Raw genomic sequence first — 144179 nt, forward strand, 5'->3', positions numbered from 1 at the left:
TGTAGGAAGCTGCAATGCTGTACAGATACTCCTTCTGAGCAGGTGTTAATGCTGCATGCTGAGGGACACACAGATCAAATCATTCACTTTGCAACCCGTTAATGCTGAGGAGGTTCTACTGGAAAGTTAAACATCAACATTTATTTCATTCAGTGCTTCTAAATCATCTAGAACTGTGAATGCCAGTTATTAGTGGATCTCAGTAACAAAGTGGATAAAAACTAAATACATATGTGTGCAACAAAATCCTCATTTACCTTGAGGAATGGGGCTGCAGTCATGGCTTTTGGGATTTGTATGATCTTTAGATGCTGCAGTTGTGGTTTATTTCCTGCAGCTTGTGGTCTGCTGATTGTCCATCCGTCGTTGACGTTTACACCTGCAGGATTTAACGCTGCTTAGTTAGTTTACTATATTTGCTGATGATATGAGCTTGTTTCAAATAATGTATGGCAAAAATAGTAATATCTGTTGATATAAGTAAAATTAATGTAGTTATAAATGGTAACAGATAAAGATGGGACAGTGCATTTAATGTGGATTAGTTCATTAAAATGGAGATAGTAGGCAGAACCTTTGAAAAAGAGATGGAAAATAACTAGATGGAGGCACAAAGTAAACACAACAAGTGCAGAAAAAGAACAAGAGAACATGTCAAAGCAATGAAAGAAATGCAAAAGAAAGCAGAGGAACAAAACATGACCACAGCAACCATAAAGACGTACAAAATTATGTTAAAGGTAAATAAAATGTTGAAAATATGTTGCTAATTGACCACAGAAAGGCACAGAATGACCAAAAAGAGATATAAATCTGGCTGGGAATACTCAGGCTTTGATTTATTAATGCTCAGACGTGTGCATAGTCCAGAGGTTTGTTAGAGGTTTGAGTTACTCTGTCAAGCTAAGAAGCATCTAATTAGAAAGTGGCAAGAGCTGGCTTTCTTCCTGTAACTTATCAGGCGTGATCCCGGTCAGGTTCAGGTGTGGGATTTCAACTGGTTTCAGCTGACCACTCAGTTTTCTGTGCCACCAACAGAAAAAATGGAAAAAGTCTTTAAAGGTTTTAAAGCAGGCAAGATACTAAATGTGTTCTTGTTTATTTAACAAGGAAATTCCTGAAGTGTCCAATCAAAAACTATGAAATAAACCGAGACAAATTCATTCATGGATTAAAAGTTGATCTACTGGAGTCTTCATGCAAGTTTCTTTACATCTTACTGACTTATTTTCAATAAATGTTGTAATGTAGGACGCATACATACCTATTTCAGAGGGATTCATTCCAAAGCTCCTATAAGAAAGACAAAAATATGTCCTAAATGACATTAATACAAACTCAGGTACAAAGAAAAAAATGTCATTCAACAGGACTTTTGTTTAGGATGCACTGAAGCCCAGTCATTACTTTACCTTGGTGAGGCCTCATTGTGATGGAGCCTGTCGACCATCTGATTCTCCACAAATTTTATTTGTTTTTTCATAGCAGGTTGACTCAGAAAACAGGAATCCCCAGTCCAAGCAGCAGCAGCAGCAGCAGCCAGTTTTACTGCTATTTAATGCCTCATCCGTCCCCACTGCGGTCAGTCTGGGTAATTACAGAGCAAAGGCATCTGTTCTCACTCAGGAGCATAAGAAGCAGAGGGTGTGTTCTTTACTAGTTAGTCATACATCCATCACAATAGGATCAAAAGCCACAAAAAACAACTAAAATGATAAAAAAAATCATTTTCATCCTGAGCTCGAACCAACATTTAAAAGAAAAGCCAGCAGTTCTTTTAACAAACAAAACAGCCTGAACCTCCTTCTGGATGCTGAGCTTCTGAGTGTTTACATCATGTAAAAGAAAAGTGGTAAAATACATTTATTTGTAGACATTAGAGCAGGATATCTATCTATCCATCCATCCATCCATCCATTTCTTTGTAGCTTAACTGGGTTCATGGGGGCAGCTGCCTGAGCAAGGAAGCCCAGATTTTCCTGTCCTCGGCCACTTTTTCCAGCTCACCTGGGAGAATCCTGAAGCTTTTCCATGCCAGAGATGCAGTCCCTCCAGAGTGTTCTGGATCTTCCACTAGGTTTGCTACTGGCGGGACATGCCCAGAACCTCACAAGTGAGGTGTCCAGGAGGCATCCTAACCAGATGCCCCAGCCACCTCATCTTGCTCCTTGGGATGCAGAAGGGCAGCAGTTCTGCTTTGAGCTCCTCCCGCATGACCGAGCTTCACCGTTTGGCTCAGCTCCTTCCTCATCATGACCGATCGATGCAGAGTTTGCATCACTGCAGATGCCACACCGATCCACCTGTAAATCTCCTGTTACATCCGTCCCTCACTCAGCAACGAGGCCCCAAGATATATGAACTCATTCTCGACCGGGAGAGGACACTCCACACTTTTCCGGCTGAGGACCATGGTCTCGGATCTCTGGAGGTGCTGATTCTCATTCCAGCTGCTTTATACTCAGCTCCAAATTGCTCCAGTGAGAGTTGGAAATCACGGTGTGATGAAGCTAACAGAACCACATCATCTGTAAAAAGCAAAGGCCAATCCTGAGGCCACCAAACCGGATCCCCTCAACACCTCGGCTGTGCCTAGAAGTTCTGTCCATAAACGTTATGAACAGAATTGGTGACAAAGTGCAGCCTTGGAGAAGTCCAACCTTCACTTGTTGATTTACTGCCAAAGATGCGGACCAAGCTCTGGCACCAGTCCTACAGGGACAGGACAGCTCTTACAAGGGGGTCTGGTCCTCCATACTCCCAAAGCATCCCTACAGGATTCTCCAGGAATCATGAATGCCTTCTCCAAGTCCACAAAACACACGCAGACTGGTTGGGCAAACTCTCATGTCCCCTCCCAAAAAAAATAAAATAAATAAATAAATAAATAATAATAATAAATAAATATATATATATTTATTTATTTATTTATTTATGTTTGTTTGTTTTTGTAAGTCCTATGAGTCCTGGCCAAGAAAAGCACCAGCACAGCCCACAAACAGGAAACAATCAAAACAAAAAACATGGTTACAAAAAGAACAGACAGAATAAATACTAACTACAAAAAGCCACCAATATAAACAGAAAATGAAAACAGTGACAGTTCAATGACTGGATTTCCATGTCTTTCAACATAGTTTTGAAATGATTAAAAGAGACAAAGTCTTGGAGTTGTAAAGTGTTTTGTAGACCGTTCCACCTTGCAAAACAAATCAATAAAACCACATAATAAAACCACATAAAAGATTATCCTAGATTATCCACCTGTCATGGCCAATCTGCAGAACCCTGTTGAAAACCTCTGGAATGACATCAGAAGGAAGCTGGGTGGTTACAAACTATTAAACTGAGCAGTTTGATTTTTTATTTGTTTATTGCTGGAAGAGTAGAAAGTTATCCAACAGCAATTTGTGTACACATTTCATATTTCATATGTATTTCATAGGAGTGTGACTGAAATAGAATTTGAAATTTGTACTGTGAGTGAAAGACAACCCCGTCAAGTATTTTTAACCTAAACATTTTGCCATGTTAACAACAACATGAAAGGTTCAGCTCCAGCTACATACACTGTTTATAGCTCCGGAAAAAAATAAGGGACCACTGTTCAAATTGCTATTGGGTAACAACAAAAGTTGAAACATGTATAAATGATGTGAAAATGGCCAAAAAGGCCACTGAAAATCAGAGCTGTAAAAGTTGAAGGTACTGCAGTGATGCCAGGACCTGCGACCTCTAGTGGTTGTGAGAGCAACTACATGTGAATGAATTGCACCATTACATGGAAGGTTGCAGTGACAAAAGAATTTATTTCAACCATTATGTGACACTATGTGACTGAGGATTAACCCTGCAGACCTAGGTGTTTGCCAGTCACCACCGTAGGCTCTGTGTAGGTCCGCAGAGGCTCGAGGCGTCCATCTCCCAACCATGTGAGGAATCAGCGACGTGGAAGTAATACATTGTGAATGGTCAAGATTTTTGGATCTTGTTGCTGAACGACTGCAGAACGATGTCACCTTCCTCTTCTCATTTGCACTGTAAAATGTTCAACAGATAATTTCTTTGTCTGCTTCCGCAATCTCTTAAGACACTGCACCGTGTCGGCCGCCATTGTTCTTCTAAAACAGGAATTACTTTCCGGAACTGAAGCGAACCATCAAAGAGCCTCCGCCCTGTGGATTTACCAGGCCATACCAGCGTTACTGCCACCTGCAAATCCAGAAAAGAAACTGCAACATGACTGTTACCTTGCACTCGACTCTATGTGACCGATGTGTGATTTCTTCGCTGGTTACTTGATTAACTCTCTTGGAGCTGGTCAGGTGTGGGTAACATCAGGTTTATTCTGCATCAGTAACAGACAGAGAGGAATGTCACCTCGCGCAGACAACAGCACATGCTCACTCTGGAAACGTGGCACATGTTAATGTTAGCTAGCCTAACAATAGCCCAGCAACAAAACATACAAAACTCAAGTCATTACAAAACCGTGGCGAAATTACTCTGAAACATAATATAAAACTAAAAGGAAGCCAACTTCATTTCAATGCACTTTTCAGAGAGTTTATATTAATATTGTCCACGGACACATTACCTCATGAAAATCCTCCGCTACTTTGAGGATTACCCATAATTCCTTGCTGTCACTATTACGCTAAGGGTACAACAGCAGGTGGCATTTAGCAGGATTTAACATGAACCTATTCAACTATGTTACATATAGACGTACATTTCACCTGCATCAGCTACGCAGACCCAACCTGTTGCAGATGCTGCATGAGTATAAAGACGGATTTATATTTGCGCTGCCATCTGCATGCGGTCGGCTTATGTTCTAATTATTTCCAATCTTGCTTGCATTTTCTTCCTCGTTTTACTTTTTTATTTGTTTAGTCTCCAGATTATCCATCCTTTGCTGTTTTTTGTTCATTCAAATAAAGATTTATTCAAGTTCACCCACCAATCTCCTGTTTAAGTCCAGCATTTGGGTCCAGCTCCTCACCTCACATTTTAATTGATCATGACAGAATCCAAAATTCTTGATATGTCTGGTCAGTTTCATAATGCTGTAAATGGCAGTAACATCATTTAGGAATAATTCATTTCAAAAAGACTGGATTTGTGTGATAAATGTGTAAAATAAATATTGGGAGCTAATTTAAGACTTTGAGAAACACATCTGCAAGCAGAACCAGATCTTTTTTGTGACACTTGCTTCATTCATAACTTATCTCCTGATTTTTCCACTCCATGCATTAAATCCTCAGTAAACTGGACCGCTGTATCTTGAATATGGCTTGATAAAAGAAAAAGAAGAAGAAGAAAAAAAAAACATGGCAGCCACTGTATAGCTTGTTTAATTTTGAGCAGCAAAGTTGTTAAATAATCTCAAAACATCCTTAGTTTTAGGGGGATTTGCTTTCAGCTATGCAGGAATGTCCCTTGTATTTTCCCAACGGCTTCTCCTTATGGCCCAAGGGGAAAACAGTTTTGAATGCTTGCCACTAAAGATTCACCCAACCTTCCTCTGTCATTATGCTGAGGCCTTTAGGGTTCACGATATTAGTGCACAATGGGGAAAGTTGTGGAAATATGTGATACAATCACATCAGGAGATAAACATGAAGTAATGGATAGTCCCACATGTTTGCAATGGGGAGCAAGTTTCAGTGGAAACACCCAGTCTTTAACTTAGGGGGGCGTGTAATATCCATGAAGGGACAACAGGCAGCAGATGGAAGAGAAATTGTTTTTAAATTTGACAGTAGTGAAACGATTGGCTGAGAGAGATGCTCAGAAAATCTGATTGGTTTAACTGCAGGAGGAAACACCCTCAGCCAGATCATCAGATCACTGCATGGGAGCAGGAAATGAAAGAGAAAGTAGACAACCTCTTTCACTTCTAGTTTTATATATCAGAATATATTAATGATACAAACAACAAGAAGAATAATAATCTAGTATTTACCATGTCTTAAGGTAAATACAGTCTGGGATGAGCAATAACGTGACATATTACACAGTTTTATTATTAATTTAACTAAAAATAAGCATAAACACAGCCTCACTGTTTTAAAAACTAAGTACATCCTTGCTGCTTCCATTTGAATTAGAAGGATCAGTATCAGCCAGGTGATGCTGATCAAATGCACTGATTATTTAATCATCATCAGGTAGTTTGACCACCTTCATAGAAAATTGGGTTTTTGCATTAGACTGGTCTGGATTGTTGACATGTGATAACACAATGCTATAAAGGAAAAACTTCAGCAATATTGGGTTCCATCAATCTGACAAGGGTTACGAGGCCATTTCCAAAACATTCGGAGCTCATTGTGTTACAGTGAGAAAGACTATTTACAAGTAAATAAAACATTTGAAACATAGACAAGCTTCACAACAGCAAACGTCCCAGTAAGGTCAGCACTAAGTCAAGCCATCCATTGCTCAGAGAAACTGTCAAATAAACAAAGAGAGAAAAAACGGGCAAATGAAAGACACACTTTAGATTGTACAGGAATCATTTAGGATGAAAGGACAAGAAGAAACTTGAAAGGTTGCAGGAAATAGTCTATGCTCTCTAAAAAGAAAACGGCAGACAGCTACGGAGTGCAAATCTGCATCTCTAGAACAATGTCCTTTGGTACAGACAGGATGCACACACACCTCATACCAACAGTTGAGCACAGTGGTGGTGGGTCATGATTTGGGCTTGTTCTTAAACAGCAGGACCTGGATACCTTGCAGTCACTGAATGTACCATGAACTCCTCTGGACACCAAAGAAGTCAAATGTGAGGCCATTTATCTGGCCGCGAAAGCTATGTTGAAAATTGCTCATACAACACAACAATGATCCCAAACACAGCAGCAGAGTGGCTGAAAATGATGAATCAATGTGCTGACATGATCTAGTCAAAGTCCAGACCTCAACCCAACTGAAATGCAGAGGGGACCAAATAAAGCTGAGAGGAATTCTCATTAAAAAGCAACTAAATGCCTAAATTCCTCCACAAAGTTGTGAAACACGAATAAAGTCCATCAGGAAATGAAAAGGGCTGGGTGAATCCAAATATCGATGTATCGATAAAGCTAGAATAAGTATTGTTCGATACCAGCATGATGACATCGATATTTTTCTTGCAAAGCCCTTTGGGGTTAAAAATCCAAAGAATGTAAATTTGAGTTAATCAATAGGTTTTGCTTTTGTTTAGCTAATTTAACTTTATTTTTCAAAACTATTGTGTGTGATAAAAGGGAACAACAGAGTTATTTTATTATATTACTAACTAAAACATTTAAATTTCTCAGTTCTGCCATTCAGTGTGTCAATAAAAATGTTTTAATTTAATTATTTGTATCATGTTTGATTTTATTCCTAATCATGACTGGATCAACGCCAACGTTTGCAGGAACGCTCAGTCCGGGAAACGATGACCTTCAGTTACTGCTGGTAAAGGTGTTTCTACAGTCTGCTGAATTATGGTGTGTCGATAGTTTTCAACACATTGCTTCTGCATTTGGCTCAGTGTTTGTTAATAAACAGTCAGAAGTTGTACTGTGTCATGTGTTGTTGTTCATCTGAGGTTTCATTAACCTTTTTCTAGGACAGGATGAGGATTTAAATATTTTATCAGCTGCTCTGATATCTAAAACCTAAAAAATGAAAACGTGTGCACTTTCTGTTTCATGTTGGAACAATTGTATCGTGTCCTGAAGGTCATCTTCATTTCATTTACACTAAAAACAAAGCAACATTATACAGCATGTCGAGCAAAATGAGAGACTAGAGTTACAATTTCTCTTTTATCTCTTTGCTTTAGATACAAATACCGAGTGCACACATTTAACACGTACCTTTCTTCAACCTGCCTTTTCCAGCAGCTATTACAATAAAAACTTACCCATCAACTGGTTTAGTATTACAGGATAAAAACATGCACTGCAACACTGCAAATACACAAATTCTACATTTTCTGCATCTAAATATTTGTATTAAATGGCTATAAATTAGTATTAAGATATGGAAGCAGATCTTTCTGGGTTATAGATAGCAGATTTGTGTGTACGACATGAAAATGTCAGACAGAAATCACCTTCTATTTACTATCATGGATGATGAAACACCTCAGCCTCTAGGTGAAAGCAGGATAAGCACTAAAAATATGCAGGTAAGGTATTTGGTTGATGACATCATGGGAATTTTGGGGATCCTGACATGCGGCCCTGTGCAGTTTCTTCCTTGATCATTATCTGGTGACAAAAACGATGACAAGTTGCAATAATTTAGCATTTTTATTTGCATATTTATTAGTGTAAAATGGTGACTTTAGTTTGCAGTAGCTGATTTAACAGAAATACTTTATGTTATTCAGTCTGAATTGAAGAAGAAGACAGGGAATATCTCTTCTAACGGCTCCCAGACCAGGAAATAAATAAATAAAGCAGTGTAGAACTGGCTCAATGCAGTCTAAAACCACTTTTCATTCATGACTCAGCATGTTGGCACTCCCCAGATTCCTGCAGGCACTAATAAACAATACCTGTCAATCATTATTTATAGTGCAATAGCAAAGAATTCTGCTCAGCTTTGACTATTATTGGACTTATTGTGTTGACAAAGATAAATCTAATACAATCAGAAAGGGATAAATGTGGGCAGGTTCAGCTCTTTATTGCTCCAGACCCAGCACAAAGAGCTACTCTGTTCTTAATGTAGAAATTCCTGCTGCATGATATCATTCCCTCTTCTGTGTGATAGTGTCAAAGCAAACAAGATTGAAAGAGGGATAAAGAGGAAAAGATTAGCTTCTCCTCCGCTAAATTCTTCATATTTTCATAATTCATGTTAAAGCAAAGCTGTTAAACTTTAGCATATTGCTTTCATGTTACAAGATCACCTCCAGCTGACTTTCTGCAGACATGTTATTGAGAAAAGCATCCTTACTGTCAGGGATTTTTACAGGACTGATGTCTGTTACATTCCCAGTTACCAGGATATACTGTATCTGTGCTGTGATAGCACATCCTCTTCTCATAGAAGAGGATTTAATTTAAAATATAATCCTGATAACTTCTTTCTCTGAGCTTTTGACAAAGAGGAGATGAGACTGATGAGACTCATTCAACCCTTTTTTTATTATCAGGATTTAAATTAACTAAAAACTACAACTGTTTCAATTCAACTAATATTAAATTACCTATACTTTGTAAAAGCAGCATTATGATTCCTACTGTTTATTTATTTGTTTTGCTACAGCGGGGACCCAACATGACGCAACATGTTTCACTTTGCAGCTGCTGGAAAGTGAAAGTGGGTTGTGGCTGTGATGTTATGGAAAACCCCTTCCCAGTCCTTTTAAGGATCAAAACGCTGCTGCCTCCCACATGAACAGAGCACAGAGCAGAAACGTGTCTCACAGAAGTAAAACAGTAACATCGATGCTAAATGATGGATCATTTAAAAGGGAAGGCGAAAACAATGTGGGCCAATGCGAAGAACAGACATAAGAGTGGGAAAAGCGACAAGCCTTTAATTGAGAAGAACAACAACGACGTGCAGGATGGTGAGAGCCTGTTATTAGTAGTATCACTCGTACAAGCTGTTTGCATGCACCTCTTTATACAAAGCTTCCTCGTGTGTGGGCAGTCTATCATGCATTGTTTGGTTTTTTCGTTGAAAAGAGATTTACTACTCACTATTTAATTCTTTAACACTTGATGTCAACTGTACTTAAAACCACTAAAAGAGGAGCTATAATTTTTTTCAACAAACAAGTAGAAAAAAAACAGAAAACTGTAATATTGGAGCATTTATAAATATAGAAATGAAAAGCTTTGGTTTCTTTTTTTGGTCTCTGTTTCACTTATAAAATCTCATTTCATGTTTTCTGTAAATACACAGTAAGTACAGTAAAGCACAGAGTTGAGTGAGGCTGCATGAAAAAGGTCCCACTTTGGCATCATTATTCATCACACAGGAGATCACTCCTAAGAATAAAATGAAACTTGAGATAATTTTTGGATGTTTTTGTGCAGATAGTCTTTGATGTTGGAATGAGTGAGTTGTGTAGGCTTCCAAAGTAAACCTGTTCTTCTGTTTTGATATAGCTGAGTGCAAAATCATGATTTGTTGGCAAAAAGACTTCTTAGCCTCGTGGTTGGACCAAGTATCAAAACATCAGAAAGCATTTTCACTTAGGAAATTATTGGTGAATGCAGGGCATGTAAAGATTGTCAAATAAGTCTGAATGTATGAGCGAGAGCAGAAACAAAAAAAAAAACTAACGGAGTCAATCAAAGATCAGACTGAAGCAATACAAGTCACACAATGTAACAAAAACCCCAAATTATATTATTAAATAATGAAGTAAATAAACAGAATAACCAATTGCTTGAACCTTATAAATACCAGACAGTCTCTAGAGGTACAATACTGGTCTGTATGAGATACTAACTCCACTGTTCAGGGTAGAATAGCAATACTTTTGAGGGTATAATCTCTGTGCTAATCCTTTGTAGCATACCCCTAAAGGTACAATTGGGTTCTTTATTTTCTGCAAGTGCTCCATAACCACATGAACCCATGGAGATAAATCTTTACTGAGTCATCGGGAATCCACAAAGGCATCTCTAGCAGTGATCTCCGAGTTAAGCTTTCTCAGTCTGGTGCCAAGTTTTACTGCAGTTTCTAAAAGTGTAAGCAAATAAATGTTTTAGTGTGAGCAAAAATTAATTATTATTTAGAGACTCAGGGGTTTGGTGCCGGAGTTATGTGTGCAGCTCTCCTCAAGGAGACCTGGCTTTGTGTCCAGTTTGACCCACCACTCATTCAATGGTAGTTTTATTTCGCACCAAAGCCACAAAACTACTCAATTACGGTTAGGAAACTGCATAACTTGCTCTAACACTGACTTTCCAAGCGTAGCTAGTGTCAGATGTGTACCCATCTGCGACAGAAACATCAGACTGACGTAGCATGATGCCAGATTTAGACTGTATGATTTCAGAGGGAAAGTCATTCATTGTTTACATTCTTCTTGTAGTAGTCAGTTTCTGGCTCCTCCTTCCTTATGACATCACGCAGGTTGTAAAAGTGTCAAGCTATGATTGGTCAAACCAGTGTGTAAACTGCCACGTGTCTCAGCGAAAGAACATGTTTCTGTTCTTTATTGTGTAATTTGCATTAAATACTGAAATTTGTTCTTGTTGGTTTTAAAGCAACATGACTGAATGTGTAAAACTGTGACGCACTGACATAATTTCTTTTTAAATGATGCAGGTCACAGTTATGACAACCCCATGGCTAATAATGTCTTCAATCAAGAACATTTCCAGAGACTTTACTCAACCTGTGGCGATGGATACGTTTGTCCTGTGCAGCCTAATTCAGAGCAGGAGAACAGCAAACAAGACATTTCTTGCCTCAATACAAGAGTCGTGTCTGACAGCTTCCCAAAGTCTCCTGCAGAACTGGACCAGAACCTGAAGCAGCATCTTTTAGATCTTTCAGCTTTTTCTAAAAAGCTTCAGAGAATTGACCCTCAGTTTTCTGGAGAGATGAAGGGATACCTGATCAACCGTTGTCATCATCAGATGTTTGCTCACCTCCATAATCTGCTCCAGAACATCAGCTGGTCCACAAACTGCCTTGTGCTGATGAACTGGGTCTCAGATATATACCTGAGGTATGCATCTGTCAGCTCATGCATGTTTACCAAACCTTTAATATTTCCATATGATAGAGTTCACTGTCACTTTACCATGTTGCAAATAAAAACTGGCAGCACCAGAAAGCAGCATTTAACCGTTTAACACCTAATGTATTATATGAGATACATAATATTATAACAATACCTAGAGTTATTGCATCACCGTGGGGGAAAAACTTTCCAATGCCTGTTGTCTGCCCCCTGGTGGATCCCTTTTACATTACAATAATTCTGACATCACCCATGGCTGGTTGTTCAAAAAATGTAATTGCTATAAAAGCTATCCGGATTTGGGAATCCTACTGTTTGGGATGACGCATCACCTAATCCGGCTTACTTTTACCCTGGTTGTTCAAAGCAAAGTAGGATTAGATCACCCTGATCCAGAATCCCGTTTTTCAGTATCACCAAATCCGGATTTCCAGCATGTAAATCAATGTGCGCTGCCGGTCATGTGAAGAACAACAGGTAGAAGAGACGGTTTGCATGCCTTAACTACCCATAAAACTACCTACTCACCCAGAGCATGTAACGTAATACATGCATGTATTGTCCTGCATAACATTGCAACAAGGTGGACCGTCCCTCTCTGTGACAGTGTTAATGACACACCTGAGCCCTGTGTTGACGTACCGGCCCAACCCCTGGCATTCTGTCAGAATGAGGGACGTATGTGACGTGTAGTCAGGGTTGCAATCATTCAAAATTTCTTTTTTTTTGACAAGTTCTTTTCTGATTATGCAGTGATGAATAAGGAAAATTGAATATTTTATTTGTGTTTGTTATTGGATTTGTTTGGGGGTTCATTTAATGGGGACATGATAATGTCACGTTTTTATTTTTCTTTACTATGCTGAAAGTATTGATCCGTAGCCTATCCCTCATCCTAATGTTAAGCACTTTATCCCTGTAACGGTTAAACAAGTCAGGTGCAAAATACAAATATAAGCATATGCACCAAATAAAAAGTTCTGTTATTTGATCAGCTGTTAGATTGTATCGCAGTTTCTTTCTGAAATCCACCTTGTAATCCTACCCTCCGCTGGGATCAGGATAATCCGGATTTCCCTTTTGAACAACCCATTTTTAAGATTTGATCCATCCTATAACTGAAATCCGATCGGATTACGTTTGAGCAACCGCCCAACAGTGATAAAAACAAATCCAGAGTGGAAAATGGCCGGATGTCAGAGGTGTCAGATGAAGGGTTTTTCCTAATCGAGTTGGTTCACAGGAAACAGGAAAAACCGCTCACCTGCTGTTAAAGTGGGGTCAACCTAAAGCCTGCTTCTTATTGCGTCTGGTTGATTTACTCTGAACAAAAATGAATGTGTGGCCTAAGATAAACATTTGATAAAACAATGGGCACATTGTCATTTTCACACTGGTATTTTACCAGGTCTTCTTCTTTTTTCAATACAAAGTTAGTTCCTAGTATTGTAGCCCACATTATGACATCCCACAGATGATCTCACCCGAACTGTTGCAAAGGTGTCTTTCATAATATACAGTTGCCAATTTCAAAGATGTCATAAATCAGATCATCATTTTGTTAAACCTCAAACTGTTTTATTGTCTATGATAAGTTTGACAAATGAAGGTGGTTAATTGCTTCTCTGACATGGATATTTATGGTACTTTCCCAGTCAGGACATGCCTGGGAATCCCCATCAACAGTTGCTGAATAAATGGGAAGCAAAGGCAAACGTCAAACTGTTTGAAAGTCTGAAGGTAAGAATAAAGCCATTGTAGTGTTAGTATTGATTTCTGCAGCACCCAAAGGAGAGAAAAATGAGTAAATAAAAGGTGAGAAGGTTAAGTTTCTGTATGTTATTTGCCTAAAAACAGATGGCAATAATTTTGTGTGACAGCATCTTACAAAAAAAACCCAAAAACAAAAACCAAAAACTTAAATTATATTATTATATTATGATATTTTCTGTGGTGCCCTCATTAATCTGCATTTGGATCAATATTTGCATATCCTCCTTCATATTACACAGGGGATTGTTTTATGTGCCTCTCTAGAGCAAAGTTCAAGTTTCTTTTGACTTTTTTTCATTTACTTTACTCAAGTAAAGGCTACAGAAAAGCACTGATGTAAAAAATATGTTTACTTCCTCTTCACCCAACTGAAACCCCATTTATTTGATACAATTAGGAGGATAAACCTGGAAGAACATTTGCAAAGTATAACCAGCTGCGGCTGTTGAATTAGGCTAAAAGTCTGGCCTTTTTGAAGCTCTGTTAGCATGTTAGCATTATTAATGTCTTTACACCAAGTACACTTTTGGTGTCCTATTTATTGTATATTGAAGTAAAATACAATCCCAATTCCCAAAAAGTTGGGGATACAATGATTTGCAAATCTTATAAACTCATCTTTTATTCAGATCAGATGTTAAAACTTAGACATTTTACAATTTCATGGAATATTTTTGACGGTAGTAACGCATCTCTAAGAAGTTGGAACAGGGGAAACAAAATGCTGGAAAAGTAATCAGCACAAATCAGAAACAACTGGATCAACATCTGACAACTAATCATGTTAACTGGCAAAAGGTCATTAACATGACTGGTATAAAAGGAGCATTTCAGAGAGGCAGAGTCTCTTAGATGGAAAGATGGTCAGAGGTTGTTGGACAAACTGGTAACATTTCAGAAAAAAGTTCCTCAATGTAAAATTGTGAAGACCTTAAAAGATCCCACCATCTACAGCTTGTATTACCAAAAGTTTCAGAGAATAAGGAGGAATCTCTGTGTGCATGGGGACAAGACTGAAGGTCATACTGGATGCTGGTGATCTTGGGGCCCTCAGGCAGCATTGCATTAAAACCAGACATGATTCTTTACTGGAAACCACTGCATGGGTTTCCAGAAATCAATGTCTCTGAACACAGTTTGCTCTGAAATCCACAAATGCAGGTTAAAGCTCTATCATGCAAAGAAGAAGAGATATATGAACACGATCCATCTCATTATATTTCTGTTTTGTGTCTGCAGAAAGAGACCAGTGAGTCTTTGCACAAAATCCTGATAACTCATAGAAGACAAAAATGCCATGATGACGAAAATTATGTTGGACTTTATGTGGACGCTATACAGGTAGCTGCATTACCTTTGATAAAATAAAATGACTCGTATAAATAATTTATATTAACTTGGTAGCTGTTAACTTATTGGCTGATAATAATGTTACTTTTTGTCCCTCTTGAAGTGTGTTGATGGCCATCTCCAGAGAGTCTGTAACATCAGCTCAGCTCTGTATGATCATGTGAAGGAGATTTGTTTCCAAGAGCTGCTGAAGTTTGTAAAGAGGTGAGTCTATTTTTAAATAGAAAATAAATTATTTATTGACACAGATTTAGAAATATAAAACTGATTTATTATAACCTTAAAATGCAATGACACACCAACCAATCAAACACTGTTTTGGATATTGTTTTTGTTATGAAGCTACGCAGCGGAGCAGGATGTGTTTCTCAGTAACGAAGAACAGACCTGGAAGGAAAGAGAGGAACAGATGGAAACAGTAGTCTTCCTCAAGACTTTGAAAACATGTAAAGAACTCAGGTGAGTGTTATTGCAGTAAAAAGTGGCTGAAACAAGAAACGCTGTGTGGAATTTGAATTTAAATATGTGATGAGCACCAGGAGACGTATAATTCTGAGCTTATTTAAACTGTCTGGGTTTAGGACGTATGTCCAGCTTAATGAAGATGATATCCAGCTTCCTGAACTGAAGGAAACTCTGGAGGTGCTGGAAAAGCTAGAGACTTCAACTTTCAACTTTCTGAAGAAAATAGTTTCTTACATTGCAGAGGTACGTGTTTAAGTTGACAGTAGTTTTTTATAGTTTGACATGGAACAGATTATGTAAGTATGTTTTCTTCAGATAAATAAAAAAAAAAACATATTTTCTGACCTGCAGAGAGGTGTTAAAAGTTACTTCAAGTCAGGTAACTGGTACAACCTCCAGCTGGAGACTTTGAGCAATCTTTTCCCAAATCTGTCGTATGGCTCGGATGAGCAAAAGGTGAGAATATTCCCCCACTTAATCCCTGTAAATGACAGCTTTCTGTGCATTAGTGTCTAAATTTTCTTTGTTGGATTTGGGTAGATTTTTTTTGTTTTATCTTGTAAAACTGAACAGTGTCCCTCTGTCTTTCTGTCTCTCAGATGGTGATGAATGAAGCTTATAAGATCTTCGCTCACACTTACTTGAAACATCTCATTAAAAAGAGATGCTGCAGGCGTAAACTGAGACCCTGGATGTCTGATGGTGGGATTTTAGTCCAACTTGATGCACATGATCTTCACAGCACATTCTCTAAACTGGTGAGATCAACATTTTGACTTAATCACTGCAAGCACACAGTTTAACATCATAATAAATTCCTGACTTTTGTGTTTCATGTTTTAGGCTCCTGGAGTCCAGCCTTGGAACTTGATGCTGCTAAAAATCCCAGAGGTGTTGCATAGCAATGACATTGAAGGGCTGAAGCTCACCGTGGCACAGTTACAGAAGGACTGTGTTGAACAGAGGTCAGTTACAGTATGGGGTTACATTAGTGCGTTTAATCTGTTAGTGTAGTTTTTCTGCTTGAGAGCAGGTTTTTGTTTACACACCTCAGTCAGAGGCGCCTGATTAGTGAATCAAATGCATCCCTATTATTCAAAGAGGGGATGCAAATTTATGTATTTGCACTCTTGTTTTTTAAATACTTGCATATACGAAAACTAAGAAAACAATTTTACTGTGCAGTTCTTGAAATCAGGTGATTACATTAATGAAGCCTTAACAGGCAGTTTGGTGTGTGTGCGTGTGTGTGTGTGTGTGTTGGCTTACATCGAACCGCCGACTTTACATGTGAGAAATGTGCCATATTCTCTACATGAAATTTAACTCAATAAGTTAATTAATATTAGTTTAATAAGTTAAGGGGTGAAAATCTAAATCTATTTATTTCTGGAAAATCAGTGAAAGTGAGCACTCTGTCCGAGTGTGTTTGATGCTCGTTGCAGCGAAGCATGACAGAGGACTTGATTTCATGGTGTTACTGAATGTTTTTCCCGATAGTTTCGGCCTTAGACACCATGTGTCTATAAGCATCATGTATATTTCTTATGTCTTACAGACTGGTTTGTGTCCACACGCAAATTGATATGATGTATTTATGTTGTGTTAAGATCATATTATGGCTAATGCATGTTTTATTTTCATTATTGGAGGACCTCTAGGTTAACTAGCTGTCTACCTTAGAAAAATTGGCCTTAGCACACGTCATGTAATGTAACTGTTACAGACTAAATTAGGGTATGTTAAATGGACCTGTTAGACCCACTGACAGCAACAAACTTTAAATTTAGTGAAAATTAGAATAAAGTTTAGACATTAACTTTACCATTAGCTAAAAGTGCAGTGGGGCAAGTTTGCTTCAGTGTGAGATTTACCTGAGGTGGTACATGGCTGTCTTTCCCAGCCTCAGCCTTGTTAGCCACAGTGAAACAGCAACAACATGTGGTGTATAGCCTGCGTTGCCAGATGGCTTCCCATGGTCATACCATCCTCCTGGACCTCACTCCTATAGTGGATAATGGATAACTGTTTATAGCAGGGGTGTCCAACTCCACTCTTTGAGGGCCACAGTTCTGCAGGTTTTTGATGTATCCCTGCTTCAACACACCTGATTCAAAATAGTCATTGTGCAGAGCTTCAAAGGCTGTTAGATCCATTTAATTTGAGTCAGGTGTGTTGGAGCAGGGAAACATTGAAAATCTGCAGGACTGCAGCCCCCAAGGATAAACTTTAGAAGACCTTGGTTTATGGGGATTAGCTAACTCTATCCAAAGGCTGAATTTCTAACAAGTTAAAGCTTGCTCTTAAATAAAAAATATACACTTTTGATCAATGATACTAATATAACCCCATATAAGTACTACGTTTAAAGAAGGACCAAAATTTTAAATAAATTCTAACATTTGCATGCAAGAAGGCACTTTTTGAGGATGCAAGCAGAGTTTGAGGCAGAGCAGTACCATGTTTGAGCAGGAAAGTGGGGGAAAATGTACACTTACATTTTCACTTTTTTTTTTGTTAGTGTCTGTAGCGAGGACCTGCAGCTTCTTCCAGCTCTGCTGCGATGGAAGGGTCTTTCTAATCAGAAAGTCAATGAGGTGCTGGAAGCCTTACCTGGTGGTCCACCAGGTGACGATGCCACGGTGAACACCAGAACCAGGCTTGGATCTTTCTTCTTGTGTCTAATCTGCTGTAGCTGAACTGTTCCACACAGGATCAGCTGAAGATGAAGGGACAGAGCTAATCCATTCGACTTCAGTTTTATTTTAGGTCTTCAGATAAAGACGTAGACTAAATGGACATTTATGCACAATCGTAAACCTTATATCAAACGTAGCTGTCCTCATACTTCCACACAGCTTTTATGTTGCCATGGTTGTTAAGTCAATTCCTCCACTAGTGAGCAGTGCTAAGTTCAGAGTTCACTCCTGTGATCTGACGGCAGTTTCAGATGGTTGGCAGTTGTTTCCAACCGTCCAATGCACACTAAAAACATACAGTCTTTCTTCAAAAGCTTTGACAATTTCTACAGTTGCTGTCCTCATCTTCATTCTTCTTCTGCTTTTTTTTTCTACCTGTTCCTCTTCTTCTCTGGTTTGTTTCTTTCACTGGTCGCATGTCAGCTATTCTGCTCATTTCCGGTGGTATTGATCCGTTTTCTGCGTGAATCATCGGAAAGCTAAGCTGCCTGAAAACAGACCAGCACAGAACCAACTCAATTTTGGTTGAGTTTGGCTGATGGCAAATTACATGAACATAAGATTTGTTTTGTGCTCAAGTGAAATTAAAAATTATTATTATTTTTTTTTTTTTTAAATTTCCACTTAAGTGAAGATTTTTTTTCTCATCCCACAATGTAAAATTAATTTAATTGAATTTAAGATTTATTTAAATTTTTTTTATTATCAAAAATATAATATATAAATATTTAAATAAACATATTACATATTTATATATTTGATATTTATCAGGTTTTATTTACATGACTGATGATATGTTCCAGTTCTCTCCAGATGTTTAACAAGCACTTCTTGTTACTTGAACTAGATATTCTGTTATTACTTGAAAGATTATAGCTGTTCTGTCCGTTTTACGAAAAAGCACGTATCAAATGTAACTTCCATCTGCTGAACATTGATACCAGATTGTATGAGCTGCTGTGATGTTTTAGCTTGTTATTCTTATCTATTTTCTATATTTTTTTATCTGATGGGACTTTTAATGTATTTTTATTGTCATTCCTTTTTATGGGTACGTGGAATCTGAAAGCATAAATAAATGTCAGTAGGATTAAAAGAAAAATGTCAGTTTGTTGTGGATTTGTTGTGCTGGAGTAGCGTTGCTGGATGGAGGTTTATACCTTAGTAGACAACAACGAGTGACATATTCATCCAGCCATTATCTACACCGCGTTGTCTATCAAGGGTCGTGGGGAAGATGGAGTCTAACCCAGCATTTAGCAGGTGGGGGGCAGGTACACCCTGGACAGGTCACCAGTCGTGACATATTCAGTGATTACTTAAATGTATCAGTGCTGTAAAAGTCCTCCACTGCAAGTTAGAAATGTCAATATGATTAAAGGATACGGTGATTCTAGGATGATCAAGCCCACCTTCATGTAAAATGTAGCCCTCTTTAGTTGGATTTAAAACAGTGATGAATTCAATAATGAATTAAACTGAGGTGATAAAAACCAATAAACTGATTGCTTTATGACATTGAAATGGATTCTATTTACAGTCAGAAAGAGAAAAGGTTTGCAGGAGAAAGCATCCATCCATCCATCCATCCATCCATCCATCCATCCATTTTCTTGCCATTTATCTGGGGTCAGGTCATCGGGGCAGCAGTCTAAGTAGGGAAAACCAGGCTTTCCTTTCCACAGCCAGTTTCTCCAGCTCATCTGGGGGCATCCCAAGGAGTTCCCTGGCCAGCCAGTGTGTCGCGGGTCTTCCGCAGGGTCTCCTCCTGGTGGGACATGCCCGAAATGCCTCTCTAGAGAGGCGTCCAGGAGGCATCCTAACCAGAGGCCTGAGCAACCTCATCTGGCTCTTCTCAATGCAGAGGCGCAGCAGTTCTAGTATAAGCTCCTCCCGGATGACAGAGCTTCTCACCCTATCTTTAAGGGAGAGCCCGGCCACTCTGTGGAGGAACTACATCATCTGCAAAAACCAGAAAGATGCAGTCCTGAGGCCACCAAACTGGACCCCTTTAACACCTCGGCTGCACCTAGAAATTCTGTCCATAAAAGTTATGAACAGAATCTGTGACAAAGGGCAGCCTTGGAGAAGTCCCTGACGGTCATATTCAGTAAATCTCATTTTAATATATATTAATTTACACACATTTTAATATACAGATTGTCAAGGAAATGAAGGGACATGAGTTACATTTAGGGCTTTTATCTCAGTTTGCTTTAGATACAAATAGAGTGCACACACTTGTACACTTATTTTACCTTGAACCTGACACGGTGCATGGAGGATGAGGATCCACTGACATTATAAACAAGTACATGCCTGATTAAAGGATATTTCTCCTGAGCAAATATGTAACTATAGATAATTTTTGGGTGTGTGTTGATGCTGGGATTTCCTGGTTGGACCAGAAAGTATCTCTACTTCAGCCGTTACTGATTAATACAGGGCAGGTGGAAATGATCAGATAAGCCTGGCACACAAAGGTGTGCAGTAAAAATCATCCAACCATGAACTTATCAAAACTGAATACAGAAGTAAAGGAAAACAGAGGAAATCTAAAGCATGCCTGAGAAAATGTTTGGGCAAAACTATTTCATGTAGGAAGAAAAATAAATGAGATAGATTTTACTCATGAATGGGATCCTCCCGGGGTTATCAGTACAACCACAGCATACAACCCCTTGATCATAAATTTATATTGCGTCATCAAAAGTCCACAGAAACATCCCTGGCAGTGATTTCTGAGAAAAGCTCCTCAGTCTGGTGCAATGTGAAAATAACAGTTTTACAAGTGAACATGCACCTTTTTTTTTGGGACAAAATAAGTATTTGGAGGCTCATGGGTGTTGTGCTGGATTTGGTAAAGCAGGTTTCATTCAAAGGATCTGGCTTTGTCTTCAGTCTGAACCATAGAGATGTGTTGCTCATGAACGAGCCGGCTCTGAGAGCCGATTCTTTGTAGCGAACAAAAAAAACTGATTCTCGACTTTATTGTGATGGGCACACCATGAAAGACTAGGATCATAGCACTATGTAAAGATGGAAGGAAGGAAGTATCTTAGAGGAAGCATCTTTCTGTTACGGTGAGTCAGGCAGGAATGATTTCTGGACCCCAAGATGCAAACGCTAAGGCAACCAAAACAGCAGAGAATGGTTAGTTTCAGAAAGGGGATTTAATAGAGTTTCTGAGCAGAATCCGGGGAGCAGTTTTAATCCATGAGCAGGATCCAGGGATCACAGTGGTTCACAGCTGACAGCGCGGATGGCAGGCAGAGTGTTGTGTGGAGCTGGCTTGAGCTGGAGATGGGAATGAATCAGAGCTGGAGGGAAACAATCCAGGAGGTTGGTGTGGTAGGCAGGGCTGACAGAATCCGGAGAACCAGGAATCTAGACAAGAGACAGGGTTATGAGACACGAGTTGGATAAAAGTAGAGAACTACAGAGGCCACGATATACCAGGTAAGTAACTGGACAATCCAGCGAGGAATGAAGAAAGGTCCAGTGTTTAAGTACTGTGGTGGTTGATTGGTGGATGAGGTCCTGGTGTGAAGATCAGCCCAGGTGAGGTGATTGCTGCTGTTGTAATTCTCCTGGCTGGGAGACAGAGGGAGCCAGACACACACACTAGGGCAATCCAGGAACACACACACACAGGGGAGAATCATTTGACCAAATTAAAGAGCTCCATCTGCTGGCTGTGGGCGTCTGATGCATCAGAAGGTCAGCGTTGCAGTCTCTGCCCGCATGCAGCTGCTGAGGACTTTTATCATAGGAGCACATCAGAAAATGTCTTGTAGCCATAAAATTAAAACTTCTCTGACTAAGACACAAAGTCTGAAGAAGATCAGACAAACAGTTGTTGGTTTTAATTAAAAACAGACTAACAGAGGTGTCTTTATTTAGTTGTGGATCTGGGTTTTTTCCTGTGTAAAATGTCATGTAAAAGCTGAACCTTTTTAATCCTAGTCATCATCCAAACATTACTTTTTCTAGACAGCCTCAGTTGTCAGATTATGAGGCTAAAATGATGTAAAATGAATGTATCTATTGGTATAGCAGCACGGTAGCCAACCAAAGCAACAAACGGATTTTTTTTACTAACAGTACTTTGTAGAAGTTTTGGCTTTCAGCAGAAAAAAATTTGGCATTTAAACAAATGCACAACAGAAACTTTTCACATATTTCCATTTTTCCTCCAGCTGTTTTTTGCTGTTTGCAGATATTTATGCTACTGGCCACCCTATACTAACTTCTGTCTTATATTGGCCACACATTAAAAATTTCCAGGACACACCACTGCTAACATGGCTGTAAAACAGCTGTTTTATTAACGTGTTTTTTATCACTTCATCATAACTTTATACACAGCTAGTGTGTTCACATACCAGTATGTGTTAGGTCATACTAACTGGGTTTAATCAGTCTCTTTACTCAGAACCTCAGTCATGTAAAAGTAGTGCAGCGTACCACAAATTACATCATCATCATCCACAGCAGCTGATGAAGGTCCTACTGTGGCAAACACATAAATCATTTTTGGAAATTTAGCAGCGTCTTTATTTATTTTATTTTATTTTATTTTTTATTGTGCAGTTTCTCTGCGACTCCTGCTGCCTCCAATGGTACAGAGTCAAACAGGGTTTAAAGTATGTGATTGATTCAGCCTGGTGTCAGTGTAGAACAGAACCACTGGGCCCCAGATAAATGTTTCAAGGGCCGGTGATCAGGAAAGAAAGTTTAGTGATGACTGTTTGGTTGAATGAATTACTCAGACACAAGGCTCATTAATTACATATTAACATCTTTTTTTGTATAAAAACACAGTTTTAATTGGGAAAACTTTAAAAAAATCCAACATAGGTTTAAATTTGCTGTCAGGTTGAGATTCACGTCTGCTGCCTCATCCAAACCATCTCCAGTCCACCAGCCAGGGCACTGAATGAAGGACCAGTTGTATTTGGCCTCGCTGGGGCACATGCTGGTGTTGAGAGCAGGGTGGGGGCTGGCGAGTACACCAGGCATGAAAGGGTTGAAAAAAGCCTGCTGGAGATGTGATATTGTTTAAACAAAAACATTTTCAGATACTTTTTACAAAAAGACTGTCAGAGATTTGCTCTTCATGTGGAAAAAAGCTAATATAAATTTAGTAGATATAAATTTAGAGTGAAAAATGGTTGGATGGCACAGGAGATCGTGTGAAGGTTTTTTTTTCCAGATTTAGTACATCTAAGAAGCTGTTCTGACGATGCATACTGGCCTCTTGGTTCTCACAGGAAGCAGGAAAAACAGCTGATCTGATGTCTAAATGGGATCAATCTAAAGCCTGATACCTACCTACAATTATAAAATGATGAATTGTCATTTTTGCATTGATATTTTTTGCATGTTCTCAGCTTTTATGTTGGGCACACCGTTAATGGTGTGCTGTTGTTGCAGATTAGAGGTATGTGGGTTCATTTTTCTGTTAAATTTGTTAGAAATGATGGTCCTGAAAGAAAAGAAAGTTTGAAAGTCTGTGTAATTATGACATCCTACAGTACGATCTTACTCTTGCAAAATTATTATCATTATTATAATGAAGATGTCTACATTAACACACAGTAGCTACTTTCAAAACAATCTTAAATCAAATAATCATTTTATCTAACCTCAAAACAGTATGGAAAGTATGCTCTTGCCTCTCTGATATGGATGTTTGGGATGTTTTCCCAGTCAGGAAATGCTTGTGAATCCAGATATAAAGCTGTTGGATAAATAGGAAGCAAAGGTCAAAATGTTTGAGAGTCTGAAGATGAGAATACATCCATTGTACTGTTAGGACTGATTCCTGCAGCATGTTTTAGGAAATGCACGCAACAGAGAGAGGACAAGCTCTAAATAAGAAGGGAGAAGATTAATTATCTTCTTGTCACTCCATTTTGCCTGAAAAGTATTCAACCAATATTAGTAAAAAGTGTTTTGATGTTAAGTTTCTCATGAAGAAAATATGCTGAGCTCTGAAGTGGCACAGTGTCCTGTCTGTGTGATGTTCATGCACCAAATTCTATGAAATTTGGTGCATTCAGTTACAGATTAGACATTCAGCCTGGATTTTGTAAGGAATTTTTTTTTGGCAGTTCCTTTACCTACCTCAATGTGTCACTGAAGTAAAAATAATTTCTCTATCTTGCACCTTTCCTCTACACATACTGTACTAAATATATAAAATATACAGGACTATACTGTGAAAGCACGTTGGCATTAGTGACATCAGATAAATGTACACAAATACACTTTTGGTTGAGCATAAACTAAAATATTTGTGAAAGCAAAATTTTATTTTGTTTAGGTCAGATTACAGGGCTTTCAGTCATGCATCCCATGTTCTTTCAACCCTGCAGCCGTGTTTAACATTTACAAAAAAACAAAACAAAACAAAAAAAAAAAAAAAAAAAAAACAACAACAACAAAAAAACAAACAAAAAAAACAAACAAAACAAAACAAAACAAAAAAACAAAAAAAACAAAACAAACAAACAAAAAAAAACAAAAAAAAAAACATGCACACAAAAAGCTTTGCAGCTGGTTACCTTTTTTTTAATTTAACTCAACTTTTTCTTTTACAGTGCAGTACGTTTCAGTATCTATTTCCAGATCGAACAAAATGAATGTTTTTTGTTTGTTTGTTTTTCTATGTGTTTGCAGAATGGGATCAGTGAGTGCACAACATCCTGCAAGAAGTGGGACTGACTGAGCTACATGCTAAAGATTCTGCATTCCCTTTATTTTTTGAGCAGTGTATCATGATAACAGCATAAATAGTGTGGTAAAATCTGTCACTGACCATTATTAGACAGCTGTTTAGCTGAGATAAGGGATCAAACTAGGATTTCCCGGTTAGCCTAGCTAAACTTCGATTCAGTTTCACAAAAGCAGTAACACACATTACCATGGAGATTTATTCAAAAGACAGTATAAAGATTTATACTGTACAGAAAAGAGATTTAAAATAATGTGATAAAGCCTGTGCTCGAAGTTGCTACATTCTCTAACTTGTTGACCTGCGTTGTCTAAAACACTGGCTATGAAATAGCTATCACAACCCTGTGTTGGTTAAGCCAGTGTGTTCACGCCTAAGGCAAACCTTTGAATGGCATCATCCATTGAGCGCTGAAATCACAATGTAAATTTCCAAATATATTATATTCTAAGCAAATATAGCCTGTCGGCCCCCAAGCATACCTGGGTGCAAGTGAAAGTACAAAGGTGTATACCTATCTCACAGCTAATAAGAAGATGTCGGAGGGATCCCCTCCTCTGGCCTTTGGCTGATTAGCTTGTAAATCATTTCAGTGGTAAAATTACAGCATTATTGATGCCATTGCCCCCAACAAGGTGAAAGTGATCGCTGCCAAAAAGAGAGCTCCAGGGAAAATGCCACACTGGTAAAAGCTGAAAAACCAGAATGTGGAAAAGCCGAACGCAGGTGGTAGAAAACAAAGTTGCAGGTTCACTGTGAGATCTATAAAGAGAAACTGAAAATTTATAATTTGGAGCTGAGAAATGCTGAGATCTTTCTTTTCTAACATCATTGCCAAGAACAACAATAGTGCTCATGCCTTGTTTGTTACTGTTGACAGACTAACTAATCTTCCTGTGTCAGTAACCCCAGAACTTCTATCCAACCAGGCCTGGAATGAGTTTGCTTCTTTCTTTACTGACAAAATTCAGAAAATCAGTGAGTCAGTGCTCCCATGCCAGATGCAGGACATATGTGTCTGTGTCCACTCAGAGACATGAACACCATGACACACTTTTTCCAATCAGTCCTAAAAACCTGGATGAGATCATTGATCATCTGAAAACCACCACTTGCTGCCCTGCCAGTTGAGTGTTTTAAGAATGTTTCAGGTTGCATGGCCTTAGATTTCTTACAGATTATAAAGACGTCTCTGCTCTCAGGTGACTTCCCTCAGACCTAGAATTGTCACTCATGATTTGGATTTATCTAGATCATTCTTGAGGTCCATCAAATGATGATATTAACGATGTTGTTTCCTATTTTGTAAACTTGGATGAACCCAGGGTTGTCTCTCATTTATACAGTAAATTGCAAGATTTCTATTAATTCGTGCATCAGTCATACTTTGTCACGTCAGGGGCTGGTTTGAAAATGTCAAAATCCCCACCAGTATCATAACCAATCAAATTTCTTGGAGAAAAGCCGATGCACGGCACTGCTGCCGTCGCTGCCATTGGTCGCCTCCGGTGTGTCGAGCCCATTACAGGCCGTGTGCAAACAGAAGAGAAACAGATGAGGGTGATATAATAAGCAGAATGAAAAACTTATGAATAAAAAAAAAAAAAAAAAAACAAACACAAAAAAACAACAAAACTAAACAAAACTAAACAAACAAACAAACAAACAAAAAAAACAATGAAGTCTGATTTTCCTCATTTTAAAGTCTCTAAATAAAAAGACATTTAACAGGTGAATCTGGGAGTGATATGGAGAGATATTCTTGTAACTGAAGGGAACAGATCTGGCATGTTTGCAGTCTTTTGTACCGATGGCATCAGGAATACCAGAATGAGATCCGTCTTGACTACAACTTGTTCTTGAACGAATGAAATGGATGAAAAATTGTTTAATTTTCCCTTAAGGGAAATTATAAAGTTTGGATCTGCAATATCTGCAATATTGGTATTTTTCTTTAATAACAAAATGCTTTGTACTTTTAAGTTATTTAAAAATCTGACAAAAACATTACTGTAGTTTTAAATGGTAAATGCGCTTTACTGTACCTGGAATGAACCCAAAGCGCTTTACATTATACATCACATTCACACACTGATGGCGGAAGCTGCCACGCAAGGCGCTTGACCACGACCCATCAGGAGCAATCAGGGGTTTGGTGTCTTGCTCAGGGACGAGGCTGAGGATTCCCCCTAGGCTACATGATGACCAGTCTACGCACTGAGCCACACCACCTGTGTTTATTGTTGTATTTTAATGAACAGAACAGTAGAGAACAACACAAATGCTGGTTTTGTTCGAACATGTCTGCTTTCAGTTGTTTGTAAAAATACTCTTGAGTGGTCGCAGGATTTATTCTTAGTTAAGAACCAAGAGAGATGCGACATTCATGAACATGTCGATTCTTTTGAACAGCTCCTTTAAAATAACAATGGGAAGAGAATCACAGAAGCGAGTCATTTCAAATGAATGAGCCATTGGCTACCTAATGTCAACCCCTCAGACTCACGGTGCTAAAATTAATTAAAATGTAATAAAACAACTTAACATTAACATAACATTGAGTTATGTCATTTAGCTAACACCTTTTGGCTTTATAACTGCTAATGCTACACTACAAAGGTCTGTTTTTACCAAGAACATGAACTCCCATGAGTCTTTGCGGTTGCATTCACTCAGAATGCTAGTGTTACATGATTTAATTCTTCCTAAGCCTCTGTTAGCAGGTGTTGCTTACTTAGAATGAAGTACAATTAGCAATACTTTATTAATCCACTGAGGTGAAATTATAAGGTTATTTTTATTTTAGGAGGAGCAACTTTTCCATGTCAGCATAATCTGTGATCAACCTCATGGACAGCCATGAACATGCACTCAGTAGGATTACTTACACCTGGCTTGACTACTCTGCCTAGCTTGGAGTTTATAAAACCAATTAAGCCAGGATACTCTAACAAAGCCTGGTCATGCCCCACTATCTTATTTTATCCGGGGTAACTGAATTCTGCTTTTGTAAAAAAAAAAGGCCCCTGGTTCGTGTTTAGAGTGATGAATACAAAAAATGAGTGTTAACTTAGTTTGTGAACCTTAAAACTATGTGCTTCTGATTTGTATGTCTAGCTTTGCTATGTACATCCTCAGGCTTGAAAAGATGCTGCAGTTTCCTAGAACCAAGATTATGCACTTTACAGTTTTGGTTTACAGTTTTGCTTTTTGGTACCACATCACATACCCACACACTTTCACCATTATAGATAAAAAAAGAAGTGGTAGATGTAGCAAACTGAGTAGGACAAGTGAGGAAGTGGTGAAAAAGAAATAAAGTGAGCAAGACACAAGATAAGAATAAACATTAGATTGGCTGTATAAAGAAAAGAATGTTACAGGCTGGTATAGGGTTAGCTTTTTTTGTGTGTGTGTGCTGGTTAGTAATGAAGTGATTAGCTTTTACATTAAATTCTTGGAGGTTTTCAATTTACAAAGGTTTTTTCATCATATAGTGTGAATTATGTTGCACTTGCACTAACATTTCACACATTTACCACATTCAAATTGTCCAAATGTAAAAAGGAAACAGCAAATGAAGTTAAGAAACATTTTAAGTCTCTGTTTTCTTTTTGTGTGTGTGTTTTTACGCTGCAGACATTGTTGTAGAAAAATTACCAAGAGTCTGGAATGACTAAAAGTATATAAGGTTTATTTACAGGAGAAGTATGAATATAAGAATTACTTGCAAGTAAGAGAGTGGTCGTCCCGACTCGCATGAAATCGGGAGAGACTCTGATGATTCATCAGAGAGAAACTGTTTTATTCAGCTGGTCCCCAGCTGAAGGTCAAACAGCAAAATAGTAATATGAGGAATACCAGCTGCAGGCCTGTCCTCCGCAGCTAACACCACGTACGCCCACGCGGTCCAGACTCACACAAGCCCAAACAGACCCCTCTGTCTCCAAACCAGCTTCACAACTTAATTAAACAAAGTACTTTTAACTCACCACACTTATCTTTCAGACTATATTTTGAGTTCGTTGATTTCGGCGATGACTTCCAGAGAACCAAACGAGGGTCCCCCTTTCAAAAACAACGCCTGAAAATCAGGTTCAGGTCGGTCAGACACCGTCGTTGGGTCCCCCTGGTCACTTGCGAAATCCGAGTGGTCGTCCCGACTCGCATGAAATCGGGAGAGACTCTGATGATTCATCAGAGAGAAACTGTTTTATTCAGCTGGTCCCCAGCTGAAGGTCAAACAGCAAAATAATAAATGAGGAATAGACAACTGAGTTGCGCCACTTTCTTCCAGTTTTCAGACAAAGCCCACATACCACAACAAGCTGATAACCCAAACAACTATTGCTATCTAGCAGGTCGAAAACCAGTCTCAACTCTGCCATATCAGAGCTCTGGGAAGAAAGTGGTCAGTCTGACCTCACACACGCATACACAATGAAAACTGTAACTTCAGTATTCTGTAAAATGAGAACACACAACATGAAAATGTAAAAGTGAATGGATTAACAATATTAAATTAATGAAGAAAACTGAATATACGTGTGATTATTATTAGTATATATGAGTGATTACCATATGCAGCTAACTTTCTTTTACAACATATACAATGTGCAGTATTATTATGGGTTGGTCATGTAACATGTTTAGTCAGTCCACATTTTGTGGGTTTCTGTTGTATGTACCTCTTCACCATGTCAACAAATTCTCATGTATGCTGTCCACATTTGCTTTTACAACAATGGACCTTCCATCCCACCACTGTAGGCGGTTCCATAAAGTAAAATATACATTTTCAAACTCTTTGGATTTTAATATCTGCAGACTCTGCAGGTTTTGGCATGGTTCCCCACCAGATGGGTGTTTAGATAAGTCAAGCTGACTATTCAAGCTGATGCCTTTGTTTTAAACCGTGATGTTAGACATGCTTGTTTTTAACCTTGTGTACTACAGTGGCCGGCTTCTGGGGGATCTGGCTGATGGAGCCTGCTGATATATTCAGTCATGTAGAAACTCTGCTTACTGGGCACTCTAATGGCATGCAATGATGGCCATTCTAAGGGCTGAGACTCACCCATGTGTTGTACCCTTACTCAGATGTGGAGATCTCTCATTAACATTATGTCTGGGTAGAACATAATTAGGTCACTACAGGAAAAAACCATGGAGTTTTATATCTGGTGATTCCCAGTACATTAATCCAGAAATGCTCAAATGAGCTCATCATTAATCACTCCTTTTCCTCCCTCAGCAGGGAAAACATGTAGTTGTTGCACTCCTCTTTCTTAACATATCCTTTCTTTGACACCGACAGACTGCCAGGAAAAGGCCACACGCTGACTGTAATAGCTTGCAACACCCTGCAAAGACCCATTTCCTTCCCCCTGCCTTCAGAAACGGCCATTAGCGGCACTTTATTTGGCAGGATAAATAACTTGGAATCTCCACCGGTCAGGGAGAAGTCTCAATTCCCACACATGTTGGTCAATGATTTCCTAGAATTGTTCAACAGTGATTTTGTTGCTTGCGGGATTAGTAAGTAATTCACAATGAAGTACAATAGGATCAGTGGTTTTAATTATCCCCTGAGAAAGTCTTTTTTCAAGGATTGTGGCCTAGATTTCTCTGGAGAATATTTCTTCAAAGAGATTCTTTAACTGTGATTATATTGTTTTGGCCATGCTAGTTGTATTTTTAGGAAAACAATGTTTTTATTGTCGTCCTTGACATTTACTGACGACACCCAAGGAATGAATCTTAATGTCTTCTCTGACTTTTGATGTGGTGTCCTCATCTAAATTAAATCTAACCATTTATTCATTTATGTCTCATCAGTCTCAGCTGTACTTTGTGTTTGTATTGATTAGCAAATATCAGCTTGCCACAAGGCATGGAAATAGTTGTCAGTCATGTTTTCAGTGCAGTGTGAGCAGATGTTTGATTGTGACAGACCCATCCTGAACATCCTTTGTCCTGTATAATGAGTTCTATGCAGAATCTTGAATTGTATTAGTTGCATATTTGAATTCTTAGTCATTGTAAAGGCGTTTAAACATATTTGTGACCATTCATCTTTATTGAAGTTGTGAAGTGAGAATAATAATGATAATGTTTAGCGCATTAGCCGTTATTCTCGTAAAATCTCATCTCACAAGACTCCACTTTAAGGAGGAAGGAGATTTCTAATTCTTTGTAAAACTCTGCATTTTGTTGTTGTTTGCTATCAAGGATGATTATTATATATTTTTCTTTAATTATTTGTAAAACAATTTCTGTCTCCTTCTGCATCTACTCATACCATGCCGTCTTTATTTGAAATGAACTGGTAACGTGACCCACTATGTCACATCCTGTGAAGTGTACATGCAAGAAACGTGTTCCTAATGGAAACACACCTATTGCCAGCCTATTCTGTCTAGAAAGCATCAACATGTTGTTGGGAGCCAGTGTTCTAACATTTCAGCCTATTTATCAAGAGGTCGAGGCATCCTATCTTAATACTTGGACGGAGTCATATATACTGTCGAGGCATTCTGCCTGTAAAAATATAGACTGCTATATAAGGCAGCACATATTCATGTGGTAATTTACACTGTTGAATCATCCGACCTTCACAAATATATTAGGTAGCGTACTTAGAGGGATTAATTTATGCTGCTGAGGGATCAGAGTTGTGCCTCTGTGTTGTCAAACCTTTGCGTTGTGAAAAAAACATAATTTTTATTCATAAGCATGTTTATAGAAATTGCATGTTATAAATTCTTTAAACTATTTTGACTGTTTAATTATTATAAAACATGTGCACCTCTAGATTCACTAATTTACGCCTATAAATTCAGCCTGTGTCTTTTTCTGCTTCTGTATCATTGGACATTTTTGAGGCTCCAATTCATAAATACTACAATAAAGTAGTTGTCTTTTCATGAACCTGTAGTAATGTGTTCAACTTTTTTGCTAATCAGTATTATGTAATAATGTGGAAGAACTGATATCAGTATCAGATATTGATCCAATACTATGTACTCTGTATTTGCACTGTATTCATAAAAGTGTTTCGATCCTACAGAACCCAACACCTTGTTGAAACAAATAGAGTTATTGAACTTTACAAGTTAATGCAAAGATATGAATCTGTGGAATAAACGCTGTTTATTCTTTCTTTAACGAATTAATTCACAAAGTTATTACTCATTCCAAATTGAAAAATCCAAACTTGGCATTATCTCGGTGAGATGCTGATTTTGGGGATGTAGGTGATTTGTCCCAAAAACCACTTTATCGTCCTTATATATGAAGATTCTGACAGTTTTCCAGCCCTTACATTTAGAGGATGACCGCAGGATTCCCCATTTGATATATCACCCAATAAGCCAGTCAGTCGTTCAGTCTGACATTCTGGTCCATACGCCTTACCAGTAACTGTAATGGGACTTATTAGAACTCATAGTGGTACTTGATATTGGCAAGTACTCAAATGTAAACAGTTGTAATCGCATTGACAAAATATGACATCGGTTGATGCATCCCTATGTAATAAAGATAAAATCTGCTTTAAACATACAGCAGGTAGGTGAAAATATTAAATACAATTTCAGCTTTTTTGGTTTCACCACATTTATTTATAAATCCAACTTAAATTTTATAGTATACAAAAGAGAACACATAAATCATATAAATAAATCTTATATATTGCACTGGACATATGGTAAGACATAGAATATTTAAAAATAGCAAAGTATAGCAATGATTTAATAGAACTATATCCACTATCAGATACTTTTGCCATCCATACAGTAGCTTTCAACTCTTATCTGATCATTGAGTAGGCACATATTATTCTACAGTACTAGCATTTGAGACTTGTTTTTTAATTCCCTCAATTATATTTCCAGCTTTGCATCTTTAAACAGATGCACTGAAAGCACCAGTGTTAAGCACACATTCAAAAAGCTATATTACATGATTCTGTACATCCAAGCTCTCAGACAGTGTTTAAATGGTTAAACTTGAGAAAAGTCTGCGGCTCATTTGACCTCAATTTTGGAGAAAAATGGCTGACGGCTGACGGTGCCAGCGCTGGTTTGTTTCAGAATGTCTGAAAGAGTTTCTTTGATGGTTTTCCTGTCACCTTTGGAAATGTTTGTCTTCAGTTTGAGGAGAGCCGAAACATGTTTTTCTCTGCAGATGAAAAAAGCACAACGTTAACTATCTACCATCAAGAACCTTAAACGTAAACAATGTAGGTAAAGTTGTTACACTTGATTGGAGACTGTTGGCATTTAAATGATTTGTTAAATAACTTTCCAGTTTAGTAAAAATCTGAAATAATTCAGCACAATGCTATTTTCATCTCATATAGTACAATAGATTTTAGTAAAATTGAAGATTTAACATAAAAATAGATAGTTGTGATGGATTTCTTCAACTTTAAGGCCTTAATTTTTTCTTCCTGTCATTAATCTGTAATGCCATTAAAAAAAAGACAAGAAGAAAACAAAACAAAAACAAAAACAAAACCAAAAACAAAAAAAAAAAAAAAAAAAAGACAAATCAGAGCTGCACTAAACAAGTCCAGATTTGTCTTTTTCTATAACTATTTGATTTTCTAGTAAAGAAGAACTTTGTGGAGAACTTTATATACTATGTAACTCTCTGTAACACACAGATATGTCAGTTCTTAATTTTTCATGTAAACGATTAAATTAAATTAGATTTACAAATTTAATTTCCGAGTTAAACTAACTGTCCTTCTGGTTTCATATATACTGTAAATATTTTCAAAATTAGATCTTATTCTCAACTTAATAATAACATTAGCTAAGGATGACAGACCTAAACAAGTAACAGACCATATGTTTGTGTTTGGATTAGTTTGTCATGTTGAAGTGGTTCAATAATTAGGAGCGGAAAGTTTACCTGAGGTCAGGATAAGCAGATCCCAGAGAAACCATTTGCACCTGTATGGCAGGGATATCTTGGAGTTTCAACACTTCTGCAATCTTGATGAGGATTTCCTTTAGCCAATCCTCCTTTGATCCCTGTTGAGACAGAGCAGTTATATCAGATATAGAAAGGAGACAAAGAAAAATGTTTAGCCTCCTCACTCCCTTCAGTGCTTTCTCCCCTTCAGATAAACAGTTTTAAATGCAGTTTCTTTTGCTGTTTGTATTTGCTACCAGATTGTGCAACTTTAGAATTTGTCTATTAAAGTTTAGCTCATGATTAATGTTTTTTTTTTCTTTTTTTGGTATCCTGGGCTAAATTCTCACCATTCTGGTGAACAGCGTGTGCAAACTCTCTGCATTGTCCATCATAATCGTGCAAGCCGCCTGCTGCTGTTCCTTGTCCTTCAGTTTTACTTCTACCCTCAGGAGCCTCTTGACATACTCTTGTGTCACTTCCTGGTGAAATAGGCCAATCAGCTCCTGAAAATGTTCCAGTAATTTCATCAGGAATCAGAATTTAATCAGTTTACAGTGAAATCAACACATTGTTTTATTTATTTTACCTGATGACTGGACTTAGCTGGACATTGAAGTTCCTGAAGCTCTTGTTCGATGCTGTCCAGCAGCTTGTCAAACACATTCTTCTTCAGCCAGTCACTGGTTCCCAGCTTCCGGTACTGTGGCTGTGTGGAGTGAAAACATAAAACCCTTTTATTAAAAATGTTAAAATACATCAGTGCCATCCATGCTACCAATAAGATCTATTCAAATATGTTTTAAAACACACTTACCTTGAGAAGTTTGTGCACAGGGCTTAATAAGTACATATGGGCAGATTGCTTCATCTCAGTCAAAACAGTCAGACAGGTTCTCTGCACTTTCTTTGGGAACAGATCTTCTTTTCTTTGGATGACATCCCTGCAGAAAGACCACACAAGAAACATGAGCTCACAGCAAAGTGCTCTGGTGTTAGACTGGTTTAGCTGGCTTATCGTTGGATCGGGATCTCACCTGAACTGTTCAATACTGCCCAGGTTTGCTTTGATGTATGCTTTGCTGTTCGGTCTGTTCTGCATGATGATATCTTCTTGAAAAGCTTTGAATCTGTGGAGATTTTATTTGAGAATAGTTTCACTTACATGTTTTTTCATGTACTAATAATAACTCTTCAGAGGAGACGGTCTTATTACCTCTGTACTAAATCTGTGAGAGGCCATGTGATCCTTTGGGCTTTGTCCAGGCTTCCTGTGACAACATTTCCTGCTGTCACCATACCATTGATGAACTGAGAAAGATAGATGGGACAAGTCAGTGAAGGTAGGTAAAGATTAAAAATATTTCACATAGTTTTCATACAGTCAAATTAGGTAGTGAGAAGCAGTGGTTGTGCCCAGTTAATAAGCTACAAGAACACTGCAAGATGTTTTTTGCTTTTAATAAATTAGAGTTCTTCCTCTAAGAAAAATCCCCATGCTCCTTGTTGATTAAATATTTTTTGACTTGGCAATATGTCTCTTTTTCAGTTTGGCTCCTGTTAATGTGAAACAGGGTGGATATTTTAGTTTTAGAAAATCTTTAAAACTGGCTTGCCTTTACTAGCTCTGCTCACTGGAACCAAAACAATACTTCTGCTGACACCTTTTCTTACAAAGTTACATTAATTTTATATTTTAATATCTAGTTATTGTCTTGTTTTTGTACCTGAATGATGTCATAGGCCAGAGGATTTAAGTCGCAGCTGTCATCTCCTGAAGGTTTGTGTCCTTTATTCCATTTTTTTCTTTCTTCCTCCAGGACTCGGCCCATATAAGTTGCCAGCTCGTCCTGCACATATAGCAGCATGAAAGTTTTATTAAGGATGTTCAGTCTTTCATACCACAATTTTCTAGCCAATCTAAATAAGCTGGGTTACCTTTTGCTTGCTCAGGTACTGCTCCTCCAGAGGTTCCAGTAATTCTTTAGGCAGCAGCTTTCCAAGTGCTGCAGAGTTGATATCACTGGCCAGTTCTGGCTTTTCAAGGATCCTAACACAAACAACAGATGTCACAATGACTTTCAATAACACTGTGATTCAAAATGAGCAGAAGTCATTCAGCTTTTGCAAATAATTTAAAGGCAGTGATGGATCTGTAATGCATGATGCGCTCCAAAAGGAATCATTTACTTCCATCTGAACGACTCCTCCTATTTTTGTTGCAAAACAAGTACAGGCAGCGACTTGTTGATTTAAACAAGTTCAAGCGAATCAATCAAAAGAAACCAGTTTAACTTATTTTATATTGTGGTTTAAACCAAGGATGGATTTAATCCCCATTTATTTGTTGGATATTTCATTGCAAAACTTCAGGAAGAGACGTTATTTCCTCTGAATAGAATAACGAGTTGAGTTGGGTGCTGAATCACTTTTTGGTCTGTTTTGACTAGTCAGATCCATCCATTGGCCAAGAAAGTTTTTTAACTCTTGGAGCCCTGTGCCTCCACTTAGGCTGTAGTGGATAAAATTGCTGGGAAATTGCACACCCATAATGTATTTTTCTGCAACCACAAGGTCTATTTAAATATTTTTGGAGTCATAGTAAAGGGATCACTTCTGAGATTTGTTAAGATGTGCAAATATCAGTATATGTGTTACTGGTTAGGAGTAAATGAGGATAGCACATAACACAAAAGTTTCAGGCTTGCTTTAAAAGTACAAAACAAAAACGTTCAGGATAAATGATGGAGCTGTAGCTCTAAACCTGTCAGATCATAGAACAATATGTGAATTTTTTCTCTGCAAAGATCAACTCTGGTGAGCTGAAACAAAATTAGGTTTGTTCCACATTTTTTTCACACAGTTTGGCATCATTTGTTGATGTTATTTATTTTAAATAACATCATAACATTCATTAGTTATTTAAACATAAATTCATTGCTCACCCTGGATAGTAGTCGTTCACCCAGCGCAAGAGGAAAGTGCAGTCCTTATCGTCCAGAACAAAGTCTGCGATCTTCTTGAGTCTGGCGCTGAAGGTTTGGTGATACAGCAAAGCATAAAAATGACAGATGTCCGCCTCTGGTGGGTAGCATCTCCTCACCGTGTTGACCACCAGCAGTAGGTCCTCCTTCAGTTGCCTGCCCATGCAGTGGATGTCTAACTGGAGAGATGACTGCTCTCCAAGGCCAGCAGGGTCTGCTGATGGCGCATCCATCCGGCTTGCTACCAAAGCACGAAGTGTTGAGTCGTGGAGTTTCTTCCAGTTGCTGGGACACCGACACTTTATATGCTTCCACAGCTGGTCCTGCTCTTCCTGCTGATATATGGCATTCACAGCAGATGTTAAAGTTGTCAGAGGGGAAGCAGCTGCCTCACTGTTGATGTCTTGCAGGCTGAGTTGCAGAGTCTGCTGCACAGTCTGCAGGACAAGCGTTTGCAGGTCACGACGGTCTGCAGCAAGTTTATCTATCTCATCCTTGTGAAGTTGAAGTGACACTTCCTCAGTTAGCTCCCCAAACAGATGATTCTCTCTGCTTGTAAGCAGCAGGCTGGCCTCGTAAAAGTGCTTTTCCTCCAGAAGCTGCTCAAATGTGAGGTTTACTAAAGGAAAAAAGAGAAATAACATCTAAACATCATGGTCATTTACAAATGAAAATATGCATGGCCTTCACTAGTCCTTCATATATGTCTTTGAAACAATAATTTGAAAAAAGTTGATCATTGATTAGAGCGTTTAAGTTATTTGAATTGAACAAATATTCACCAGTTTTGGGTGTCAGTGTTAGTATTCATCAGTTTTTGTTGTCCAGAGAGATTAAAATGGTAAACACTGTGTTCAGATCTCAAACAGCTAATATGTAATGACTATAATCATAATATATAACACACAAAACTGTTTGGAGAAGAGTTTAAAGAACATTTTCTGCTGAATACATGGCAAGATTACTCAGTCATTTAATAATTTGCATTGTCCACATTGTCCTACCCAGGTTGTACACAGCTACAGACATAGAATGAGATCAATAAGTTTTATTAACTTATTTAATTTATTTACAGTTTCCAAATGTTAATAAATGCTGTGTAAGATTTTACCCTGCAGAGGATCATCTTTGATCCATGTTTGGGACTAAACTTGTTTGTGGACATGATATCTACTACAGTGACTACAAAAGCCAATTTTGTTGCAGTGATAAATTATCTTTTTCTTTTTTACCCTTTTTAACAGAGAATCTTGATTGAACATTCAGTAATTCAATTTCTTTCTCTCAAAATATTTCAAGCTAATAAAAAATTAGTGGAAATGAGTTAAACAAATGAGGATTGGTGTCATTTTATCCAAAACTTGAATGTTTTGTCTCTCACCTGCATCAAGATTTTCATTATTTGGTGACTGGTTTCCATCAGTGGCAGAGTGATTGTTTACACCACCATCATTAGGTGTGGGTTGTCTCAAAATCCTCTGCAGTGCTCCTCTGAACCATCCTTCTCCACCTGCAGATCTCCCACCTTGATTTTGGAGGCCGTCTGGGTCTGAGCGAAGCCCCATTTCTGAATCTGAACGGGTACTCTTCCGGATAGAGAGACAAGACCAACAAGAGACGAACGGTGCAGACAAGTCTGAGCATAAAAAAAGAACAAGAAAATTGTTATGTGAGATTAGTTATGTTACTTTTCACAAAGATTTAATAAGTCAGTAATTATGACTTTCACTTTATGCTTTCAATCATTTCAGGTCAAAATCTCAAGCATATTTAATTTCTGAAAAAACAAATAAAACAAAGACTTAAAGTAGTTTCTTCAAAGAAAGTTGAGTAAATTAAACTAAATCACAAGAACACAAGAGAGCAACACAACAATAAGATGTTAATAATGTCATATAATCATTAACCTCAGTTCAGCTAGTTAACAAAAATAAATAAATAAATAAAAATAGTCTGTACTTCATGCATAAGCTAAGAAAAAAATAGATAAAAATATCACATTTGGAAACAAACATGGGAAACCCAGAAGAAATTACAATATGTATCCTTATTAATGACTAAAGCAAAAACCCTGCAGCTGTCCTCATAAGTTCTGAAATCAAAATGAACATCATGATCAAAGTTAAAGTTTAACACAATTTAAAATCAGCTAGAAAACCAAACAAAGAAATCATATGCGCCCTCCAAAAGAAAAACCTCACCCCAGATCTCGCTGTTGTTGTCTTAACAGTGCAGTCATCCTCTTTTAAAGCCTAAAAGCCCCTCCTGCTGCTCAGTGGAAAGTCCGACCCCCCGCCCCCCACACACACGCACAAACAGCCAGGCTGTTTTTAGCCCTAACTCTGAGGCAAACTCTGATCTGCGCCTGAGACATAACACAATGGTGGACTTCTCTGCATTTCATTCTCCTTTATGTTGCCCAACAAAAACCACAACTTCAATCCGACATGTCAAAACCTGCTCAGAGTGAACCAGTTTTCATCCAGTTCATTTAGTTTTTACATGTATAAAAATCATTCAAAGGAAAGTAAAAAAGGCTTTCAGTATCACAAAGAGGGAATTTAATGATAAACAGCTGCAGATGAATTTACCAGGATCAACCCTGCTGCATTGGAAACACAACTAAACACATTTTTAGAATCATTTTCTAAATCTTTTCTTTGCAGTATGTTTAGTAATTTTTGTTACTGTTAACAATCTGGATACAACTGCCTCAAGTTTAAAGCAACAGCAAACATCTATTAAATATGAAGATAATTATGTTTTTTTAAAATAATCACAGATATGGCTTCTTCCTCCAGATTCCTCAAACAGCCTCCCAATAACAGAAGGATGACACCAGACTATAGAGCTCTTGTTTACTTATGATGTAAGATAACCATTCAGCCTGAGGGGCGTCAAAGTTAGATTTCACTTTCTATTTTGGACATTTTTCTTTGGTTTAGAGGTTCTGCTTCTCTGGTTCTGTGGGTGCCAGTGGGTTTAATAGCTTCTATCTAATGCTTTCCTTTCTTAAATGATCCCACAGACAGCAACTCCAGCAGCAAACCCTCGTCCCCCACCGCTGTCCTGTGACACTACATAAATGTCAAAGTCGAAATTCATCTTATCGTTCCATAAAAGGAGGTGGGTTTGCAGCCAGAGCTGACAGAGCAGATACACAACATTTATCACACGGACTGTTTAAATGCTGCCTCAGTGAACATTTAAAGTTAAGCTCATACAAAACAAATTAAAACAAGAACAACAAGTAGAAAAATAAAGCGATCTGCAAAATAAAGGGTGTTTATGCAAGCACCAGTAGCTTACATAATGTACAAATAAATGAATGCAGTAAACAAAATATAACAAGTTGGCCTTCAACATTTTAACCTTTTACAACCTAAAGTCCATCAGTTGATCAACAGATGGTGCCAAAGGGTACACATTTCTTCAGTAATCACTTATTTATCTTCTTTGTAGTATTAATAAACCTTTAAAATATGTTTTAATACTTGACCCGTTTTTTTCATTAATTTAATTTAATTTAATTTTCAGTTTTTTTGTTTTCCCTGTCGGTGAGGGATGAGACTCGCAGGTTTATGGTCTGGTAGACTTGATGGATAATGTTGTGATTTTTGTTTTTTATGTTTTTAATGTAAAGCTCTTTGTATTGCTTTTTTTGTGTGTGTGCGTGTTTGTGTGTGTGAAAAAGTTTTTTAGAAATAAAGACTGATTGAAAATGACCAATTTGGAGACCTGTGTTGAACTGTCTGTACTAAAAACTTGATTTTTATTATGCTTTACTTTATCAGAGTTGGCCTTTACAGAGATAACATTCCTATGGTCCTATGATCTGATAGTTAGAGGTAAACATACTGAAATTCACACATTTTAACAACTCCCTTTACTATGACTTCAGATGTATTCTAATAGACCTTGTGGTTGCAGAGATGAGCTCATTCCCTTACGGTTATGCAGTTTTTCAGAGAGTTTTCATATTAGAGATGAGAATTGCCTTTAATCTGTTTGTCCTGATTACAGGCATCGAGCAGTTCAACCTAGAGGCTGATTATGATGCTCTGAAACCTTTCTGAGCACACGTCTGTTGCAATCATCACGGAGCTGTACATGATTCCTTTCTAAAACCTTCTGAATAAAATCAAAGTTGTGATATAAATATTGAAGACACTCACACTGGTTTAGATGTATTTGATCTGTTTTTAATGCATTTTCAGGCCGATCCCAGCTTCATCAAGAGGCAGGTTATGCTGTGAGTGGGTCACCAATCAACCATCCTTCCTTACTTTAGAGTTCATTTTCAAATCTTGGTTCCCCTGACATGCATGTTTTTGGGCTGTTGGAGGAAAAAATAACTAATAAAAAACATGAAAGCCCCACACAGAAAACCCCCAGCCAAGGCTCAAACCAGGAACCTGCGTCCTATGACGCAACCTTGCTAACCACTACCTCACCTTGCAGCATGTGGGACTGGACGTTAAAGCAGCAGCTCTGTAGAGAGTTTCAACTGAGGCTGCACTGTATCGAAAGTGTAACAGCTGGTTCACGTCTTTAGTCAGGTGATGATGGTGTTCCCATGAGCGATGCCGCTGCATAGGTCTGCACTTCATCGATCTGTCAATCGTGGATATCCCCTGTAGCATTATGCTATCAAATCATGTTTCACTTCTGGAAAGGACGTTGTCCACATGTGTTCCTAAACTATACTGTAAACTTTCACATTTACAATTACTGTATGTGTGCAGCATAATAATAATAACAAAGCACTAACCCTCCCAGAATCAGCCCAACGTATTTACAGGAATCAGATGATTTTTCAGATGTGTTTGTAAGTTTCTGTTTACTTCTTATTTGCTAATGATAAAACCATTCAGGCATACCAGTGTACAGGTTTTTACGATTTGATCCGATGCACCTTTATTGTCAAACACATGTCTGAAATTTGTTTTGTATCAGGTCAGCAAGATGTTTACACAGAAAAATACTTTAAAGGTAATTTTCATACCAGATAAAAATGACATTGCAATACTTTACACTCACACTGTATGAAGACTTGTAAAAACATTTAAATGTGATAGTTCACTAGGCAGATTTTATATGGGTATTTTTTTTTACATAATTTTATCAGCTTCTCTTACCTTTCAGTCTGTAGGCTCTCCTGGGAAAACAGGCACAAACAGTGGAAGACATCGCTCCTGAGCAGCAGAGCTCACAGGTGTGTCTATCAGCATCTGTCTCACTTCGCTTCGACTCAACCGAAGCGATGAAAGTATGCAAATAGCCTTTGATGTCAGGATGTTGGTGAAGTCGTGCTACTAACTACACAGCCACATTTCCTCTGCCAGAAGCGCAAGACTTTGCACCTGGTGTGAACTTATACAGTAAGAAAAAAAAGTCCCACCTCAGGTTTTAAACTGGGTCTTAAACTTTCTCACACTGATAAAAATCATCACTCCACATTCCCATCTGAAAATATTGGGCTATTCCTGCCATCACACAACTTTCACCGGCATGTGAAACGCTTAAATAATAAGCTAATAATAAAGTTTAACAAAGAGACAAATGTAAGTGTGATTTACCACAATTATATCAGGGCAAAGTAGGTTTTCACTTCCTAAAATAATGCAGAAGTCAAAACGCAGACAAATGAGCCTTGAAAATTCTTAGCTTTAAGTAGCATGCAGCAGTCTAACATGCCCTAGTTCAGCTGCACTTGACTGCAAATCTTTTGTTTTGCTCCCAAACTTCATACCCTCCTTATACATCCTTCTGTGTTCTTTGCTTTTAAGCATTTTATCGTGTATGAATCTGCAGTGTTTGACTGTTTATTACGCCCAAACATCGCAGGCAGTTCAAAGGCCTGTTGAAATGAAAGTGTTTATTATTCTCCTGATAAATTTGTGCCTTCATAGGGATCTGAACATACAGAAGCCAAACACGGCCATGCTTAAAGAATTACCAAAACAACTGTTCCTTCTGTTACTGTTACTGTTATATATTTGGCTAATTGTGACAATTACCAGTCAAATCAGGTGCTAACCATTCATTGTTGATCTTATCGTGATCAGCTCATGATCTTGGGAGGACTAAGGTTATCTTGTAATAACCAGTTGCTGTAAGTGGTTATGTTGAGAAAAGATAAGGAGGATTTCTTGAGATAAAGGAAAACAATTTTATTTTTTATTTCAAAACAACAGAATAATTACCTACTGACCTTGAGATAACAGTATTAAAACAACTGCAAGCATGTCCATCCTTGGCTTCCATACCTGCCCCACCCCGGGAAAAGTTTGATATTAAGCCGGTTCAAGTGTGAAAACGGTGGCGAAAACTAGGAAAAAAACTTCAACATCCCCACGACACTGCTGTAGTACATACTACAAGGCTGTGGGGGTTGTTAAAGAGTAAAACTCCAAAGCTAGAGCAGAACAACGTATGTGCAGATAAAGGCTCACTTCGTGTTGCAGGAAGTTCACATCGGAAGCAGAGAAGAGAAGATAGCTGAGGACCCACTGCGAAGCAAAAGAGAAACATTTCTTTGGACTAATGAAGAAGTTGAGCTTCTTCTTCAAAAAATGCTTGACTATGAAGCATAACAAACTCGAGGAAGGGTGGATTGGGAATCGGCGCATGTTCATCACATTGACGTCACATCCTCGAGTTGTTTGGGTTCGCTGTCCTCACAGTACTGCACAGTAGAGGACTTAAACCTTTTCACTTTGGTACCTGGCTTCAGACGTGGTCGGTTTCATGGAGGCTAATCCCTGGCTTCATGGGGATGAAAGGGTGGTTTGCTAAAATACTTTTGTGGTTTTGCTGCAATCCGGCATCGTGGGGACGGCCCCTTAGACAACAGAGGCCTCCTAGACATTTCTACGTCTCAATATACAGTATGGTCACTGCCCACTGGCTACAGGAAGTCCAAAGTGTTACATAAATTCAGTGTTCCAGATTCACCATTTTCGTTTCAGCCTTGGTCAGAATGTGATTAATACGATGTCTCATTTTAAAATGATTCCAGTGGTTTCAGTTTTACATGCCAATATGAACTCAGTCAGCCCAATGATTCAACACCCTCCCATTTACTGAAAACTAAAGATTTTTTTTAAAACATCATTAAAAGCACTTCATCATTTAGCATTGGATCTCTGCATCCATGGATCTGTCGGGCCTGAGTGTTACCAAGATGCAAGCTTTGTTATTCACTGTTTGCAAATTTAATTTGGGATTTATTCCTTATTTGTTTCCTTGATTTTTAATGATTATCTAAGTTTCCAGTAAAACTATTGCTCTTTGGATTTTTACCTCATGTCCTCAGTCCCTCTCTCTATTGACCTTCACAGAAACAGACCAAAACACACGTGAACCAGATGACCTGACAAAGATCTTTAAATGGAGTCAGTTTAGTTTCTTAAAAATGCATCTTAGAAAGGGATCAAATGCAGTGAATACTTCCTCCTGTCTCTTGTAAACAGTAATATTAGTAATACAAATGTTGTGCTTTAGCTATCCAGCTGTTTATTTTCTGTGAACTAAAAGCTGAGCTGTTTTGGTTCATGCTAAAGCGGGTCACTGTCAGCTCTTTGACTCATGATGGACATTCTAATTTTATTATATGGTGAGTTGCTGAGTCTGATCATTTTTATTCCTTCCTGTTTGAAAATAAAAAAAACGTTATCCTTTTTTTTTCAGTTTTTTGGCAGATAACTCAAACTCTACTTCTTTACTAGAGACGTTGTGTAACACATTACTGGAAGTCTTTCTGGCTCAGGAACCAATGTTGACCTTGCCTATTGTCTGTCAGCCTGACTCATAAAACCTCCAACACCTTTTAGACTCAGCATGCTTTTTAAAGGATGTGTTTGTTGGCGGGCTGCCATATTATGCAAAAATAAAAAGACCCAACATTTTTCATAAGGTTGAGATGGTGTGTTTGGATGTCTAGACATTATTTTTTTCTCCAAATCATCATGTCCTCACACAGAACTAAAGTTTTTGGATTAGAAGTTGAGAACATAATTACAATATTTAGCTATCTTCCTACAAGGTATCTCTAGCAGCTGTTTTATTTATTTTTTATTTTTTTACTGTATGATCCTGATCAGTAAGCTGGATTTTTCTTAAAAATATTCTAATTGCTGAAATGAATTTAAAGTTGTATGTAAAAATCTTATGCAACTCCTAAGGAGTTTGTTTGTTTGTTTTTGTCTGTTTTAGAAGGAACTAAGACACATTTAAGTCTCCAGTCCTGTTAATAACTGTTACTAATTAATGAAGTAGGATTTCTAAATGCCATAATCAGAGACCATCACAAATACGGCTTATATTCACACATTTAGATGTAACCTGTGCTGTACGTTGAATTTCAGGTTGTTTACATTACACTACAACAGACTCCACTCAGATCATGTTTCTTCCATCAGTGTAACAAACAGCTACACTGAACAGTCATCAACAGTGGAAAAGATGCTGGATCGTCCCACCAGCTTGCTGCTCTGCAGGAAACATCATCACGGACAGCGAAACCACACTTTTTAGAAACACATTCCTCAAGTCAGAAACTATAGAAATGATCCCTGAAAGTATAGTCTTAGTTTGGGTTGGATCTTGTTTGGCATCTGATGTCTACAGACATGGTTTCTACTCCTGGTGAACTCTAGTAGCTCACAAAGACACACCTCTACTAACCAGACTGCTTCCTGACTGGGTTCTGCTTTAGAAAAATGAAAGAAAGTTTCAACATATAATGAAAATCTGGATGATGACATGAAGTCATGTTGATGTTATTTTCTTTTCTGAGGAAAGTTTAAACATAATCTGTTATAGTCATAAAGTCATAATGTCAGAAAATTAGAATATTACATGAAATACAGAAATGTTGACTATCTGAAGAGTATAGTCATGCATATGAACTCATTTCTTGGTTTGAGCCCCTTTTGCATGAATTCCTGCCTCACTGGAACATGGCATGGATGTTATCAGCATTGGGCCCTGCTGGGGTGGAATAGAAGACCAGGATGCTTCAATAGTGGCCTTTAACTCTTCTGCATTGCTCGCCGTCATGCCAACTTAAAAAGGTAAACTAATATATTATATACACTCATTATATGCAAAATCAGATATTTAAAGCATTTTCTATAAGTAGAATTCCAGCAGGACTTGGCACCTGCCCACACTGCCAAAAGAACCAAAACCCGGTTCAATGACCAAGGGATTACTGTGCTGGATTGGCCAGCAAACTCTCCTGACCTGAACCCCGTAGAAAATCTATTCCATTCTCTCCATTCGCCATTCTCTTGAAAGAGTCCCCAGGGGACACGATTAAACACCCTCTCCAAGTCCACAAAGACCATGTAGACTGGTTGAACGATCTCCCATGCCCCCTCCAAGACCCAGAAGTAAGTGTGTAGCTGTTCCACAACCGGAAAGAAAACCACACTGGTCCTCCTCAATCTGAGGTTCGACGATCCAACGGACCCTTCTCTCCAGGACCCCTGAATAAACACTACCTAGGAGGCTGAGAAGTGGGGTCCCCTTGTAGTTGGAGCACACCCTCCTGTCCCCCTTATCAAAGAGGGGGACCACCACCCGGGTCTGCCAATTCAGGGGACTGTCCCCAAAGTCCACGCGATGCTGCAGAGGCATCAATCCCACTTCATTGACTAGTAACAGTTATTAACAGGACTGGAGACTAAAATGCAGTAATGTGTCTTAGTTCCTTCTAAAACAGACAAAAACAAAGATTCATTTGTTATTTTTATGACAACATGAGCTTTTGATGTTTTAAAAGTCTATAAGTCCCTGATTAAACGTAAAGCTGATTTTAAACAATTACCAAAGTATTTGATGAGATCTACACACCAAAACAAACCCAAGGAGTTTGTGTTCAGAAGTACATTTGACACAGTTATATCATAAAAACACAATAAGGAACCCACTCAGATCATGTTTCCTCCATCAGTGTAACAAATAGCTACACTGAAAAGACACCAACAGTGGAGAAGATGCTGGATCTTCCCACCAGCTTCCTGCTCTGAAGGAAACATCATTACTCATCATCATGGACAGCGAGACCACACTCTCTAAAAACACATTCCTCAAGTCAGAAACTATAGAAATGATCCCTGAAAGTATAGTCTTAGTTTGGGTTGGATCTTGTTTGGCATCTGATGTCTACAGACATGGTTTCTATTCCTGGTAAACTCTAGTAGCTCACAAAGACACACCTCTACTAACCAGACTGCTTCCTGACTGGGTTCTGATGTAGAAAACTAAAGTTAAAGAAAGTTTCAACATGATTTGATGGAAATGTGAATGATGACAAGAAGACAACTTTATTTTCTTTTCTGAGGACCAATAAAACACACATCCTGCTTCAACTTTCATGCAGGAATTTTTTTTATTTTGTTTTAAGAACACCTTAAATTAATGAATAATTTTTTTTTAATTATTTTTCATTTTTAAACATGTGTCTATTCCTGTGGACACGATGCAATAATTCCATGAATGAATAAAAACAAACTAGAACAGTATTTCTGTTTGAAAGAAACAATTATTTTATTGTTTTAAATTGTTCAGTGTTTCCTTTTGGTTGTAAAGTGTGAGCATGAGTAAAATGCAGCAATTAGGCAACGTTCTGGGCTGCAAAAAACACAGTAAGGTGCATCTTCTAGGACTAAGGATGCTGCAGGTAACGACATGTCCAGGAATGTACATAATGAAAGTCACAGTGTAATCTTTAAATGAGAAGCAGAGTTTTAGTGTTTTCTCTATCAGTATAACAATAACACTGAACAGTCTTCAACAGTGGAGAAGATGCTGGAGCTTCCCACCAATTTCCTGCTCTGAAGGAAACATCATCACTCATCATCATGGACAGCAAGACCACACTCTCTAGAACACACTCCTCAAGTCAGAAACTATAGAAATGACACCAGACAGTCTAGTTTTGGTTTGGTTGTATCTTGTTTGGCATCTGATGTCTACAGACATCAAAAAGAAAAACCTCTAGTAACCAGACTGCTTCCTGACTGGGTGCAAATGAGAATTCATTCATTCTCTCTCTTGTCTTTATTAATACCTGTTTGCTTTTAGAATAAAGTGTATGATTGTTTTTTTTTTTTTTTGGTACAAAACAGAGAATGTCATTTAAAACAACTCTATATATGTTTCGAGCTTTATTTTATACATTCCTGGACATGTTGTTACCTGTAACATCCGGAGTCTTTGAAAATGTACCTCCCTACTGTTTTTTTCATTTCTGGACATCACCTGATCGCTGCATATTACTCATACTCACACTTTACAACCTAAAAGAAATACTGATCAAATTAAAATAACGAAAAGAAGATATTTATTCAAACAACATGAAATAAAGCACCAGAGGTGAGAAGGAGCACTCCTTCGGTCAGAGACTAAAACATCCTCGCTGCAGGAAGGAACGTTTTCATAGATCATTTAGCTTTAAGAGTCACTCTTTACCTCCACTGTCACCACTTTACACATACACATAATGTAGCTTGTATGTGTGTAGACATTTATGTATGTATTTTTGTGTATATGTATACATGTATGAGTGCATGAATATATACGTATGTGTATCTGTATATATATATATGCATATATGTATGTTCATATATAGAGACAAATATTACCTATTTGCATCATATTTCCATAACCCTTCCTCCATAATGCACCATGTGTATGCTTGTATAGAGAACACCAGCCACTAGTAGTACTTTTTTTTTATTTTATTGTATTTGTATTTAAAATTGGTATTTCATATCTTCTTAACCTGCTTTCCTTTTACTCTGGTTTTCTGTAGTTGGGCTGTAGTAACAACTTTCCCCACTGTGGGATTAATAAAGTTTTATCTGATTCCTAAATACTGCTCTAGTTTATTGTCACTCATTCATGAAATGGTTTGCAGGTGGCCACAGGAATGGACTCATCTCCAGGTTAAAAATAAATTATTCATTAATTTACATGTTGTTAAAAGCTAAAATAAGCGGACAAAGTTACTTTTTTGAAAATTCCTGCATGAATGAGTTGAGTTGAGTAAATGTAATTCTCTACATCAGAACCCAGTCAGGAAGCAGTCTGGTTAGTAGAGGTGTGTCTTTGTGAGCTACTAGAGTTCACCAGGAGTAGAAACCATGTCTGTAGACATCAGATGCCAAACAAGATCCAACCCAAACTAAGCCTATACTTTCAGGGATCATTTCTATAGTTTCTGTCTTGAGGAATGTGTTTTTAGAGAGTGTGGTCTCGCTGTCCATGATGATGAGTGATGATGTTTCCTTCAGAGCAGGAAGCTGGTGAGAAGATCCAGCATCTTCTCTACTGTTGATGATTGTTCAATGTAGCTATTTGTTACACTGATGGAGGAAACATGAACTGAGTGGACTCCTTATTGTGTTTTTAATGATATAATTGTGTCAAACATACTTCTGAACACGAACTGCTTGGGTTCGTTTTGGTGTGTAGATCTCATCAAATACTTTGATAATTGTTTAAAATCAGCTTTACGTTTAATCAGGGACTTATAGACTTTTAAAACCTAACAAGCTCATGTTGTCATAAAAATAACAAATGAATCTTTGTTTTTGTCTGTTTTAGAAGGAACTAAGACACATTACTGCATTTTAGTCTCCAGTCCTGTTAATAACTGTTACTAGTCAATGAAGTGCGATTGATGCCTCTGCAGCATCGCGTGGACTTTGGGGACAGGTCCCCTGGATTGGCAAACGGGGGTGATACCCCTCTTTGATAAGGGGGGTAGGAGGGTGTGCTCCAACTACAAGGGGACCACACTTCTCAGCCTCTCAGGTAAGGTCTATTCAGGGGTCCTGGAGAGAAGGGTCCGTTGGATCGTCGAACCTCAGATTGAGGAGGACCAGTGTGGTTTTCTTTCCGGTTGTGGAACAGCTACACACCTACTTCTGGGTCTTGGAGGGGGCATGGGAGTTCGCTCAACCAGTCTACATGGTCTTTGTGGACTTGGAGATGGTGTTTAATCGTGTCCCCCGGGGACTCCTCCAAGAGAATGGAGAACTGGACCCCCTTGTACGAGCTATCCGGTTCCTATACGACCGGTGCCATTGCTCGGTCTCATGTGTCTCATCCTTGTCTTGGCAATGTCCCATAGATTTTCTACGGGGTTCAGGTCAGGAGAGTTTGCTGGCCAATCCAGCACAGTAATCCCTTGGTCACTGAACCGGGTCATGGTTCTTTTGGCAGTGTGGGCAGGTGTCAAGTCCTGCTGGGATTATACTTATAGAAAATGCTTTAAATATCTGATTTTGCATATAATGAGTCTATATAATATATTAGTTTACCTTTTTAAGTTGGCATGACAGCGAGCAATGCGGAAGAGTTAAAGGCCACTATTGAAGCATCCTGGTCTTCTATTCCACCCCAGCAGGGCCCAATGCTGATAACATCCATGCCATGTTGCACTGAGGCAGGAATTTATGCAAAAGGGGCTCAAACCAAGAAATGAGTTCATATGCATGACTATACTCTTCAGATAGTCAACATTTCTGTATTTCATGTAATATTCTAATTTTCTGACATTATGACTTCATGACTAAAGCAGATTATGTTTAAACTTTCCTCAGAAAAGAAAATAACATCAACATGACTTCATGTCATCATCCAGATTTTCACTATATGTTGAAACTTTCTTTCATTTTTCTACATCAGAACCCAGTCAGGAAGCAGTCTGGTTAGTAGAGGTGTGTCTTTGTGAGCTACTAGAGTTCACCAGGAGTAGAAACCATATCTGTAGACATCAGATGCCAAACAAGATCCAATCCAAACTAAGACTATACTTTCAGGGATCGTTTCTATAGTTTCTAACTTGAGGAATGTGTTTTTAGAAAGTGTGGTCTCGCTGTCCATGATGATGAGTGATGATGTTTCCTTCAGAGCAGGAAGCTGGTGGGAAGATCCAGCATCTTTTCCACTGTTGATGACTGTTCAGTGTAGCTGTTTGTTACACTGATGGAGGAAACATGATCTGAGTGGAGTCTGTTGTAGTGTAATGTAAACAACCTGAAAATCAGTGTACTGCAAAGGTTGCATCTAAAAGCATGAATATAAACAGTATCTGTGATTGTCTCTGATTCTGGCTTTTTGACTTGGTTTTGGCTCCTGCTCGGTGCCTCAGGTCAGCTGACCTGCTTCTTCTGGACGTACCGAGGTCCAAACGGAAGCTCAGAGGGGACCGAGCTTTTTCAGTCGCTGGTCCAAAACTGTGGAATAAACTCCCTCTCCACATTAGACAAGCTTCTTCATTGTCTATTTTTAAAACCCATCTTAAAACCCAGTTTTATTCTTTGGCTTTCAGCCCAGTTTGAGACGGTTCCTGTATAGTGTCCTGTGGTTTGTTTTATTTATTGGTTTTGTTTGTTTTTAATTTGTTTTTTGTTGTTTTAAAACTGTTTTAAAAACAATGAACAATTATTTTATTTTGTCATATTTATTTCCCTGCTGATTTTTGTATTTTATGTGTTGCTTTGTCCATTTATGTACGGCACTTTGTTTCAGCTGTGGTTATTTTAAAGGGTTATATAAATAAAGTTGAGTTTTAGTAATCCTACTTCATTGATTAGTAACAGTTATTAACAGGACTGGAGACTAAAATGCAGTTATGTGTCTTAGTTCCTCCTAAAACAGACAAAAACGAAGATTCATTTGTTATCTTTATGATAACATGAGCTTGTTATGTTTTTAAACTTTAGAAGTCCATGAATAAATAAATGTATAGCTGAATTTTAACCATTATTACCAAAGTATTTGATGAGATCTACACACCAAAACGAACCCAAGGAGTTCATGTTCATAAGTATGATTGATACAATTATATCATAAAAACACAATAAGGAGTCCACTCTGTTCATGTTTCCTCCATCAGTGTAACAAACAGCTACACTGAACAGTCATCAAGAGTGGAGAAGATGCTGGATCTTCTCACCAGCTTTCTGCTCTAAAGGAAACATCATCACTCATCATCATGGACAGCGAGACCACACTCTCTAAAAACACATTCCTCAAGTCAGAAACTATAGAAATGATCCCTGAAAGTATAGTCTTAGTTTGGGTTGGATCTTGTTTGGCATCTGATGTCTACAGACATGGTTTCTACTCCTGGTGAACTCTAGTAGCTCACAAAGACACACCTCTACTAACCAGACTGCTTCCTGACTGGGTTCTGATGTAGAAAACTAAAGTTAAAGAAAGTTTCAACATGATTTGATGGAAATGTGAATGATGACAAGAAGACAACTTTATTTTCTTTTCTGAGGACCAATAAAACACACATCCTGCTTCAACTTTCATGCAGGAATTTTTTTTATTTTGTTTTAAGAACACCTTAAATTAATGAATAATTTTTTTTAATTATTTTTCATTTTTAAACATGTGTCTATTCCTGTGGACACGATGCAATAATTCCATGAATGAATAAAAACAAACTAGAACAGTATTTCTGTTTGAAAGAAACAATTATTTTATTGTTTTAAATTGTTCAGTGTTTCCTTTTGGTTGTAAAGTGTGAGCATGAGTAAAATGCAGCAATTAGGCAACGTTCTGGGCTGCAAAAAACACAGTAAGGTGCATCTTCTAGGACTAAGGATGCTGCAGGTAACGACATGTCCAGGAATGTACATAATGAAAGTCACAGTGTAATCTTTAAATGAGAAGCAGAGTTTTAGTGTTTTCTCTATCAGTACAACAATAACACTGAACAGTCTTCAACAGTGGAGAAGATGCTGGAGCTTCCCACCAATTTCCTGCTCTGAAGGAAACATCATCACTCATCATCATGGACAGCAAGACCACACTCTCTAGAACACACTCCTCAAGTCAGAAACTATAGAAATGACACCAGACAGTCTAGTTTTGGTTTGGTTGTATCTTGTTTGGCATCTGATGTCTACAGACATCAAAAAGAAAAACCTCTAGTAACCAGACTGCTTCCTGACTGGGTGCAAATGAGAATTCATTTATTCTCTCTCTTGTCTTTATTAATACCTGTTTGCTTTTAGAATAAAGTGTATGATTGTTTTTTTTTTTTTTTGGTACAAAACAGAGAATGTCATTTAAAACAACTCTATATATGTTTCGAGCTTTATTATATACATTCCTGGACATGTTGTTACCTGTAACATCCGGAGTCTTTGAAAATGTACCTCCCTACTGTTTTTTTCATTTCTGGACATCACCTGATCGCTGCATATTACTCATACTCACACTTTACAACCTAAAAGAAATACTGATCAAATTAAAATAACGAAAAGAAGATATTTATTCAAACAACATGAAATAAAGCACCAGAGGTGAGAAGGAGCACTCCTTCGGTCAGAGACTAAAACATCCTCGCTGCAGGAAGGAACGTTTTCATAGATCATTTAGCTTTAAGAGTCACTCTTTACCTCCACTGTCACCACTTTACACATACACATAATGTAGCTTGTATGTGTGTAGACATTTATGTATGTATTTTTGTGTATATGTATACATGTATGAGTGCATGAATATATACGTATGTGTATCTGTATATATATATATATGCATATATGTATGTTCATATATAGAGACAAATATTACCTATTTGCATCATATTTCCATAACCCTTCCTCCATAATGCACCATGTGTATGCTTGTATAGAGAACACCAGCTACTAGTAGTACTTTTTTTTTATTTTATTGTATTTGTATTTAAAATTGGTATTTCATATCTTCTTAACCTGCTTTCCTTTTACTCTGGTTTTCTGTAGTTGGGCTGTAGTAACAACTTTCCCCACTGTGGGATTAATAAAGTTTTATCTGATTCGTAAATACTGCTCTAGTTTATTGTCACTCATTCATGAAATGGTTTGCAGGTGGCCACAGGAATGGACTCATCTCCAGGTTAAAAATAAATTATTCATTAATTTACATGTTGTTAAAAGCTAAAATAAGCAGACAAAGTTACTTTTTTGAAAATTCCTGCATGAATGAGTTGAGTTGAGTAAATGTAATTCTCTACATCAGAACCCAGTCAGGAAGCAGTCTGGTTAGTAGAGGTGTGTCTTTGTGAGCTACTAGAGTTCACCAGGAGTAGAAACCATATCTGTAGACATCAGATGCCAAACAAGATCCAACCCAAACTAAGACTATACTTTCAGGGATCATTTCTATAGTTTCTGACTTGAGGAATGTGTTTTTAGAGAGTGTGGTCTCGCTGTCCATGATGATGAGTGATGATGTTTCCTTCAGAGCAGGAAGGTGGTGGGAAGAACCAGCATCTTCTCTACTGTTGATGATTGTTCAATGTAGCTGTTTGTTACACTGATGGAGGAAACATGATCTGAGTGGACTTCTTACTGTGTTTTTATAATATAACTGTGTCAAACATACTTCTGAACACGAACTGCTTGGATTCGTTTTGGTGTGTAGATCTCATCAAATACTTTGATAATTGTTTAAAATCAGCTTTACGTTTAATCAGGGACTTATAGACTTTTAAAACATAACAAGCTCATGTTGTCATAAAAATAACAAATGAATCTTTGTTTTTGTCTGTTTTAGAAGGAACTAAGACACATTACTGCATTTTAGTCTCCAGTCCTGTTAATAACTGTTACTAGTCAATGAAGTGGGATTGATGCCTCTGCAGCATCGCGTGGACTTTGGGGACAGGTCCCCTGGATTGGCAAACGGGGGTGATACCCCTCTTTGATAAGGGGGGTAGGAGGGTGTGCTCCAACTACAAGGGGACCCCACTTCTCAGCCTCTCAGGTAAGGTCTATTCAGGGGTCCTGGAGAGAAGGGTCCGTTGGATCGTCGAACCTCAGATTGAGGAGGACCAGTGTGGTTTTCTTTCCGGTTGTGGAACAGCTACACACCTACTTCTGGGTCTTGGAGGGGGCATGGGAGTTCGCTCAACCAGTCTACATGGTCTTTGTGGACTTGGAGATGGTGTTTAATCGTGTCCCCCGGGGACTCCTCCAAGAGAATGGAGAACTGGACCCCCTTGTACGAGCTATCCGGTTCCTGTACGACCGGTGCCATTGCTCGGTCTCATGTGTCTCATCCTTGTCTTGGCAATGTCCCATAGATTTTCTACGGGGTTCAGGTCAGGAGAGTTTGCTGGCCAATCCAGCACAGTAATCCCTTGGTCACTGAACCGGGTCATGGTTCTTTTGGCAGTGTGGGCAGGTGTCAAGTCCTGCTGGGATTATACTTATAGAAAATGCTTTAAATATCTGATTTTGCATATAATGAGTGTATATAATATATTAGTTTACCTTTTTAAGTTGGCATGACGGCGAGCAATGTAGAAGAGTTAAAGGCCACTATTGAAGCATCCTGGTCTTCTATTCCACCCCAGCAGGGCCCAATGCTGATAACATCCATGCCATGTTGCACTGAGGCAGGAATTTATGCAAAAGGGGCTCAAACCAAGAAATGAGTTCATATGCATGACTATACTCTTCAGATAGTCAACATTTCTGTATTTCATGTAATATTCTAATTTTCTGACATTATGACTTTATGACTAAAGCAGATTATGTTTAAACTTTCCTCAGAAAAGAAAATAACATCAACATGACTTCATGTCATCATCCAGATTTTCACTATATGTTGAAACTTTCTTTCATTTTTCTACATCAGAACCCAGTCAGGAAGCAGTCTGGTTAGTAGAGGTGTGTCTTTGTGAGCTACTAGAGTTCACCAGGAGTAGAAACCATATCTGTAGACATCAGATGCCAAACAAGATCCAAGCCAAACTAAGACTATACTTTCAGGGATCGTTTCTATAGTTTCTGACTTGAGGAATGTGCTTTTAGAAAGTGTGGTCTCGCTGTCCATGATGATGAGTGATGATGTTTCCTTCAGAGCAGGAAGCTGGTGGGAAGATCCAGCATCTTTTCCACTGTTGATGACTGTTCAGTGTAGCTGTTTGTTACACTGATGGAGGAAACATGATCTGAGTGGAGTCTGTTGTAGTGTAATGTAAACAACCTGAAAATCAGTGTACTGCAAAGGTTGCATCTAAAAGCATGAATATAAACAGTATCTGTGATTGTCTCTGATTCTGGCTTTTTGACTTGGTTTTGGCTCCTGCTCGGTGCCTCAGGTCAGCTGACCTGCTTCTTCTGGACGTACCGAGGTCCAAACGGAAGCTCAGAGGGGACCGAGCTTTTTCAGTCGCTGGTCCAAAACTGTGGAATGAACTCCCTCTCCACATTAGACAAGCTTCTTCATTGTCTATTTTTAAAACCCATCTTAAAACCCAGTTTTATTCTTTGGCTTTCAGCCCAGTTTGAGACGGTTCCTGTATAGTGTCCTGTGGTTTGTTTTATTTATTGGTTTTGTTTGTTTTTAATTTGTTTTTTGTTGTTTTAAAACTGTTTTAAAAACAATGAACAATTATTTTATTTTGTCATATTTATTTCCCTGCTGATTTTTGTATTTTATGTGTTGCTTTGTCCATTTATGTACGGCACTTTGTTTCAGCTGTGGTTATTTTAAAGGGTTATATAAATAAAGTTGAGTTTTAGTAATCCTACTTCATTGATTAGTAACAGTTATTAACAGGACTGGAGACTAAAATGCAGTTATGTGTCTTAGTTCCTCCTAAAACAGACAAAAACGAAGATTCATTTGTTATCTTTATGATAACATGAGCTTGTTATGTTTTTAAACTTTAGAAGTCCATGAATAAATAAATGTAAAGCTGAATTTTAACCATTATTACCAAAGTATTTGATGAGATCTACACACCAAAACGAACCCAAGGAGTTCATGTTCATAAGTATGATTGATACAATTATATCATAAAAACACAATAAGGAGTCCACTCAGTTCATGTTTCCTCCATCAGTGTAACAAACAGCTACACTGAACAGTCATCAAGAGTGGAGAAGATACTGGATCTTCTCACCAGCTTTCTGCTCTAAAGGAAACATCATCACTCATCATCATGGACAGCGAGACCACACTCTCTAAAAACACATTCCTCAAGTCAGAAACTATAGAAATGATCCCTGAAAGTATAGTCTTAGTTTGGGTTGGATCTTGTTTGGCATCTGATGTCTACAGACATGGTTTCTACTCCTGGTAAACTCTAGTAGCTCACAAAGACACACCTCTACTAACCAGACTGCTTCCTGACTGGGTTCTGATGTAGAAAACTAAAGTTAAAGAAAGTTTCAACATGATTTGATGGAAATGTGAATGATGACAAGAAGACAACTTTATTTTCTTTTCTGAGGACCAATAAAACACACATCCTGCTTCAACTTTCATGCAGGAATTTTTTTTATTTTGTTTTAAGAACACCTTAAATTAATGAATAATTTTTTTTTAATTATTTTTCATTTTTAAACATGTGTCTATTCCTGTGGACACGATGCAATAATTCCATGAATGAATAAAAACAAACTAGAACAGTATTTCTGTTTGAAAGAAACAATTATTTTATTGTTTTAAATTGTTCAGTGTTTCCTTTTGGTTGTAAAGTGTGAGCATGAGTAAAATGCAGCAATTAGGCAACGTTCTGGGCTGCAAAAAACACAGTAAGGTGCATCTTCTAGGACTAAGGATGCTGCAGGTAACGACATGTCCAGGAATGTACATAATGAAAGTCACAGTGTAATCTTTAAATGAGAAGCAGAGTTTTAGTGTTTTCTTTATCAGTACAACAATAACACTGAACAGTCTTCAACAGTGGAGAAGATGCTGGAGCTTCCCACCAATTTCCTGCTCTGAAGGAAACATCATCACTCATCATCATGGACAGCAAGACCACACTCTCTAGAACACACTCCTCAAGTCAGAAACTATAGAAATGACACCAGACAGTCTAGTTTTGGTTTGGTTGTATCTTGTTTGGCATCTGATGTCTACAGACATCAAAAAGAAAAACCTCTAGTAACCAGACTGCTTCCTGACTGGGTGCAAATGAGAATTCATTCATTCTCTCTCTTGTCTTTATTAATACTTTTATGCTTTTAGAATAAAGTGTATGATTGGGGTTTTTTTTTTTGGGTAAAAAACAGAGAATGTCATTTAAAACAACTCTATATATGTTTCGAGCTTTATTTTATACATTCCTGGACATGTTGTTACCTGTAACATCCGGAGTCTTTGAAAATGTACCTCCCTACTGTTTTTTTCATTTCTGGACATCACCTGATCGCTGCATATTACTCATACTCACACTTTACAACCTAAAAGAAATACTGATCAAATTAAAATAACGAAAAGAAGATATTTATTCAAACAACATGAAATAAAGCACCAGAGGTGAGAAGGAGCACTCCTTCGGTCAGAGACTAAAACATCCTCGCTGCAGGAAGGAACGTTTTCATAGATCATTTAGCTTTAAGAGTCACTCTTTACCTCCACTGTCACCACTTTACACATACACATAATGTAGCTTGTATGTGTGTAGACATTTATGTATGTATTTTTGTGTATATGTATACATGTATGAGTGCATGAATATATACGTATGTGTATCTGTATATATATATATATGCATATATGTATGTTCATATATATAGACAAATATTACCTATTAGCATCATATTTCCATAACCCTTCCTCCATAATGCACCATGTGTATGCTTGTATAGAGAACACCAGCTACTAGTAGTACTTTTTTTTTTATTTTATTGTATTTATATTTAAAATTGGTATTTCATATCTTCTTAACCTGCTTTCCTTTTACTCTGGTTTTCCATAGTTGGGCTGTAGTAACAACTTTCCCCACTGTGGGATTAATAAAGTTTTATCTGATTCGTAAATACTGCTCTAGTTTATTGTCACTCATTCATGAAATGGTTTGCATGGTGGCCACAGGAATGGACTCATCTCCAGGTTAAAAATAAATTATTCATTAATTTACATGTTGTTAAAAGCTAAAATAAGTGGAGAAAGTTACTTTCTTGAAAATTCCTGCATGAATGAGTTGAGTTGAGTAAATGTAATTCTCTACATCAGAACCCAGTCAGGAAGCAGTCTGGTTAGTAGAGGTGTGTCTTTGTGAGCTACTAGAGTTTACCAGGAGTAGAAACCATGTCTGTAGACATCAGATGCCAAACAAGATCCAACCCAAACTAAGCCTATACTTTCAGGGATCATTTCTATAGTTTCTGACTTGAGGAATGTGTTTTTAGAGAGTGTGGTCTCGCTGTCCATGATGATGAGTGATGATGTTTCCTTCAGAGCAGGAAGGTGGTGGGAAGAACCAGCATCTTCTCTACTGTTGATGATTGTTCAGTGTAGCTGTTTGTTACACTGATGGAGGAAACATGATCTGAGTGGACTTCTTACTGTGTTTTTATAATATAACTGTGTCAAACATACTTCTGAACACGAACTGCTTGGGTTCGTTTTGGTGTGTAGATCTCATCAAATACTTTGATAATTGTTTAAAATCAGCTTTACGTTTAATCAGGGACTTATAGACTTTTAAAACATAACAAGCTCATGTTGTCATAAAAATAACAAATGAATCTTTGTTTTTGTCTGTTTTAGAAGGAACTAAGACACATTACTGCATTTTAGTCTCCAGTCCTGTTAATAACTGTTACTAGTCAATGAAGTGGGATTGATGCCTCTGCAGCATCGCGTGGACTTTGGGGACAGGTCCCCTGGATTGGCAAACGGGGGTGATACCCCTCTTTGATAAGGGGGGCAGGGGGGTGTGCTCCAACTACAAGGGGACCACACTTCTCAGCCTCTCAGGTAAGGTCTATTCAGGGGTCCTGGAGAGAAGGGTCCGTTGGATCGTCGAACCTCAGATTGAGGAGGACCAGTGTGGTTTTCTTTCCGGTTGTGGAACAGCTACACACCTACTTCTGGGTCTTGGAGGGGGCATGGGAGATCGTTCAACCAGTCTACATGGTCTTTGTGGACTTGGAGAGGGTGTTTAATCATGTCCCCCAGGGACTCCTCCAAGAGAATGGAGAACTGGACCCCCTTGTACGAGCTATCCGGTCCCTGTACGACCGGTGCCATTGCTCAGTCTCATGTGTCTCATCCTTGTCTTGGCAATGTCCCATAGATTTTCTACGGGGTTCAGGTCAGGAGAGTTTGCTGGCCAATCCAGCACAGTAATCCCTTGGTCACTGAACCGGGTCATGGTTCTTTTGGCAGTGTGGGCAGGTGCCAAGTCCTGCTGGGATTATACTTATAGAAAATGCTTTAAATATCTGATTTTGCATATAATGAGTGTATATAATATATTAGTTTACCTTTTTAAGTTGGCATGACAGCGAGCAATGCGGAAGAGTTAAAGGCCACTATTGAAGCATCCTGGTCTTCTATTCCACCCCAGCAGGGCCCAATGCTGATAACATCCATGCCATGTTGCACTGAGGCAGGAATTTATGCAAAAGGGGCTCAAACCAAGAAATGAGTTCATATGCATGACTATACTCTTCAGATAGTCAACATTTCTGTATTTCATGTAATATTCTAATTTTCTGACATTATGACTTTATGACTAAAGCAGATTATGTTTAAACTTTCCTCAGAAAAGAAAATAACATCAACATGACTTCATGTCATCATCCAGATTTTCACTATATGTTGAAACTTTCTTTCATTTTTCTAAAGCAGAACCCAGTCAGGAAGCAGTCTGGTTAGTAGAGGTGTGTCTTTGTGAGCTATTAGAGTTCACCAGGAGTAGAAACCATGTCCTTAGACATCAGATGCCAAACAAGATCCAACCCAAATTAAGACTATACTTTCAGGGATCATTTCTATAGTTTCTAACTTGAGGAATGTGTTTTTAGAAAGTGTGGTCTCGCTGTCCATGATGATGAGTGATGATGTTTCCTTCAGAGCAGGAAGCTGGTGGGAAGATCCAGTATCTTCTCCACTGTTGATGACTGTTCAGTGTAGCTGTTTGTTACACTGATGGAGGAAACATGATCTGAGTGGAGTCTGTTGTAGTGTAATGTAAACAACCTGAAAATCAGTGTACTGCAAAGGTTGCATCTAAAAGCATGAATATAAACAGTATCTGTGATTGTCTCTGATTCTGGCTTTTTGACTTGGTTTTGGCTCCTGCTCGGTGCCTCAGGTCAGCTGACCTGCTTCTTCTGGACGTACCGAGGTCCAAACGGAAGCTCAGAGGGGACCGAGCTTTTTCAGTCGCTGGTTCAAAACTGTGGAATGAACTCCCTCTCCACATTAGACAAGCTTCTTCATTGTCTATTTTTAAAACCCATCTTAAAACCCAGTTTTATTCTTTGGCTTTCAGCCCAGTTTGAGACGGTTCCTGTATAGTGTCCTGTGGTTTGTTTTATTTATTGGTTTTGTTTGTTTTTAATTTGTTTTTTGTTGTTTTAAAACTGTTTTAAAAACAATGAACAATTATTTTATTTTGTCATATTTATTTCCCTGCTGATTTTTGTATTTTATGTGTTGCTTTGTCCATTTATGTACGGCACTTTGTTTCAGCTGTGGTTATTTTAAAGGGTTATATAAATAAAGTTGAGTTTTAGTAATCCTACTTCATTGATTAGTAACAGTTATTAACAGGACTGGAGACTAAAATGCAGTTATGTGTCTTAGTTCCTCCTAAAACAGACAAAAACGAAGATTCATTTGTTATTTTTTTGATAACATGAGCTTGTTATGTTTTTAAACTTTAGAAGTCCATGAACAAATGTAAAGCTGAATTTTAACCATTATTACCAACATTTTTGGTGAGATCTACACACCAAAATGGACCCAAAAAGTACATTTGACATAGTTATATCATGAAATTACAATAAGAAGTCCACTCAGATCATGTTTCCTCCATCAGTGCAACAAACAGCTACACTGAACAGTCATCAATAGTAGAGAAGATGCTGGATCTTCCCACCAGCTTCCTGCTCTAAAGGAAACATCATCACTCATCATGGACAGCAAGACCACACTCTCTAAAAACACATTCCTCAAGTCAGAAACTATAGAAATGATCCCTGAAAGTATAGTCTTAGTTTGGGTTGGATCTTGTTTGGCATCTGATGTCTACAGACATGGTTTCTACTCCTGGTGAACTCTAGTAGCTCACAAAGACACACCTCTACTAACCAGACTGCTTCCTGACTGGGTTCTGATGTAGAAAACTAAAGTTAATGAAAGTTTCAACATGATTTGATGGAAATGTGAATGATGACAAGACAACTTTATTTTCTTTTCTGAGGACCAATAAAACACACATCCTGCTTCAACTTTCATGCAGGAATTTTTTTTTCTTTTGTTTTAAGAACATGTAAATTAATGAATAATTTTTTTAAATTATTTTTCATTTTTAAACATGTGTCTATTCCTGTGGACACGATGCAATAATTTCATGAATGATTAACAACAAACTAGAACAGTATTTCTGTTTGAAAGAAACAATTATTTTACTGTTTTAAATTGTTCAGTGTTTCCTTTTGGTTGTAAAGTGTGAGCATGAGTAAAATGCAGCAATTAGGCAACGTTCTGGGCTGCAAAAACACAGTAAGGTGCATCTTCTAGGACTAAGGATGCTGCAGGTAACGACATGTCCAGGAATGTACATAATGAAAGTCACAGTGTAATCTTTAAATGAGAAGCAGAGTTTTAGTGTTTTCTCTATCAGTATAACAACAACACTGAACAGTCTTCAACAGTAAAGAAGATGCTGGAGCTTCCCACCAGTTTCCTGCTCTGAAGGAAACATCATCACTCATCATCATGGACAGCAAGACCACACTCTCTAGAACACACTCCTCAAGTCAGAAACTATAGAAATGACACCAGACAGTCTAGTTTTGGTTTGGTTGTATCTTGTTTGGCATCTGATGTCTACAGACATCAAAAAGAAAAACCTCTACTAACCAGACTGCTTCCTGACTGGGTGCAAATGAGAATTCATTTATTCTCTCTCTTGTCTTTATTAATACCTGTTTGCTTTTAGAATAAAGTGTATGATTGTTTTTTTTTTGTTTTTGGTAAAAAACAAAGAATGTCATTTAAAACAACTTTATATATGTTTCGAGCTTTATTTTATACATTCCTGGACATGTTGTTACCTGTAACATCCGGAGTCTTTGAAAATGTACCTCCCTACTGTTTTTTTCATTTCTGGACATCACCTGATCGCTGCATATTACTCATACTCACACTTTACAACCTAAAAGAAATACTGATCAAATTAAAATAACGAAAAGAAGATATTTATTCAAACAACATGAAATAAAGCACCAGAGGTGAGAAGGAGCACTCCTTCGGTCAGAGACTAAAACATCCTCGCTGCAGGAAGGAACGTTTTCATAGATCATTTAGCTTTAAGAGTCACTCTTTACCTCCACTGTCACCACTTTACACATACACATAATGTAGCTTGTATGTGTGTAGACATTTATGTATGTATTTTTGTGTATATGTATACATGTATGAGTGCATGAATATATACGTATGTGTATCTGTATATATATATATATGCATATATGTATGTCCATATATATAGACAAATATTACCTATTTGCATCATATTTCCATAACCCTTCCTCCATAATGCACCATGTGTATGCTTGTATAGAGAACTCCAGCTACTAGTAGTAGTTTTTATTTTATTTTATTGTATTTATATTTAAAATTGGTATTTCATATCTTTTTAACCTGCTTTCCTTTTACTCTGGTTTTCCATAGTTGGGCTGTAGTAACAACTTTCCCCACTGTGGGATTAATAAAGTTTTATCTGATTCCTAAATACTGCTCTAGTTTATTGTCACTCATTCATGAAATGGTTTGCATGGTGGCCACAGGAATGGACTCATCTCCAGGTTAAAAATAAATTATTCATTAATTTACATGTTCTTAAAAGCTAAAAATAAGCGGAGAAAGTTGCTTTCTTGAAAATTCCTGCATGAATGAGTTGAGTTGAGTAAATGTAATTCTCTACATCAGAACCCAGTCAGGAAGCAGTCTGGTTAGTAGAGGTGTGTCTTTGTGAGCTACTAGAGTTCACCAGGAGTAGAAACCATGTCTGTAGACATCAGATGCCAAACAAGATCCAACCCAAACTAAGACTATACTTTCAGAGATCATTTCTATAGTTTCTGACTTGAGGAATGTGTTTTTAGAGAGTGTGGTCTCGCTGTCCATGATGATGAGTGATGATGTTTCCTTTAGAGCAGGAAGCTGGTGGGAAGATCCAGCATCTTCTCTACTGTTGATGACTGTTCAGTGTAGCTGTTTGTTACACTGATGGAGGAAACATGATCTGAGTGGACTTCTTATTGTAATTTTATGATGTAACTATGTCAAATGTACTTATGAACTTTTTGGGTCCATTTTGGTGTGTAGATCTCACCAAAAATGTTGGTAATAATGGTTAAAATTCAGCTTTACATTTATTTATTCATGGACTTCTAAAGTTTAAAAACATAACAAGCTCATGTTATCATAAAGATAACAAATGAATCTTCGTTTTTGTCTGTTTTAGGAGGAACTAAGACACATAACTGCATTTTAGTCTCCAGTCCTGTTAATAACTGTTACTAATCAATGAAGTAGGATTACTAAAACTCAACTTTATTTATATAACCCTTTAAAATAACCACAGCTGAAACAAAGTGCCGTACATAAATGGACAAAGCAACACATAAAATACAAAAATCAGCAGGGACATAAATATGACAAAATAAAATAATTGTTCATTGTTTTTAAAACAGTTTTTAAAACAGTTTTAAAACAACAAAAAATAAATTAAAAACAAACAAAACCAATAAATAAAACAAACCACAGGACACTATACAGGAACCGTCTCAAACTGGGCTGAAAGCCAAAGAATAAAACTGGGTTTTAAGATGGGTTTTAAAAATAGACAATGAAGAAGCTTGTCTAATGTGGAGAGGGAGTTCATTCCACAGTTTTGGACCAGCGACTGAAAAAGCTCGGTCCCCTCTGAGCTTCCGTTTGGACCTCGGTACGTCCAGAAGAAGCAGGTCAGCTGACCTGAGGCACCGAGCAGGAGCCAAAACCAAGTCAAAAAGCCAGAATCAGAGACAATCACAGATACTGTTTATATTCATGCTTTTAGATGCAACCTTTGCAGTACACTGATTTTCAGGTTGTTTACATTACACTACAACAGACTCCACTCAGATCATGTTTCCTCCATCAGCGTAACAAACAGCTACACTGAACAGTCATCAACAGTAGAGAAGATACTGGATCTTCCCACCAGCTTCCTGCTCTGTAAGAAACATCATCAAGGACAGCAAAACCACACTTCTTAGAAAAACATTCCTCCAGTCAGAAACTATAGAAATGATCCCTGAAAGTATAGTCTTAGTTTGGATTGGATCTTGTTTGGCATCTGATGTCTACAGATATGGTTTCTACTCCTGGTGAACTCTAGTAGCTCACAAAGACACACCTCTACTAACCAGACTGCTTCCTGACTGGGTTCTGATGTAGAAAAATGAAAGAAAGTTTCAACATATAGTGAAAATCTGGATGATGACATGAAGTCATGTTGATGTTATTTTCTTTTCTGAGGAAAGTTTAAACATAATCTGCTTTAGTCATGAAGTCATAATGTCAGAAAATTAGAATATTACATGAAATACAGAAATGTTGACTATCTGAAGAGTATAGTCATGCATATGAACTCATTTCTTGGTTTGAGCCCCTTTTGCATGAATTTCTGCCTCACTGCAACATGGCATGGATGTTATCAGCATTGGGCCCTGCTGGGGTGGAATAGAAGACCAGGATGCTTCAATAGTGGCCTTTAACTCTTCTACATTGCTCGCTGTCATGCCAACTTAAAAAAGTAAACTAATATATTATATAGACTCATTATATGCAAAGTCAGATATTTAAAGCATTTGCTATAAGTATAATTCCAGCAGGACTTGGCACCTGCCCACACTGCCAAAAGAACCAAAACTCGATTCAATGACCAAAGGATTACTGTGCTGGATTGGCCAGCAAACTCTCCTGACCTGAACCCCGTAGAAAATCTATGGGACATTGCCAAAACAAGGATGAGACACATGAGACTGAGCAATGGCACCGGTCGTACAGGGACCGGATAGCTCGTACAAGGGGGTCTAGTTCTCCATTCTCTTGGAGGAGTCCCCGGGGGACACGATTAAACACCCTCTCCAAGTCCACAAACACCATGTAGACTGGTTGAACGATCTCCCATGCCCCCTCCAAGACCCAGAAGTAGGTGTTTAGCTGTTCCACAACCGGAAAGAAAACCACACTGGTCCTCCTCAATCTGAGGTTTGACTATCCAACAGACCCTTCTCTCCAGGACCCCTGAATAGACCTTACCTGAGAGGCTGAGAAGTGTGGTCCCCTTGTAGTTGGAGCACACCCCCCTGCCCCCCTTATCAAAGAGGGGTATCACCCCCGTTTGCCAATTCAGGGGACTGTCCCCAAAGTCCACGCGATGCTGCAGAGGCATCAATCCCACTTCATTGACTAGTACCAGTTATTAACAGGACTGGAGACTAAAATGCAGTAATGTGTCTTAGTTCCTTCTAAAACAGACAAAAACAAAGATTCATTTGTTATTTTTATGACAACATGAGCTTGTTATGTTTTAAAAGTCTATAAGTCCCTGATTAAATCTAAAGCTGAATTTTAACAGTTATCAAAGTTTTTGGTGAGATCTACACACCAAAATGAACCCAAGCAGTTCATAAGGAATGTTTGACATACTTATATCTTAAAAACACAATAAGAAGTCCACTCAGATCATGTTTCCTCCATCAGTGTAACAAACAGCTACACTGAACAGTCATCAATAGTAGAGAAGATGCTGGATCTTCCCACCAGCTTCCTGCTCTAAAGGAAACATCTTCACTCATCATCATGGACAGCGAGACCACACTCTCTAAAAACACATTCCTCAAGTCAAAAACTATAGAAATGATCCCTGAAAGTATAGTCTTAGTTTGGGTTCAGTCTTGTTTGGCATCTGATGTCTACAGATATGGTTTCTACTCCTGGTGAACTCTAGTAGCTCACAAAGACACACCTCTACTAACCAGACTGCTTCCTGACTGGGTTCTGATGTAGAGAATTACATTTACTCAACTCAACTCATTCATGCAGGAATTTTCAAAAAAGTAACTTTGTCCGCTTATTTTAGCTTTTAAGAACATGTAAATTAATGAATAATTTATTTTTAACCTGGAGATGAGTCCATTCCTGTGGCCACCTGCAAACCATTTCATGAATGAGTGACAATAAACTAGAGCAGCATTTAGGAATCAGATAAGACTTTATTAATCCCACAGTGGGGAAAGTTGTTGCTACAGTCCAACTACAGAAAACCAGAGTAAAAGGAAAGCAGGTTAAGAAGATATGAAATACCAATTTTAAATATAAATACAATAAAAAAAAAAAGTACTACTAGTAGCTGGTGTTCTCTATACAAGTATACACATGGTGCGTTATGGAGGAAGGGTTATGGAAATATGATGCTAATAGGTAATATTTGTCTATATATATGAACATACATATATGCATATATATATACAGATACACATACATATCATGCACTCATACATGTATACATATACACAAAAATACATACATAATTGTCTACACACATACAAGGTACATTATGTGTATGTGTAAAGTGGTGACAGTGGAGGTAAAGAGTGACTCTTAAAGCTAAATGATCTATGAAAACGTTCCTTCCTGCAGCGAGGATGTTTTAGTCTCTGACCGAAGGAGTGCTCCTTCTCACCTCTGGTGCTTTATTTCATGTTGTTTGAATAAATATCTTCTTTTCTAAGACTCAGGATGTTGAAGTATTTTCTACAAACCACTGTTCAGTGTAGCTGTTTGTGACACTGATGGAGGAAACATGACCTGAGTGGACTCTGTCATAGTGTAATGTAAACAACCTGAAAATCAATATACTGCAAAGGTTGCATTTAAATGCGTGAATATAAACAGTATCTGTGATTGTCTCTGATTCTGGCTTTTAGAAAGTACTCGGGGAAGACTGTTTGGTAAAACTCAATAATTCAGGTCAAGTGTTTCTGCCTCTGGCTGTAAATTTGAGTTATAGGTTTAATTATCTGTTGCTGTTTCCACTTCTAAGCAGTGTTGTGTTGGGACATTGATTTTTACATTAGGTTATAGTTGGTACAATGAGTGTTGGGAAAGTGTAGAAATTCTTCTGTTTTTATTAATGTATTTCCCAAACTTTGGTGTCAACAGTGGTTTACATCTACCACATTAGAAGAACCAGCTTTGACTGTTGTGGTAGCTACAGTTAAGATTTGTTTATTTAACCACAACTGCAGAATTCATCACGTTATACAACAAGTTGGTCTGAACTTAAATAAACAACCAACCAACATTAAACCACAAAAAAATATTTTTTTTCATTTATGCATGATTTTCAAATGTTTGCCCTAGCGTTGTATAATTTCTGTCTGACATAAATTAGAGCAGATATGACGTGGATCAGTTGATGTGGGCTTTATTTTAGCATCCTCTGATGCATACAAGAATGTGTTGCTGTCATCAGATAGATTTTCAGGGTGGAGTGAAATGTGTTTTTTTGCTAAATTGACACCTTTCCTCCAAGAAAATAAACAACTAAATATTAACTTAGGAAAATGGGAATCATAAATTTGGATTTTGTACAGAGGAAATGAACAATGACTCAGACTGTTGCAACGTCTGCTCATAAAATGAAGGAAACTTTTTACAGTGTGGGCCTGGAAGGTATTTAATTAGAGTCCTCTTATCTTTATCTTCAGTCTGATTCAGCTAACACTGAAAATGCCCAAAAAGTTATCTTAACCTTTCATTTGTAAGAAGATGCCCTTTGAAATTTGATTAATAAAGATTCACGCACACATGACTGAAATCTGGAACTTTGTAAAGAAAAAAAAAGCACGTTAAACAGCAAATTGGGTTAATCTAAAATTCCATGTTAGATGAACCCAAGGAAAAATAAATAAATAAAATAGCATTTTAGATTAAAGTCACTCAGAGGCAATATTTGGGCAATACTGGCTGCCCCAATATCAGGCAGAACTTCTCACCCCTTACACCACAGCACGATCTTCAAACACAAACCATCTCCTCCCCTCAGAAGCACGACCTGGAGGAGCGAGCTTTCCGCTCCACTGCCCTCCCTGTGGAACGCTTTAATTGTTTGTTGGTGTGATTTTATTTGTTTAAATGGTCTTTTTAGTTGATTTTCTTGTAACACTTTGAGATTGTCCGTCAATGACGGCGTTTTACCAATAAAAAGCACTATTATTATTATTATTATTATTATTATTATTATTATTACATAATCCTGGAATAAATTATCAGGGAAATCAATAATTCTTCATAATCTAGAAACAGTTTTAATCAATAGTTAAAAACACACCAGCAATGTTCCCACCAGGTATAATAATGCTGCTTCCCATTAGGCAAGGCAAGGCAGTTTATTTGTATAGCACATTTCATGTACAGGACAATTCAAAGTGCTTTACATAAAACAAAGATAGTACAGATATTTAGAATAGTAAAAGGCATCAACACATAATCAACACATAATCACAATAAAATAATAAATTACATTAAAATGATTAAAAGCAAGATAAGTTAAAAAAAGTTACCGTGCAGATTTCATGCATAGGCGCATGAGAAAAGAAATGTTTTTAACCTGGATTTAAAAATGTCTACATTTGGGGAAAGTTTAATCTCCACTGGCATTATGTGTGTTATTCTTTTAATTGTTGTTGTGTTATCATTGAAAATAAATAGACACACTCTTAACAAGATGCCATTTTAATTTGCAACTATTTCATATGAATATTTGATCTGTCCATGTCCATTATTGTATGTTTTTGTCCCTGTATTAATTTATTGTTATGTTGTCATCGTATATTATAGTTCTCTTCCTGGCCAGTGGCTATAATCTTGCAGATTTATGAGAAATTGCACATAAAAACATCAACATAAAGAAATCTGTCACATTTAATCCCCTCAGTACATTTTTCTACCCTTTTTGATAAAAAAAAAAAATCCCTCATTACAGCATGAAATGAAGTTCCTTAAAGTGGGTTTTGTGGGGGGAATTTCTCCCACAATAAACACAATATATCTATTATTTATCAATTTCATGTCAAGCCATCCTGCTTTCAGGCAGAAATATGAGCCTTCTGTAACTAAAACTATGAGAATTTCTACTCTTTAAAATCAAAGAAAAGCAAGAATTTAAAATGTTATTGCAATAACGAAGCAAAGCTAAGTCAGTCATTTCCCCCTCATACCTTTACACTTCCATATGAAAGTAATGATCATCATGGGGGGGTTTAAAACACATGATTGTTCATTTCATCCTGTTTTCTGTTTTGGTTTCTTTAGGTTATTTGCTTTACACTGTTTTACGTTACGCTCAAACATGTTGCTAATCAGGTGCTTAACTGGCATTTGATTGTCAGCAACGATACCAGAAGCTCAAGAGTCCATAGTCAAGGAAATAACTAATTCTCAGTAAATTAAAATAAAAAAAGTCTCAGGATGTTTTGCATAGAGAAAACTAATAGTTCATACAGTATGAACTGGGTTCATCTGCTTGCTAGCATACCATGCTAACATAACATCTACAGTTCTCTAGTTTTACTACAGTTTTTATCATAGTATGGTGTAAAAAACTATGGTGAGGGTTAAGAAAGCATAAATGTAAAGCATAAACAATACTTTTGAGTAGCTGAAGCAAGTAGAAGACTCAACATGTGTGGTGGAGCTGTGGCCTTGATTGTGAACCAAAGCTAACTTAAAAAATTCAGTCTTGTTCTAATTTCACAACCTTTATTGTTGTTTTTACAGCGTTGAACAACACAGTTATTACACATGTAGTTGTGTGATTGAGTTACAGATGGAAAGATATGTTAGTTTAATGTAAATATTCAAGTGAAGTTAATAAAAAGAGTCAAGGCTAAACAAATGTAGGTAGGCTTTAAAATCAGTACCATATATTTATTTTGGGTTGTATTTACACATCTAATTATGTTACATACATAATTTCATTTTCAAATACAAAAACTCATCAGCAGTGTTCCAGTTTAATGGGAACATTGGTCAATAAACCAAGTCTTACAGAAGGGAAATAGCTGAAAACCCCTGATTAAAACTTCCCTCTGCTGATCACATACACTGCACAAAACCAACACAAACTGTATGATTAAAATAACACAAACATGAAAGACAGAACCATTCACATTTTTAAAAAGCTGGAAGACAACAGCACTTTGCTCTTTTTATCAGTTGCTATTTCAGAACCTTTTCAACCTTTTCAACCCAGACAATCTTTGTTTTCTTTGAAGTTCTATAAGTGAAACCACAGGTAGCATCATTACACCCAGTCTACAATTTCCATATGAACATGGAAAAAAAATAAACATTTCCATCATTCAAATCTAGTGTTTTACTTTTTATAATTACAGCACAAACATTTATGCTTAAATAGTGTTTAACAGAAAAATACATTCACGCTCTAAAATATTCTGAAATAGCGGGAGTCGAAGCCTAGTGGTTATAGAGGTGGGGTTGGGTCTGGAGAACCTGGGCTCAAGTACCCGGAGTGCTAATAGAGGTAAACCACTGTGGGCCCTTGAGCAAGGCCCTTAGCTCTCCACAAATGGTCCCCAGGTTCTGAAACATGGCCACCCACTGCTCCCTAGTACATCTAGAGCTGAAATTCACAGCTGGGATTAGTAAAATAAAATTGAATAATTATAATTTAGTGTTGCAGGGAGTATTTTCTGCTCATAAAGTTGAGTGAGTTCCAGTTCTGACTGTCACCATGTGCAAGCGGGGTGTGTTTTCTTACCCCTCTGTGGTGTAGAGGAGGAACCACCCACCTGCAGTATTTCATTAGCTGTCAGGCAGAAGGAAGTTGAGGCAGGAAAACGGCAAGCCAGAGAGGCATTCAGTTTTGGTTGTGACCTGCATGTCCCCAAATAAAGCTTGGCTTCTGTCCCTGATGGCCGCTCCTCTTTTCAGCACAGAGAGTTGCTGCAGAATCAGCTGATGTTCACGGCCCCTCACAAGACCCCTGAAGTACAGAACAGCAACCAGATGCTTCCTGCTGCAGAGGGGGAACAGAAACATACTAATATATCTCACTCCCTTCATAAACGAATGTCATGTTTCATTTATTAGAAAACTTGTTGGAGAACTGAAAGCTTATTTGATGATGACTTCGGTCTGAGTCTGAACCACAGCAGAAACAACCCAAAGAACCTGACTGACTCTTTTTGAGAATTAAGTTTAATTTTGATGCTCAAAAGTAAAAGTAGAACTATGTCTTTCAGAGCTCTGTTATATTTTAGTAGCGGAATGGTTCAACAATCTGAAGTTGGGTGGGGATTATTGTTTTGTCCCAAAAATGTTCTGAAAAGCCTTCAGCTGATCCAGAATGCTGCAGTGAGGGCTCTGATAACAAATTACAATCAAAGAAGAAGCTCTTAGAGACCAAGCTTTTAATTTACTCTTAAACAGGATCTTAAAGATCTCAGAGTTCCAGATATTCCCAACAGAGCACTTCACTTTCAGACTGCAGCTTTACTTTTGGTTCCTAGAGGTTCTAAAAGTAACATGGGAGGCAGTTCCTTCTCTGTGGAACTAGCTCCCTGTTTGGGATCAGGAGGCAGGTGCCCTCTCTACCCTTAAGTTTAGCCTTTAAACTTTTCTCTGTGATAAAGCTTCCAAGCAGGGCTGGTATGGGTGACCTCTAAGTCATCCTTTTAGTTTATAGCAGGCATGTACAAAGTCTGTCCTTGAGGTCTGTTCTCTGCAGGTTTTGGATATGTCCTGCTGCAACACATCCGAATCAGATTAATGGCACAACATGCTGTTGAGTAGAGCCATTTAATGTGAAGCAGTTGTGTTGGAGCAGGGAAACATCTAAACAAAAGACCCTAACCCTGAAGGACTAGAGTTGTCCATCGCTGGGTTAGATTTGAGTTCACTGGACTCCAACGGCCTCCACAGTCACCAGATCTCAATCCAACAGAGCAGCTTTGGGATGTGGTGGAACGGGAGATTCTCAACATGGATGCAGCCAACAAATCTGACAGGGTCACACAGCTGCTGCATGTCAACATGGAGCAAAAGCTCTGAGGAATGTGCCATCTTAGCTGCTGTAGTACCGAAATTTCCCCACTGTGGGACAAATAAAGGATTATCTTATCTTATCGTATCTTATTTTACACTGAAAGAAGGCGGATGCTGCTCCTTGTTTTAAGTAAATAGTTTATTTCCATGCCATTCCATTCCATTTCCATTCCATGCATTCACTCAATCTTGTGACTCATAGTTTACTTTTCTAAATCTGTAGCTTAAAAAAAGTAAATACAACAATTTCCTCTATCTTTTTTGTGTGTGTAGATGATTTTCATGATTTGATCATTTTCACAGCGGTTTGGTAACATTCATTAATGTGTTACTGTGATAGACATGCCTAGTTTATTAGAAACAGACCGTGGTGAGCAGGAAACCCCCACCCCCCTTTTAAAATCCATGACCTTGGCTGGCTGTGAGCCACTGCACACACACTGCTGCTCCAAACACTCCCTGGAGCTCTGTCATCATCCTTTACTCTCAGTGTTGCCTTGACAAGGCCTTTCCGGCCTGTTTTAGTATGAGTTTAAATTAATCTTTGAGGGTGGAAGTCTTGTTCACATGAGTTTTTGGGTGTTACTGATTAACTAAAAGCATGGATGAATTTAAATTTTCTCCACTTAAATAAAGAAAAAACTGATATTGTTGTTTTTGGAAATTCCGAGCTTCTAAAAGGTACAGTTAGTGTTCTCGGTCTGCTGACTTCGTTTTGTTGAACCCATGCCAAAAATCTGGGTGTGATTATTGACAATTCCTTTAACTTCCACCAGCAGGTCAATTCTGTAATAAAAAGTGTTTTTTTCCATCTGAGGCTGCTTGGCAAGTTAAAGCCCTACCTGCCCAAGCATCACCTTGAAAAAGTTATCCACCTCCTCATTATGTCCCGCTTAGATTACTGCAACTCCCTATATTATGGCATTAACCAGTCATCTCTACATCGACTGCAGCTGCCCAAAACGCTGCTGCTCGGTTGCTTACAGGGACAAGACAGCATGATCACATCACCCCTGTGCTGCCTCCTTGCATTGGCTTCCTGTTAGTTTAGGACCCAGTACAAGATTTTATTAATTGTTTTTAAAGCCTTAAATGGTTGGGCTCCCTCATACTTGTCAGAGTTGCTACACCAGCATGCTCCAGCCAGGACATTGAGGTCCTCTTCACAGCTCCTACTGAAGGTCCCACATGCCAGACTTAAATCCAGGGGCGACAGAGCCTTCTCTGTTGCTGCTCCTAAGCTGTGGAACAGCTTCCCCTTCACATTAGAGCTGCTCAGTCTGTCGTTGGTTTTAAGTCTTTACTCAAGACCTACTTCTTTGCACTGGCATTTGAACTGAGCTTGACATTCGCCTATTTTATTTTTTAGTTTTATTCTAGTTTTTAATTCTGGTTTTGTTGTTTTTATTAATTTATAGATTTTATCTTTTTTTTATAAATTTTTATTTCTGTTTTAATTTTCATTGGTTTTTATTGTTTTATTGTTCAGCACTTTGGGCAACTGCAGCTGCAGAAAATGTGCTATATAAATAAACTTGAACTTGAACTTGAAGCTTGTTCTTTTTAAAAAAATAAAACACCACAACATTCATACTCATGTTTTTGGAGAAAATGCTTACCCGAAATCTGGGTAATGCTGCACGAGAGGCTGCAGGTGGCTCTTAATGTCCGTTTTGTTTTTCTGTCCGATGACGTTGCTCAGGTCATCTCCTACATGGTGGAGCCACTCATGAGTTGAATTCTACACAAGGAAACAAGTAGCAAAACATAAAAACTGGGAGTGAGACGATGCTGCAACCAACAGACTACAGTTCAAACTCTTGGCTTGTGCTGTGCAGCAATGGTAAATAGTCCGTATTTATATAGCGCTTTACTGTACCTGGAATTATACCCAAAGCGCTTTATATTACACACGCACGCACACACTGATGGCTGAAGCTGCCATGCAAGGTGCTCAACCCCGACCCATCAGGAGCAATTAGGGCTTTGCTGTCTTGCCCAAGGACACCTCGACATGAACTCGACTTGGCCGAGGATTGAAGCGGCAACCCTTGGATTGCAAAGCGACCGCTCTACCTTGCTGAGCCACGCCGCCCATAGTGGCAACTTAAGAGATAAAAATGTAATAAATCTGTGTTTTTCTATTGACTCCATCAAACTTATAGATGCAACACTAAAACATGTTCCGTTTTGATGGAAAACAGCTTGCAAGAAGCATTAAGTCATTAAGCAAGCAATGTCAGCCTCTGTCCCAGGACCAGTGACTCAGGATGTCCTCGAAGGCTGGCAAGGTTTCCTCTTTTCTAATTATACATCAGTTAAAAGGGTGGGATCTCTGGAGCTGCCTGAGTAAACATACTCTAGTTGGAGAGAGTTATGCAGCTCTTTAAAGAAATAAAGCAGGTCTGAGCAAGATGGAGTCTTGTGGATGGACTTTACTAATGTGGGCCCAAACTACAAAAGGTGGGTGGGTGTAGCTTGTGGGAGCAGGATGGCATGCCTGGGACCATGCTGCGCCTTCCTTCTTTGTGCAGTCCACAAAAGGCTTGAATGATCCGCATAGGACGCATCGGGATAGGGAAAGAACATGTGAGCAGCCACATGCTGAACAAAGGTCTAGTAATCATTTTGTTTCAGTTTACATTAAAACATGCAAACACTCTAAATACACACTTCACCATTTATAATATTTCATGTTTTGGGAAACTGGTTGATTGTTTGGGAGCAAAAATATAATCAGTTGTTCCTTATTCCATTTTTGAGATTTTCTCTAAATTTTTATTAAAAAAAATCCTCCATAACTTTTTGGGTTATGTTGCTAACAGACGGACAGACCATGTAAACACCTCAACTCATGTCTGTGTGGAAATGGCAACCACACAGGCTCTGTACAGTCAAACCCTTGTGGACCCCCTGTGATGTCTGGGGATACTCCTGAGGGTCAGAGACTCCAGGTTGGGTACCACTCTACTAGCACATGATGTAATAATGAGAAATCATTATGAAGCAGATAAATGTCAGATCATAAACTGACCTCGTGTTGCATCACTGAGACTCTTCTGAGTCCATAACAAGTCATTTGAGGTATTGATGTTTACGTTTCTATGTCAGGAAATCTCTGTTCAATAAGATGTAGAACAAAATAAAAAAAACAATAGCTTTTTGACAAGGTACTGAAGGAAAATGATTCTGAAAACAATAACAAGCTCATTTTAAGGGGATTCTACATATTTTACAAATAGAAAAAAACCCCATCATGAGTTTAGTCATTAGCATCCCATCATTAATCTGTAAAAAAAAGCTTCTAACAGAGTGAAATTCTCTTCTGTGATAGTTTATCAGTCAGCTCTGCAGAGGCTGGATTTTAAGATGAATCACAGCAATGAAAGAAGTGGGATTTTTAGAACTTGACCCATACTAGTGAGTTAAATTCACAACATTTTAATGGATTTCAGCTTGCAGTAAAAGCCTTGCAACTGAACTCCTTCAGAAAAATAAAATACTGAAACAGAGATTAGACAAAATATGTTTAAAAGTGCTGGTAAATAGTATAATATCCTCTGCATATGATCTAAATGTAACACATTTCTGAATTGTTCATAATTATTATGCATTGTTAAGCTAATATGTGGCAATAACTGTTTGCTGCTCATGTAGTTGTGGAAGGGAAAAGTTTATTACCATCTCTTCAAACAGATCCCTGAGCTGATTCCACTGCTCTTGGATCTTGGCTGCAGCCTTCTCGTGTTTTCGATTCTTGCATGAGTAGTTGTTTTTCATCAGCTGGCCAACGTATTCCCTCACCACATGGTAATGCAATCGACTCACAAACTCCTGTTTCCAAGACATATATAAACAAAGAGATTAATGTGGCAAAACAGCAGGAAGGGCACAAAAAAGAAAAGACTATCAGTTAACTTATCATGTGAACTTGCGCCTCAACTTCCACCCATTCACTCGTTCCTGCTGCTTAGATATATGCCCCCTCATCACGATTTCTGCTGTGATAGCATCAGGCTAAAACAACAGCGCCCACACTGAAATCCCTGGAAATTCCAAGTGAGTTTATGAAAAGGTAATTAGGACTGTTTGTAAAAACAGAGCAGTTGATGATGACCATGGCCTGGCACTGATCTGATTTTCAGAGGAGCCATACAGATGTCATACTTACCATAAAAAAGCAATTTCATATGGTTTTTCTCCACGAAAACGCCCAAAAAGTGCGATTATGACTCTATTACAATAAATAATCAAGGCTTAACCAGAGCAGGATGGTAGTGCTGATTCATAAATGAAATAGTTTCAATAAATAAATAAATGTGATGTTATTATTAAATATCAATCCTTCTGAAAAGTGTGCTGATGAAAAAGACTTAATTAGGTAGGAATTACTAGGTTATAAACCAAGATTTTAGGGCAATACAATATACTGTAATAATTCAGTGGATAAACAATTATTTCACATTCTGCCACAATAAGATTTAACTGAGGAGCCAGCGATCAACATGAGACATGAGACATCGATTCAACAAGCCAGCAGCATTGATCCAGATTAAAAATATCGATCAAACTGGGATTATTTGAACTTTGCACTTAAGGAAGACAATGTGGAATTGTTCACATTTGCTTTGTCTTTTTGTCTGGCCTCTTTTTCACCACCTGTCATGATGAAAAAAAGACATACTTAGGTAGGAATTAGTAGGCTAATTACGTCTTTCTAACCTGTCATGATAAAAAACCAAGTGAGACGAAAAGAGAAACTCTCAGTTCATCAGTTGATCTACGTTCATACAATCACCTACGGTCCTGAGCTGTCCCTGAGAGACAGGATGAGAAGCTTGGTCATCCAGGAGGGGCTCAGAGTCGCCACTTCTCCACATTAAGAGGTGTTCTGGGCACATCCCACTGGGAGGAGGGCCCTGGGGAAGAACCAGGACACGCTAGAGGGACAATGTCTCTGAATAGATTGGGATTCCCTCAGATGAGCTGAAATAAGTAGCTGAAGAAAGGGAAGTCTGTACTTCTGTGTTTAGGCTGCTAATCTTGCTAAGACCCGACCATGGATACGTGGCAGTGGATGGATGGTTTTTCATTTAAATGTCTGCTGGAGCTCACGGTGAAAATGACATTTTGACATTTTAGTTGTTTTTTTGTGGTGTGATATAAAGTGATTGTGTTAAATCAGTTTGTGAAATAGTCTCATACTGATCGCTGGAGTTTTTTTGGTGTGCATCTTGTGGACCACTTGGGACAGATTTTGCATCCAGGCAAGCAGGTGTATTTATCTAAATCAGTGGGTGAATTGTGACTCAGAATGTGGATCATTAAGCTGGCTTAAAGGAAACTTCATCATTTAAATGTTAATTTTCAGATAGTTGTCATCGTTTATGTTTATTAAGATGATTCGTACCAAACTAATTCAGAAATGTGATCTAAAATCTCCTGAAGCTTCTGGTTTTACAGGATTTGTTTGCTCAGGCTGGACAAAAGCATGTAAATGTCTGACCTTTTAACAGATAACCTGCCAGTAAATAAAATTCTCATTAAGTGGTTTGCAAGTACTGGAATCCTGTCTGAGTATGAACATTTCCTCCTCCTCCTCATCCTCACGTGAACATGTGGAGGCCTCATTAAATCAGAGTGTTGAGAAAGCTGCTTTATCCGGCTAAGAAGGTGATTAAAGTCCTCATTGTTGGTGAGCCACTTCCTCGTCATCATCCTCCTCAGGAACGGCTGGAAAAACAACACAGAAAGTCAAAATACAGCAGCTATAATTTGTCTTAGTCAATATAAACTTAAGTGAAAGTCAGTCAGATTTTATACCTCGCTTGTTCAGATTAAAGTTTGATATTGGCCTCTCAAGCGCTTTTTATTTTGCACTCAAAGTAAATGTGTTTGCCTATTTATTCATCATATTACAGTCTTTATTAACATGACGTTTACAGCGTTGTAAGGAAACTTTCCATCTTCTGGGCCTGTTATAGAGTTATTCTGTTAACCATGACTGCGAGATGTGAATATAATGACTGGCGAAGGGTGAAACAATGCAACAAGCAGAAGTAAGAAGCAGTGATGATAAGTCCTGTCATTAGTCAACATTAGTTAATATTAGATATATAACCACTAGTTTCTTTCATCTTAGTTTAGGTTCCTGACTACAGAACCAAAAAATTGAGAATATATGCAATAATTTTCTGAACTGTGTACAAATAAAAATGTAAATACAGTATTTGAGGATTTTGAATATTTGGTCTGAGCAGATCTTTCCTTCAACACAGTCTGAAAACTCTTTCTTGTCATTTCTTTAAGTAGCCTTCAGGAATAGTTCTCCAGACTTCTTGAAGGACTGAACATCTTTCTGCTCAAAGCTCTTCTTTGGATGTTTCTGCCTTTTGTTCTGTTCTCTGTCCATATGATCCCACACTGCTTCAGTAATGTTGAGGTCTGGACTTTGGGGAGGATCCATCCTCCATCAGAGCTGTTGCACTGATTTTTTAATCTGGTTCTTGTATCATGTGTCATACCTCGGCCCTTTCTCCCTTCTTAGAATGGCTTCTTGAGAGCCACCCTTCTATGGACACCATTTCTGATGAGACATGGACCAACAGTAGATGGATCAGCTAAAGGCATCGTGCACCACATGCTGAGATGTGCCTTTTTTATGTGCATAGCTCTTTGGGAATCACCTTGTTGCTGCTAAAGTAACCAGTTGGTATTTTGTTGGTACTTTTCATAGATGCAAATAATGAAATGGGAACCAAGGATGTGTCTGTGACAAGCTGCTAGCAAGAAAGAGCTTAAAGATCCCATTTAAAAAAGATTCCTTTCTAAGTCTGTTGTGTTTAGAAACAACACTGGTTCATTGCTTGATTTGGGTGCATTTTTATGCTTAAATGCAGCTTAAAAAACATGTTTCTCTGAAAATGATGAGGTACAAAGGCTGCACTTCAAATGAACCCAAAAGCCGGAAATGTCCAAAGAAAAACTTTGAAAGACTTTCAAAAAGCTGGAAAACATCTGCTCTAAACCATTTTTAAAGATTATAAGAAGGTCTGAGTCCTTGAAAGCAAAACAAAGAAATTCGTGCTTACTCTAGACTTCTGTACGATGTAACCAAACATTAACCATTGTCGTGGAATAAAGGGGAATGTGTTTCACTTCCCTGAACGTGTTCTTCTTTAAAGTCCCTCATTTCAAATAATCTACACTTCTTTTGACTGAAGCCACAGGAGGAAATAACCTTATTTCAATTCCTCTTTAAGAAACCACAGAGGGAAAAAAGATGTGTTCTGTGAGGAAATATATTCTTAAAAACCAGAACTAAGTGTTTTACCTAACCCAATCTCAGTAGCATTCAACACACTGGATTGCTTTACCTTAACATCATCTTTGAATTGGTCCTCCAGGCCTTGTAGTAGCTTATCAATCAGCCCCTTCACCTCTTTTCTGAACTCTTCCACCTCATTTGGACAGCTGTCTTGGTACCCATCCATGTGTTCCCTGCAGGACGTATAGAGAGAAAGCATCAGCATGAGATCTATCCCTACATTTTAATTACCTGCTAAGAAGAGTGACTGAAAATGACGGGTCGGTGTTCCTCCTATCCCAGGATTCACATTATTTGAAAGAGCAACTCCAGTGTCTTTGTAAGGCACTTTAACAAGGAATGGATCACCATTCTCCCACAGATATTTCCTCACTTGGTGTTTTGTTGCTGATAAAGGAGACAGTGCGACACTTTTTTCCCCCTAAATCTCCCAAAGATGTTCAGCTTGGTTTGAGAAGGCCTTAACACAAAAATCCAAAATGTTCATCGCTCCATCAGGATGGAAAACCCTCATTACAAGATGAAAGTGATTCACTGGCAGTGGTTCTTATCATAACACAGCCCTTAATTTACTTCTAGTCACTTTGTTATTTTAACTTCAGCCGGAGTCCACAGTCACCTTGCTGCTAAGTTTATTGTTTTTCTACTGAAGTTTTACAATAATAATTTCTACAACGTCCTGCTGCCAGCAGGTCACAATAGTTTTGTTTATCTTGATGAAAAAATAATAAATGTGAAGCCTATTGAGTCATTAGGATCATGTGAAAACCAAACCAGCCGGCTTCCTTTGGACAATCCAAGACCTGCTACTGTTTTCACTGGCACTTCTTTCCACAGATGGAGAAAAGTAATGAGCTGCCTCCTTAAAATAGAAACTATTTATCCAACTGGACAGCAGAGCTCACAGAGGATGTGTGTTAGTGTGTGTGTTTGGCTGCGATTCAGATTCACTGAGTAATGATGCAACAAACTTCAGGGACTTTCCAGAATGAAGGGCCTGGTGGGGGTCACGGTCCTCAGTAGACATTACCGTCAATCAGTTGCAAAATACAGGAGCAAAAATATCCAACCAGTAGCTGTGCACTCTCCCAAACTTTTCCTTTTTGGACATTTTGTAGCTTTAAGAAACTGGAGATAATTAACTCCAATGATGTATATAACAGTGTGTTTTCTGGTTTCAGCTGTTTTACACACACAAAACTGTTCAGCAAACAAAGAAGAGCATGCTGCAATCATCAGTGTTCATGCAGAATGACTGAGGCTATTTCCATGATGGATGAGTGGAAACATACAACAAAAAAAAAAAAAGGAATAAGCAGCCATATTTGTACACCTGCAGACAACAGAGTAAAAATGAAAAAAAAAAATTAAATTAAAAAAAATAAAGTCTGGAGTAAATTGTCTTCTGATAAGCCCCCATCCCCCCTCTCTGGAAATCTCTAAAATATCAGTTTTGCAGAGGATCGATTAGCAAAGTATTAAATTCTCAGAATAAGAGAAGTTTTAATCAGTAATGTACAAATTTTGCATTTTATCTTTCACTTTTTTTTTTTTTACCAAAAAACAAGACACCCAAACATAAACTTCTAGTTTCTCTCTTTAACTGAAACATCAATATAAAAACATAACTGGAGGTAAAAATCTGGCTTGACGCTGAAATGAGGCAGCAATTTCTTGGGGATCCGTCCACACCAGGAGCAGCCTCACCAAGGACCACAGAGGTCACTACCACAGGGCCACCTCAGGGTAGGCTGGAGCCGACACCACAGCCAGGGCTGCAGTGCAGCACTCCGCCAACCACCCTGACCAGGGCAAACCGCACTACAACGACCCGCAGACCGAGTAGGCATCGCCCCTGATGTGAAGGATCCCTGTGCGGAAAACACTAAAGTTGAAAAATAACATCAAGATAGAAATAAACCTAAAAAAGAACAAAAAAACAAGCCAAATATATATATATATATATATATATATATATATATATATAAAATAAGTACATAATTAAATAACTAAATAAAACAAAATAAATAAATAAAATTACAATTTTATGTAAAGTAAAAAAAAAAGAAAATTAAAGTCCTGTAATATCCTCCAATATCATAATAACAATCTTTTAAATGGTTGAAAATGTACATTTCCAAGCATTTCAGTGAGTACCTAATAAAGGGTTAACAACATCTGCTAGCTGAGACCAACAGAGGCAGCTGACGTTGCCTTGGCGCTTCAGTGGCATGCATGCTCCCATTACTTTCTCTTTCCACCCACTGTTTCTCGCTGGCAGCCCCGTTTCACTGAAACCCCGTGACACGACAGCCTATACAAAGCTTAGATTATCTCTGCCACTCTGCCAGAGGTATTTCTCTCTGCAATCTGCTGAACAGCAAATTTGAGAAAGCTGTTGTTTTACTCCTTCATAGATCATGTTGGCACAACTGATGGGGATTTTCCTGCAGAGATTAATAGTACCAACAAAATTGCCCCATCCTGTACAAAAGATTATTTTCCATCTAAAACCAGAAACAAGATTATACACTCAAACTGGCAATTTTAGGATTGAAAAGCTTTCTGTCAAGTCGTGGGTGGTTAAACACTTTCTGTCTAGCAAAATATATCAATGCAACTCATCTGTAAAAGCTGTACAGGAGTAACAAAAGGCTGGAAAAGTAACTGGCACAAATCAAAAACAACTGGAGAAGCATTTGACGACTAATCAGGATAACTGGCAGCAGCCCAGTAACATGACTGGGTATAAAGGGAACAATTTGGAGAGGCAGAGTCTCTCAGATGTAAAGATGTAAAGATGGACAGAGGTTCTGAGAAAATCTGGGTCTAAAAATTGTGAAACAATTTCAGAAAAATGTTTCTTAACATAAAGTTGTGAAGACTTGGAAAATCCCACCATCTACAGTAGATAATGTCATCATAACATTCAGAGGATCAGGAGGAATCTCTTAAACTGCATTTAAACCAGGCATGGTTCTCTACTGGAAACCACTGCATGGAGTCAGGAAGATTAAAAAAAACAATCACTGTAATTGAACACAGTTCACCCTAAAATCCACAAATGCAGGTTAAAGCTCTATCATGCAGAGAAGAAGCCAGACGTGAAGAGGATCCAGAAGCACTGCTGTCTACTCTGGACCAAAGCTTAAAATGCTCTGAGGCAAAGTGGAAACCTGGATGAAAATGTGAACTAGTTTCTGGAAAGCATGGACAACATGTCCTGCAGACTAAAGAGGAGAGGGAGCATCCAGCTTGTTATCAGTGGACAGGTGAAAAGCTGCATCTCAGATGGGATGGGGCTACATTAGTGCCTATGGCGTGGGCAGCTTCCACATCTGTGAAGCTCCATCAATACTGAAAAGTACATGGAGGGTTTACAGCAACATCTGCTCCCATCCAGACAACGTCTCTTTCAGAGAAGGACTTGCAGATTTCAGCAAGACAATGCTGAACCACATCCTGCATCCATCAACAGCAGCATGGCTTTACAGGAGAAGAGTCCGGCTTCTGAACTGGCCTGCCTGCAGTCCAGACCTTTCACCAATACACAACATCTGGAGCATCATGGAAGCAGAAATCCAGCAACCAAGGTCCAGGTCTGTAGAGCAGCTAGAATCCTGCATCAGACCAGATGGGACAACATTCCTCTCCTAAAACCCCAGCAACTGGTCTCCTCACTTCCCAGACGCTTCCAGACACAATGCTGAACATCACCCTGGAACTACTTTTTACACCGTGCTGAGCATCACCCTGGAACTACTTTTTACACCGTGCTGAGCATCACCCTGGAACTACTTTTTACACCGTGCTGAACATCACCCTGGAACTACTTTTTACACAGTGCTGAGCATCACCCTGGAACTACTTTTTACACCGTGCTGAGCATCACCCTGGAACTACTTTTTACACCGTGCTGAACATCACCCTGGAACTACTTTTTACACCGTGCTGAACATCACCCTGGAACTACTTTTTACACCGTGCTGAACATCACCCTGGAACTACTTTTTACACCGTGCTGAGCATCACCCTGGAACTACTTTTTACACCGTGCTGAGCATCACCCTGGAACTACTTTTTACAGACATGTTGCTGCCATCAGATTCACTATCAGCTCATATTTTCCGTGAAGTGATAAAATGTCTCAGTTTCAGCATCTGATATGTTGTTTATGTTCTACTGGAAATAAAATATGACTTGATGGGATTTGGAAATTCATTGAATTTTTATTAACATTTTACACAGAACCCAAACATTTTTTTTAAATTAGGGCCGTAGTCATAAATGAAGGCCAGCCTATAATACAAAACTTACAAAACACTTTCTTTCTGGTCTGTAATTTCTTATTTTTATTAAAAACTATTGTCAGGGACATCTTGAATTTCTTAAAATTCCTGGCCAAAACCACCACAACTGTACAAAACTCAAACTGTTTCCACACACGAGTACAATTTCATTTTCAAACTGCAAAAAATCCCTTTAAAATCTTGAGGTTGCACTAAAAATAAAAACTGCAACCAGTTCACTACACACATCCTCACTGGGTCACTGTTTTTCTTTTTTGGAAGACACGAGGCATGCAGCCCATTTGTGGTTTTGTCAGGGCAGTGCAATATGGGTATTCTTAGAAGTCATGTGACTTACTGTAACATAGTGAAGCTGTTAATATAGGTAATCTGATACTCTGTCCAACGAGGCTGAGGCTGAAGAGCGCTGCAGTGATGCCTGAACTCCGCTTCAAACCTGCAGGAGGAAGACGAGGCACCGGTCAGGAGACAAAGACTCGTCTTCTCTTAAATGAAATTAAACTGGTAGAATGCAGAGATATCTTTAGTATGCAAAAGGGATCATTGATGAAGTACCAAATCAGATTAATCAAAGTGTAATAAGTATACAGCTATTATTTCTGTACTCAGAGTGTGATGTTAGTGCAACTGTTTCATATTTCCTTAAAGTGTCAAAAATAATAATAAAAAGATAGAGTGCTGCAAGGAAGGAAATAAAGCAAATAAGAAAGAGACACAACCACGAGACAAACCAGGGACAGGGTAGGTCCAGCTTCTGACCAAAACCTACAATTTCAATAAACTCTGATTATTGATGAAAAAAAAATTTCTGATGTATTCCGCAGCCTCACAGCAAGAAGGTCGCTGGTTCAAGCCTCGGCTGGGGGGTTCAAACCTGGTGGGTTGTGGCCATGCTGTGTGGAGTTTGCATGTTCTCCCTGTGTATGCGTGGGTTCTCTCCAGGTACTCCAGCTTCCTCCCACCGTCCGAAAACATGCATGTTAGGTTGACTGATCACTCTAAATTCTCCCTAGGAGTGAGTGTGTGCGTGAATGGTTGTTTGTCTCATTCTGCGTTGGCCCTTCAATGAACTGGTGACCTGTCCGAATGCTGGATATAAAATGCTGGGATAGGCTCCAGCTTTTGGGAAAACGTGTGGACATTAGTTTACACGTGTAAAGCTGACTAACGATATTATTTGTTATGATGTCCTCATACTTTGGCCACATCTCATTAATAAGTAATAAATTAATTAGTAATCTTTATTTCAAGGAGCTTTCATAATTAACACACGTGCAACTACAGTTAATAAATGCAGTAAATACCATTAACAATGCTATATTTTTACAGTGCAGGAAAAATGCAGTTACAGAAACAGCCAACTCCTTATTTAACAGTGAAGTTTTAGGATTATTACTCAACTCATCAAACTCTGTCTTTTCTTTTTCTGCCTGCATGTTTGGTGAAATGTCTGCAATTTCATCACATAAAACCTGAAGGAGGGGAACGCACACGTGATCATTTCTGACTGCGATTACCTAATAACAATGTCACAACTTTGTATTTATTGCACAAAGGTCAAACTACATATGTGGGGTTTTTTATTCTTTGGTTTGTTTTCCCTTGTTTCTCTTTGTCGTCCACGCTGATATCTATGTGACGCCCCATTCTAACTGGAGTTATCGGTCAGGAGACCAAAATAATGTTTATCTCAAGGAGGAAGTTGGTTGCCTCTCTTTTTTGTGTCATAGCAAGCTGTAAACTGGACTGTTTACAGATTGTCTTTTAATTATTACTTTACAGATTTAACCAGAACAAAAAATAAATTAAATAAAAATAAAATCACAGAAATAATATAAGAAAGACAAAAGTAATTAATGTTTATTTTGTAGAGCTGCGTGACCCTGCATAGAAGCAGGCACAGATGATGGATGATTGGTTGGTTTTATAGAGAAAAATGGGATAGTGTGTTTATGTCATCTACAACTTTATGTTCTTTCCATCTAACATGTTGTAGATTATTTCACTTTTCTAACACATAATACTTGTAACAGACTGGAATAAAACTGTTTGTACATGAGTCTTGTGTTTGTTTTACCTCTTGGGGAAGTTTTTTAACTCCTCAAAGCAGGAAGAGATGACTTTATGTTCCAGGTCTGCATCAAGCTTTTGGGAGTTTATTATGTTTCCTTTTACTTTCTGTTCACAGAAACAGAAACGGTTCAGACATGTGGAGAAAACAAATAAACAAAGCTCTCTGCTGCCACCACATGGCTAAATCCCGGCACTACATGCGTAATGATGTCATTAAGACTTGTTAATGGAATTTTATTTTGGTTTCATTTCATCTTTGATCAGAGAAGAAAATAAATCACACATGTTAATGTGTAAAACATGGATCAGTGTCATACCGTCCAGATGTCCATGGGAAACTGAGAGCTGAGGAAGTTATCCTCCTTCTCGGGCATGTTTCTGTCCCTCCAGACAGAATCATGTTCAAGTTCAATTACTTTGCTCAATGTCACCTTCATATCCTCCTGCAGAAATAGACACAGAGAGAATGTAAGTAAGGTGTCGGAACTGAGGCAGCATCTTTCCTCAAAGCGGTTTAACTAGAAGGTTTCAGTTTCCTTTGTTCCTAAAATTACCCCAAATCTGTTCTCCAGATTTTTTTTTTCCAAAAGAGTGCAGACTCTGTGGTCTTTCACAGCAGGTGTATATACAGATACCATGAGACGATTACACTGATAAACCATTTCTGTAAGGTCCACCTGTTCAGCTGCTACAAAGTTAACAAACATCTAATCAGCCAATCACACTGCAGGAACTCAGTGCATTAAGTCATGCAGACGGGGTCAAGACGACTTGTTCATGCATAGTAAAAATATTTATATAACACATTTCATACATAAAGCAACCCAATGTGCTATATATTATCATAAACAAACAGACAAAGAACATATAGTGAGTTGCATATGAAACAGACACCAGCGAGAGAAACACATCATCATCATCGCCATCATCGTCATCATATGAGGTTCAAACCGAGCATCAGAATAAAGAGTGACGTGAAGCACAGCATGTTTTTTTGATGCTGATTGGCTGGTCAGGGTATTTCAGTAACTGCTGTCTATTAAGAATGATGGATGTTCTGATGGTAAAAGAAGGTCTGACTTGTTACCAGCAAGGTGGACCTAATAAAGTGGCCGGTGAGTGTAAATGTCAGACAGGTGGATCTCACTGAAGTAATGATGACATTCCAGCCACATAGAGAAATAAAGGACCCTGGTGGAAACACTGCTATAAAAGATTTATTTAAACGTAATGTTGTCAGTGAATGCCTCACCTTCAGTCTGCAGCAGTATTTCTCTTCCAGCTGCTCCAGGAAGCCTTCCTTTAGCTGCAGGTTGGTACTTTCATCTGTAATCTCCGGTTGCAAGGACAGACTTGCCATGATTTTCTCACTGTCAGAGCAAAAAAAACAAAAAAAAAAACATTTACAACGTTTCATGTCTGTTGCTAACACTAAAGTATTTTAGACTTCACATCACACTGGGACAAAGATAAAATAAAGTTACAAAATCTGGTCATTCAGATTTTATCAGATGCTTCTGATGTTTTATGGAAAGTCTGGATAATGGCACAAAAAGCACGGTGTGAAATGAAATGCAACATGATGTTATCCAGAGATGTCCCAGAAATATGTGAAAAGATGTTGTTTTCATTAAAATCTCTTTATCAATGTCAGCACAGTTGTACAGTAAACTTTTTAAACTGAGAACTCGTCTGAGAGGTTCTTCATTCAACATAATCTGTGAGAAATGTGGGCATAACCTGATTTAGATGTTTCCATTCGGGCCTCAAGAGAGAGTTGAACTTCTCTTTTTTATCGGATTAGCTGTTTATTTTTGGTCTCCCAGATGTAGTTTTAAGCAGTTTTTGGGTTTGGAGTGGCCTGATTCAACAAATATATCAGCAGTACTTTAAACGCCGCTTCCTCTCTCTGCTTCTCTTCCCCCACGCTGGTGCTACAGTCCTACTTTTAAACATGTCTGTATTCACCATCTACTAACGATGTTATGTCGACACTAAGATTGTTTTTCCCTCATGTCCTGCAGATCATATGGATATTGCTTGCAGAGCTTGTTTTGGATCAGCTATCTGGGTCATATTTAAAAAATACGTAATGTCCTGATTCAAAAGCCTCTAAGGACTCCTACAGCATGACATCCATCTGTCTTTCCTTTCCAGTATTTTTACAGAATGATGAAATGTCTGTTGGAAAATATGCATTAAACTGCAGTTTTTCTGTATGCCCTAATAAAATAAAGGAGAATAGTAAGAGGATATTTTGTATTTTAAAATATGAGCCTGCATGCAACTAGACCTGAATTTTCTTTAATCAAATGGATGCCCCACCTCTGTAGGATAACCCCTCTCTGTTTTGTTTTATTAATACTTTGATTTTTCATAACAACATAATTTTTAATGGCACATGTTTGTGTTGGCAGCTGCTAACTTAAAACAACTGTTTCAGTATCTTTTTTTCTTGTAAATGTCACGTCTCAACAGGTCTGTGAGCAAGCTGCAGGCATTTATATAAGACAGACAAATATATTAAACAACCACTGGTGCCATGCAGTGTGAGAAAACACACTTCACAACTTTCCCTGGAGTTTCATGTTACAGCTGTGTTTTACTTTATGGCACTGCATACACGGCAGCAAATGGATATTAATACATTGGCTGTTTTGAATCAAATCAAATCAAATCAAACTTTATTTATAAAGCATCTTTCATGCCACAGGCAACACAAAGTGCTTTACATGATTAAAAACATTTATGCATACTAAAAACAAAACAAAGTGGAACTACATAATAATAGAAACACTTACCAAAATAAGAAACACTTACCAAAATAAGAAACACTCACCAAAATAATTCACACAGCCGCACGCACGCACATATACGCACACACATACACGCACACACATACACCAAGCAGCCCCCCCCATTCTATACAAACACGATTCTCTTATTACTGTCTCGAACTAAATGCCATTATAAAATATTAAAAGTAATAAGCATCCGACCTGATGCTGCTGTGAGAAAACAGTATCAGTGTCATGGGGATCCATCCACACCAGGGGCCAGTCCACCTATGTCTAACAGCGGCAACCACCCCCATCAGTACAGACCGGGGCCCACACCACAGCCAAAAGGCTGCAGTGCAGGGCCCCAGCTACCCCGATAGGTGCAATCACCGTGGCAGCAGCCCCCAGACCGAGTAGGCAAAACCCCCGACGTGGAGGATCCCCACAAGGAAAACACTGGAGTTACAATTAAAATTAAACAGTCTTAAGAAACAATAAGAACAGCTAAGAATGAATGAATAAATAAGTTGAATAAAATGAAAATAAAATTATGTGAAATAAAATTATGTCAAATAAATTAAGATCAAATAAAATTTTGTTAAAAGCTAAGCTAAAAAGGTAGGTCTTAAGCCTCTTTTTAAAAACTTCCCTGATGCCGTCTGGCAGACTGTTCCACAGTCGAGGGCCATAATGGAAAGAGGCCTTGCAGTATGTATTGGTCTTCACCCTTGGAACAACTAAGAGGCCAGCACCAGAGGACCTCAGGGTCTGCGAGGGTTCATGACTTAAAAGAAGGTCTGATAAATAAGACCAAGACCATTAAGACATTTATAAACTACTAAAAGAGCCTTAAAATCAATCCTGAAACGCACGGGGAGCCAATAAAGCGATTTTAAAACTAGTGTCATGTGTTCCCGCTTTCTGGCCCTCGTCAGAACTCGTCCCGCTGAGTTCTGAAGTAGCTGTAGGTTTCAGATGGACTTTTTAGGAAGACCAGAGAGCAGGGCATTACAGTAATCTAATCTATTTTAAATAAAGGCATACATCAGCACCTCCGTGCTGGCAAGGGAGAGAAATGGGCATGACACGGCTGATTCAGCAAAGAAATGCAAGAGGACATCATCAGAGGAAGTGAAGAAAAGAAAATGGAGAGTGACTGAGCAAGAGATAAGATGAGTCAACATTAGACTTTTACTGGCTGGAGAGATCTCAAAGAAGAGACAAGATGTGAGACAGATGCTGGTTTAGCTGGTTCAGTTGTGTTTTTTGGAAGCATGACCTGATTAGGCTGTTATGTGGCCCCAGAATAGAAATCTGTAGTTGATGTCGGCAATATATAAGATGAAAAATCTGGGGGATGAAGAAACATGCATCATGATTTTATATTGGAAATGTCTTGTTGCATTTATGATTTTGTTTCTGAAGCCTTTTACTAATTATTAAAACCTTGACGTTTATAGGGTCCCGCACTCCCCGGAGAAATACTGATAACGAAACCCTGCTTGCACCAACTGACCTCTTGTATCTGTTGAGGATCCAGTCTAGCAGCTGGTACAGGTCCTTCAGCTCTGTCACCTGCTTCTCCACCGTGATCAGGTGCTCCCCTACGACTCTGTTGAAGCTCTGCACATAGGTGCTGAAGACTTTAAAACTGGGTGGGTAGGACCATCGCAGCTCCCTCTTCACTATCTCCAAATCCTCCACGATGGCTTTACCTAGCAGACCCAGATGAACAGCCAGCCAGGAGGTGTTCTGCTCCTTCTGCTCCAGGTGAACATTTCTCACCTTCACCTGCACGCCCTCATACACTGCTGTCCTCCAGGCCTCCATCCAGCTGTCTGGTAGCCCTCCTGGTTCCTCAGCCCTCTTTTCCTCTTCCTGGATGATCCGGGCGCACGGGATCAGCAGTTCCTTGTTTCTGGCAGGTAATGAGTTAGAGTCTCGAACTATAGAGCAGATCTTGTTCCTGAGCTCTTTATAGAGAAGGTTGAGGTCTTTTTCCTTCTTAGCCAGCTCCACTGGAGAGTCCTTGACAAACTGTTCTCGCTCCCGCTGAAACTCCAGCCGCAAACTGAGCAGGTGCATATAAGCCTCCTCCATCACCTCCAGGTCTATCAGCTTGTTGATCTCCATCACTGCAGAGAAAACACAGCACATTTGGGAATTTACATCTAGCAACAGACCACTTCTCACATTTATTTTGTAATTATTATTTCCATGGTATGTATTTTATGCATTTCACATGAAAAAATTTGCTGAAATTTAAAACATCTTACAGGGTACATATTAATTACAGAACTAAGGAAGAAAAAAGCAGGAAATTACTTTTTCTACATTTAATTTCTTAAATCAGAGGAAATCACATTTGACATTTGTTTGCGAAGCCAGTCACTCCTCCATTATGAATTTTGTCTTTCTTGTTTAATCTGTTGTTGAACATGACATCTGATCGGATCAACGGTCCCTGGCAACTTCACAAACTTACATGGAAAAGAAAAATATAACAGCCCAAACAAAAAGAAGAGAGCACAATTAAACCTAAAAAAACACAAAGGTCAATACAGCCTCAGATTAAGAACACAGGACATGTTACATGTACAGGACATGCAGCATTATCCATTAGAAAAAAAAAAGAAAAGAACACACTTGATTATTTTATAGGGATTAACAGGGTAAGTTATCAGCCAGGTGATGTGGATCAAATGCACTAATTAATTGATAATCATCAGTTTAACCCGCCTTTTTAAATACAAAGGTTTTATAAGTTTGCTGCTCTGCAGCCGTCAGCTGTGCGTTAACACAGCACCAAGGAGGAAAGACATCAGTAGTCATGTTAGGGAAGCAGCGGTTGCCCATATCTCCAAACTAGAATCCATCATTCTACAGTGATAAAGATGATTTACAAATAAAAAAACAATAAAAACAACTGCCAGTCTTTCCAAGCTCACTACAATACTCCAAGATCTGACTCTGCAGTCTTCAGAGAAACTGAAAAGAAGAATAAAAAGAGAGCTGCCACAGACTAAATTTCTGTCTGAATAATCAGAAGAAAATCAACAGGTATGGCTTGTTTCGATTCTCTAACAAAACATGGCAGCTCGACTTGGCAAAGTACAAGACTTCTGGAACATTTCAAGCCCTGCTAAGAACCCGATGTTTTATCTATTTTTTTCACAACATGTAATTTAAAATAAATGTGTATATTTCACAGCAAACAGCAGCTGGTCTGACAGAAGATTATTATACAGTAAGATTTCACATGGAACTTCATTGGCTTTGACAAGCATAAATCTGTAATTCTCTGTTATTTAAACTGGAAAAACTCCTTGTCAGCACGGATGGATTGCGAAAGCAGAGGTTTTAACTTGTCACAACTTAAAGCACAGATTTAAACAACAAATAATATCCAACTTCCTTTTACGGTAAAATAAAACTGAAGCACTGCTGCGTATCCCCCACATGTTGGAACCAGTGGATCATTGACATTACTGAATGACCACAACCTGTTTGTACTAACGAAGTTTACTTTTGATTGAAGAAAAACAGGACAAAACAAAATCCATGAATAATAACGAGACATAAACCTGTGGAAGTCTTTACCTGACAGTGGTGTGTCGGGTATTTTCGGAAAGTTGTAAAACTCCTCAATCTCCTCCTTCTTCTCCTCATCTTCGCCCTCCTCCCTATTCTCCACCAAACTTTCACACATGGTTGCCGTGGTATCCTGCTGGCCTATTTTGTTGCCGTCTTTCTTGGATCCAAAGTTCAGGCTTCGACGAAGTGATGCTCTTTTTTTCGCAAGGGAGTCACCAAAGTTGGACATACCGACATCTGCAGAAGGGAAAACACACACTTCTTTTAAAGCAGTAGTAATAATAATCATTTCTGATCTGTTGCTTTTTAATCTCTCTGCGTTATTTTTAGTCCACTATATGGTTAACACTGTAACAATGTTCAACGTGATTTTTTACAAACAATTCATTTACACTGATAAAGGTCCTACACCATCTGTTTACCCTTTTAATAACTACCTGTAGTTAGGGCTGGCTTGGGTGACCATTAGCTGCTGCTGTATTTATGCTGCTGGGGGATATCCCATGATGCATTGAGCACTGCCCTACTCTGTTTACTCTCTTTATGTAAATACATGACATCAAGGCCACTAACTTGTGTTTCTCTTTTTTCTTTCTCAGTAGAAATCCCCAGCAGTTGCCCATAGTTTTGCCCCCACTTTCCTGTCCTCTCCACCCCTAACCAGTCTAACGAACTAACAAAGAAAAGATTTGATGGGCAGCTTGTTATGGTGGTATATGAACACAGTTACAATGAAATGGATTAATCTGGATTACAATGAATTTGTTTTAACTGGATTATAACTGGATTAAATTGAAAAAAAAGTGCCTTTTAAAGACCTTCGTTTACCTGAATACAAATGAACTTTTAATACCTGTTGGACAGGTATTCCAGGTAGAAAGTACCTACACTCCCGCTACTGTCAGCGCTGTCTCTCTTCACCGAGTTCACCCTTAATTAATACAACACAATGAAAACTTTGTAAAGAAGCAAAGGGATTTGGTCTAGAAAAGCCAAGGGGGACATTGAGGGGACTTATTATGTAAAACTGAAGTTTTGATTTAAAATATACTTTAAAATAGAGCATTAACGCTCAAGCTCGGTTTCACTCTGAGTGTCTCACAATGACTGGCTGGTTGATCTAATATGTAAACAGTGAAGCAGAAATGAAAGCAAAAGGAAAAAATTTTAACAAAACAACTTGACAGACCTAACCTGTCTTTACAGTAAAACATTTCAGGTAGGTTTCCATTTCCAAGGGCTGTAATTAACAGGATAAAATGAGTTTACACTACTGAGAGCCAGACACACACAGCCAGAGAAAATAGACCGCAAGCCTTAAGATTCATCTGGTAACCAGGTTATGACTGGCATAAAGTCATGAACATAAAGTCTATATTTGCGCACATTTACAGACCATAATAAGAGTCTAAAATTGTACTCAGAAAATAACTTAATTTTAATAACTTGATCTTGAAAAACAAACTTCTTAACATCCTGTCCGGTTATACTGTGGGCAGCTGTGGCTCAAGAGGAAGAGGAGTCGTCCACCAACTGGAAAGTAGGTGGATCGATTTCCAGGCTCCCCCTAGAGTTACATGTGGGGTTGCCTATTGGGCTATGAATTTATGTGAATGGGTGAAGGTGCCATGTTGTGTAAAGCGCTTTGAGTATTCAACATGACTGGAAAAGCGCTATGTAATAAGCACATTCCATTTACCATTTCCTGCAGCTCGCTGGAGAGTGACACTGGAGAGATGAAAGAACGGTCTTTGTCACCTACTCCCTGAGAAGTGAGAACTTCTCGTTTGTCTTGGTCCAGTCAGTTCACACTTCTCGAGAAGCTTCGTTCACGAATTACTGCGGGGGGGGGGTTGTCTTTATGTGCAATGAGCAATTGACCCGTTTATTTAATATTTACTGTGAAACTTCATCTGTGACAGAGTGGCATTGTGCATGTGTCTTTAAATGCCAGTGACACATTTTTATACTTTCTCAGCACCTCGATCAGCTGTTCATTAAATAAGTCTCATAAACAGACTGGATGGAGAGCCAGAGCAGGAGAAAGCAGCAGGGAGGCTGTGCAGGCTCCTTCCTACCCCCTGCCCACCTATACACCACAGGACACAGCTCCTGTGTATAATAATATTAATATTATTAATAATAATAATAATAATAATAATAATTTATTATTATTATTGTTAAATGGTGACAAATGCCCTGAAAATTTGCGTTTTCTTTCCTTTTTAACAATCATAATCATTTCATAATGGCAGCCAGGAGGCTTACTGGTCCTGTATTATGATTGTTGTACCTGTCTTTGAACGATGCAGAGTTTTTTTTTTCTGTGCTGTCACATCAGCCGGATCTTCCTCCTTTTTCTGGAAGAAGTTTCCCAAAGTCTTCAGAGGAGAGGTGGTTGCTGAGCCGGCACTTGGACCTGATAGATGGGCAAAGAGAAGGGGCTCAGAGTGACCCAGCTTTCTGAATTAACTTCTCTGAGGCAAGTCTGATAGATATAATCTGATAGATAGAATAAGTCTTGACACTGAAATGGTTTCAGTTTCTCAAAGTTCATATTATGTGTGTTTGTGATTGTGTGTGTCCTTGTGGTGACCTTGCAGGCAAACTAAGGAACGCAACGATTACCTCCTGTTGAAAACAGAGCGAGCTGCTTTAGCTGAGTCTTACAACACAAAAGTGAAAGATAGCAGCAGCGTTTTGAAGGCAATTTCTTTCAATTTCTACCATAAAACCATAAAACTAGCAACACAAGAAGACTTCTCCTGGCACCTATATATATTTTAACAGCAAAAGAAGACAATGAGTTGTCCATCGTTTAGAGAATATGATATCGTCCAAAGATTCAGAATAATCTGCAGAAATCTCTGAACACATAAAGCACAGCTTAAAATCTATATTTCCCTGTGGACTTTGAACCCGGAGACAGACCTGTATTGTAAACAAGCACAATTCTGTCATGGGAATCATGACAGCATGGGCTCAGGAATACTTCCAGAAATCACTGTTTATAAAAGCAGTTAACTATGTAATCCACAAACACAGGTTTAAAAAGAAGTCATACATAAACCTGTACTCTCTGAAAGACTGAACAAACTTTTCTACAATAATTAGCTGCACAAGTTGTTTTTCTTCTCAGCGTCTACACAAGGATGGTGATGCTGCAGAAGCTCAGACAGGGAGGAGCCAGACTATTTAAACATTTAAAAGTCAAACGTAAAAATTTTAAAAGAAATTCTATCAGTCATACTGACATTAGCATTGCAGAGGCTAACAATTAGCTTTGGTAAACAACTAGCATTAGAGACTTCACTTTTGTCTAATAGTAAGGAAAGGCTGGTATGAAGATTGGAGAGGCTAACAACTAGCTTCCCTAGCCTAGTCACCCACTGGATTAGATGCTGCCTCCGATGGCTATAAGTTTTGGATAGCCATTCCATGGTTACTTGCATACCAAAGCTAACTAAATTAGCTGCTATGTTAGCACATCTTCTCTTCTATTTAGTAGCAAATTCTGTGGCACACTGCTGCCATTTACTGTTAACTTGGTTGGAATCTCTCCTTCAAAACACATATTTGACCTCAACAGGACTTCCTGGAAAAAATGAGTAATAGTAATGAAACTTAACTGTTTCACTTTAGTGTTTCTTGTTTATTATAAAAGCTCAAAGCAGAAAATCCAGAGCAATAAGTAGCCCACTACTTATTTCAGTTTTTGGCACAGCAGTCATAGCCTGGTCTTGACAGTCCTTGTGAAAGGTCGCTGATAGCTGTGTTTTAAAAATTCTACAATTGACTTTGAATCAGGAATCATGTAAAGTATGCTTCTTTATAACAATCAAAACATGATCCAAACAATATTTGTTATTCTACAACGGACACACTGTCCATACCAACAGGCTGCATGTCATTGGACTGCCCCATCCACCATTACACACACATACTGAATCACCTAAGTTACAATACATCCATCCAAATGGGACAAGTTCACACACATTTACTGGTGGCTATTGTGGGGCATGTAGGTGGGTAAGCAGAGTCGTTATTTATGTGCCAACACAATTATGCGATAACAACCACAGCAAGGTTTATAAACTGTGGTGAAGTGGAGCATGGACAGAAGAGCAGGCGTTGTTTCGGGATACTTTGCATGAAAAGGACATGGACAATGCCAAAAGACAGAGTATGACTTTAATAACCTTCCTTAAATGGGTTAAACTTTCAATAAAATGTCATCATTCCTGCTGTTGTGTTGCAAAAGTTAGGACTTTCAGCCATTAGTGCACACCTCACTCCATTGACCTTGAGAGGCCATGTTACCATGGCATTACACCTGGCTACAACCTGCTTGCGTCGGAAGATTTTACAACTGCCATCATGATACTCACTTGGTGATGGCGGTGGTGGCGAGGAAGGATATCCTGTTTTAGATGTGTCTTTGGATTCTTTTTTCTTGGTAGAAACTCGTCTCATACTCCGTTTGAGGGTCTGAAGTGTCCCCTTTACCACACCATTGGAAGCCCCTGTCCCATTGCTCCGGAGGGACACGCTGTCCTCGTCAGGGTTTTCAATGGACTTGTTCATCATTTGTGACATCTTATTCCATTAAATAACAACAACCTGTAATAAAAGATCAAATAAAGTAAAATAAAATGTTAAAAATCCAAAGAGGTGAAGTCAGTCTGCACTCTGCTCTGCAGTAGTGTACTGTATGTGAAACAGTAATGTTGTGTTTATGGTCCTTGTGACTAGTCAGCAGTCACGGACGTGTGGAACAGTTTTGTTTATAGATAAACATGAGGTCCAGCTTGTTCAGTTCTGAGAGGAACTGTAAATCTGTTGTAATGCCAACAATAAGCTGCACTAAAAGACACGAAGCCCTTGTCCTCCTTTCTCTTTAAAATCAGTCTTATATGGATTATAAGACTAAATCTCCTAAAATCTCCTAAAATCTAGATAAAAACAGAGAGCAAATACTAAAAATCAACTGTAATCTCAATAAAGTCTAAAGGGTCTTTACAATGATTTTGTTTATTTTATTTTATTGTTTTGTTTTATTTTTTAAACAAAGTTAGAGAGGGGGTTGTTGTGAAAATAGTGGTCTGGTCCAGACCATGGTCCGGACCACTGTAATGAGTGGTCCCTGCCACCAGGGGGTACTACATCAGTGGTCCGGACCACTGTAATGAGTGGTCCTTGCCACTGGTTGATGGTCCGGACCACTGTGATGTTATTGTACTGTTATTGTACTCTATTCTACAGTCATTTAGCAGACGCTTTCATCCAAAACGACTTACATTTGAGAGCAAGAACAACACAAGCAAGAATTCAAACAAGATGGGACGTCATAATTAAGTGGTAGTCAGACTGCTTTGAGTCGAGTTGGACCCAGGTGCTCTCATATAGTGCTAGAGGCAGTGCATATATATATTTTTTTCTTTTTAGTTTTAAATAGTTTTTTTGTAAGTCATTTTGTTTAAATACAAGATCACAATTTCATCAAACAATATCATCTTGGGCATAGGTGCACACAGCTTAATCAGTACTTGGTTGAGCCAAAGAGCTGGACGAATCTTTCTAACTCATTTTGATGAGTAGAAGAGGTAAGCTAAGTGTGGAAATGCTCCTTAAACAACTGAGTCTTTAGCTAGCTCTTAAAAGTGGGTAAGGACTCTGCGGATCGGATGGCGTTTGGTAGATTGTTCCACCACCGGGGAACAACAGAGGAGAAGAGTCTAGCTACTGATGTGGCGCCACCTTGTGGTGGGAGCACTGGGCGTCTTTCACTGGCAGAGCGTAACTGTGGAGAGGGAGTGTAGCTCTGGATTAAGGAGTGGAGGTGGACCAGAGCTGTTTGGGTTATTGTTCTGTAAGCCAGAAGCAGAGCTTTGAATTTGATGCGTGCTGCAACTGGAAGCCAGTTTTTTTTTATAAATAATTAGAAATAAAATTATAAATAAAATCTATCCAGTATCAGACATTTTAAAATGTAGATTTAAATTTAATGCTCTTTCTGTAAGGTTGCAACAGAATCCTTACAGCATTTTTTCCTGCACTCTGTCAAACACGTTCTGGGCTAATATAAAATGTGGCTGTCACTAAAGATATACAATATTCCATCCTTTAGGCTTTTGACATTATGCCAACTTCATAGTTAACCTAAATCCAAATTTCTCTGATGTTATCAACATTTTTATTTTAATGGGAATATGGAGAAATAACAAAGAACTGGATTGGCTTATTCGGTGCATTATATACATTTACTTCCCTTATGGTGATTTATATTTTAAGTGTATTGCACTTTCATTCTTGTATTTTATTGTAATGCATCTGAGTGTCATGGCACGCACTTTATTTTATAAATACAATGTCCCTGCCCAGGACCACTGTAATGAGTGGTACCCGCCACTGGGTGGAAACTAAATCAGTGGTCCTTCTGTGGTCCTTATACTCATCACCACAGAGCTACTCAATTCTGATTCAGTCGATAATTTTAATGCCCCAACCACCACCCATGGATTACTCAGCTTTTTAAAAAAGAATTACCATGTTTAATATTTCATTTTAGATGGTTCAAACCCATTTGCATTCCTTATCTGCTAGGCTGCACTTATGTTTTCTGGAACTAATTGACTGCAATTTAGGCCTATTATTTATTATGATTTTATTTTGTTTTAGTCATAGCAGTTTAGTCACCTGTTGTTAAATGGATAAACTGGCTGTGTTTTCTTTCTGCCATTTGTGGGTGATTAAATGTGTGTCCTTGACTTTGGGTCTTACAGGCAATTCTGGTATAGTACACAAAATACACAAAAAAGCACAATAAAATGAAGTAAATAAGTAGAAAAACAGAATAGATACACTTAAGGGCACTTGTGAGATGATAATATAATAATAGTAAAAGTGACAGTGTAATAATAACAGCATATGATTGTAACAGCAATGGTATATGATAATAATAATAATAATAATAATAATAATAATAATAATAATAATATATACACCTATAATTTTTTCCTATATATTTAGCATGTTCAACGTATGCAAAGATACATAACTGCAATGTGATGGTAAAGTTGACAGATAGAATTAGACCAGGTGTGTAATAGTAGCTCTGACACAGGTAGAGGAGCTGCAACGTCTGATTGCAGAAGGTAGGAAGGAAGACTGGGCTTTATCACGGAGAAAAGTTTAGAATCTGCTGTTTGTCTGATGTGTCGATCATAATTATGGAATATCTTAGATTTAAACAATGTAGTAATCAATTTAAAAAAATTAAGTCCTCCAACTGCAATTTTTGTTAAACTTGGTTTCAGAAGAGAGTATTGCAAACCATTGTGTAAGACAATAAGCAAGAGTACAGGAATGGTTTGCAAGCCTTAATGAATTCTATTTTAGGAAAATACATAAATTTAGCGGAAAAATGTTGATAAAATATTTCCATTTATGTTCAGAAAGTCCATTACAAAGACAATGCCCTTTTCATATCAATTCTGTTTAAATATTGGCTTCCTATTAATGGTTATCACTCTATTATTCCATAAAGTGGAAGCATGGGGAGAAAAGCTATTTTAATGGTACCTACAAATTAATCAAAATCTAATTCTCTAATACTTCATTTTTCATATTATTTTACCAAATGTAAAAAAAAAAGGAAAAAGAATAATAAAATGAGCCTTTCTTATATTGATATCTGAAATGTATATGTAGCTACCACTGATTTAAATGTCTCCTAGTGGCAGGGGCCACTCATTACAGTGGTCCGGACCATGGTCTGGACCAGACCACTATTTTCGCAACAACCCCTACTGCAAAGTTAGCGACTATTTAGTGTGGTTTTGAGCCAGAAAAAGAATCCAACACATAGGCTATTACAGGGGTCTCAAACTCTGGTCCTTGAGGGCCACTGTCTGCAGGTGTTAGATGCGTACCTGCTCCAACCTGATCCGAATTAAATGGATCCAACAGCTTGTTAAGTTCTCCATAATGACCCATTAATTTGAGTCAGATGTGTTGAACCTGCGAAACATCTAAAACGTGCAGGACGGTGGCCCCTCGGGACCCGAGTTTGATATCCCGGGACGATGAGCTCTAGTAGAATAAATAATGTACAAAACAATTTTTCAACTATTTTTTTATTTAATTATTTGAAGATTTTAATCTTCTGAGAGACCTTCTCAGCCAGACTGATGCCATAATTAGGACGGACTGCGCGTGAAGCCCGCTGTGTAGGCTATTTCCTAAATGCGTTTTAGTTATTTATTAACTATATGAAAGAGAGAAAGAAACGTCCCTCTTACCTTCAAATGGTGGCTCAGGTAAAAGCGTTTGAAAAAAATAATCCGCCAGGTCGCCTTTCAGCCTTTTATAAACCCCTTTCAGACTTTCACTTTAGGAAAAACCGTGGCCAAACAGGTTTGAAATAAAGGGTAACTAAATATAAAGCTCCGCGTTGTCAGCATGCCAGCAAACTGAAAGTTAACAAGAAGAGAGAAGGAAAAAGTGGAAGTACGGCTGCCAGTAACTTAAGGCACGAGGACATGACAAAGATCACCTTCCTGGTGGTAATTATTTTGCTGACAGCGAAGAAGGTCAGTTAACAATTAAACAGGCTAAATAAACGAAGAGGGAATGTCGGTCACAGTGAGAGGAAACTGCTTTACGGGAGTTTGACTGCTGCAGATGCTTTTACTCCTTTTTAAAACCCATATCAGCTTTCAGGTGGATTTTTCCATCTGGTATGTGGAATTAAAGCATGTGGGTCTGCAGCCTGCAAAGCATAGAGGCTCAATTCAAGCTCATAAGTGCAATGATTTCACAATGAATGACGTTCAGTCAAGACTTGAAGTTCAAACTGAGCATCTGAGTATTTCAGAAATCTGCTGGGATTTTCACACACAACTATATAGGGTTTATGGAGAATGGCCTGGAAAAGAGAAGATATCCAGCAGCAGATGTCTGGACCAACGAAAGCATAATTCCTTCTTCACACACTATGTAAAATTGAGAAAATGAACACCATGATGTTTTTACATGTCTCAAAGTAGTAAGTATATCTATGGGGGGCTAAATACTTTTGCAAGAGGATGCTAGCAAAAAAAAAAATAATAATAATAATACAATCCTGTGGTAAACAAAAAATTTGACTACAGTATTTTCCCTTAAAACATTTGAAAAACAAATACTAATTAAAAAAAAATCTGTATGTGAAAATGAATTAATGCAGGAATTTAATTTCTATTGCTGACAACAATAAGAACATTACACCACCAGCAGCCTGAGGCTTTGATCCAAGGCAGGATGGCTCCATGTTTTCATGATGTTTTTACCAGATTCTGAGCTTAGCATCTGAATGTGGAGCTGAAATAGAGACTCATCAGACCAGCAACGTTTCTCCATCTTCTATTGTCCAGTGTTGGTGAGTGTGTGTGAATTGTAGCCTCAGTTTCCTGTTCTTAGCTGACAGGAGGCACCCGGTGTGTCTTCTGCTGCTGTAGCCCATCTGCTTCAAGCTTGGACCTGTTGTGTGTTCAGAGATGCTGTTCTGCAGACCTTGGCTGGAACCAGTGCTTATTTGACTTCCTGTTGTCTTTCTATTATCTTCAACCAGTCTGCCCATTCTCCTCCCACCTTAAAACAATTATGTTCTTAATCATCCAAATCATGATAATCCTAAGAGCTGAAATAAAGATAACTGGACTTTTTTTTCTCTGGTTCAAGGAAAAGACGTCCATTTTCCTTCATTCAAACTCTCTTCTTCATTTGGCTCAGATACAAATCACTGCCACAGCTAATTATAAAACAACGGTACAGTATTTATCTAATAACATTACCAATCAGTGGGTGTGAAATCAGCTCATCTGTCTGCTTTAGTTTGCAGTGTTGTGATTTTACACAGGTTCATATGTTATCAGGTCTTAGTTAATCAGATTTTGATGCTACGCAGGTGAAGCAAAAGGAGAATTTACACACGACACATCAGCTGTGTAGCTGTGAAAAAGGGTTTCCAGTGTCTTTTAGACATAATTCAAACCCAAAAAGTTGTTATTCTGTGCATGTCTGTGTAGAAACACATTTTCTAAAGCCGGTAATTCAGAATTTGTGCATTAAAGTGCAAATTTCTCACCATTCTTTAGTGTAAACCTGGAGTTAAATTAATTTATACCTTTTAATTTTTAGTAATAAGGCAGTAAACTGTGAATTGGCCTTTAAGACTCAGAAAGATGTCAATGAAGACAAGTGTCATATTTCCTTCACTGATTCCCAACTAAAAGGATCATTAGTGAGGTTTTGTTGTGCAGTTTCTTTATAAGGACCCTTAAAAAGGGAAAACGTTTCTGGAAGAAAATAATAAAAATAGGGGGAAAAAAAACATCTGTGCTGAGAGGTTTGTTTCTGAAATTTAAGTCTCACCAATTAACTAAATGTTTGCTCAAGTTTTCGTGACAGGATCCAGAATGATTTCTGGCCCAACCATGTCATCCACCGCCACTAGATGGCGCTGTGGGCTGCATTTGCTTTAGCCATTAATGATTTGTGTTTGGAGTTTCTGCCCTCATGTTTTTCTGCTTTAGGAGGAATAAGTTATAAAGATCATGACTGGAACATTTTCCATTTTTTCATCCAGATTTTGATCAAATCCAACATCTGTTGCACGAGAAATCACAGAGACAAAAATCAGCAATGAAAATTCCTGGTCAAGTGGCATCGTGACCAACTGCTCCATTTTTTTGTGTGTCTGTGTGTGTGTGCATGTTTATATGTGTGTGTGTGTGTTAGTCACTGAGCAGATTAGAGAAGTACACATTTGAAATAATAACTAAGCCAGTACAGAGTCAACAGCATTTTAACACCCAGTTAAATCAATCTATCAACACATCCATCGTCATCTTTTTATTGATACGTCCCAAAAATCCTTTTATAAGAATTCAGGCTCAAACAGGTGCAGCTGAGACAGAGACATAAAACCCTTTTTAAAGGAAAAAATACTCAAATATCCACAAAACATCATCTTGTTCCTTCATTTTAACCCTCTGATAGTAAGTTAACACAAAATGATGAAAAAAGGAAAATTATTTTACACATTACAAACATTTTGCATGTAATAAAAATAATTAACCATCGCCATGTATTCCTTCACTCACTAAGTCTGACTTTACGTTGTTTATTGTCATGAGGGCCTGTCATAAAGAGAGTAGAGGGTTTTTCTCATCCACTACAGTAAAAAGTCATATTTATTCTTTAATTCTTGCTATTTTATTTCAAATATAATCATCTACATTCTTTATTCTGATGATGACCCAGAAATGATGGTAAAGACGATGAGGTAGCTCGTTTTTCTGCTGCTCTGCTTAAATCAACAGCTGTTCTGCGTCACAATAGCCTCCATTAAGCACAAGCACTAGATCAGCGTTGCATAATGGATAAAAAGCTGTGGTGAGAATGGCATGTGTCTATAAAACCAGATGTTCACAAGCAAAGGTCACGTCGTAGGTTAGATCTTAATACGGCCTAATAAAAGCTTTATTGTCAGACTGAGGAAATGTAATTGAGATTATCTGATAGTGTTTGTGGTGTTGTTGTGTTGTGCAGTAGAGAGAGAGAGAAAAAAACTGTCCTCTCCCTTGCAAATTTACTCTTGATATCCTTTTCATTCAAATGTGTTCAGTTTGTGTTTACACGGTTAATTAGCATTTTGTTACCACAGCAACAACTGCAACTGTGCAGATAGTTATAGCCATGTCTTCTCTGCTGCTGAAATTAAAGTTGTGTTATGTAAGGCTTATCTTTCACCATGCCAGATTCTGATGCTTTAAGTTAAAATAAATTACCATAAGCAAGGCCAGGTGATTAGTCAGGGAGAGTATCTGTATGATGTCTTTTAACTCTGGATGCATGATATATATAAAAAAAAATAAAAAAAAACTCACCAAATGAACCTTTTCACAACAGACTTTTGGACTCAAAACAGGAGAACAAGCCCAAGTTTCCAGTTAGAGGAATGCCAATGTCAAAATTAATTATTTATCTAGCTCATATAAAAACAACAACATACAAAAACAACTGTTGTCTTCACAATTGCACTAACAGGTCTTGAAGTAGCAAATAGAACAAAAAGAATAAATAAGTAAAACACTAAAGTTAAGATTATTAAAGACTATTTAATGCGAGTGGGAGACCAGAGAGAATACATGAGTTTTTAACAGACTTGTATGCTCTGAGTAGGTGCAAAAGAGGAATGTAACACTCACTTTTACTTTTTTGTTGAGACAAATATCTAACCAGCCAATCACATGGCAGCTCCTCTAGACATTAGTCATGTAGACATGGTGAAGACGGCTCACTGAAGTTCAAACTGAGCATCAGAATGAGGAAGAAAGGCGATTTAAGTGACTTTAAGCGTGGCATGGCTGTTGGTCTGAGTATTTCAGGAACTGCTGAATTACTGGGATTTTTACACCCAACCATAAGGTTAAAATATCATGTGAGCAGCAGTTGTCTGGACATCTTCTGATAGCTACTTTCAGCAGGATAATGCACTATACCACAAAGCTCAGATCATCTCCACCTGCTTTCTAGAACATGACAATGAGTTAACTGGACTCCAACAGCCTCCACAGTCACCAGATCTCAGTCTAGTAGAGCAGCTTTGGGATGAGGTGGAACAGGAGATTCTCATCATGGATGCAGCCGACAAACCTGCAGCAGCTGTGTGATGCTGTCATGTCAATATGGAGGAAACCTCTGTTAAATCTATGACACCAAGAATTAAGGCCGTTCTAAAGGAAAAATGGGTTCAGCCTGGTACCAGCAAGGTGGACCTGATTAACTGGCCCGACAAGAGACTGAATAATTTTATACTTCCTTGTCTATGTATTAATTTCCCTATTTTTGATGTTCCATATGTAGGTTGTACATTTTTAAAGAGAAGTGTTGGGGAGGGTTATTTTTTTTATTATTATTATTCATGCACAGACTTTCACTTTATTAACAAAGGAAGATATTTATTTGGATAGAGGTTGGGCTTTCAGATGAAAGACTCATGTTTAAGCTTGTACTGGATATCACTATTTAAATCTGCGCCCTGTCAGTGGTGGTTCTCACCTTAGTCAACTTTTCTTTGAAGAAAATAATAACAAAAGAGGTGATTGGAGTTAAGGAGGGAGAGGAGTTATCTACCAATCTGAGGGCAGCAAAACCCCATGTGAGTGGATGCATGATGGAGAAAACACATTCCAGAGTTGGGCAGAAAATGAAAACATTAAATTCTACGTCTTGGTGAATTTACCAAACCAAATAAACAAAACTGAATTAAATAAAACTGATCTTACCGAGCCTGTGAGTAACACCATCCACCTCCACCTCCTCTGCTACTTAATTATGCAGCCCGTTCTCACTCATTAGCCATGTTTACTGACTAATATCCCACATGGAGGCTCTGAAACTGGCAGCAACATCTCATGCACAAAGAGAGATGAGAGATTAATTTTACAGGTCTAAAAGACAGCTAACAGCTCACTGCCCGTCCTGATATGCAGGGCTGACGTTTATAGTCCAGTCAAAAATAAAACTACATAAAGAGTATAATACTACTGGCCCTGGTTCAAATTCTGGACTCAGGCCCTTTTCTACATCACTCATTGTTAAACTACTTTTAAATTAAAGTCGCTAGTGCCCAAATAAATAATTAAAAAGACACATAAAAAAAACATAGCCTGCAGGATGTAGTGTGATACCCTCACTTCAGTTCAAAGCTTGCTTGTTTTAACCAAGTTGTTTACACTTTGTTTTCCGAACCGTCTTCTGAAAGAAAAGTACATATTTACACATGTACATGCACACAAACACAAATATACATACATACCAAAAGTAGTTTTGTAATGGTAAAATTACATATACTCTGATTTTCTGTGTTTAATCCTTTATTCTATAAGATAGAGGTTGTGAGGAAAAGCTTGTGACACATTTATGAAATATTGGGTGTTGCATAGCTTTCCCTCTTGTCTGGTTTCATTGTCACTGCAAGTTTAAAATTGCACAAGTATGCAACATCTTATAATAGACCTGTTTTTGAACGTCTCGTAGGTGGGTTATTTTCACCCTATGCAGATGGCTGAGTGAACTCAGTTTGAACCAGACTGAGACCTCTTCACTTCAGTGAATAGCATCCTCATTCAACTTTACTTGAGCAGAAGTGATAAAGGTCAACTTCTGTTATTCAGAGGAGCTGTTAATATCAAAACCAGACTGCCCTGTCTTGCTTAACCACAACCCTGTTTGCCTGCATGCAACCAGGAGTATAACTATCTGTGTCTTAGAGTCTGACTTCGGACTCGGCCAGCCAAAGCTGCAGCTCTTAATAAAACATCCTTGGAATATTCTCATCCAGTGTGTGATGCATCGAAATCAAACAGTATCATTAGGTTCAAATAATGAAGCCGGAGCCCGACATCATGGCTAACAACCCTATAAACCACACTAACTGAAAGCACCATCAGCAGACTTCGATCTAATTCTGGGAACAGCTAAAAGGCCCCATTTAATGACCTGAGAGACCTGATCGGGTTAGAGACAGTGAGCAAGTCAGGGATGTATGTTGCTTTAAACCCATAAGTGCTTCATGGATGGGGAAGAGGATTTAAAATGGATTCTGTATTGAAATTTAAGCCAGTGCAGTGACTTTAGTACTTGGCTAGAGTACAAATAATAGGTTCAAGTTTAAGATGTCTAGATGCTGCATTTTGAATGACTTTATCCCGTAACTACAGTGTTGGAGTAGTCATGCAAGGACCAGTCCTCAAAATGTGATTATCAAAACTGAGGTTAGAAATGGTAAATCCTGCAGCATCCTGCAAATCCTTAGACTTCAAGACAAAGAACAACCTGATCATATGACACAAACAAGTATTTGAAGGTCTTTTAAAATGATCATAACCACATAAGATGGACAGATTTAATCTGAAACTGAATTCATGGTCAGGACCTGAGGTATTTATCAAAAGTGGTTTAAACTGGTATTGTAAATTGTTAGATCTACTGGTTCTTTAATGATGTAGCAGTTATATTGACTGGTGTATTAATTGATTCCTTCACACTATCTGCACTTTCTGTCATCTTTCCTTCTTGCTTTGGTTGCAGCAGCTGTGTAGCGTTCAAGCCTGCCAGGAATATGTGATTGTGATTGGTCATTTGCTGTCAACTCCACCCGTTTCACACGATCATGCGCATGTCCAGACTGAGCGAAGTACTTCTCAGCAAGATCTCCATCATCAGTGTTTGTAAAATCAGATCATTTAAAGAAACCCTGGACATGTTGAACCGGCTTCTTATTACAGACGCCATATTAACTGAAAAATAAACAGCAAGTAACAACAATAAAGGAGAAGTAAATGAGGCTTGATCAATAGGGTAATAATAACTCAGAGTTAAATGAAAACGTAACATCATCAAAAGACGTGCTGTCAGAAAACATTAATAAAACCTAAAATGTTTGATTTAACTTAGCAAATCTAATGTAAATAAATAGACAACATTCCTTTTTGGATCTAGCCTAAATTTATTTAGATTATCATGATAAATGTGTATTATTATGAGCAGGACTGGAGAGTTGAGGAGCGAATAGGAGGAGCAGAGGGACAGAGACAATAGACAGATGGGAGACCATGTAAAGAAGAGGAGGATATCAAATAAATACAAAACACAGTTTGTAATGGATCAAAAGCACATTTTAGTACATAGAAGAAAATTAAAATGAACAAAGTGTTAGCAGCATACAAGTTAGAATGTGACTGTCATCGATTTCAAGGGTCTGATTTCTTTTCTGCAAAATGACAGCTCACTGTTTTCCAGACGGTGCAAATTACTAGTGCTACACACTTCAATTGTTTTATTGTTTATTTATTGCCTGAAAAGAACATTTTTATTTTGCCCTTGAATAACTTCAAATTAAAGCAAGCATTGTATGAAAATCTGGGATTTTCTCCTGGGTTTAGCCCCCACAACTTCGGATGCTAGCAACACCCCTGCTCTTTCTCAACCACATTTCAGACCTCCCCAGGCTTGTTTCTCACTGTGCCTTATTTAAGAAATTTCCACCTGTCAGTCTGTCAGTGACAGTGCTAGATTCACATATCTCCAAACACAGAAACATGCATTCCCACATCAGTGTGTGGCATCACCCTGTACCCACGAGCAGCCCTGGAGTGAAGAGAAATCTTAATGCTGGCGCTCCTCATTGAAATGCAGCGACACTCGGAGCTCACATGGCCACAACATCACCAACACGGAAATATTCCACTCTACTGAGAAAACATTGTACAGCTGACATATGAAAATCAGACCTATCAGGCCTGTCAGTCAGCAGCCTGGTTTACAGGTGACTTAGATGGCTTTGAGGTTTCCTCCTCATCAATCATCAGTAATAAGAGAAATGAAATCACCAGACAGCAGCACAGCTGTTGTTGGGCAGAGGGCTCAGGGCTCGTCACCGCCTGAACCCTGCTCTTTGGAGACAGCTGAGCCAAGATAATCAACTGAACAAAGCTGTGCCCTGTGTCTGATGTGTCCATCCATTAAAATGGACTGCCTGTTGGATTATTGCACAAAAATTGCAGTGTTCCTTCATTTGCATCTTTTTTATGCTTTCATCCTGCATACGTAGATTTAATGTCAGTAAAATGTTTCCACCTCAGCTCAGCTGGATAATTTAGTTGAAAGCCAGCACATCATTACCGTTTTTGTATTTCTTGAATTTAGCATGAATATAATTGACATGTCTGTCATTAATGTTTACATTTATATTTTTTTTAAAAAAAGAGGGGGACAGAAGAATAAAAGGAGAAAGAAAAACACAAACAGCAGATTAATAGGTGACAGGTAAGGGTGTCATGATAGGGTATAAAAGGAAGAACCATCTAAAGCTGGATTTATACTTGTCTGTGTACGGTAGGGCCAAAGTAGCTTGCATTCTAGCATAAGGTTGTGGCGCTGTGTTGTAGACAGTTGGCATGGTTGGTGGTCATTTAAGGCCATGTTGCAGCAGCCATGACATTTAATTCTACATACTAAAATGAAAAAGAACCTCCAGGTCATTATAAATGAAAGGTGCCAAAGCTGGTAGTAGCAGCTCTAATGGTATAGGTGTCCATGACTTGGGAGAATTACAGTATTTTTGTTATGTTTAATGTTATATTAGAACAATGCCATTTATATCAGAGAGAACGAAAGAATACAAGATTAGAGATTTAATGTTGCATCTGCCGTGTGATCTGTGTTATTTTTGAGACATTTATAGCAATAATTCCAGTTAAACAAGAATGGGATCGTCATACATTTGCCAAATGCTGAAAGCCAAAGTGAAAGAGCTTCAGCAAGGATTTTGACATAAGAGCAACTTGTCGGCGAGGAAAATGGAGTATTCAAAACTCAAAAGAGGAAAACTCAACAGGGAGACTGAAGGTGCGTGTCAGCTACACTGAAGTGGAATTATTTTCTTTTCTTTTTTTCTTTTCTTTTACCATATTGTTAGGATTTCTGCTTAGTGACTCATTCTGTTTTCAGTTCTCACCTCTCAGGAGAGAGCAGACAAAAACGAGGGAAAAGATAAGTGAGGTGACTTTTATTCTGGTGCTGTCAGAGATGATTTTATGAAAATGGATTGTGGGGAAAATGGGAAGAGAAAGAGACAGAAAAACAAAGACAGATACATGAAAATCATGAGCGTCACAGAAAGGGTATATTGAAAAAAAATAGAGAAGAATAAAGATGAGATGAAAAGACTGAGAGTGAAAAGAGAGGGGTAGCATAACAGAAAAGTGTTCAACTAAACCGTCAGTTTTCATGATACACAATTAATTTTAAGACAGAACTACATATTCCTTTTAGAATAAAGTTAAGAACTAACTGCTCTAACTCCATTCTTTTTTTAAGAATGGAATTTGTTTTAATTCAGCATTCATCTGAGAAATGCTTCTAAAGTTGGTTGAATGTGCCAAATGCTAAAGGCTTTCAGCATTTGTGGTGGCTGTAGCTCAGGAGGAAGAGCAATTGTCTTTCGACCGGAAGGATTCCAGGCCTCCACTACATGCCGAAGTGTCCTTGGGCAAGACACTTAACCCCACGTTGCCTCCCGATGTGCCTATCGGGGTGTCAATGTGTGTGTGAATGGGTGAATGTGATAAGTAGTGTAAAGCGCTTTGAGTGGTCAAACTGACTGGAAAAGCGCTATATAAGTAGAAGTCCATTTACCATATGGCAAATGTATGACAATCCCGTTCTTGTTTGACTGGAATTATTAATATAAATGTCTCAAAAGTAACACAGATCACAAGGCAGATGCAACATTACATCTCTAAATTCTTGTATTCCATCATTCCCTCTGATATAAATGGCATTTTTCTAACATAACATTAGACATAACAAAAATACTGTAATTCTCTCATACATGGACATCTAAAGTATACCATTAGAGATGCTACTACTAGCTTTGGCATGTTTTACTGATAATAACCTGGAGGATCTTTCTCATTTTTAATATGTAGAATATATATACACAGTATATTGAAGGTGTGTACGGGAAAGCAAAACAACAGAAAAAAAAAAAAAAAAAAAAAACAATAGGAAAGGGCAGGACCCTCCTGCCAACAGCCCCAAGACCCAGATCTCACTGCTGCAGCCTTCAGGGGCATGACTTCCCAGCAACAGGTTAGTTGGTTAGTTACAGGTTTTTCAAGTTGAGCCTATTTTTTCTCAGTTTTATCTTACCCTTTATGCACTGGTGGTTCTAAATCTAAATTATCAACAAGGTGATTTCTAAACAGACATAACGGCAAAAAACTTGGCTTGTTTCAGGACGGTGTGCAGAGTGTCTTTATAAAAATGTAGTAAACTGACTATTTGAGGTTAAAAGAAAGTTATATTTACAACAGATGATCAGTATCTGAATGTGACATCCTATAAAAATTGGACAAATCAAGCAACAACCTGAGATGCATCTGAATCTTCACTTGATCCATCTCCTGTTGGCTGAAGCCCCATCAGAAATGGTCTCCATGGAAACATAGCTGTCAAGAAGCCATTCTTCAGGAAGGGAAAGAGAGTGAAAAGGCTGAGGTATGCCACATCATGCAAGAACTGGACTGAAAATCAGTGGCAACAGGTCTGATGGAGGGACGGATCCTCCCCAGAGCTTGTACTTCAACTTTTTTGTAGCAGTGTGGACAGGGAATGGAAGAGAGGGGAGCAAACATACAAAAGAGTACTTTGAAATTAATTAAAACAGCTGCATTTATGAATACAATGTCAATTCTTTTTATTAAATTGTCATAAAAGGAGTCTGTAACATCTTTCACAGGTAAAAGATATCTACACATCAAGGGGAAGGACAGGGGAAGGTTGATATGTGCTGACCTTACCTCGGTTATTCAGAATGGAAAGGGCATAGAAAAGGAGGATAAACTGGTCCTGTACAGTTCCCATGTTGTCAAAATAACTTGGTTGTCAATGTGTTAAAGGCTAACCCCAACTAAACTTACACACTAAACATGCACACAACACACACAACAACCCTAGAGGAATCCAGAGCTTTACGAAGCAAGGTCACAGATGCTACTTATGCCCCGATCACAAAACCATCAGCTTCTATCTTCATCTTCACCACTGTACCAGATCCTAACACTCACAAGCACACACAGTCCCACACCATCTGCCGCTCTGCCTTTTCAGGATAAATTACCCCCAACATCAGCTTCTTCCCGGCACGTGTTGTTCCCGTGTTGCAGTGTGTATCGTTGTCAGTGAAAACAGAATTATACACAAGTATGAGGGAAAGGAAAATGCATTATGTAACACAACATCAGCCTGTCAGTCATGGCTGTTTCATGGTGTCAGGCCCATTTGTGTTGATAAGATTTCATGCTTTTTACAGGGAAAAAAAGTTAGCATAGTGTGAAGTTGAATGTGCATGCTTCCTGACCACTTTATTATTAGTACACTTAGTTACACCTTATTAATGTGACAGCAGCAGTGTGTAAAATTCTCCAGGTCAAAGACTTCAGTCAGCATTCACATCAAACATCACGCTGAGGAAAATGTGATGTCAGTGACTTTGACAGCTCTTTTCACTCTCAGAGGACTTCCATTAGTTGATGAGTGAAGTCAGAGGACCAGTTGGAGCTGACAGAAGGGCTCCAGTTACTCAGGTAAGGACCCTGCATTGATGTGCTGACCAGAAAAGCATCTTTAGGAGGTTTGAGTGACTTGCAGTCGCCTCAGTGTCCCCTCTGGTCAGAAATCACAGGTCTACAACTGCAGAATGTAACATTTGAAGAGTGAAAATCAAAAGTCTGATAGAGCTCCATCCAGCTGCTGCAAAGCCTGCAGAACACAACATGCAGGATCAATCAGGCCAGTCTCTTCACAGTGTAACAATGCATTAATTCACATTTATTCAATGATCTGTGATCTAATAGCGTCAATCCAAACTGGAAATATTGATCCAACACTCAAGCAGAAATCATTACAGACTATTATAATAAAGTTGTACAAGTATTTAAGTAAGAGGAAGGTTTACATTTTATACTTTAATGTAAACAAAGAAAAGTTTAGCTGCTTTTGGTGATTGTGTTAAATCAGCAGATATAATCTCCTCATGTTGATAATTAGATCCTGGATCTAAATGAAATCACATCGTAGCTAAATTTGACATATAAAAAATCACTATCCTCTGAATCAACAGAATAACGTGTCATAATCAAACTTGTGATTTATACATATATATGTATAATATTTCAGACTCATAACTGCTTAAGTCATATTTTGGCCTAATGATGAAATCTGCCTAGCTCTACTCTCCTAACACTGCTGATTCACTATAAATAGTCATCTTTTCCAAAAAAAAACTTTAATATGTCTTAGCTTCTGATGCTAACAATATGTAGAAATTTTATAATGCAGCTTTGATGCTGTAAGATAAGAAATTCGATTGTATGCACAACAAAGTTTTCTCAAGCCACTTTTACAGATGCAATCCAGTTCAGTCCAGTTATAATCCAGATAAATCAAATCCATTACATGACCCATATTAGTCCAATTTATAATAACTGTGTTTATATAAACAGTTAATAAAATATTTTTCTAGTGAAGAAAACTAATGGATTGGATTGAATCTGCTCTTTTGTTCTAACATCCTCCTACCTTTTTCTCCTCCACACACCTAGACACCCTTCATTTCCCTCTGGCGTCCTGCATGTGCAAGGCTGTGGGCGACAGTGGAGAGAAAAACTTCCAGCCGAACCTTAGCCAGTTTATTCCAGTCGATGGAAGTTTCATTTGGCAGTTGCCTTTTTAGGCCAGTGTTTTTGTGTCAGGTAGTGTCACATCTCATGACAGAAGCCACGACCAACACAACACCTAACCACCTAATCCTACTTTTAACTCCTAATTGGAACCATTAGCAGGTGGAGTGTAAACAGTGATCTCTCATTTGGAGGTCGGGGAACACACCAACCCATTTTTAGTAGTTAGAAGCGACAATGCGGTGACATAAAGATGCTACAAATGTGAATGTGTAGAAAAGCTGGAAGTAAAACATTGGTCCTGTACAATTTTTGAGCTTTCATTGTGATCTTCTATATTTTTCAATAAATCAATATCTGTCTTTTATATTCTGTTTTGAGATTGTCTTCATGAACCAACGGAGCCAATCTAGACAACCTCATCTGTCCATGATGCTGCAGGAGGTCAACTTGTATAATATATTACATTAAATGCTAACTATATGCCTTAGAAAGCCAGAAGATTCAACTTAATATGACAACCATCCCCTTTTTTTACCTTCTGAGTCTTTGATATTTTAATGCACGCCTCCTTTTTCTAGATGTCTCATCTACTTTATTTTAGGTTAGTCCCACATGCACGAGCCAGCTCCAGCTGAAAATAATCCCAAACAAATTGACTAGACACCTCTGTTAGATTTTTTTTAACTATGTATGTATAAATATATTTCTTTACTTAAAGGTTTAAACCCCTCACAGAGGAGAGTCAAAGAAAGGACAGTTATGTCAGAAAGCGCTTGGATATTTTGCTTTTGGTCTTTTTTACTCATGTGTTTTTCTTTGTATCTTTTTACTAAAAGAAAACATATTCTAACACTTAGATTATTTAAGTCTAAAGAGATGCTTAATGCTGGGTCTCGCACAATCTATACAGTATGTCACTGCTGTGATAATGAAAATCCCACTTTACCTGGACTTCTCTCCCTCTTTGATAGGTGAAATCAACAAGGGACTTTTCCACCTTCATCATCTGTTAAATCACATTCATTGTTAAACAATATAGCTATTGTCTGCAGGCATTGAATGCTCTTGTGTGTCATATAAACATATTGCACATCCTGTCCAGTGTTTCTTTTAGTCAGTGAAAGTGCCGTTTGACATCACAGGCCTTCATTGAAAGACTGGTCCCCGCCTCGTTGCCGTGTGGTCAAAACATCAAACACATGCTTGGTCTCAGATGTATTTTTATCCCGTCAGCGCCCCCACCCCACTCCCGTCTTCCCACCACCCTCCTCCCTCCCCAAACACTCTCCTTGTCTACACTGAATAGACCCCTTTTTTCAGGATTTCGTCTGACCACTTCTTTTATTCTTCCCGCTGATGGCTAATTGAGGTTGTGCAAATTAACAGAGGGAGCTGTCAGACAGCAGGAGGTGGGGGGAGGGGTGGGGAGGTGGGCTGTGAGGTGGGCTGGTGGGCTGGATGGCAGCGAAAATAAGCACTTCCTTCTCAGTGGTTCCCAAAATAACCAGCGCCCCCATGGCTTGATTGCCACACTCCTGAGGATTGGGTATCCCAGCTGTGAGACTTGCTGTCAAAGTCTCTCTCTCTCTCTCTCTCTCTCTCTCACACACACACACACACACACACACACACACACACACACACACACACACACACACACACACACACACACACAAACAACTCCACATCTGTTATGTAAAGACAGCAATAACAACACCTACACACATTCTTTGTAACTTATTTATTGCTTCCATTTTTATGTTTTAAACTTATCTTGTGAAGCTGAAGCCCATCCAGCTTTAAACACACTTATCAAAAACTACAAGGACATCCAACATGGCCTCCACCAATGACCACTGCAATGTGGCTGCAGGGATTTGCTCCCGTTCAGCCACAAGAGCAGCAGTGAGGTCTGATGAGTGATGAGATCTGACTCACAGTTGGTTGTTCAGTTTACCCTGAAGGAGAAAGCTATGGTGCTCTACATGTCTAACAAAGTGGGAAAATCTTTTTTTTTTTTTTTTTTTTTCATTGGTTCACTGGGTTATTTGTGTCTAGTTCTGAACCAATGTCTTTTTTTTTCTTTTTTTTTTTACAGTTTTGTCTAATTTTATTGATGTACACACAAACCACACACTTTACTAGATCCACCTGTTCAACTGCTTGTTATTGTAAATAACTAATCAGCCAATCACATGGCAGCAACTTCACATATTTAGTCATGTAAACATAGTAAAGACGACTTTCGAAGTTCAACCTGAGCATCAGAATGAGGAAGAAAGAGGATTTAAGTGACTTTGAATGTGGCATGGTTGTTGAGTATTTACTGGGATTTTGTCACACAATCATCTCCAGGGTTTACAGAGAATGGGCTGGAGAAAATATTCAGTGTGCAGCAGTTGTCTGTACCAGAATATCTTATTGATGTCAGAGGTTAGAGGAGAATGGGCAGACTGGTTGGAGATGATAGAAAGACAACAGGAAGTCCAAACAACACTGGTTCCAACCAAGGTCTGCAGAACAGCATCTCTGAACACACAACACGTCCAACCTTGAAGCAGATGGGCTACAGCAGCAGAAGACCACACCGGGTGCCTCCTGCCAGCTAAGAACAGGAAACTGAGGCTACAATTCACACACACTCACCAACACTGGACAATAGAAGATGGAGAAACATTGCTGGTCTGATGAATCTTCATTTCAGCTCCATATTCAGATGCTAGGCTCAGAATTGGGTGGAAACATAATGAAAACATGGACCCATCCTGCCTTGGATCAACACTTCAGGCTGCTGCTGGTGTGATGGTGTGGGGAATATTTACTTGGACCACTTTGTGCCCTTTGTACCAACGTGGCCTGGTTTAACAACCACAGCCTACCTGAGTATTGTTGCTGACCATGTCCATCCCTTTATGACCACAGTGTAACATCTTCTGATGCTACTTCCAGCAGGATAATGCACCATGTCACAAAGCTCAGTTCATCTCCAAATGAACTCAGTCCAATAGAGCAGCTTTGGGATGTGGTGGAACAGGAGATTCTCATCATGAATGCATCTGGCAAATCTGCAGCAACTGTGTGATGCTGTCATGTCAATATGGAGCAAAACCTCTGAGGAAGGTTTCCAACACCTTGTTGAATCTATGACACCAAGAATTAAACCTAGTTCTGAAGGAAAAAGAGGTCCAACCCAGTACTAGCAAGGTGGACCTAGTAAAATATCATATGTACTATTGACTACCATTGACTGTATCATCACTGGTGCACAGAAACAGGGAATTATCTTCCCCAAACTATTATCTCAAAGTTAAAAGTCTGTTCTTTGTTTTGTGGTACTTGCAACTACTTTGTACTGGGTCTTGAAGTGTCTTACATGAAGCATAAAGCAGGCTGTTAGAGAATGAGGAAGGACAGAAGCAGGTCTGTGTAGCAACATGATCTGTGGTCCGTTACAACACAGATGTTCTGTTGCGAAAATGTGGTGAAAAAGCAACACCGTGTAAATACATTTGATGCACAGCTTTTGTTTAGACAACACAAAGTTTGCAATTATCAAAAAGCAAACAGAGTCCCAACACAGACATCTTCTAACTGGAGGGTACTTCTTTTTCTGACAGTGTAACATGAGAGACATGACTAAATTAAGTCTCTAAACCTTCATTCTGTGACATTTCAGCACATTCATCATTGATATAGACATGAACCTAATGTGGGTTTCGAGAGTTTTGACATAAACTTGTGAAATATTAACTCATCAGACCTGATCTGACCTGGTTTCTGCTTTGACAAAGTTTTCAGTTTTAGTCTAACTGGGCTCTGTAACAGTTTTTACTACAAACTATACTTACACGGTACTAGACACCTCAAAGCATTCATTGTCAGGAATAGTGTTGAGCTCTTGAAATATATCTGCATATTTGATTCAACATTCTTTTTTACTGACACTGTTGACGATTTATTGGTATTAACTGCAAGAGAGTAATTGCATGGCCTGATATATATCTTTATTCTCCCTTTCATTCATAGTGGACACAATTTAGAATCAGCTTTCTGCACTAACATAAGGATGGTATTCTTTACCAGATATTAGGAAGTCCTCCTATGGAAAATGAATAAAATAACCCTCTTGGTCATTTTTGTTTACAGATAATGATCCTCAGATTTACACAGCACATTTTTTCTTCCTTATCTTAAAAGAATGGCATCACGACAGTTTGGAGGCATGAGCACTAAATGTCAGATTTTGGTGTCAGTTCTGCACAAATGAAGATAAACTGCTTCTTTCCAGCATGATAATTTAGGAGAAATGGCTACAAAGGCAACTCCACAATTCCCAGAGCAGGGAGGGGAAAAAAGCATCCCTATGGAGCTTGGAAGAATAATGAAGTATTTGAAGCAGCAGGTCATATCCCTCTATACATCATCAAATTCCCTCAGGACTGCTTGCACTCCCTCACCATCTTCTTCATGTTGCCATGCTGCCTGGAGAAGAATAAGTTGTGAGATGTCCCCTTCCCTCTTTTGTTTCTCAAAAGGAACATCGTGTTCAGGCAGAAATCCAGGTGAAATATTTCACCAGGTGAAATTCTTATCTGCTACTTAAATATCATTTAACACATTTCCAGCTCAGTGTCAGGTAGTGGGATTTTATAATATAACTAGGACCCTTCTTTTCACAGAGCGTTGTAGAAAAATTAATCTATACATTTCTCATATTTATCTAATTCATTACAATTTAGACATTTTCTCCTTACAAAGCTTACAATATTTTGACTCAGTTTAACATTTAAATGTGCAGTACATGTAAGAGATCGCAAAACATTTAATCAGTATGACATTATGATTAAAGTAACTTGTCAAAAGTTATTTTAAAAATACATACCTGTACATTTCCACATCTCTGTAGTAATGCTGTCCACCTGAACTGACTCACCTCATGATACAAACTGTCTCAGATTGTCTCTCAAACAATCTCAGTTCTCTCAAAGAGCCATGATTGTGACTGTAGCTATCTTCTCCAGCCTAATACTCCATCGTCCTCCTTGTGGGAACCTTGTGGCTTTGTAAAACGTGCTCTGATGTGGAAACATGTACATGAGGTGTATTTTCCCCATACTGCTTGTAGAGGCAGTATTTGACAGGATGCCGTCATGACATGTGTGAGGGTATGAAGAAACAAGAGCATTTTTTCAGCTGGAGGACTTGTTGAAAACTGACTGTCCCTCAGAATTTTTCTTTTAGATTTCATACTTTGTAGTTCAGGTTTAAATCTGTGGCCTGAGTGTAGAGTTGGATGCAACATGAATGGATTTCCAAAGTCATGATGCTTCTTTTTAACACTGCCTGTCAGAATCAACAGGGCAATGTAACAGAGACTCCACAAGTGGGTTATAAAAGGTTGCAGATGGAAATGCTGTGACAGACAGTGGGAGTTGGATAGATTGTAAATAATGCATGCTGTGTCATCAGCTCTGTGGCACGTGGATGGGCCAAAGATTCAGACTTGGCTGAGTACCTCAGAGCCTGAGAGACAGCAAAACTCTCTGTGACCTGCTGGATCTACAGGGCCTTGAGTGGGTCAACAAGGAAAATGAGGAACATTTCAGCTCCAATAAGGTGATATTTACTTTAGAGGAAAATCTGACACATGAGAAAAGCTGTGTAAATGTCTCTTTCCTTTCACTTGCATCTCCTTCTTATGGGGATTTTAAGGGTAACGACAGAGGTTAGGTCAAACTAAGGTTTCAGATTTCATTTTTTTCTACTTTGCAAAGTCTGACATGCAGTAACCTACATAAATATATGTATATATATATATATATATATATATATATATACATATATGTGAATTCATATTTCACATTTAGCAAGGGATAAAAAACATTTAAAAGTCTTGTAGGCTATCCATTTAAAATTAAATGCAAAGTCATGCAGGATCGTTGTGTCATCAAGGAAAAACTATACATTTCATCGTCCTTGTTAAAAGTAATAATCAAAAAAAAGAAAAAAAAGTCTTCAGTAGGGAGAAGACTGTGACAGGAAGCTACAAACACAGGAATTTCATTCTGGACACTGGGGTTAGTTTTTCATTTGAAGAGTTGGGGTCTGTTCCAAAAGGCAGTTATGTTGAAACTCTGAGTATATGTCAGTGACGTGTGGTGAGGTTCATGGCTGGTGAGGCTCCTTAAGAGTCCAATACAATAGTAAGAGCTTAATATCTATTCAACTGGCAGCATTATGACCACTGGAAATGTTTCATATCTCATCAGCATTACTCGCTCACACTCACACACAAACACACATACAGGAACATGTATGGCCTAGAAAGAACTTTTTTTTATAGCAACAAGAGATGATGAAGAGAGCAAATTTGCTCCCCATGTGTGCTCTAAACAATTAATTTTTATTCTAAACAAATTAAATTAAAGAGATGTGAAACAAATTCAATTTTGATGCTTAGTTAAATTCTGGTGATTTCATAAATTTTAATGCAGGCTGCTTATCAAGAGGATAACAAGAAAAATAATAATTCACTTACGGTCAAATTTTTGTTTTTTAAATATTTGTTTTATTTATTTATTTATTTTTAAGTGGTCTAACCTTTTTTTGTACACGAAGTCCATCTGCTTATCCTGCTCCAAGAAAAAGGTCTTTCTAAAGAAATAATGGCTGAAGAAGAAAGTCTTTCTTGTCTATCTGTCTTATTTCACCTGTATGTTTGTTTTCAGTCTTTTCATATTAGTTTAGATATATAATCCATCTGGGGAGTCAGACGAAGCAGAGTATAAAATAAACAAGCCGCTGCACCACATGACCTGCTGACTTTAGCTAACACTTTAGCATGGCAGCAACAGGTCCTGCCACTCACTTGTGCCCCCTCAAGGTGCAGCAGAGTACCGTCTGCCTCACGTTATGACTGTTCTATGCAGTTTATTGTCCGATCAGTGAGAATAATTTTCACACACTTACATTAAGGACATTACAGACTATCGACAGTCGTGGTGTATAATAAATCTTTCTGTAAACTTTATATTGGCGGCATGCTGAGAAACAGAAATGGGCAGGCTCGCCTCAGTTGGAGGAAACTCTGGGTTTGCCCAGAGAGAGTGAGAGTAGTCTCTCCCACCTGAAGCAGCTGTCAGACATGGGTTGTCCATAATACACAACAATGGTTTTTCAGACAGATTATCATTTCCTGATTAATATTTCAACGAACGGAACTGTTTTGCAGTCACTCAGATTCTCAGGCCGTACATATCCAGCATGGCAGACAATGGACACAAGATGATGTCACTGCAAGATTTGTACTTTGCAAACTGGACCTTTCTTTATAAAGTTGGCAACAGAGAACATTTTAGAAAGATAACGGTATGTCAAGTGATGAGGAAAGTCCTCACACGTCTGAAATCATAATTCCATAAATGTGTGATGGGTAGAAATCTACTGTTGGCCTCTCTGGATCCCAGCAGATGGTGTCTCCTCACAATCCTTTTCTTCCTTTCATCCAGTCGGGTAAAATAACTAGCTTTTTGTCAGTGGTTGCCATGGTGAATCCAAGTATCAGTCCTCATTGATGATGGCTTTTTGTTGTGGTTCCCAGCTCTGGGTAAAGATAACTGGCATTGACTGAAGTTGCTGAGCTCAGAGTGAGTTAACCCAGAGTTTCTGACTAGACTTGATGTAGCTGAACCTTTTTTCTGGAACAGGCCCATAGTGTTGCTTTTGATTTTAGTGTGTTTGATTAAACGTTTTTCAGCAGAACCTCTGTCTTAGCCAGACCTCACCAAAAAAAAAAAAAAAAACAATAATAAATAATAAATTTTAAGATTGCCAATAGCAGATGAGTTTTCTGTCACATAAAACTTTTCCATCTAATCAATTTCAGTTCGCTGGGGCAGGATTTATTTTCCTGGTGACCAAGAAAATGGAGGAAAACACTTTATAATCTATATTGCTGTTTAAAAATACTCAGCTTCTGTTATATGAACAAGTTAAATCTTCAGTTTATGAATCATTAACCCATATACTACTGGACCCTAGAAATTATATATAGATTTCTTTTTTTCATCTAAAGTCTTTGTTCGGCCCTTGAAAAAATGTAAACAAACAAATAGTAAATAGTTTTCATATACGTACAGTATATGTAAAATTTATTGTAGTGTAAAAGGTGTCCACGAGGTGGCCAGAAGACAAGATAGTACAACACAAGGGTTTTGAGCAAAGTATTTAACAAATGGTGATGCAATAAGTGTTAAAAACTCTATGTAGTAAATTTGATCTATTAGGAGTCAAAAGGTTAACTTCCAAAATTAGTAGTTGTGTTTTATTACATTACCGTTGTGCCTATGATCAATATATATTTTCTTCTCTTTATCCAAACCAAGTGGTTTTGTTTCCTAAACCAAAGCAAGTAATTTTGATGACAAAAGAGTGGGTGAAATCAAATTAAACTAAAAATTAGTTTACTGCTGTTGTACGAGTAATAAATAAATAAATAAAGGGTCAAGGCTGTGTAGTTAAACACAAAATAGTTCATATCAGATGTCATGTTATAGGAATGTGTAAAATTTGCATGTCCATGATTTCAACAAGACTATATTTGATCCCAACCATCTTGGAATCTGGATTCAATTCAAGCATACCTAACCAGCTTTACCTCTGTGTGGAACACAGAAATCTGGGTCAGTCTCACCCAGAAGGGTGAAAGATTCACCTGCAAGAGTTTGTCGTGTTTTTGTGGGCCTGAAGTAACTCCCTATAGAGAAAATAATACTGCTAGTTCTTTGATTACACTCTCTCTGTTGACCGCATTTATGTGTTTTTTTTTTTTTTTTTAGGTGAAACTGCAATTTTATCAGATTGCATGTAACACCATCCAGTGAGCCAACAGGACAGCATCCAAAGGCAGGTTGGATTATCAAAAGATTTATTGTGAGCCACAGGGAGACTTGATATAAAAAAAGAGAAAAGAAAAAGAATAGGATTGTTATAAAAATAAAAAGAGTTTATGTGTTACTGGACGGAGGCCACAGTAGGAGCGTGTACTGCATTAAATCAACTAGATTAAAGGGAAACTTAATACAAACCTGAGCAAATAAACAGATAATCCACAAACAATATCCAATCCATGATCAAGAAGCATAATAAGATGCCAAAAAAATAAAAGGTCAGAAACACAAAAGTCCAGACTTACAAAACTTGGACAAGGGAAGTCAAGAAAGCAAGGTCGTCAGCATGAAGGCAGAGATCCGAAATATAACCAGGGGGCAAGGCTGAGGCAGAGATCCATGATGTAGAAAACAAGGTAAAAAAAACTCAAGGTTCAGTGGCTGTAGAATGATGCTGGATCACTGAGCAAGGGGCAACAAACAGTCTGGCTCTGGAGGAGTGACAGGAGGCTCGCTACAGAGAACAGAGTAGCATGGTACAGGTGGGTCTAACTAGGAGCTGGGGCAAACAGAGAAGATAATGACAAACCAGGGTTTATTCAAATTTCACATTTCAAATCCTTATATTACAATTATCTGATAACTGCTAGTTAACACGTTTTTGATGGTCATGTAAACAGGCTCAACATGACAAATGGCTTTTGAGTGATTAATAACACCAAAACTGGATTATTTCCAATCTCTATTTAGCAGTGAAATATTACAAATATTGTATTTTTAATTGTAAATACAACAACATATAAGAAATTACAAAATATTAACATCTATTAAAAAGTGAGCACCTTTATAAAATCAGAAGATGTGGAAGTTTGCTGGACCAAACTAGTTTGTGTAGGGACTTTTAAAAAAGAAGTATTTTTTGTTTGGAGGAGAAAACATGTCCCTATAAATAGATCACAACTTAGATTTGCAAAATTGCATGTAAACAAACCACAACACCTCTTCAGCAAAGTATTTTTTGACAGACAGACAAGAGTGGAAATGGTCATAATACAGTCCACTACATCTGGTCAAAACCAAACAGCATATCAGCAATAACTCCTACAACCAACTGTCGAACACGGTGGTGGAGGGCTGATGATTTGGGCTTGTTTTACGCCCACAGGACCTGGAGACCTTGCATTTACAGAGTTGACCATAAACTCAAAAGTATTCTGGAGTCAGAAGTGAGACAGTTTGACAGCTAAAGCCTGGCTGAAAATGGTTCATAAAACCGGAATATTTGTTTGGAAAATCCCAAACACAGGAGCAAATTTACAACAGAAAAATAAAAAATTTAAGGTGTTGCCAGAGGATCCCAAAGTTCAGACCTCATCCTGACAGAAATTCTACAGTGAGACCTTAACGGAAACTGCATAAAAACAAAGAGAGTGGATTATGGGGATTTCCATGGTTGAAAATGTTGTTTTTGTTCATCTGAGGCCGTATTTATCTCATTTTTAGAACCTTCAAGACTGATATTTAAGCATTATAATTAAAAGAGGTGTACCGGTACTTTATTTTCCCCCCTTCAGCAGCAGTTTACCTCCAAAAGCCTTTATAAAGCCGTTCTTGTGCTGTAGGCGTGATTCCAACAGCAGCTCACACTAACCTCAATTCCGCCTCCCTTCCCTTTCCAGGCTCCACCTGCAGAGCCGCCCCATCTAAAATTGATTATGGTGACATTTACTATTCATAGAAAAGGTTACTACAGTAACCCTGTGCTGTGCTGCATGTTTAAGTGGAATATTACTCCCAAACAAATGAAGAGGTGCTCTTCACTGAACAACTGTGTACTGCGGTTGAATGGCAAACTGGTTGTGTAAGGATGAATAATGTGAATGTCTTGAAAATGCATTTGGCTGTGATTAGTGTTTGTTTTTGTTTTTTCCCATTCTGATTACATCTCAAAAAGGAAAATTGGATAAACAGCCAGAAACTGGGTATTTAAGATGAATATTCTAGTACTTTGAACTCATCAAAATTTTAACTCTAAGCTGGATTCAGAATCATTTAGGCTCCCTTGAATTTCATCAAAAGGTGGTGGCTTCTGATTAGCTGGTAGATTTCTGTCAAAACTATTAATTGAAGGTTTAAGTTACTTATGTGGTATTTACATTTCACCCAACGCTGATATGAAGTTTTTTAAACATAATTTATAGTGCTGGGTTTAAAAAAATATCAATAAATAGATGTGAATCGATTATGATTTACTGTCATAATGGAAGCTGTGAGGACCCAAGAGCAGACGAGAAACCTTGAAATCACAAAAAGGTTTTATTTACAAAAAAGTAATACGCTGGCATCGGGGCAGGTGGGCAGGCAGGCAGACAGTTGGGCAGGCAGGCAAAAAACAGTGGAGTCCTCAGGGACAGCCAACTGGCAGGAGAAACTTCTTAACAGAGTGGAACAAAAGTTATTTCATACAGGTCATGAACAAAGAACCACCAGAAAGCTGAAAAAACCAAACCTTTACCGCACAAATGCAAGCGAGGGTCCGGCACAGGTTTGTGAACACATCAGAGCATAAATGGTGATTATCCACAGCTGTAAGAAACCCGCTGCCAGAGACAGACACTCCACCTGCAAAGAAGGCACGCCCACATCCATATGCACCCGCACACACACACACACACACACACATAACACAGACTACTCCTAGGATAAGCAGAGTCTTGACATTTACAAAACTCAATTATTTTTAAGATACGTTTTCCAATGACAACAGTGACCCTACTCTTAATTAAAATTAAATTCACCGGTAAACTATTTAGCTATGTTTTATTTAGTTATGTTTTTACTAGGTCCAACAAACAAAGATGTTCTGAAAATGACAGGAAGTGACATCACCATGCATAAAAGAACTCCATGCATAAATATGATAATGGATCAGTTTTCCCAACCACTATAATGAGACCCATCACTTCCACTACAAGGTCAGCCAAAAATCAGACAAAAATATGAGTTTTTTTTTTTTTCTTATTCTCATTATCGATAACATCAGTGTTATCTTGTCATCAGTTTTTTAAACACCAATTCAGGGTTTTCATTTATTTATTTATTTTAAAATCTGATTCTCACATTCTTATTTAACCGATTGTAGTAAGAAGGTGTTATTACACTCACTTACTGTAATATGATGTAGACAATATAGACTACATGCTTCTCCTCAATGTTTTACATTTATAACATGTTATTTACTAGTTTTATGATAATTCACAATAGTACTGAGTTTAATATTGACGAAACAACAGAGTGTGTTCAGTGGGAGGCTTGTTCAAGTCCGATGCAAGACAGAGAGATACAGAAGATCCTTCCTTCCAGCAGCTATCAGGCTGAAGAACAAAGCCCTTAATTAATTAATGTGATTGTTTTACTAAAAAAAAAAAAAAAAAAAAAAAAAAAAATTACTACTACTACAATATTGAATTTCCCTTTGGGATTAATAAAGTATTTTTCATTCATTTCATTCATTCATATTATTAACAATGTTAATTTCCCCTACTGAGACATTAATAAAGTTCCTAATAAAGTTGGTGGCAATTAAGTTCAAATATTAAAGTCAAAAATACTAATTAGATATTTGTCCTTCTACCAGATACCCAACCAACCAGCTACAGACAGAAAGTCCATTTTAGAAGATCTCTGTTCATCAAAGGAGGCCATACTACTGGAGAAGGGAAGCATAGCCACTCCTAAGGCCAGGCTCTGGACAGAGCTGAGTGAGCTGCTGGGAAAGAGGATCTCTGCATAATTACTGAATTATGTAGTTAAACCGACACAATTTCTGATCAGCTCTAGGGTTCAGTAGTCAGACCAGGGATCCAGAAACTAGTGACAGCCAAACAACTGACTCAGGACTCACCAGACTGTTTCTGGCCAGACTGGCTCAGTGATGAAAACACTGGTGACACAAAATGGCTCATCTGGCCACATATTCTTATACCAAAGAGTCCTGACAGGACCGAACAGCACCAGTGTCCCTGTGGTCCAGATGTTGTCAGAAAGACACAATGTTGCTATAGGACAGCGGCTCATAGAGTGGACACGTGGAACATGCCATGAGTGATTTTTCTCTTGCTTTTCTTTGTGCTCTGGTGAAGGCGTTTAAGACTTACATCATTGAGTGCTTTGGTGTCTTACAATGGAACTAGTGTGCAAAACTTCCTCCTTGTCTTTTGTCAGAGTTGATGTTACACACTGCCAGTGGGGATGCCTGAAAAGCAAAACACCACGCATAAAATTTTTTGTGAGGTCAATAGCATAGCCCATTAAATCACAGTCCCTGAAGCATACAAAAGAAATAATACACGCTATCACTGTTTACTCAGCGAGGTAGAAGGCAGTGACAGCTCTGGAGTCCATCTCAGAGCTGTGTGAGAAATACTGTGTCAGCCACAATCACAAAAATGTAATCAAACATATAAAATAAAGTGCATCCTGAAGAATTATGTGAATAATCTACCAAAGGTTTACCGAATTGTGAATGCTTTGACTGCATCAGTCGTCATTTTTTCTGAAAATCTTACAGTTCATGATTAAAACAACTTCAATGATTTCCACTTTCAACATTTAACCTTCCCCCAGCGTACAGCATTGTTTTTTGCATGTTAAAATCTTGATTCAATCACTGAGCTGCCAAGCTTAGCATGCTGACTGGACTAACATCGGACGTCCACACGTCTGTGGTAAAACTTAGTCTGTTCTTGTTGATCAAGCGGTAGATGTGTGCGCCAACAATATCACTGAGGGCAGGAAGGGACACGTCCGAGAGGAAGCGTCGGCTCGGAAGGGTGTAACGTGGCTCCAAATGTGCTATTAACTTACAAAAACTTTTTTTTAAACAAAACTTAATTGAAACCTAAAACGCACTCTTCTGAGCTCAGTTGCTGATTTGCCACTTTATTGTGCACAATGAATTCTGTGAGAAAAGAGGCCACGAAGGATGCATCACCAGCAGCCTGCATCTGAGGGTGGATTTGGAGGGTCCTTAAAATTCTGTGAATTGGGACAGTACTTCGCACACCGCGATGACGTATGTGGCCAACAAATCTGCACTTCGAAGTGTGCAGACCCTGAATTGGGACAAACCTATAACCTGCATGTGTTCGCCATCTTGGCCTGCTTTAGGGCCACTCTGTCTGAATAAAATACCCCCAAATTTCATTAATTTATGGGGGGTTTTATCGGAAAAATGTTCCTATCAGACCAATAAAAAAATCCCCATATGGGCCGATATTTTATCAGTCACATAAATATTATGCATCCCTAGCCAATGGGGATCAAGAATATCCCTGAGATCATTGCTTAAATAATACCTATGCAGTTGGATCGAACATGATATAAGAAAAGAGTCAAGGTAATGTCTTTTACGAGCTGGAGAGAGCTCACACTACAGGTAGGATGCATGATGGATGCTGAAGTAGCCGTCAATAGCGAGTGCATTGCTGGGAAAATCGGAAGTTCTGTAGTGTGTTGTAGACAGACTGTAGAGAAAGTTTTAAATGCTCTCTCTACAAATGTTCCTTATCCAACCTGACCGAGCTGGGAAAGATCTGCAGATAAGATCAGCAGAAAATTTCCAAATCCAAGTGGGAAAAACATAAAAAGACATAGAAAGAAAAATGTGTTTCTGCTAATCCACCAAGCAAAGTCTCTAAATACTTGTGTCCATGAAATATTTCAGTTTTCTTTTTTAAAAAACTTTCAAAAATGCCCATAACACAGTCTATATGCTATTGTGTTGATTGATAAGGATAAAAAAATTATAATTAGCCTTATGCTAATTATTTCAGTATAAGGCTGTAACATAACAAATGTTCAGAGTTTGTCAAGGGTTTATAATTGACACAGTTTTAGATTACAATATAAATGTATTTTGATCTATTGAAATACTTGGATAGCTCATGAGTGAAGAATTATGTTGGCTTGAAACCATAGATGTCATGATTATAGAATTTTCTATCAGAGAATATATAATCCCGATGTTAAGATTATCACGAATATTCTGCATCAATTATTTTCCCAACACTATAAATGTGTAAAAACCACATGAACACTCCTTATAGGGCTTTAAGTTTTATTTATTTTTATCTTTTGGTGCCAAGATAACAAAAAAATCTCATTTCAACTAAATTCCAGCAGAGCTACCAATTTAAAAAATGAGGTTTATGAAAGTTTTTTTTTTTTTTTTTAATGAATGTATTTCCCCCTTTCACCGCAACTTATGTCATGCATTATAAGCTGGCAAGCTGACCTCCACAAAAACATCTGGTTATTTTTTCTACAACCAAAGGAATCAGATAAAGTTAATCTGTTAGGAGGGAATAGCTCTTCCCCTGGTACTGTCCCACAAGTGGAAACACGTGGATTTTGTGACAATATTGAGGGTTTTTTACGATGCTGTTTAATGTGCACATATAAGAAGAATGGCATATTTAATTGAAGTTTGAGGTAAATTAATTTATGCTCCGCTTTAAGTCACTCAAACAGCAACAGCGAAGGTGACAGATGTATTTGCATCAGTTTTCTGTTATTTGCTGTGTGGGTGTCCAGCTAGAATGCTGAGAGGCCTCACAGAAGAAAAAGCTCCTTGCTGGCTTATATCCATAAAGTGAAAGCCCTTCAATACAACCAAACTCTACTCACTGCTCTATAAATTCAATCAGTAAGCATTCAATTTAATCAAATTCGTGCTGGGTTTCATCTGTTCTGCTCTTCAAAAATCTCTCTTCTTTATGTTTTGTATTAATATTTGCTCCATAAAATAAGGCCAAACCTTCAGATTTTTTTAGAAAGATTCATTCAAGGCAACACTCTCATTCTCAGTATAAAGAAATATGTTTATAAAAGTACTACATTCACTGATTATTAAAGGATACATGATTATATGATTTAATTCCTCAAGAAGTTGGTACATTTTATGTAATGTAAATAACATGATTGTCTATTAGTAAAGCTACGAAATATTAAGCTTTTGAAAAATATGTACTAAATTAAAATTTTATACTGATATTTTGTAAATAGTTGTGAGAGGAGGATGTTTACCACCATGTTGCATCACCTATTATTTAACAACACTGAAAACATGAAACTGAAAGGTTTTCCCATTCTTCCTAGATAATTTATCAGAACTGCTCATCCGTCATCTTGCTTAAAGAACCCAAACCTTCCCTGAGAAGAAATCTGTGCCAGAGGCAGGACACAGTAAAATCGAATGGAAACAACGGATGGAACAATGTTGGATCATAATTTTTTCAGTTCTGACAGTAATTCCAAAACTGATACTCACAAACTAGAGCATGTAACATCCATATTTACCTCCGTAAACACAGCGTGCCATGTCTGACGTGTTTTTCTCTGCACATGCATGTCACTTCAGGGCCATTAAGGTCGCATTGAAATAATGATAATGACCATGCAAAAAAAAAAAAAATCAGATTTCAGTAATAAAAATTGTATTTGAGCATTTAGATCTGCAGTGTGAATGCAGCCTAAATTCTCTCTGGGAGTGAATGTGAGTTTTTTTTTTTGTCTCTTTGTGTTGGCCCTGCAATGGACTGGTAACCTGTCCAGGGTGTACCCTGCGTCTCTCCTGGTAATTGCTAGTATAGGCTCTATGGACTCAATATAAATTCATAAAGATTTTGCAGTTGTAAATAAATGTTTGCAAAAAACAAACAAACAAAAAAAACAGTTTGTATCTGTAAATCAACCTCGTCACCTTGTTGAAGTTCTTTTGCGAACACTGTGCTAACAGATGCTAAGCACAAAACTGTGTGAAAGACTTTTAAGTTGTGGTTGCGAATTTTGACCCTGTCTTTATACCTCTCTCTGATTGGATGATGACAGATCAAACTGTCCGATCAAAGGGCAGATAGCTTCCTGTCCTGCACCACTGCAGACTCTTAAAGGGGAGTAAACACTTTTTAAGACAGCTGGTGGTGCTGCTGTTTCTGAAAGTGAATGCAGCGTTTTGATTTTCGGGGTAGCGGCATCCCCGACCCAAAACCGAGGTTTGAAATTATCCAGCAGGAGAAAGAATCATCGGAATCATCTCATGTGCTTCGGTACATCCCACCACCTGTCGACTCGGAGAGCCAACAGCCACCTACAAGTGCCTCTTGTTGGTGGAGGAGCTAGGGAGAACCATGGTCAGTCTCCTAATGCTGCAGCAGCTATCCCACAATCGAAGCGCTGTTGAAATGGTAACTGCGGCGCACGAAAACCAGCAGGAGGAGAGCAAGGTGAGCGAATGCAACAACAGCAGGGTGGAGGCCGGTGTCTGCACCTTAATCACATTAACTTAGTCACAAAGGTTGTCAGACCCAGTGCTTGGACCTGACTGTCCAGGTGCATGGTTTGCACCTTGATTTGGTTTGCTTTAACCCTTTATTTTACTCAAGCAGACCAAACCACCTGGACAACATCCAAGTGAAAAAAACAAAATTTGTCTGAGGAATACAAAGTCACAAGCTTTTCAGTCTTTGCCGTGGTGGACCTTATAATGGTTACCGAAGCAATGTTACTGTCTAAGCCCACTGAGGAAGTGCAGGAAATGTTCTCACTGGCAAAACGTGAGCTAAGATGAAAAGCTGTCATGGGTGATAAGATCATGCCTCATGTTTGAAAGCACTGCCATCACACAAGCGCGCTATATAGAATTTTTTATTCGAGGACCTGTTGCTATGTTTTTAAAATTATTGAGGATGAAATGTCTGAAAGATTATTGCGCTAGTTCATTCAATATAAAAAATAATCTGCAACATTTACTAACATACATTTACTACAGTAAATTTTCTGATCTACTGGTTTTGGGAATTTGGAAGAATGTTTTTTTTTACTATATTTCTCTTTACTGCTCCTCATTTATTGTTGCCACATTCCTTCATTTATATTCTGCTTTGTCATTTCCATCACTTTCATTATAATTAATTTGTCTTCAATTTTTCTTCCTTCCTCGTTTCTGATTTATTCAGTTCTTATTGGCCCTCTGCCATTAATTATCCCTTTTTTTCTATCTTTTCTATCTATCCACCCTAAAATGTTGAAGAGGTCATATATATCCAAAACTGCCTCCAGGAGATAAAATGCTGGATTCTAACAACTGTCTTACATTAAATGACAGTAAGGCACAGACAATTATTTTTGGCCTCCTTTATTCCTCACTAGATGTAGAAAACCTTTTAGGGCCATTGTCATTCAATTCTGATGCCCAAGAACTTTGGGTTCATATTTGAGTCTGAACTCAGTTTGATAGACAGATTAATTCTGTGGTAATTTTAGTTGAGAAAGATTGCATAACTAAAATCCATGCTTTGCAGGAAAGACCTGAAGAGAGTTATTACAGCCTCAGTCACTTCAGGGTTGGATTATTGTAACTGCAGTTTGGTATCACCCGGTCTTTATCCATCTGCAACGGGTTCAGAACGACTAACTGGTGCTAAAAACACTAAATATCTCCCCAGTTCTTGTGTTTGTCTACCAGCTCTTACATGAGACTGTTTTAAATATGTTTCTGCTCTCTTTTGTTTAATTAGATAAAATAAAATTTGTCTGAAGCTAAAAAAAGCAAACATGATTTTCCCAGGATAATAACTATTTAAATTTTTCTGATTTTTCTCTACGTCCTCTGGCTGCTCTCCTGTTTCATTTTGGAAAATTCTTTCATGTTCAATTTGCGACAAAGACCAAACAAGCAATGCCAGCAGCCACTTGTAAATCTCTGTATTTAAAAGTACCTTTTAACAGAACCATTAGACCAGCTGAGTGTTGTGAGGGAGTGGTGTTTGATGGTGTCAAAGTGCGCTGTGCCAGGACTTTTATCTCTCGCTCCTGCTGGCTTCAAACAGCTTTTTCAAACGGCTCCGTGACAGGTGGAGGTAACGCAAACCCGCCCTGAGCCCACAGCAGCCCGACACTGTCCTCTTACAACTCACCAAGACCTGAATTCAATGTTTGTTTTTTAACCTAAAAAAAGCATAAGTTGCTGTCAGAGTACGTTTTAAAAAATACTGAAAAGTTGCTACAGAGAAAATAAACTATTCGATTAAAAAAACTGGAAAACTGGTTTATATCATCATGTATTTTCTCAGATGAATTTTGATGAACTTGAAAAATTCCTGTTTTTTTCTGGAAATATTAATGAATCATCTTTAAAAGTGTAGCTTAAAATGGTGCTTTTCAGGGTTACATGACAGGATCACACAGTTGCTGCAGATTTGTTGGCTGCACATTGATGATGAGAATCTTCCATTCCACCACATCCCAAAGCTGCTCTGTTGGATGGAGATGTGGAGTCTCGATTATCAAACTGTGCGGAGCAAAGCAAAATACAGGTGGCATCTGCAGCACAAAAACGAAATGTGGCCCACTTCAACTTTTAGATTTATAAAAGCGTGCGTACACACGTCCCACCCCTGTCTCCGTTTATAAATCAGAATCAACTCTAAAGCGGGCGCACATGAGGGAATGCCTTCCTACGCCCGCATGGTGGCCATAAATGGTCAGGTGAACGTCTGGAATAAATATTCATCACATCTGCACGATAGCTCAAGAGGGAAAAAGAGGCTAGAAGTGGATTTTTTCGGGGTATGAGGTAGAGATCCTGATGAACCGCGTTGACAAACGTAAAAATGTTTAATTGGTGTGCACGGCGAGGGCATTACTTGTGTCCAAAAGGCAGAATAGTGGCAGATGCTGTCATCACAGTGTCAGAAGGCAAAACATGCCAAAGGCATCGAAACGTACAGCTAGATATCTCAGTCGGTAGAGCATCTGTCTGCCTTGCGGAAGACCAAAGTTTGAATCCCACAGTGGTGAATCGCTTTGGAGAAAGTGTCTGCTAAATGACAGTAATGAGGCCGGTAATTCAGCAGTAGCAGTTTATTTAGTGTTAAATAATATTTCTTTCTAGTTGCTTGGTGCTCCAGATGGGTGGGTGGTGTAGAGGGACACCGTCACTGCTATTAACCAGGTGGACAAGGAGTTGCGGGAAATAAAAACCATCTAGATAGAAATTAGGACAACAATTTTTAAAAAAGCATTGTGTAAGAATAAACAAATAAAAGGAAATCCACCTCTTGTGTTTCATTAGCGTAGCATCACTTGTAAACCTCCAGCCTCCAGTCTGCGTCCTGCTCTGCTGGAATGAAGGACCAAAGCTACTTTCCACACTGACTGCTACATGCTGGCAGCAGACTGTCACCTTATTTAGCTGGATGGATTTTATAACATGTAAGTTTTGTTTCACAATGACAGAACATTAATTAATATCATCTCCCCTTTTCTTGAAAATCCTGTTTTTTCCCCCGAGCGTGCACTCTTAGGAGAATTAATATGGAATGTGCATCTTTATTCATTTCTGCAAACAGCTTTAATACCTAACGTGGTGTGACTGTTAATAGTGGATTGTGTACAAACGTCTCACATTTCACAGCATTTCCTTGATTTTATTCTGTACCGTTGGTGTTGCCATTTTTCTAGATTTTGTGCGTTCGCCTGGCTCAGAGTTGCGTGGAGGTAGAAACATTTTCCCGTCAAGCTTGGTTTTCATAAATCCCAATAGTTGACTATACTTGGCGAATGCTGGTTTTTGTTTCTACGCCAGCTTGATAAATGAGGCCCCAAGTGACTGTGGAGGCCTTTGGAGTCCAGTTAAGGTTGTGGTGGTTAAACCATGCCAATGAGCCCAAAGTGTGCCATGAAAATATCCCTGACACCATTACACCACCAGTGTTGAAACAAGTCAGGATGGATTTGGTTGTATTATTTCCACCAAATTCTGACCCTACCATCTGACTGTGGAGGTGACATGAGACTCATCAGTCCAGGCAACATTTTTTCCATCTTCTATTGTCCGGTTTAGGTGCGTCTGTGTAAATTGTGCCGTTGCCTTTCTTTACATCAGCAAGACATTCTGGTCCAGACAACTGCTGCCCACTGGATATTTTCTCTTCTTCAGACCATTCTCTGTAAACCCTGGAGATGGTTGTGTGTGAAAATACTCAGACCAACAACCATGCCACGTTCAAAGTCACTTAAATCTCTATTCTTCCTCATTCCAATGCTCAGTTCGAACTTCAGTAAGTTGTCTTCACCATGTCTACATGACTAAATGTATTAAGTTGCTGTCATGTGATTGGCTGATGAAATATTTGTTTTAACAAGCAATTGAACAACTGTCCCTGATAAAGTGGCCAGTACGTTCTTATTACAAAACATCCACCACTTTGTTTAAGTCTTTAAACAAAGTGCATGTTGTGACTTCCTGGTCTGGTTCAGCTTATAACATCTCCTGATAAACTAGCAACAGTATTAACATATTTCTCACTAGTTTTATTACTCTAATTATTAGTTTTAAGCATTTTTATCACAGACCTATTTTTTTCTTACCTTATTTACATCTTCCTAAAATGATAAATGTTATATTTTGGTTACAAATGATAAATGATGGCCTTTAACACTGAGTAAATCATTAAGCACAATTCTTTCGTTGTGAGGCAAGGCAGGTTTACATGTACAGCACATTTCATTTACAAGTCTAAACAAAGTGCTTTGCATAAAACATTAAAAGCATTACAGAAGGGTACAAAAGAAGCATTAAAAGTACATAAAGTTGTATCACAGCTGTTTTAATCAAATTGGCTTGAGGATAACAAACGACCAACATATAGCTGCCGTCGGGCGCAAACCTCCTATCTCCAAAACTGTCACTTTTCAAAAAATTAAAAAAAAAACTGTATGGTTTTGTAAAAACTGGACATAATGTCATCAAACTTAGTATTGTGTTTTAATCGTATATCTTTGATTAAATATTTGTAAAACAACAGACAGACATAAAGGGTGACCAATAGTACTGATTTATGAAGAAAAACAAAAATCACGAATTTTGGACTTGGAGGTTTTTGCCTGACAGCAACGGTATCAAACATCTAGCTCCGACTGGAGCTTTGCAAGGATAAATGCAGAGGTGGAATAAATCAAAACTCCATAAAAACATGCACATATGTGCTCTTAAACATAACCGTCACATCACAGAAACTCAGCTGATGCTGTATGTACAAGCTGCATCAGACACACTGGCCCTCATTTATCAAATGAACATGGGAATGAGCGCACATCTGATCTTGACGTTTAGATCCACATGTGATTCATGAAATGTTCATATCTGACCGATCCCAGCGTAGGAATGATTGGGCCATGATAAATGCAGTGGCTGAAATCCATCGTCATTTCCATGTTACCATATTTGTGGTCCAGAGGCCTCGCCAGTGAGGTCAAACCATGAAGAGGAGAGGCTCTGCCAACAAAAGAAACTTTTTGTAGGCCAAGATCGAAACCCTGATTTGTGAGGTGGAAAACAAATAATGAGGTGTTGTTTGGTAGCCTAAAAACCAGAGTCAAAGGCGTGCACAAAAACGCTACATAGATGGTCACGGAGGGAGTCAACAGCCTCGCCGTTAAACAGACTCCGGCTGAGGTGTGAACAAAATTCTCAAGAAGTAGCCTATATGCACATTTATTAGTTTTTAATTTTGATTATAGCCTGTGCCTGGTAACTGAATCACAATTCTTTACTTTTAAGTCAAGAAAAAGTGGTCAGATATGAAGCTTACTTAAAAGTGTGTTGTTACCCTGAGGCAAAGCAGCACACAGACATCCGGAGGTGATCCAGACGCGAGCCTGATTATAACGACGACAGAAGAAAAGGTTGTTTCCTTAACAGGATCTGAGTCCATCTCATGGACCCAGATGTCCTTGTGTCCGATCTGGAGGAGAATGGAACCAACAACCCCATTTTGCTTGCATTGTTTTATCTAACAGTTAAACCTTGACAGAATAATTAAGCTGACACATGTTACACAGGTTCACATTTTTATTGACATTTTTCATGTTTTTAATGTAAAGGGGTAATTTTAAGTTTGTGCACTTGAAAATATTAATGACACAATAACAGAAATTATTAAAATTATTATTAAAAATAATACCTATTAAAAAAAATACCTTGTGTTCAAGGTATTGTTATATGAAACCACTTTTTAGCCTACTGAAGAGCATCACAAATCGCTTGCACATTAATCGAGCGGTAATTTTTTTGATTGATGAATTTGTAGTCATTCATGGATGGTGTCTTCAGGCCCAATCAATTACATTCGGGAATCCAGCAGTCTTGTAGAATTGCCTTTTAATCACAAATTGCAAGGCATCATTATATGGAACCTGGATGTGGTGTTGGGAGAGGGACTTAACACCGCTGGCATCGTCCTGCTGATGGTGGGTTGTAAGACCCCAGCCCTGTCCCCGATCTTCCGCTGAGCGGTCCCGGTGGCCAAAAACCCCAGCATGGTGAGCACCGGCACAGGTTGGGCATTTGACCGTCTGGTTTCCCTTTTGTGGCTGGTATTCAAAAGTGTGTCCTAACTGAAGGATGACATGTCTCGGCAGCTGAAAGCGACCAATCATTCAGTCATCAGTCTCCATTAGCAGATCCCTGCAGTCCCTGAAGACGTGCTCTTGTCACACACGCACGTACTGATCCTCTAGCATAATAAATCTGCCATTGTCAAGATCTAAAAAGCTGTCAGAGCTCTTCTTTAAAAAGGGGAGTGGATATACATCTGAAGGCAAATCAACCATCTCACCAGATGCTATTGATTACCTATGATCAGATGATTTTGCCATTTGAGTTTGTTTGCAAACAGATTTCTGTTTGTATTTATTATTATTTCAAATTGTAGTGTATAATGATTTATAGCTCTAATCATTAAATTTGAGCTATTCTAATTGTCATGTGTGGGCTTAGGCTGTTTATCATATTTGTTATTTTCCCAAATAATTTTTTGAGTGCGCCAGTGTGCACCCCAAGCCTGTAAGTAAGCTATTTTATTTTATTTTATTCATTTTTGGAATCCATTTTAGCATGCTTTTTAGCAAATGGGTTAAGTCTGAAACCCGAATATGTGGCTGTTTATGCTTAGATGATGTTTAAGGTTTGTTTAATAATTATTTTCATGGTCTGCGCTGCAGGGCTAATCTACACTGACTCAAACTTGCGTACACGATCTCGGACCTGTCGTGAGATTTGATCGTATTCTGCACTCACACCCAAATTAATAAATGCCAAACCTTGTTTGAAATGGTTGTGCGCACAGATTTTCAACATACGTTTGTTTAATAAATGAGGACCTATGCCTGCAGAGCTGCAGCAGCAAACATTAAAAGCTTTCACGTCTGTGAGAACTGGATGTGAAATATGTCACAATCGGTGTTCAAGCCATCCTCAAGAAGAGAGGAAAGTGCAAGTCTTCCTTCTTCTGAAAAGCAGCTTGTGACATTTGAGAGATAATTGACGGTGCTTTATGTCCCCCTCGCCGCCTCTCTCTCTACATCACTTCATTCTCCCAGGAGTGACCTGGCTTGCCCCGCTGAAGTGCTCTTCACAAGGTTGTCATCCGAAAGGTCAGATCTAGAAAGCGAACAGGGCATGAAAGAAACAAGATGGAGATCCTGTCATCCATCTCGCTGTCTGGATCAAGACACCAGTCTGACCTTTAACAGCATATCAGCTTCAAGAAGCAATCAAAGCATATGTGGGAGTGCTGCTGATGTTGCCTGTTTGTCTGAGTGTGTATACAAGACAGTCCCACAGATAGAAAACTCTTAAAGCACATTATTTACTTGGGCATTTTTATTTAATAAACATTGCAAAGAGGCAGATATAGAGGAGGGTAAGGAAACAGTTTAACACTGGCAGATTTGGGAAAGTTTTGGGAAAGAAGACACTTTTATGTATAATGTAAACACAGTTCTTAGATAAAATTAAACAGTTAAATGTCAAAAGGTGATAAACATCCGTCAGTTCTAGTCCCTGGTGGGCTTGTAAAGTACAGTATGTTTTCTGGGGGGATTCCAGTAAGAACAACCTGAAAAAGCTTCTCGTCTCTGCCGCTGTGAAATGAATTGCAGCAGAAAGTTTTGCAGATGTAGGGACTAACATCCCAAAATAACTATGTGGCAAGAATCATAAATCAGACAAAAAAATGAGAGCAGAGTTTAGATTCATGTTGCAGCTTCCAGGGGGAAGAAACTCACCTGAGTTTCTTTTACTGAAGGAGCAAGAAAGAAGAATACAGCAGATTTCAGTGTTTATTTTAACAGGTAAAAGGATATTAGGAGCTTTATTATTGCTGCTGTGCCAGTGAGCTACAGCTACTTCTCTTTGAACCAAGTCTAGCAGGGAAGCCAAACTCTGGTTCTTGAAGGCCGCTGTCCTGCAGGTTTTAGATGCTTCCCTATTTGCTGTCTCTGCCAGAGTTTTGGTCAAGGATCTTTCATCCACATTAAACACCATACAACCTTTTTAATGGATGAAAGACTTATTGATAACTTCAAACTTCATCCTAATCTGAGTGGCTGGATTTTGGATTTTCTTACCAATAGGTCACGTTGTCTAAAAGGTAAATAGTGTGTTTTCTTTCTCCACAGGGTTGTTGTCTCTCTCCACTTTTATACATTCTGTACACTGATGAGTGTCACAGTAATGCTAATAACATATATTTTAAAATTTGCTGACATGGCCATCGTTAGCCTTCTAAGGCTGGTTAGACAGCACACGGATGTGGATGATTTTGTAAGCTGGTGTGATAACTCTTTCCTCCAAATAAATGTGTCCAAAACCAAAGACGTGGTCATTGATAAATATTTGGGTGTGATTCTTGACAACAAATTATGTTTTGAGCCTCACATTAACATTACATCTACAAAGGTTCAAAAGAGGTTCTGCTTTTTAATAAAGATGAGATTATTTAATGTTTGCACTGAAATTTTATATATATATGTGTGTGTGTGCGTGCGCAATTGAATCAGTTTTATCTTTTTGTATTATTGCTTGGTTTGGGAGCTTAAATCTGGCCAATAAGAACTGGTTGGGTGAAAGCAGTTGGCAAAGTTCTTCTATTAAAAGAACAGACTGGTGGTCAACTGTCATGGTTGCTGCTGCAGGATCCTCAGTTTCCTCGTCAAGCTCATCTGCTCCACCTGGGCCTCCTTGATTACACATCATTCCCGCCTGCCTGCTCTCCTACTTAAACCCTCTCTTGTCCCTGCTTCCCTGCCAGATGGTCGGTGTTGTTCACCTTGTTGATATCCAGTGTTTTCCCCTGTTTCTCGATTCCTGTGAACAACCCTGTTTTGTCCCTTGGAATCCATTGTGCATGATTCCACGTCAGACTTTTCCTGCCCATTGCCTGTCTGGACATTGACCTTGTTTTGGAAAGACCACTGAGCCCAGCCTGACCCTGATAAGTAATCTGATCTCTGCCTCTTTGTGAATGACCCTTGCTTGCCTGATTACTACGCATTTGGATTGTGGATCCCTACTGTTTATGTCTGGAGTTGTTTCAGGAGTTTGTGTTCCACTTCAGCTCACGAACCTGCTGCCAGTCTGTCAGACTGCATCTGGATTCTTCCCTGCATTCCCCCGGTTTCAGTAAACCATTCCTTGTTTTAATGTCCATCAGTGTGTGTGTGTGTGAGAGAGAGAGAGAGAATTTCCAGGTCCTCTGTGATAACTCATTACAGTCAACATGAAGAGGAGGTACTAGACTGTTGTGGCTGTGTATGAATCTTTCACACTACTGAGATCTCAACTGTAAAAATAATAAAGCGTAAAAATGTGTTTTTTACTTCTTACTGTGGGAGAGTTCAATCATCTAACCCACTAAGAAACTAAAAAAAGAGTGAATACAAACAGGAGAGTATAGCAGGTGGGTCACTTACCTTGATTACTACCCACCGGTTCAGCTGTGTTGATTATTCCACAGAAGCTAATTACAACTTCTACCTTGTTGTAAAGGGGACTAATTAAGCTTTCCAGCCATGTTTACTACAACAGCAACTGGTATTAAAGAGGAGAAATAATCAACCAAACACAAGTTACTTTTTGTGCCACTTTGACTATTTTTCTGCAGTTTTGGTATCATTGCAGTAGTTTTATTAACATAACCTCTAACCTTCTGTTTTTATCACTCCCTCTTGCCCTCTGTTAAAGAGGCCTACACTTAAATTCTTGAATGCATAAAAAACAAAACTTCCAACAGCAATGAAGAGAAATTTGACAGAAGTGAACGGTTCAATATTAAAAAGGACATTCATTAAAAGTTCTAAACAGCTGGTGTTGATATGTCAGTGAGTTATAACTGAGTTGTTGTCCCAAGAATTCTTGATTTTTTTTTTTCCAGCTGCAGAGATGTGATGATTCCTCCTCTCACCTTATTCATGTGCTTTCCTTTTTTTTTTTTTTTTTTTTACCATTGCTGTGACCAGTACTGACATTTAAAGGTTTTCACACCTCAAAATGAAAAGCTTGAAGTTGTTGAGTGCAAATCCTGTATTTCTGGTTTGAAGTTCCACTATGAAAGATTTAAGCTAATCACCTGGAAGAAGAAATATTGCTGATTTTGTTTATTGTAATAAACAAAATCCTTAAAAATAAGGATTTTAAGTTTATATCTTTAGAATGAAGCTGTTTTTTTGTGATTTACTCCCATTATGAGAGCACATAAAGCGTGCCTGTTCTCATCTGGATAAACCAGGCTGCACTGTGAGGATCATGTTTCTTACGTTTACCAGTACTTTTAGTACAATTCAGCCTGTAATGTTATACGAGAAGCTTTAGAAAATTCAGGTGGATGCCTCCACAATCTCTTGGATGACTGACTACCGGACAAAAAAGACCAACTTGTGGGACTGAAGGATTGTATGTCTGAGGAGGTGGTAAGCAGCACGAAGCACCTCAGAGGGTCACACTGATTCCGTTTCTCCCCACTCCAGACCTCAACTCAGTCCTACTACTTATGATGAATGATTATTATATTCCTGTTACTGAAAAATAATATCCTGTTTTATGACTAAAAGTATTATTCAATCCAATTCAAAGATATTTTAGAAGTGTACAGCTTTAAGTACAGGTATGAAGGCAGTCAAGATTAATTGAGGGTGAACTAAAACCCTGCAGACCATGCACAAGCATAGGTCTGGGCCAAGGCCTGGTCTGCATATGGTCTCATTATTTTAGGGTGGTGTCTTGTTGGGTCATAAATGAAGATTGTCTATTCAAATACCATGCTCTGCATAAGCAGTTCTAAGACGACTAGCCTAAAGAAGTGCATTGCTGCCTGCTAGAAAAAATAAACTGACATGTTCATAAAGCCAATAACTGAGATCTGATGTAGAAACATTTAAAAAATGCTCAATAATGCTTATAACCTAAAATAAATCTATATTCATATGACATGGTCAGCAACAATACTCAGGTAGGCTGTGATGGTTAAACTATGCCACGTTGGTACTAAGGGGCCCAAAGTGTGCCATGAAAACGTCCTTCAGACCAATACACCACCCATGCTTATACAAGGCAGGGTGGATTTAGTGGATGATTTCCACCATATTCTGAGCCTGCTGTCTGACTGTGGAGCTGAAATGGAGACTCATCAGACCAGACAACGTTTTTCCATTTTCTATTGTCCAGTTTTAGTGAGTCTGTCAGTGTCAATGTCAGTTTTTATTTATTTGGCATTTATTTGGCACATTTATACAGCCTTTTGTAAAGTGCTTTACAAAAACCAAAAAAGTATAAAAACACAAGGACAGCAACGGTGGCTGGGAAGGGCAAAACAATATTTCATCGAGTGAAACACTTTTACATTTACGCGATATAAATTTATATCCAGTGAAACACTTTTACAAGTTTACCAAATAGGTGTTTCACTAAAATCTGTGACCCATCAGAATCCGTGACTGCAGGGAGCCCTCTGCACGAACATCTTGAGAGGGATTTATACGCGCACTGTGTCAGCGTCACCGCCTTAGGCGCCACATAGCTCCGCAGAGGCTCAGCACGCAACTCGTCCTGACCTGACATGTAGCCCTGCTACACAGACGGCTACGCAGAGGTACTCCCTTGTGACTGGTCAGTTTGGGATCATGTGTTGCAGGATATCTGGATCTTCTCGTTGAATTTGTGTGGTAACCACCGTTTTTAAAAACAATAATCAGTGGATGAGAGGCTGATCGAATTATTTCTTTGTTTTCTTCCTCAAGCTAATAAAAACACTGAACCATACTGAACGCAGGAAAATATCTACCGAACTGAAATGAACCATCAAAAGAACTCTGACCTGGTGAGTTTACCGGCCAATACCATCCCTGTTGCCATCTTCAGGTTAGGAGAAAAAACTGCAACACAACACCAAAACGACGTGTACCCCCTACGCTTGAGTGTGAGAGCAAACTCAGCAGCGTCAGCTACACCGTTGCCAACCGTGTGCAGACGCTGCACGAGCATACACTACCGTTCAAAAGTTTGGGGTCACTTCCCTATTGAATCCCATGGCAAAGTGACCCCAAACTTTTGAAAGGTAGTGTAAATCCTCTGATACAAGACGAGCAAAGTCTTGAAAACACTTTTATTGAAGTTTGAGTTTATTACAATGCAGGTACAGTACATTAACACATTCTGATAGCTATCAGAAATGTGTTTTCAATAAAAGTGTTCAATAAAAGACTTTGCTCGTCTTCTAAGATGTACATGCAGAGAAATGTACACTATTGCCCCCTGTGGTCACAGATTCTGATGGCTCACAGATTTCGGTCAAAAATCTTTGTAAAAGTGTTTCTATAAACTTGTAATAGTGTTTCACTGGATGTAATATTGTTTTGCAAGGTACACTCAGACAAAGGCCAATGCAAGCTCAGATTTAAAAGACTGTTTGAAGACCGCACACTTAAAGGCAAAGTGTTCCACAGAGTGGGAGACACAACTCCAAAAGCTCGGTCTCCTTCAGTTTTTAAGTTAGATCGAGGAACCTCCAAGACCATCTGACTGGCCAAACTAAGCACTCTGGAGGGGTAATGCAGTACGAGATCAGACAGGTGAGTTCGTGTGAATTGTAGGCTTAGTTTCCTGACAGGTGTGGTCTTCTGCTGCTGTAGCCCATCTGCTTCAAGGTTGGAGGTGTTATATGTTCAGAAATGCTATTCTGCAGACATTGGCTGGACCCAGTGCTTATTGGACTTCCTGTTGTCTTTCTATCATCTCCAACCAGTCTGGC

The 144179-nt window shown here is 38.4% G+C and overlaps 3 protein-coding genes, 11 non-coding genes and 7 pseudogenes across 17 annotated transcripts; 8 read left to right on the forward strand and 13 right to left on the reverse strand.

The window, feature by feature from the left end:
- The first annotated feature begins 9411 nt into the window (after nucleotides 1-9411).
- si:dkey-196h17.9 lies at nucleotides 9412-18631 on the forward strand. Its single transcript, XM_041971256.1, has 11 exons — nucleotides 9412-9568; nucleotides 11284-11689; nucleotides 13360-13444; nucleotides 14717-14818; nucleotides 14931-15031; nucleotides 15170-15286; nucleotides 15409-15535; nucleotides 15644-15748; nucleotides 15892-16050; nucleotides 16136-16257; nucleotides 17814-18631. Exons 1-11 carry the CDS (start codon nucleotides 9451-9453, stop codon nucleotides 17989-17991), a joined length of 1620 nt encoding a protein of 539 aa, XP_041827190.1. The 5' UTR covers nucleotides 9412-9450; the 3' UTR covers nucleotides 17992-18631.
- Nucleotides 18632-32590: 13959 nt separating this feature from the next.
- On the reverse strand, nucleotides 32591-41860 carry tnfaip2b (tumor necrosis factor, alpha-induced protein 2b). 3 transcript variants are annotated; one of them, XM_041972879.1, is made up of 12 exons: nucleotides 41775-41860; nucleotides 38018-38272; nucleotides 36598-37255; nucleotides 35591-35702; nucleotides 35380-35502; nucleotides 34869-34963; nucleotides 34690-34782; nucleotides 34470-34596; nucleotides 34242-34361; nucleotides 34003-34158; nucleotides 33650-33771; nucleotides 32591-32911 (listed from the first exon to the last, which is right to left on the reverse strand). In XM_041972879.1, the coding sequence occupies exons 1-12, from the start codon at nucleotides 41824-41826 to the stop codon at nucleotides 32758-32760; spliced, it is 2067 nt and encodes a 688-aa protein (XP_041828813.1). In that variant the 5' UTR covers nucleotides 41827-41860; the 3' UTR covers nucleotides 32591-32757. The 3 variants fall into 3 exon arrangements, with proteins under 3 accessions (XP_041828813.1, XP_041828816.1, XP_041828814.1); XM_041972882.1 differs by lacking the exon at nucleotides 41775-41860 and adding an exon at nucleotides 38838-38975; XM_041972880.1 differs by lacking the exon at nucleotides 41775-41860 and adding an exon at nucleotides 38817-38851.
- Nucleotides 41861-45031: 3171 nt separating this feature from the next.
- LOC121631876 lies at nucleotides 45032-45228 on the reverse strand (annotated as a pseudogene).
- Nucleotides 45229-46569: 1341 nt separating this feature from the next.
- On the reverse strand, nucleotides 46570-46776 carry LOC121631874. The gene has a single exon (XR_006008814.1). It is a non-coding gene; the product is annotated as a small nucleolar RNA U3 (small nucleolar RNA).
- A 616-nt stretch (nucleotides 46777-47392) lies between these two features.
- On the reverse strand, nucleotides 47393-47586 carry LOC121631879 (annotated as a pseudogene).
- A 1248-nt stretch (nucleotides 47587-48834) lies between these two features.
- LOC121631870 lies at nucleotides 48835-49041 on the forward strand. Its single transcript, XR_006008811.1, has one exon. It is a non-coding gene; the product is annotated as a small nucleolar RNA U3 (small nucleolar RNA).
- A 1417-nt stretch (nucleotides 49042-50458) lies between these two features.
- LOC121631901 lies at nucleotides 50459-50665 on the forward strand. The gene has a single exon (XR_006008832.1). It is a non-coding gene; the product is annotated as a small nucleolar RNA U3 (small nucleolar RNA).
- An 860-nt stretch (nucleotides 50666-51525) lies between these two features.
- On the reverse strand, nucleotides 51526-51732 carry LOC121631872. The gene has a single exon (XR_006008813.1). It is a non-coding gene; the product is annotated as a small nucleolar RNA U3 (small nucleolar RNA).
- Nucleotides 51733-52347: 615 nt separating this feature from the next.
- On the reverse strand, nucleotides 52348-52541 carry LOC121631880 (annotated as a pseudogene).
- A 1250-nt stretch (nucleotides 52542-53791) lies between these two features.
- Nucleotides 53792-53998, forward strand: LOC121631869. Its single transcript, XR_006008810.1, has one exon. It is a non-coding gene; the product is annotated as a small nucleolar RNA U3 (small nucleolar RNA).
- Nucleotides 53999-55414: 1416 nt separating this feature from the next.
- On the forward strand, nucleotides 55415-55621 carry LOC121631891. The gene has a single exon (XR_006008823.1). It is a non-coding gene; the product is annotated as a small nucleolar RNA U3 (small nucleolar RNA).
- Nucleotides 55622-56481: 860 nt separating this feature from the next.
- LOC121631871 lies at nucleotides 56482-56688 on the reverse strand. The gene has a single exon (XR_006008812.1). It is a non-coding gene; the product is annotated as a small nucleolar RNA U3 (small nucleolar RNA).
- Nucleotides 56689-57304: 616 nt separating this feature from the next.
- Nucleotides 57305-57498, reverse strand: LOC121631877 (annotated as a pseudogene).
- Nucleotides 57499-58750: 1252 nt separating this feature from the next.
- Nucleotides 58751-58957, forward strand: LOC121631900. The gene has a single exon (XR_006008831.1). It is a non-coding gene; the product is annotated as a small nucleolar RNA U3 (small nucleolar RNA).
- Nucleotides 58958-60373: 1416 nt separating this feature from the next.
- Nucleotides 60374-60580, forward strand: LOC121631867. The gene has a single exon (XR_006008808.1). It is a non-coding gene; the product is annotated as a small nucleolar RNA U3 (small nucleolar RNA).
- Nucleotides 60581-61422: 842 nt separating this feature from the next.
- LOC121631873 lies at nucleotides 61423-61626 on the reverse strand (annotated as a pseudogene).
- Nucleotides 61627-62237: 611 nt separating this feature from the next.
- LOC121631883 lies at nucleotides 62238-62431 on the reverse strand (annotated as a pseudogene).
- Nucleotides 62432-63685: 1254 nt separating this feature from the next.
- On the forward strand, nucleotides 63686-63892 carry LOC121631868. Its single transcript, XR_006008809.1, has one exon. It is a non-coding gene; the product is annotated as a small nucleolar RNA U3 (small nucleolar RNA).
- Nucleotides 63893-64758: 866 nt separating this feature from the next.
- LOC121631875 lies at nucleotides 64759-64955 on the reverse strand (annotated as a pseudogene).
- Nucleotides 64956-66365: 1410 nt separating this feature from the next.
- LOC121631878 lies at nucleotides 66366-66572 on the reverse strand. Its single transcript, XR_006008815.1, has one exon. It is a non-coding gene; the product is annotated as a small nucleolar RNA U3 (small nucleolar RNA).
- Nucleotides 66573-69554: 2982 nt separating this feature from the next.
- On the reverse strand, nucleotides 69555-101466 carry exoc3l4 (exocyst complex component 3-like 4). 2 transcript variants are annotated; one of them, XM_041972856.1, is made up of 14 exons: nucleotides 101147-101466; nucleotides 97235-97466; nucleotides 95140-95265; nucleotides 92853-93083; nucleotides 90769-91387; nucleotides 87725-87842; nucleotides 86790-86915; nucleotides 86477-86577; nucleotides 84737-84835; nucleotides 80139-80262; nucleotides 78373-78495; nucleotides 76444-76596; nucleotides 74382-74503; nucleotides 69555-71734 (listed from the first exon to the last, which is right to left on the reverse strand). In XM_041972856.1, the coding sequence occupies exons 2-14, from the start codon at nucleotides 97440-97442 to the stop codon at nucleotides 71521-71523; spliced, it is 2364 nt and encodes a 787-aa protein (XP_041828790.1). In that variant the 5' UTR covers nucleotides 97443-97466; nucleotides 101147-101466; the 3' UTR covers nucleotides 69555-71520. The 2 variants fall into 2 exon arrangements, with proteins under 2 accessions (XP_041828790.1, XP_041828791.1); XM_041972857.1 differs by lacking the exons at nucleotides 95140-95265; nucleotides 101147-101466 and having other exon boundaries at nucleotides 97235-97559.
- Between the last annotated feature and the right edge of the window lie 42713 nt (nucleotides 101467-144179).

Source organism: Melanotaenia boesemani, chromosome 20 (genome assembly GCF_017639745.1).
Source record: "Melanotaenia boesemani isolate fMelBoe1 chromosome 20, fMelBoe1.pri, whole genome shotgun sequence".
In the NCBI taxonomy this organism is placed as follows: Eukaryota; Metazoa; Chordata; class Actinopteri; order Atheriniformes; family Melanotaeniidae; genus Melanotaenia; species Melanotaenia boesemani.

Excerpts from the sequence above, each read along its gene's own strand:
- si:dkey-196h17.9 (XM_041971256.1), top strand. The coding sequence starts at position 9,451 with ATGATGGATCATTTAAAAGGGAAGGCGAAAACAATGTGGGCCAATGCG. Across the intron at positions 14,819-14,930 it reads TTTATGTGGACGCTATACAG|TGTGTTGATGGCCATCTCCA; the intron begins GTAGCTGCATTA and ends TCCCTCTTGAAG. Across the intron at positions 15,749-15,891 it reads ATGGCTCGGATGAGCAAAAG|ATGGTGATGAATGAAGCTTA; the intron begins GTGAGAATATTC and ends TCTGTCTCTCAG.
- tnfaip2b (XM_041972879.1), bottom strand. The coding sequence starts at position 41,826 with ATGTCTTCCACTGTTTGTGCCTGTTTTCCCAGGAGAGCCTACAGACTG. Across the intron at positions 34,159-34,241 it reads CAGCTAAGTCCAGTCATCAG|GAGCTGATTGGCCTATTTCA; the intron begins GTAAAATAAATA and ends GAACATTTTCAG. Across the intron at positions 33,772-34,002 it reads ACACGCTGTTCACCAGAATG|GGATCAAAGGAGGATTGGCT; the intron begins GTGAGAATTTAG and ends CTGTCTCAACAG.
- exoc3l4 (XM_041972856.1), bottom strand. The coding sequence starts at position 97,442 with ATGTCACAAATGATGAACAAGTCCATTGAAAACCCTGACGAGGACAGC. Across the intron at positions 78,496-80,138 it reads AATTCAAAGATGATGTTAAG|CCGTTCCTGAGGAGGATGAT; the intron begins GTAAAGCAATCC and ends TTGTTTTTCCAG. Across the intron at positions 74,504-76,443 it reads GGGATCTGTTTGAAGAGATG|AATTCAACTCATGAGTGGCT; the intron begins GTAATAAACTTT and ends TTCCTTGTGTAG.